At 44.3% G+C, this 144,179-nt stretch overlaps 1 protein-coding gene and 1 long non-coding RNA gene across 5 annotated transcripts; one reads left to right on the top strand and one right to left on the bottom strand.

Moving 5' to 3' along the window:
* Positions 1–35,497: 35,497 nt before the first annotated feature.
* Positions 35,498–141,986, bottom strand: ADCK1 (aarF domain containing kinase 1). Of its 4 annotated transcripts, none has more exons than XM_083615679.1 (11): positions 141,493–141,975; positions 138,266–138,411; positions 135,996–136,079; positions 99,658–99,861; positions 65,284–65,442; positions 63,826–63,984; positions 56,695–56,811; positions 41,031–41,180; positions 39,737–39,934; positions 38,108–38,301; positions 35,498–36,522 (listed from the first exon to the last, which is right to left on the bottom strand). In XM_083615679.1, exons 2-11 carry the CDS (start codon positions 138,398–138,400, stop codon positions 36,354–36,356), a joined length of 1,569 nt encoding a protein of 522 aa, XP_083471805.1. In that variant the 5' UTR covers positions 138,401–138,411; positions 141,493–141,975; the 3' UTR covers positions 35,498–36,353. The 4 variants fall into 4 exon arrangements, with proteins under 4 accessions (XP_083471805.1, XP_083471806.1, XP_083471807.1 ...); XM_083615680.1 differs by lacking the exon at positions 141,493–141,975 and adding an exon at positions 140,666–140,996; XM_083615681.1 differs by lacking the exon at positions 56,695–56,811 and having other exon boundaries at positions 141,493–141,986.
* LOC310766575 lies at positions 87,294–101,983 on the top strand. Its single transcript, XR_014550266.1, has 2 exons — positions 87,294–91,585; positions 101,550–101,983. It is a non-coding gene; the product is annotated as an uncharacterized lncRNA (long non-coding RNA).
* Positions 141,987–144,179: the final 2,193 nt, after the last annotated feature.

Here is a 144,179-nt window from a genome sequence, read left to right as displayed (position 1 = left end):
AAACGGCTGACCCAAGGCCAGGAATGGAGATCCTGTGTTTCATCAGAACTTGCTGGACTACATCTCCCATCACCCCTGACCATTGGCTATGCTGGCTGGGGATGCTGGGAGCTGAAGTTGCACAACACCTGGAGGGCCACAGCAGCTACCTTATTCTATGGGATGTACTGAATGCTATTTCCTTCTCAGCAAAAGGTCACAAATTTAACAGCCGGCACTTGGTTGTGGGCTCAAAGAGGCCAGATCCTTGACAGTTGTTTCATATGGAGATGTTTGGGAAGGCAATTATAAGAGTTAAAGGAATGGTGAAAGCTCTCTTTCACAGCCAACAGTGCTTAGGTTTCCTGTGTGCCCATTTGCTTTAGTTTTTCCTACATATCATCTCCTCTTGAGTGCAGTTCTGTTTCTTAGATTCCTGCTCCCCTTGGCTTCCCTCTATGGTGCTGTCCTTGCTTAAGAGAGATTAACTCCACTGCCACCTCCTCCTAGTCTGTTCCTCTGAAGATTATCATTTCATGCAAGGGACAGATAATCCCATCAACCAACTGGCCAACTGCCACAAACAGGACTGATTAAAATCCTCTGGCACTCTCACATGCTCCAACTTCTCATTCCGACTCTTGCCATTTGATTGGCTGAGGATATAGAGGGATGAAGTCATAGGCGGCAGTGGTTATTTTGAATGTTAACAAAACAGACATCAAGGAAGATTTCAAGGAAAAATTGGGCATGCAAATTTAACACCATCCCGGTGTGTCAAGCGGAGGTGTGGCTCTTTGCCCCCTGGTGTTTAGGAAACCTATTGCAAGCCAGTATGGTTACAAGATAGCCCTTTAATTTGGGGTTGCAGAGAATCGTGGAGTTGGAAGGGACACTGAGGGTCATCTAGTCCAGCCCCCCACAATGCAGAAATCTCAACTAAAGTGTCCATGGCCATCCAACTTCTTCTTAAAAACCTCCAAGGAAGGAGAGTCCACCACCTCTTGTGGGATTCTTTCCAATTGTTGAACAGCTCTTGCTTTCAGAAAGCTCTGAGTGATATTTATTCGGAATCTCCTTTACTGTAACTTGAAGCCATTGGTTCAGGTCCTAGCCTCCAGAGCAGGAGAAAAGAAATTTGCTCCATCCTCCATGTGACACAGCAACCCCAACCACAGGCTAGCATGCAGGAAAGTAATGGTGATATCAGCAGTATAGAATCCTGTGTAGGCTAGACCCACACAGATAATTCATCTTGCTATATAACAGATCCATTTCCCACTGCCCTTACCCAAATGCTTCCAGTACATGCAATAAACTCTATTCCAGTTTTCTATGACTTGATGCAAAGTGTAACAGGTGAAAAATTGAAGAGGGTCTTTTTTGTCAGAGAATTGGGAGAGGGATCGCTGCTTGTGATGTGTAAACACATCCCAGTTTTAACTGGTAAACCAATTTGGCAGGGTTTTTCTTGCGCTGTTTCAAAAACCTGTAAAAACTGTTTGACAGGAGCTGACGGTGGGACAAAAGAAATGTGTGTGTACACGGGGGAAATGATGCCTCTTGCAAATCATTCTAGCTCTCTTAGAAACAGCTGTCTCTCCCCAGCCTTGTGTTTTAGGGAATTCAGCTTGTACAGAGACAGTGAGTCTTTCTCTCATCTCAAAGGGCACCAGGTTTTGGAAAAGCACCTTGGTGTTCCTTTCCACATGGAAGAGCTATGGCTTGGTAAGCACCTTAGCAAGAGCATCTGGAGGCAGAGTAAAAATGCTCAGGGTAGAGCATGCAATACACACACACACACACACACACACACACACACACTTGCATTGGGTCACATAGTAGTGGGGTTCTGATGCAGTGCACAGAACCAGTGTAATATTTTATATTGTTATTAGCAGAATTTATAGACTGCCCTGCAGACAAAGTTCTCAGGGCACCTTACAACATAAAAAAGCTATAATTCAATCACTGTGACATAAAAAGTAGCAAAATATGATGCAGCATAAAGTTGAAAAGCAGAGAATAAAAAGAGGACTGAAATTAAAAGGCAAATCTTTCTCCTGTCCTAATGCCAGTTTGTGGCATGCAGAGATAACTGCCCAAGCCCTGGCAGGGCATGGTAAGGTTGTGGCCCAGCTGGTGGCATTGGGCCAATGGCTGGGCCCCCACAGTGTGCCATCAGGTTAATTATAATGCCCCCAGTATGCATGCATTGGGGGGGGCGGACCTGGGAAGTGTACGTGGGAACTGTGCTTAGTGTCACCTCTAGGCTACCCTGCTGGGACTCAGAGTGAGTCCAAGGGCAGTGCTGAGTGGTCATTCTGGGCTGTGTCCCTGTACTCACCGAGCAATCCAAATTAATCACACTGCAGGGCTGTAGCTCTCCTGACCTTGCCACTGCCTTGCCCCATCTTCATTCTGGCAAGCAAAAGTGCCACCACTGTGAGGACGCCACTGCTGCCATGTGACCCTGGTGCTTCTCCGGCTTTTTGGAGAGCTGAGGCAGAGGCAGATTTAGGGGACTATCATCGACGATGAACAACAGGAGGTGAGAGGCAGAAGGGCAATGAATTTTGGCATCGCAGAGAAATTTGAAATCCCAACGTCTGCCAATGGTTGAGGTTCCTCAATCCTGGTGTAGAAAATTACCAATACAGTATAAGCAATTGTGTGTCCAGAGCAGGCCCTACCATTAGGCAAAGTGAGGCACCTGCCTCAGGGGGCAGATGGGGGAGGGGGGAGGTGAGCAGCAATAGGTCTTGGAGGCTCTATGTGTGCCACAGAGCCTGCCCTGCGCCTCCTAACCAATCTGTTGCCCTCAGGTGTGTAGAAGATGGTGTCTCATCCCCAATGTTAAAACAGGATTCAGCTGACAATCTGGGCAATTTGTGCACATGGAATAGGAAAAGGGTGTCATCTTGCCCATCTTGTTTCAGGGCAAGCAGTGAAACGTCTTGGGTGTGCCCATACTGCCCGCCACGCCTTCCGAAAGCTTTAATTTGCCTGAGGAGCTAATGTTAATTTTGCCCAGGACAAAGTTTCTGCTCAGCTGTGGCAATTTGCTTGAAAAAGGGCTGGAGGAGGAGAGCACACAAACACAAGAGTGAAGGCAAGGACATTTCCAAAAAAGCAACCTCAGACTTGGTGTGCAAAGAACCAAATCAGTGTTTAGCTTTTGTGTCTCTCCTCCCCCCCCCCCACCTCTTTACGCAGGGATAGCAAAGCATTTTCCAGGACCCAGAGGCAATGTTTAGTCTGATAGTTCATCGCCCATTTCCAATTAACTTAATGAAATAAAACTCTCCTTTTTCTAGTATTGCCCTATGCATGTACACAGCAGAGAAGAGACTGATTTTTATTTTTTTTGTTTTTAAGTACATCAGTTTGGGATGGTAATTTTTGCTGCATTCTCTTGGAGACATCTATCTGTTTTCACGCCTGCAGTGTAGGCTGGTGTAGTTGCACCTGCTAAGGAGCCTTCCTGTTTTCTTTCCTGGGGGCTATTTCAGAGCAAAAATATCCATTAACCGCACACACCGAAGCACCCACTTGACAAAGGCAGAATAAAAAAGAGTGATGCTACATCAAGCTTGGCCCATAACTCATCTAGAGAGGCTGCGATCAGAGGGGCAGAAGGAACCCATCCAGAACAAGGGAATAGTTGCCGTGACTTTGCTTTCTCCACAGAGAAAGTTGTCTTCTATTGCCTCTCGGTATTGTCTCCACAGTAGGGGTGGGAAACTTTGTCAGCCTGGGGCCACAAGCCCTTCTGGGAAACCTTTCAAGGGCCACATGCCAGTGGTGGGCAGGGCCAGATGCAAAAGTGGGCGGAGCAACTAATGTGAATCTTACCTGTGCACTGTAGGCTAGTTTCTACAGAGACTCACACACCCCTAGACAAGTAAGAAGTATGATCAGGGTTTAAGGACAGATTCCAGCCAGGCAAAAATACTCGGGTTGTCAAGCCGAGTCAGCCTTGGAGACAGTTCTGAGAGCCAGGCAGGGCCTGAGGCTCCTCCACTCCACCTCAGGAGTCTTTCCCAGTTCTACCTAAAGATACCGTGTATTGATACCAAGACCTTCTGCGTGCAAAAGATGTGCTCAGCACCACTGAGCTGCAGCCCCCTCCCCAAAACAGTTTACAACAACATACTACTATTTAATTATGGCTATTTCTATTTTAATGTTCACATCATTTATTTTATACTTTGAATAGCTCATAAGTCTATTGTGACATGAGCTTCTTTCATACCTGGCACCCCAATTTATCCACGCAGCACGGGGCCCACTCACATGTCCTATAACGTCCATTTCCACCCACTTTCTTCTTCTGAGGATGATCGGATGCAAAGGACAACCAGACTCTAGGACCTTTAGCAACTCTAGAATCTGGCAAGGGCAGCTTTTCATGGATAGAGCAAAAATGGTGCACTTGATACAGTTCCCTTTTGTCCCCCCTCAGTTGCTCTACCATAGCCATGCTTGCCAAGACTGATGGGAGTTGGAGTTCAATGACATCTGGAGAGCACCATATGGGGTGTCCCTGTTCCAGGTAGCATTGGCCCACTAAGTCCAGTGTGGTAGGATTTGACTGTCTTCGCCTCCCCTTCTCCACCTGGGGTTGAACCTGGGACCTTCTGCATGCAAAGCAGATGCTCTACAGTAGCTGTGGTCCTTCTTCACAAGCATCCTTTGATACCTGCATGGTTTTCAGAGTGAGTCAGAGGACACACTAGTCCCTCATCTCTGATCATCCTTCAGCCCATATTGGTATCTCTGTGTGTCTCCTGCTTTGCTGCAATGGACACTGGACCGGACAGGCTTATTTATAAGCATCTGGCTGTGTGCACTGAAGACTCTTCAGAGGGATAAACCCAGGCTATGAAATGAGGAATTCATTCTCTTTCTACTAGCACCAGACAATACTGGCAGGAATGCTGTGTACTTTAATTTCATCACACTATTCCTCAGAACATTTATAGGGCCTTACATGAGGCTCTCAGGGTCTCTCATCCGGGAACTGGGGCCACATTTGCTTAGCTTCAGCAATTCAAAAGCACTGAGATCTCCCAGGTGGCTCATTGACCCATTTAAAAATGAAATAAGGGTCTAGCTGTTGCTGTCCACAAAAGCTTCCTTTTTAAAAAGATGGATCTTGGAAATGCCAGTAACCACAATAAAAGAAGCTCATCGGCAGTGTATACCACAAATCAAGAGGGTATCACCAAGGTCAAGAAGCTGAAGGTGTGGTTAATGGAGTATCATAAAATCATGGAATTGTAGAGTTGGGGCAATAAAAGGGTCATCTAGTCCAACCCCCTGCAAATGTAGGAATCTTGACTAAAGCATCCATGACAGATGGCCATCCAACCTCTGCTTTAAAAAACAGTAGCTAAGTGTTCTCTTATCACCTCTTTTCTTATCTTGGGCTGCAGCTCCCTCCTTGCATCGTTTGGGCACTGCTTTCCTTTTGGGTGAAGACAGAGGCAAAATGTGTGTTGAGACAAGAAAACTGTTAGAGGCAAGAAAGTATCTTTCAGAAAACAGAAGATCTGCCCAAATGAGAAGAATGAAGAGGAACACAAATTCTGGCAACAACAACAAAAGGTGCAAGCAGACAACAAAGGGTGCATAACAAACAAACAAAAAACTGAGGAGCATATTGTATTGCAGGGGGTCAGACTCTACAATTCTGTGATTCTATGAAAAACATTAAGACCGACCATAAAAATGTGTGTATTTAAATTCAATAAAGGCAGGAAACTGTCCACAGAGGAGGTTAGATCTCTGAGTGTCTTTGCCGCAGAAGGTATAGCACAGATCCCTGTACTGGAAATCGCTTTTTCAGGAGGGGAGTCTGAGGAACCGGGCAAGTAGTGGTGACAAGAGATGGTTCTATGCCTTAAAACCAGGCAAAGGGCCTTCTCAGTAGTGGCACCTACCCTGTGGAATGCCCTCCCATCAGATAGCAAGGAAATAAACAACTACCTGACTTTTAGAAGACATCTGATGGCAGCCCTGTTTAGGGAAGTTTTTGATAATGTTGGGAGCTGCCCAGAGTGACTGGGGAAACCAGATGGGCGGGGTATAAATAATTTATTATTATTATTAACAATGAATTAAAAACAAACAAATCACTGGGTCCAGATGGCATCTACCTGAAGAGTTCTTAAATAACTCAAATGTAAAACTGCTGAACCTAAAAAAAAATATGTAACTTTTCCCTACTATCAGCCTCCATACCTAGCGACTGGGAAGGGATCTGGAAAACTGCAGGTGGTTAGCTTTATATCTTTTGTAGGAAGACAGGTTGAAAGCATTATTAAAGACAGAATTACCAGGCATATAGGCGAAGAAGTCTTGCTGAAGAAGAACCAGCACGACTTCTGCAAGGCTAAGTCCTGCCTGGCTAAACTTTTAGTTCATTCAGAATGTCAATAAGCATATGCGTAGGAGCAGTTCAGTAGACCTTGTGTACTTAAACTGTCAAAAAGTTCTTGGTGAAGGCCCTCCCCAAAGACTCCAAAGAGAGTGCTGTGTATTCATGTCTTGTTTGCTGGCTTCCCATAGGAATCTGGCTGGCCACTGCAAGAAACGAATTATGGTTCAGATGGGCCTTTGTTCTGACGCAGCAGGGCTCTTCTTATTGTTATAGGTTTGAGGGGTCTGTCTGGATGATATCCCTGGTCCCTTCCAGGCCTGTGATCCTATATCCAGTGAAGTTTAACAATAGGCCAAAGGGGGCTGTGTGTGATAATGTGTTGGCTGATGCTGGAACCTGGAGACAGAGAGACTTATCTTGCTCTGCGCTTATTTCCATCCTCTGCTGTGCTTTCTGTCCTTTCTTCTAGTCTTGTGGGAGTCATAAAGCCATAGCAGAGGCTTGTAATATTGCAGGGGCCCCCTGACCTCGTGACCAGCACTCCAAGCTTTACAATGTATTGGAATGTATTGACTTTAAATGGAGTTGTGTTTCCTCTGGGCAGTGATGACCCTATATGGCGATGGGTGGGTAAAAGCCATAACCGGATGTAGGTAACGTGAGACATTGGCAAACAGCCATGCGACAGGAGAGAGGAGAGAACAAAGGATAATAAAAGATACCGGAGAGGAGAGAAGGAGTTCGGATGAGCTGCCCTCCATCCATGAAAATATTGCTGGCTCTCTGTGTCTTTATTTTATGCTAAACAGCGTCATTTGTGACGGCTGGCTCCGACATAGTCTGTCAATGCCACTCGTAAAAATGTGGTACCCAGAACTGGGCACTCTGCTCCCAGATGCCACAACAGACCAAAAATGTTGCATTTTGAAACTGCTGCCTTTGCTGGATTACTTGTGACTGTGCCACTGCAGAAGGTGGAGAAATGACAAATCACGACAACCCATTGATATGGATTTATGTGTCCCTAGGACTAAGCTCAGGTACCTAAATTCATTATACCTGTAATCTAAACAGAATATAACCCTACATTCTCCAGAGCTGATCTTGCTCCTGAATTAGCCCCATGGCTTTACCCAGCCCCTCTAGCATTTCTACTTTCAATAAATAACCTAACAGAAATGGCACTAAATACTCAACCAACTATTTTAATGGCTATCAGATGGCACTGGGGAAAAATAAACTTCCCATTAAATTGGTTATAAGCCTGGCTGCTCGGTTTGACAGGAATTGACAAGGAGCTGGGCCTTTCTTTTGTTAAAGAGGCCTGAGCCAGCATTCAGGGCTACCACAGCCAATGGGTGTTTATTTGATTTCCAGGATGCATGAAACTCTGAGTTCAGTTTACAGGCACTAAATAAATATTAGTCCCTTGCTACAGTCAATATAAAAAAGTGACTAAGGGAAAAGGTGGTGCAGGATTGTTTTCTGGTTGTTTTTTTAAATTGACATCCCTGGAAATTCAGAGCACATAAGAATAATAGATGCAAGGAAATCACAAAACAGAGCATGAAGCAGCAGGTAGAGGGGTGGTGGTCTGTATATTGATATTTGAAACAGGCTCTTTAAAATGGAAGATAATAACTGAAAATTATTCTGAGCTTTTCAAAGGCATAAATGACCAAACAGCCTCCTGACTCCTGAATTACATTATACAGAAAGAACTTAATAGCATGCTATTATCACTTCTCTTCACTGACAGGATTTCAGCAGTGAAAAGACAAACAAGAAGTGCATTCATAATCGCAACCAGGTTCACCTCTGAAAAACGCCAACCACAGCTAATTTCAGGTAAGTGCTATGGGGGGAGGGAGGGGAGAAAGAGAGAGAGCTCAGCTGCACTGATTTAACTTGGTGGCAAGGTAATTTTTGTCTTTGCCATATATTGTTGCCATCTGAGAAGAACTAGGTGGGGCCTAGGAAACACACAGAAAAGTGGGAAGTCCAGTAGCCCATGGTGCTTGGCTGGAGTTGAAGAGAACAGAAGTTCTCAGCTGCTGGGATATTAGCAACAACTGGCAGAATTCATGGTCATGGTCAACATCAATCCTAAAGACCAATAACCCCTGAGCATGTTTACAAACACAATGCATATAAATGTGGCCTAAGCTGCGGATGGACTTGGGGAATTTGGCGCTGTGGGTAAAACCTCAGTGCCTAGGACTTGCCGATCATCAGGTCGGCGGTTCGAATCCCCACAGCGGGGTGCGCTCCCGCTGCTCGGTCCCAGCGCCTGCCAACCTAGCAGTTCGAAAGCACCCCCGGGTGCAAGTAGATAAATAGGGACCGCTTACTAGCGGGAAGGTAAACGGTGTTTCCGTGTGCTGCGCTGGCTCGCCAGATGCAGCTTGTCACGCTGGCCACGTGACCCGGAAGTGTCTTCGGACAGCGCTGGCCCCCGGCCTCTTAAGCGAGATGGGCACGAAACCCCAGAGTCGGACACGACTGGCCCGTACGGGCAGGGGTACCTTTACCTTTACCTTTTAAGCTGCGGATATTAGGTAGGGCCTCTGAATGTTTTCAAGGTGAAAGGTATGCTTTCGGGAAGGCTGAAATGTTTCCACCTTCTCCCCAAACTCCACCCCACGGAGCTGTTTGCAGCCTGTCATGGGCATTGCCTTCCTTCACCATCATTTAGGGGAAAGGGAGGTTGAGCTTCTTATGAACATAATAAGAGCCCTGCTGGATCCAATAATCCATGACAGGGGTAGCCAACATGGTGGCCTCCAACTGTCGTTGGACTCCAACTCCCATAAGCCACAGCCAGCAAGGTCAACAGCCAAGGTTTACTGCTGGGAGCCCCACAACATTTGGAGGACAACAGGTTTGCCAGGTCAATAATGATCTAAGCCAGGAATAGGGACCTATGACCCCCAAGATATTCTTGTACTCCAACTCCCTCATCCCTGACATACTGTAGATGTGGTAGTTGCCTACTGTGACTATAGCTGATGTGCTTATTACACTTTCTGGGACAGTAATGACTCCTAACATGACTCTAACCGCTGAGCCTGAGGTAAGTCATAGGCCCTATGCTGAAGATTAATGGAGAGGTGTAAGAAGTGATATTGGTCTCCCATTGCCTCTGTTGCCTCACCCTACTTCCCTCTAGTGGATTATTGGTTCCTAGCTGATCAATAAATTTATCATTTTGTAAACTGCTTCGGGAGTTTGTTTGTTTTTCAATCAGGTGGTATATAAATTTTATGAAATAAATAATAATTAAATAAATAAATACTTCCACATTGGCTTCTTCTGCATATGAAAAAGATGCCCACAGAGTAGCTAGCCAAGTTCCTCTTTGAAACAGAAGTGCAAAGCCAAAATAACAAATGCTGATGAGGCAAGGAAGAAGGGCTACCCCTGTGCTATCCATATAATCAGTTATCAGTAATCAATATATTCATATATGCTCACACATAATCAGGGCTTACAGTATTTTATAATCCATTTTGAATCAAAGGGAAACTGTGCCTTAGCTAACTGCATATTGCTTGAAACAGCAAAATTAGGAGCCGACCTTTCCCCTACAAACATCTGTGTACCCTGGACATGGGGAAGACGTGAATCAGAGATTCTGGTACAAAATCCCCTCAGATACAGGCTAAATTAATCCACAGAACAGGAAGAGCAAAACCGCAAAATCTCCAAACTCCCTGTCCTGTCATAACTAGGGGAGAGGTTAGACAGAGCGTCACTGCAAGCATCGGAAAGCAGAACTAGAACTCCGTGCTTGACCAGTGCTTGACCAGGAGCTGGTAGCACGGCTAGAAGCTTGCTAATTGGCTATTCTTTTGCTGACAATATCGTGACTGTCTCATGGTTGTCTCATGATCTATGATTTGCTGTGATCTGCTCAGGTATAAGACATCTGGATTTCTGTCAATCGGGGTCCCAGTTCCTTTTGGAAGAGATTCCAAACTGGGTCCTTATTGCCTGGCAATAAACTTCACCTTCTTATTCTCCATTGCTGAGTCTGCCTGATCCTTATTTAACACCAAGCAAGTACCTGCTTATGTTCACGTGCTTCATTGACATTGACTATCTCTGGACTAGGTGTTGAGCAGCAATCACTAATAGGCCTTTCAGTGCCTTTTCTTTTTTCAGCACTCATTCTCTGGAAAATACATGCTAAAGAAGCCAATAATTCCTTCTTAGCAAGATTACACGACTGTTTTATTGAACATTTGCATCTTGCCCACAGCTAGCAGAAACACAAAGCTTTCTCTGCTGACTTTTACCACCCAAGGCTAAGCTAAAACTGGATACCACCTTCTTCCAGGCCCATCTGGCTTGTTAAAGTGTATCAAAGATGCATTGATACACCAAAATAAATTCCTCAGCCTACGGAGGGTTGGCATAATCTTGCTCAGAATTCCTTTTGTTCAGGCAAAGGGTATTCCCCCCCCCCCAGGTTTTTCAGCAAAGGGAGGATAAAGAAGTGGAATTCTGCTGCAAAGACACATCTGGCATCCACAAGGCATGATTCTACTACAGGATGGAAGTGGAAAATGAAGTTGCATACTCTGTGTTGAAAACTAAATGCCTCAAGAGAGAGAGAGAAAGATCCATCCCTCTATTTATTAAGTGCCAGGAGTTTCATTCAGCCTTATCAATGTGATGGATTGTTTTTAAAGCACGTTGAAGGACAAGATAGTGATAACAATGGGTACAATTACTATTTTCCATAATTTCTTTAATGGCAGTAATATATTATTGTGCTCCTGGCATATAGCTTTATCTCTCAGAAACCACTTAGCAATTGCTTCAATCCTCCTTTTATTAAAGTTGGAGACACTATTAGGGTGTCAGCTGACATGAGGTTAGTCTCTCTGCAGGACTTTAACGCCTTGCAGCAAGCAGTTCCAATGGGCACCCATCCTCGGAAAAAAAGCAATTATTTCAGCCGATCACAATCTTGAGAACTGCAGGTACATGAACAAGAAACATTTAATACACATTTTGCAAGTAAAATGTGCTCTGATACACTCATCCGTATACGAATGCCCCCTTAGTCCAACCAGCAACGATAGCAAGTCATTTTGAGCAAATTTGAAAACAATAAGCTCTCGTTCAAAGGTTCCTTTTAGCTGCCAGAGAGGTTGCCGGGGGTGGAGTGATGGGACACTGAATGCTAGTTTCACAGCTGTAGCCATCATATGGACTGATCCCCATTTTCGTATATACGTCCTCCTTCGTGTAAGAAAGCCTTGTATCCATACAGCTTAAAGAAATACATAGGCCCTGTGGAATAAGTTAAGTGCTGAACGCCAACAACAGGATGGTCTTGAGAGCAATCCCACAGCTTACACCAAATTCCATACACATGTTACTAAAGCAGGCCCTAAATTGGGGCAATCTGATGAGGCTAAACCAAAGCTGTATCCCTCATCTCAGGCGCCATCTTGATTTTGGAGTGAAGCCCTGAGAAGCCACTGGCGGATCAACTTCACTAGATGAGAATGCGCTCAAACCAAACAGTAGTCATCGGTCTTAAGATTTATATAGGAGGAGCTTTGAGGGAGCTGTTTCTTCCTGATCGCCCAGACTTCTGGCTAGAAGGGTTCTGCCCATTGGAGGGAAGTCAGTGAGGTGCCCTCCAGATGGTACTGGCCAAGGTGGCTGTGGCTGAAGGGAGTTGCTGTCCAACAACGTGGAATGCTACATCAGGAACCATTGACCAAGTTGGTGCTTAATTGCAGAAGCAGCCACTAAGCTGAGCAGAGGGAAGCAGCGTTGCTTACCTGATTTCCCAGTGTAGAGGTTGCTGGTAGCCAAGTGAAGGGGAAGTCAGCGTGATGTGGGTGCAAGTGGTGGGGGCACTGGACTGGCTCCACTGCTGTGCCCGCACCCCACACAAACCTCTCTGCCTCCAATGGCCCTTCCCTCTCCTTGAGAAGCTACACTGAGAAGCCAAGGAATCAACTCACTGAGGCACAACTTCCAAGCCATGTAACTTATACATCCCTGGCATTTTGTGGTGTCTACAGGGGAGGCTTACGGAAAGGCATCAGTATAATGTTTCTTAAATTCCTTGCGGGCTATTCTGCATGCTGGAGCCTTTGCCTCCAGGGCCAGGCAGTGAACTCCGATAAGGAAGCTTGGAGTGGTGAGTGTATTCCCTGCCTACTTGTGCACCCTGGAGAACACCCTTTACCAAAGTTGTCATGGACTTTGAAGATGCTCGAACTCAGGACAAAATGAAGGCATGCTTGGCAAACCCTCACCGTGATCAGCTCCCACGCAGAAACTTATGTCCCCACTTTGGAAAGAAGTGTGGATCCAGAACTGGCCTCCACAGTCACTTACGGACTGTGTTCATAAGATCATGTTCATGGAAGACAATCTTACTCGTCTATGAATGATCGCCAAAGATGAAGACATCTGCATATGACCCATTTTGTCACCTCCTATTAAGGAGAGCAACAGGTGGGTTCACACAGGTGGGTTACCCTCAGCCAGTGCACACATTGCGCCTCCTCCCACTATTGCCATGTGCACCAAAGAGAAATTTGCATACAATTACCCTAAAAGGGCAACCTCCTTGACCTTGATTATTATACAGCAGCCTGGCAGATGCCTTGCAAGGCCAGACATTCCCAGATTATCCCACCTCCCAGAGATCCTTGCATCTGAGGAGTCTGGGAGGAGAGGCAAGCTCTGCTCTTCCTCTCCTAGACTGCAAAACCAGCATGCTTTTTTTTTTTTTATCTGACATCTCATCATTCTGACACAACTGACAACTCCTACTGTCTACAAGTATGCACAGGGGGCGGGGGAGGGAGATGAAGAAGTTGCATGAAAGGAAGGGAGAAACAAAGCAGCCAAGCTTTGAAACTCCACAGAGGAAGGAAAACCTCAGAAAAATCACATTCAAAGTGAAAGCATGTTAGCCTACAAGGTGGGGAATCTCTTGAGTTATCAGATCTATTTTGTCTGTTAGAACATCTAAGGTAGAGCGCAAATGGATAAATCTAGTGCAGAAAGGTTTAACACACGTAAATCAAACTCTCTGCTTGATATTATTTACTCCAAAGAGCACTTCTGTTTTTCTGTTCTCCTTCCCAGATGCCCTTTTCACTTCTCCCAACTGGAGTACTAATATCAGCGGCAGCGTAGAGACCCATGCGAGTCCTCGTGCTGCTTTTCAAATAGACTTCGCTTCATGTTTGGAATGCCAACAAAGTTATTATTGCTTTGGACATTGCAACATTGCAGCAAATCAGCCAAAGATAATTCCCCGAGCCGTGGACAGAAGTGGAATGGTAATTACCACCTCAAGCGGCTAACGCAGAAGGATTAGGGATTAGACGAAGCAAACAGCATTTGGCCCTTTCAGGTTTACTTTGTCTACTGCTGTACGAGGCTCGTCGTGTATCCTGGCTCCGGTGAGGTCTCTCCAAAGAAGCATGGAAGGTGATAGTGGCTCCGTATGCCATCGCAGCTTAGGGCTCAGTCTTAAGTGAACCGCAGGCACCCTGCTGAAAAATGAACAGCTGTGCTTCTGCGTAACTCTTGTTCATGTTAATGGGGCTTGCAAGAAATAAGTTGCTGGGGAATTATGCCCTTTCCCCTCCAAAAAACTACTATGAGGAGGCTGGAAATGTGAAACGGGAGATATTTATTACAAGACTGCCACTTTACACCCATCAGAAGCCAGTAAGGAGTAGAGGAATTTATACCACCAGACTACTTGAGCACAATCCTACCACCACCGGTCCTGATGCAGATAGGTGGGGGATAATATGGTGTATAGGTGCCTTTCTGACAGTGGCACCACCTGTGGGTGCTATCAAGCGTCAGAGGATCCAGCCCCCCGCAGTAGGCTGCCAGGAATGGATAAGACAAGGAAAGTTCTTACTGATGCTTTTTATTCAATATTCACAGAGAGAGGCTTAGAAATGCAGCCTCTTGGAGTAATGGTGTTGCTCCAAGTGAAACCCTACCCCCTCTGTCTCTCCCATGTCATCGCTACGGTGGCTGAGCTGTGCCTTCTGCCTCTGAGCTCTCTGCTCTCCTACTTTCAATGCCTGCCGGCTTCTGGGGTGGGGATCTGGAATGCTTTCTAAAGACACTGAGTCCATCAGCTGTCTCTCTCCTGGTGGTGCCTCCTCCTCCTCCTCCTCTCCCATTATTTTCCAGCTCCCCCCCCCCATCTGCCTCTGAGCTGTGACCTCCCTCAAAACCCTGTTGTAATTCTGAACTGTCTCCTTCTTCTCTGGAAGAGTCAGGCTGGGGAAGCGGTCTCCACCATTCCTCCTCTGCACAGTCCCTGACAGGTGGGCTGTGTCACAGGAAGCCCCTGCCTTTAGCCAGGCAGGTAGAAAGCTACCTGCAGCACAACTTGTTTGAGCAAGGGGTTTCTTTTTTCCAGCCAGAATTTGCCAGAACTCAGTTTTGGCACTTCTCAGGTGGGCGCCACTGCCGTTATAAGAGAACAAGGGAGGCATTCATGGTGAGTTCTGGCACCTCTTCTTCTGGAAAAATAGCACTGTATTTGAGTAATGGCGACGCGGGTGGTGCTGTGGGTTAAGCCACAGAGCCTAGGACTTGCCGATCAGAAGGTCGGCAGTTCAAATCCCCGTGGCGGGGTGAGCTCCCGTTGCTCGGTCCCTGCTCCTGCCAACCTAGCAGTTTGAAAGCACATCAAGTGCAAGCAGATAAATAGATACAGCTCCAGCGGGAAGGTAAACGGCGTTTCCGTGTGCTGCTCTGGTTCACCAGAAGCAGCTTAGTCATGCTGGCCACATGACCCAGAAGCTGTACACCAGCTCCCATGGCCAATAAAACGAGATGAGCGCCGCAACCCCAGAGTCATCTGCAACTGGACCTATTGGTCAGGGGTCCCTTTACCGTTTAACTAGAAAACCCTGAAACAGGGTGTTTTATAGAGGAGGTGGCAGTGTTCCTTGGGCCTCTTAGAGCTGATGTAGTGAAAAATTATGAAGAAACCATGCCACCTTTTCACCTCCCATGCCACCACATCGCTCTGAGTCACCCACTCCAAAGTCACTGGCAATCGCTCTGCCCATCTGCTTAGCCCAGTATCCCTTACTGTGAGCAGCAATCTAGAATCTTAGGTAAAGGTTTTCCACATCACTTGTACCCTGCTATTTTTTAAATGAGAGCTGTCAGGGTTGAACATGATACTTTCTGTATGCAAAGCATGTGCTCTGCCACTGAGCCGTGGCTCTTCCCCGAGTCAGCTTGTTGCTCGGGGGCCTAACTAGATGTGGCGCTGAAGGTGTCCTTCCATGCAGCAATAAAACTGCTAGCACATTTGCAAAGCTAAGCAGGGTCTGGTACTGTTTCAAATTAGACCACATGTTGAGATTCCTGCACTGCAGGGGGTTGGACCAAATGACACTTGAGGTCCCTTCCAACTCCGTGATTCTGTGATTTGATGTGCACATTTAAAAAAAAATATGAAAATAGCAGCTGCTGGGGGATTTCCACCCAATACAAATAGCAGCTTAGCCCAGGACCAAAAACAGAGGGAGAAAGTGTTGTAATCTTCAAAGCCATGTCAGAGGAATTTGGCACTCTCCAGGTGCCCGGCTTTGATTCCATGTTGACCTCCCCGTCAGCGACTCCCGGCAAGACAAGGCGAGGTCTCTATCGGCCGATCCTCCTCAACGTGAGAAGAACACAACCACTCCCCCCTGCCATCCCCAGGGAGGGGAGAGAGACAGACAGAAATGTATTTACATGCCTTTATTTCTGTCTTTCCAGCAGTGCAGAAAAGAACATGTCTGCACTCCTCAGCAGCCACAGCAGAGAGGGAATAACTCCACCCATGTACTTCTGGTACAGGGTCATGTGACACTCTGAGCTAACATCCGGTGCTCAGTGCACACAATAGACTGTTCCTTGTTCCCACAGTACAGTCCCATAACATCAACATCCTGTTTGGCTTTCCAGCCACCTGGAGCACTCAGCAGCATTGCTCCTTTTTCGTAACAACCTCCCCCAAAAGAATCAATGCGTGTTGCGGCAAGCAAAGCGTGATCCAGAGAAGAAAACAAACAGTTGTTATACACATAACACTCCCCTGTTGTTTCAGTTCCACCCTTGGAACTACCCGCCACTGGTTTCCCCAGTGTACCTCTCTGGTTGTCTGGCTTCCAAGGAATGAGTGCATCTGCATTACCTTGGCTAGCAACTCTCTGTTGTGTCTTTGTCTCTGACTTAGACATAGCTCCAACCTGTCCTCGGTTGTTTACAACAGCAACACATGCAATAGCTAAGTTAGCAAACTCTTCTGAGTACCTTTTGGGTGGTTCACCCTTTGTAACTCTCTCAGACCTGCGTAAGAGGTGCTGATCCTCTCTGCTCACTGGTTCAGTCTCAGGACTCTTAGGAGAACCAGTTCCAACAGTAAACAGTGGTTCATCCTTCACCTGTGAAGGTCTTTCCATTGTGTGAGATTTCCTCTCAATGACTGTGACAACTGAGCTCTCTGAGCTATCACTGTCACTCTCAGTACCACTGTAATATGTAAAATCATCATCATCATCTGAATCGTCCTCTGTGGGAAGTGTGTGTACTATCACTCTCTCCTTTTCAGGAGCACTCTCTAGAAATTTTGTGAGAATCACCTGACCTGATTCAGACAAAATTACTCTGTAGAGACCCTTCTCATATCCCACAAAAATGCCTCTGGCATTCTTTACTCCACCTGGAGCTGCTGTCCTCACATGAGACCCAAAAACCCTGAAATGGGCAACAGAAGGTTTTCTCCGGAACAGTTTCTCAAAAGGAGAACTTCCCAACTCTTTTGAAACCTTTCTCACCCACGCATGACAAAACGACATGAGTGACTCCGCCCAGAACTCATGTGGCAGATGTGAACTAAGCAATTGCGCATTCATCCCCTTTTGCAATTCTTTGTTCACCCGTACACAGACACCCCTGTTCCACGCTTCCGCTGAAACAGCAACCTTGTGTCTTATGCCTCTTTTCTGCAGGAACCTCTGGAAATCCTGTAAAAGAAAAATTTGCTTCTCATCTGTCAAAAGACAATCAATGTTAGCATCATGCATCTTTTCAACCTTGTCACAAAACTCCTGAAACCTTTCCAAGGCTTCCTGTGGCCTCTTTAACACATAAATCCAGACAAAGTTAGAGAAAAGATCCACACACACAAGATAAAATCTTGCATTGCCTCTAGATGGTTCTAGAGGACCAATCACATCAGCATACACCCGCTGAAACGCTCTGTCGACCCTGGCCACCTTCTTGGCGCTTGTTTTGGTCACACCTGCAAGAGGAATCAAGTTAGACTCAGAATTACATTCCATGTAATCACTTTGCGCAAAGTCCAACAAATACAGTCCACCTTTCTCTCTGGCAGAAAGATACAACTCTCCGTCTTTGAAGATCTTGCAGCTCTCAGCATCATAGGACAGTTTCAGTCCTTTCTTTGCAATCTGCGAAACACTCAGCAGATTGAACTTCAATTCAGGAACCAAGTAAACATTGTGTATAGTCAGGTTCAGACTCTTGAGATACACAGTTCCAATCCCGGTCGCTTCCAGCTTCTGACCGTTGGCTTGTTCCACAGCGAAGCTTTGCTTCTTAAACGTTGAAAAGAGCCCTCTGTGCGGGGACATATGAAAAGAACAACCCGCATCGATTATAAAAGAGTGTCCAACATCTGGCGTGGTTCCTTTCGCCATCAGGGCCTTTGCAGGTTTCACCGAAGACTTGGTATGACCTTTGCCTGCTGCCTCAGGCTTTGCTGAGCGGCCCTTCGCTCCTGTTGGCTGGCGTGGCTTCTTGCAGCTCCGCTGAAGATGCCCAGCCTGTCCATAATTGTTACATCGAACAACGTTCAAAGCTACAGCATCATCTCCAGTAGCAACAACAGTGGGGGAATTAGAACTCCGTTCTTCCCTCCCCCTGTCCTTGGCATCCATTTTGAATCCAAGTCTCAGCTCTCCACCCTCGAGCTAGTAAAATCCAAAAGCTCTTTTGAGCTGTTTTTCTGCCTCTCTCAGGCAGGCAATCTCCAAGCTGTCTCACTGTCCTTGCAAAGAAGCGAAGTCAAAACAACTTCTTTCGCAGTGCTCTGACTGAGCCAGCCCCAGGTGTCAGTAACTTTCCAAGCCGACTGACCGTCGTTGCGTAGCAACTGTGCATACCTCTGCTTCGTTATCTAACCACAAAAATGTCTGGTATGCAAGCTTAGCTCTCAGAGCTGTTTTTCCAAACGCAGCTCTCCTGTGAACCAGAGAATCAATCTGCATCCACACTTTTAGCCCGATATTCAGTTTACCTTTTCGGGGCTCCGATGCTTGGAAAACACCCTCTCTCGGTGTCCAGCCGTCTGTTCAGCTTCTGGCTGCAATGCAGACGTTATCTTCTTTCCTTGGTGCAGAGGATGGCACACGATCCATCAACCTCTCACCTCTCATGCTGATTCCCATGGATCAGATAACCAGCAGCTACTGCTACCATATGTTGTAATCTTCAAAGCCATGTCAGAGGAATTTGGCACTCTCCAGGTGCCCGGCTTTGATTCCATGTTGACCTCCCCGTCAGCGACTCCCGGCAAGACAAGGCGAGGTCTCTATCGGCCGATCCTCCTCAACGTGAGAAGAACACAACCACTCCCCCCTGCCATCCCCAGGGAGGGGAGAGAGACAGACAGAAATGTATTTACATGCCTTTATTTCTGTCTTTCCAGCAGTGCAGAAAAGAACATGTCTGCACTCCTCAGCAGCCACAGCAGAGAGGGAATAACTCCACCCATGTACTTCTGGTACAGGGTCATGTGACACTCTGAGCTAACATCCGGTGCTCAGTGCACACAATAGACTGTTCCTTGTTCCCACGGTACAGTCCCATAACATCAACATCCTGTTTGGCTTTCCAGCCACCTGGAGCACTCAGCAGCATTGCTCCTTTTTCGTAACAGAAAGGGCTATCACACATGCCTAAGCAGCAGCTCTTTGCAGTTCTTTTTTCAGAAAGTGTTTGTTAAATGCAAAGGAACATTTAACACCACATCTAGTTGGCCCTCATTCTCGAATGGAAGTCTGGAAATGCCAACTTTGAAAGAAGTTCCAAAATTACATTTGTGGAAGGAAACAGAGCACAAGGAAGTTTTGGCCTTGCACTGCCCTTCCCCCCACACATTCCTTTAGTGTAAAAAGTCAAATGCCACCTCTTGCATTGTAGCAGATATTGCCGAGGTGCAACTCCCATTAGCTCCAGCCAGTACGGCCAATGGCAAGGGAGGATGGGAGTTGTAGTTCAGCAACATCTGGAGGGCAGTAGCTCGGCCAGCCTTGCCAAATGAACAAGCCTAATAAGCATGTGTATGAATGCAACAAATATGCAAGCAGATGCATTATACACAGGCATACTCATCATGGAGTTGTGACTGGCAGCAGCTCGCTGCTAAGTGTGCGCTCAGTGGTAAAGCCAGGTTTGCCTCTGAGCCATGCATGTGATGGTCCACAAAAATACTGTAGAGCCAGAGAAAATACCAAAAGGAGCATCTACAATGATCAAGCAAGCAGAGCATCACCCTCCCATACGATGGAACTTTCTAATTTAGTAAAAAAGAAAAGATGAATTGGACCAAGATAGCCTGGACCAGTAAATGTCATGACAGTTTCCTGGATTTAAGATCATAGAATCATAGAATCATATAGTTGGAAGAGACCACAAGGGCCATCGAGTCCAACCCCCTGCCAAGCAGGAAACACCATCAGAGCACTCCTGACATATGGTTGTCAAGCCTCTGCTTAAAGACCTCCAAAGAAGGAGACTCCACCACACTCCTTGGCAGCAAATTCCACTGTTGAACAGCTCTTACTGTCAGGAAGTTCTTCCTAATGTTTAGGTGGAATCTTCTTTCTTGTAGTTTGGATCCATTGCTCCGTGTCCGCTTCTCTGGAGCAGCAGAAAACAACCTTTCTCCCTCCTCTATGTGACATCCTTTTATATATTTGAACATGGCTATCATATCACCCCTTAACCTCCTCTTCTCCAGGCTAAACATGCCCAGCTCCCTTAGCCGTTCCTCATAAGGCATCGTTTCCAGGCCTTTGACCATTTTGGTTGCCCTCCTCTGGACACATTCCAGTTTGTCAGTGTCCTTCTTGAACTGTGGTGCCCAGAACTGGACACAGTACTCCAGGTGAGGTCTGACCAGAGCAGAATACAGTAGCACTATTACTTCCCTTGATCTAGATGCTATACTCCTATTGATGCAGCCCAGAATTGCATTGGCTTTTTTAGCTGCCGTGTCACACTGTTGGCTCATGTCAAGTTTGTGGTCAACCAAGACTCCTAGATCCTTTTCACATTTACTGCTCTCAAGCCAGGTGTCTCCCATCTTGTATTTGTGCCTCTCATTTTTTTTGCCCAAGTGCAATACTTTACATTTCTCCCTTTTAAAATTCATCTTGTTTGTTTTGGCCCAGTTCTCTAATCTGTCAAGGTCGTTTTGAAGTGTGATCCTGTCCTCTGGGGTGTTAGCCACCCCTCCCAGTTTGGTGTCATCTTCAAATTTGATCAGGATGCCAGTTACAAATCCACTGAGTAGTAGCATAGTCAAGACCGCATTTTACCAGCTTCTTTACAAGAATATCATGGGGCACCTTGTCAAATGCCTTGCTGAAATCAAGGTAGGCTACATCCACTGTGTTCCCTTTATCTACCAGGCTTGTAATTCTGTCAAAAAACGAGATCAGGTTAGTCTGACATGACTTATTTTTCAGAAATCCATGCTGACTATTGGTGATCACAGCATTCCTTTCTAGGTGCTCACAGACTGTTTGCTTAATGATCTGCTCCAGAATCTTCCCTGGTATTGATGTCAGACTGACTGGGCGGTAATTATTTGGGTCCTCTCTTTTCCCCTTTTTGAAAATAGGGACAACATTTGCCCTCCTCCAGTCTGCTGGGATTTCGCCTGTTCTCCAGGAATTCTCAAAGATGACTGCCAGTGGTTCTGAGATCACATCTGCCAGTTCTTTTAATACTCTTGGATGCAGTTCATCTGGCCCTGGAGACTTGAATACATCTAAACTAGCCAAGTATTCTTGTACTATCTCCTTAGTTATTCTGGGCTGTGTTTCCTCTGCTGAATCATTTGCTCCAAATTCTTCAGGTCGGGCATTGTTTTTTTTATCGGAGAAGACTGAGGCAAAGAAGGCATTGAGGAGTTCAGCCCTTTCTGTGTCCCCTGTTTGCATTTCACCATCTTCTCCTCTGAGTGACCCCACTGTTTCTTTGTTCCTCCTTTTGCTACGAACATACCCATAAAAGCCTTTTTTGTTGCTTTTAACCTCTCTAGCAAGCCTGAGTTCATTCTCTGCTTTAGCTTTTCTGACTTTGTGTCTACACGTGCTGGCTATTTGTTTGAATTCCTCTTTGGTGGTTTCCCCCCTTTTCCATTTTTTGTACACATCCTTTTTTAATCTTAACTAAGTTAAAAGTTCTTTAGATCACCACCCTGGCTTCTTTAGGCACCTTCCATGTTTCCGTCTCATTGGTATTGCCTGAAGTTGTGCTTTTACTATCTCCCTCTTAACAAACTCCCAGCCATCATGAACTCCCTTTCCTTTTAGTATTACTGTCCATGGGATCTCACCCAGCACTTCCCTAAGTTTTATGAAGTCGGCTTTCTTAAAGTCAAGAAATTGAGTCCTAGTATGCTTGGCTGTTCCTTTCGGCTGTATAGTATGATGTCTCGGGATGTGTGCTGTCTCAAGATGTCTCGGGAAGTGTGCTGTCTCCCCAGGGCTAAGATCCAAGATGTAACTGAACGACTGCAAGGAATCATGATGCAGGTGGCGAGGGCGCTGTGAATTTGATTGTAGAGAGAGATTGCTGAGCCCTTTCCCATCAAAACCACTCCCCTCATGTTGCTTTTCTCCCTGTAGGGGGAAACATATGGAGACCTTGCAAGTGGAAAACCAGCTAAGTGAATTTTGACTGAGGAAACAGCCCACATAGACAAAGGAAACAGCCCACATTTGACTGAGGAAACAGCCCACATAGACAAAGAATTAAGCTTTCCACCCCACTGTTCTAATCAAATATGCAGTAGCCTGAAGCTGCATTGCATTTAAACGTACACACACACACACACACACACACACACACACACACTGGGAGGCTGTTCGTGCATCCCTTGTGTTCCATCAATTTTGGCCTTAAGGCAGGGGGGACATGATACATGTTTATTAAAATTATTAACCAGAAGAGATTGAGTAGAGAGAATTATCCTCTCTCCATTTCCAAACGTTAGAACTCTGGGTCATGCGATGAAATTGACTGGCAGTCGGTTCAGGACGAAAGTAGTAGTACTTCACATAATTAACTTACGGACTACATTGCTGCACGTACAGCTCTACTTGAAATACATAAGACCCTTGTTTATTGGATAATAAGCCATTTGTGCCACATGTGTCAGTAGCCATTTTTAAACTCATCTGGCTGGTGGCCTTAACCACGACGTGCGGCAATGTACTCCGTAAATTAATTCTGTGAAGTGCCGCTTCCCATTGCGTGCATCGGGGCACCAGCCTCGGCTGTCTTGTGCAATGACTGGATAAACTCTGCAACAGGCCTCTGAGTAAAGTCACTGCAGTTTATGTTCTTCTGCCGCCAGTATTCCTTGCCAGTTTCAGGGATAGGCCAAGAACTCCTGGAGGATAGCTCTGACTGTTAAGAAATAAATAAATACTTCAGGTTCACTGTTTTCCCCAAAACTGTCTAAGCCAGATGCCCCTAGAAGCATGATGATGATCGCCATCCCCTGGTATTTGCTTGCCAGCAAATAATAACCAGAGTGATAAAGCCTTTGAACATGAAGATTCCAGTTACAGCTACTGCAAGTGGGCTGCAATGTAGAGTCCTCCTGCTCACAGGGCCAGCCGGCCAGCTGTGCCCTTTTCCAAGATTTTCCATTCCATTCAACTCTCACCTCTATTTTCCATTCTTTCCCAGATCCCAGTAACACTCCAGCTTCTGTAGATGCTAAGCATGCTCAGTTCTCATCTCTCTAGAGTTTTCCGCTTGACGATTTCTGTGTTTCCGGAAACATTGAGACTCCACTGATAACCTCCCTCTCATATGTGGATGCTGTCGTTTAAACTGCATAAGGATCCACACTCCGTGAATAAGTATTTAGGTTGCCTAATAGTCATTCATTCATTCATTCATCTATTCATCATTTATTATCTCCTATCCTGCTTGCAGGTTTCTGATGGGCATCTGATTGGCCATGATGGGAAACTGGATACTGGACTAGATAAAACAGAAGAATGTAAGACCCATGTAAACCTCTGGCCTGATCCATCTAACTCATATGTCCTCATGCTTCTGTTATTCTGATCCAGCAGATCCTCGTGCTTCTGTTTTCCCCAGCCAATCAGTGCCATTCTCTTACAAGCAATGTTTCTTCATTTGGGATACAAAGACCCTCAAGTTCTTTTTTAGAAAGCAACAGTATAATTTTTGCAAGATCCACAGGCAAGTAGCTCTATAGTCCTGAAGTAGCAATGCCATGCCCTAAGGCAGGCCTTGCAGACATCAAATGAGATCATGGCTCTTTGATGTGGAACAGAGAACATTAGCACTTGTTCCTGGGTTTAAAAAAAACAAAAACCTTTTTAAGATGGCTGAAGAGTTGTAAAATAGAAGCCCTGCACTGAGATCTAAGTCCTAATTGTTCTCTTGGTAATTCTTGCTGGTTCAGGATGAAACAGAGGTTTGCTTGCCCTGACTTTTCTCTGGCTCAGTTAAATGGATCACGGCACCGACCTTGCTTGCATTGTAGACTCAACCTCTCTTCAATCCTTACCCTGTTTGTGACATAAGAGTGCAACATCGGACTTCCTGGCTCCAGAGAGTGCAAGGAGGATTTCATTGGTAAACAATTTGGCCACCAGGAAATCCTGTTAATCAGTTTGTTGAGAGATGAGTTTGACTCCAGAAAAAAACACTGATGCCCACTATGACTTAATTTATGACACCATGCAATTTGTAGTGGATAAAGGTTGGTTCCCCCCCCCCCCCAAAAAAAAATGTGGGAATTTGCCTTATTCACCTCATGCAATAGTATTAAGGAAAAAACATTAAATTGTACATTTCAAAGGGATCATTTCATGTGTGTATCTCTTTTGCAAATCATGCACGCCCCTCTCCCATTTCACATAGAAGTCAATGAGACCCAGACACTTATTTAAGGTAAAGGTTTTGCATGGGTCAAATCAGCAGCGTGAGGCTCCAGCAATTTCTCTCATACTCCACGTTGCTCTCAACTGAAGCTCCCTACGAGACAGCAGACTAGGGAAAGGTAAGATACGTCTGTTTCCTGAAAAAGTGATGGTCTTAGAGGGGAGAGCTTAACTCTTGCAAGCAAGTAAGTATTGATTCTGACACTGAGCCCAGGGCTTTTGGATAAGGTATATTATTTGCTGTTACCCCTATTTTCTCTGAGTCCCATCACACGTTATGCTCACCCACAATACTTCTGTTTTTATCTTTTTATTGCAGGGCATTGAACTAGAATAGACAGTCTTCGGGGTCCCTTCCAACTCTACAATTCCATGCATATAAACACTGTAACTATACAGGGAATAAAATTGCCCCTTGTCCCAGGCACGGGTTCACTGAGCAGGGGGTAAGTTTAATTCCACTGCAGTGTTGTCTCTGGCAGCACTCCTTTAGTTTCTCCCATATTAACCCACGGTTATCATTCACATCTGTTGCATGGATGTGCAAGAGTTCCTATACATGTACAAGAACTAAGAACTTCTATATTATTTATTTAAAGCACTTTTACTCCACTCTTTGGCCATTTTGCACTTCTGCCATATTTTGCACTTCATCCACGCTTAAGCCAAAATCCACATTAGGGAGATACCAAAATGTCAGAAACTAGTGAGCAAGCGTTTGCCTGCCCCAGAACTCCCGTCAGACCAGATGCCAAAAAGCAGAAGCTGAGCAGGGTGGGTGTGCAGGCTTGTTGTCCAAGCTATCCTTGTTGGCATCTGCTTGTTGTTCAAGCTATCCTTGTCGGCATCTGCTTAGAGTCTTAGGGCAAAGTGTGTGAAGAGATAGTAGGCATTCAAATGAGGCTCCTTTGGACTTCCGGTTAGCGCCGGCGCTTAATGGCGGATCTCAACCGGAGCTCCGGGAGAGATCTGCTTCGCGGGTTCGGGTCCTGTCAGCTACGGCGAAGCGGGGACCCTTAAAAATCACAGGCGCGTTGCCTGTGAACCGGAGACTCGGCGGGCACCTTTGCGCCCCCCCGACGCTGCGAAATAGCCTTTTTAAAGGCTCCGGAGCAGCGGAGGGGTCTTGGAGCGGTGCTGAGAGTCGTCTTCACCCAGCCTGCGAAGCGAAGCCGCGTCGCCATTAGCGGAGAGCGCTGACTTCTTCCCGTGAAATTGGATTAAAAGAACAACTATCCGTGAGTAGGATTGACTGCTAAAGTATAAATTGGACTCTAAAATAAAGAAATTGGGCACCGAGACGGATAAGCACTAAAAAGGAAGTCTGCTTTCCGTTCTGTAGCAAGATCAAAGCGAAAGGCACTCTAGCTGTAACTGCTTGAGAGGAAACTTGCGGGATTTAAGAAATCCACCACCAAAGCAAAGAACTCCCCCCCCCCGAAGGCAGGAAGGGGGGGGAAGAAGATTTTAAAAGTGTTTCCCTGCCAATTTAAAAGAATTGGATTAAGTACCGCTGCTCTTTAACCTGGGATCGGACTGCCGGAGAAAAGGATAAAAAGTATCTTAAATTGACTTTGGTTACTTCCAAATTGAAATACTGTTTCTGTGGTATTACAAAGTTACTTACAGGACACTATTGATTGGGATCCCCTTGAAAGAGAAAAGAAAAATTGAAAGGGACTAGGAAACTTTTATTCCTTCTTTTTTGAAGAGTGTGGGATTATTTTGAGAAGCATAGAACTGACTCTACGCCCTCTAGAGGACCTACAAATAGTTTCAGCAACAAGTGGAGCTTAAAATTTGAGAACTTTTGTTTGTGAGCTCCAAAGTCTGGGAATGACCTTGACTAAAAGACTTTGTTATGGCAGATGGTAAAGAGAAAGGGGATTTACAAGAAACAACCTTGAGATCTGGCAGACAATACAAAATTGACCCTTTCATGCAAAGAAGGGCTTCTGTAACAGGAGCCTCTGGAACTATAGTGGCTGCAAAGCCAAAAGTGAAAGCAATGTCTACAGAAGAATCATTTGCTAAGGTATTGGAGAAGATAAATGACTCTTTGGAGGAACTAAAAAAGCAAGGTGCGGAGACTAAATTGCAAGTTGCTGAAACTAAAGTACAAGTTGCTGAAACAAATAAAAAAATTGAAGAAATCTCTGGGAAAATTGACCTAAATACCAAAAGTATAACTGACCTAGGGAATAAAGTGAACTCAAATGCAGAAGCAATTGGGAAATTATTGGAAGATTCATCTATAACACGAAAGATAGCTGAGGAAGCTAAGGAAATTGCAACTGCTGCGGAGGAAAAATTTCCACCAGTTTACAAGAAATTGGACGAATATGAACTGGCACTCTCTATGCAGGATATGCAACGCAAGGAGAGGAACCTAAGGATCAGACTTGTGCCGGAAAAGGAAGGAGACAACTTGGTGGATTATTTGACAAAAGAATTTTCTGATTTTTGGAAGCAGGAGTTGAAGAAAGAGGACTTTAAGATAGAAAGTGCATTTAGATTGGGAATAAGACAGAAGAGGAATCGACCCAGAGATTGTCTTATTACTTTAAGATCAAAGGAGGAGCGAGATAAAATACTGAACCTGCACTACCAAACAGCCCTTCGAATTGAAGACTTCTTTATTGAGATTTTTAAAGACATCCCTAAGAGTATCTTGGACGCAAGAGGACATTATAAGGACCTGGTGACACTGCTGAAGAAGAACTACATACCATTCAGGTGGGAATTTCCCCAAGGCTTGTCTTTTAAATATAAGGGAAAGAAGAGAAGAATAAAGACTGTAAGCGATAAAGACAAGTTCTTGGGAGAGCACGAAGAAGACCTACAGAAAGAGACATTCCCAGGACAGGGGCATCCATCATTGGACACGAACACGGCACCACCGACGGACGAGGAACAAAAACAGGGAGCTGTAGGAGGAAGGAGTTAATCCCATCATGGCTCTGCAACTTCTAACCTGGAATTGTAATGGCTTAAACATTCCCAGGAAGAGAAAAAGTATATTTCATGCCTTAAAGAAAGACCAATTGGACCTGATTTGCCTACAAGAGACCCACGTGACAAGAGCACACAGAAAATTACTAATAAATAAAAGACTGGGACAGGAATTTATATCTTCAGACAGAGTAAAAAAGAGAGGAGTGGTGATCTATGCAAAAGAAAAATTGCAACCGAAACAAATCTTTAAAGATGATCAAGGAAGATATTTGGCAATTGAAATTCAATCTCAAGGAGAGAAGTATTTGATAGTGGGAATCTATGCACCAAACGAAGGGAAAGCTGAATTTTTTAAGAAGTTGCATGAAATCTTGATGGACCATATGGATTACAACTTAATTTTGATGGGAGATATGAATGGAGTAGTTTCAACAAATATGGACAAGGCACAAAGACAGGTAATAACAAAAGATGGAAGACTACCAAAGACTTTTTTTGAAATGACTGACAATATGGACTTGATTGATATTTGGAGAACAAAACACCCATTAGAAAGAGAGGGAACCTTCTTTTCTGAAGCCAAAATGACATGGACAAGGATTGACCAAATCTGGGTGACTAGCAGTATGGCTCCGAACATAAAAAAAGTAGAAATCTGCCCAAAAACTTTCTCCGACCATAATGCTGTAAAGATGGTGATGAGGCAAACAACAACTGGTTCCTTCAGATGGAGAATGAATGACACCTTATTCAGAGATGAGGAGATCTGCAAGAAGGCCCAAAAAACCTTGAAAGACTATTTTGAAATCAACTTAAGGTCTGAAGTAGAAAAAAGAATAGTATGGGACGCAAGCAAAGCCGTGATGAGAGGGTTTTTGATTCAGCAAAATACTTTAAAGAAGAGAAAGCAAAATGAGAAAAAGGAGAGAATTTTGGAAAAGATAAAAAAAGGGGAAAAACAATTAAGATCGAAGCCAAAATCCCAAGAGATTTTAAGAGAAATCAAATTTCATCAAACACAATATATGGAACTGATGAATCAAGAACTAGAGTGGAAAATTAAACAAATGAGACAAAAGACCTTTGAATCTGCTGATAAATGTGGCAAGTTACTGGCTTGGCAAATAAAGAAGAGACAAAAACTCAACACGGTAACAAATATAGAAGTGGAAGGAAAAAACATAAGCAACCCAGCGGAAATTAGGAATTGTTTTCAGAACTACTTTAGACAACTTTACACACAAGGGCCGCAGAAAGAAATGGACATACAACAGTTCCTCGAGGAAAATGGGCTGAAAAAGGTTTCGCAAGAAAGTAAGACAATATTGAACCAGGAGATATCAGCACAAGAAATAGAAGATGCCATTCAAGGCATGACGCTGGGCAAATCCCCCGGACCGGATGGACTGACTTCCAAATATTACAAAGTTTTGAAGGAAGGGTTGATACAACCTCTGAAGGAAGTCTGCAATGAGATTATGGAGGGGAAAAGGGCACCCGATACGTGGAGAGAGGCCTACATTACACTTATACCAAAGACAGAGACTGAAAAGACCCAACTTAAAAACTACCGACCCATCTCGTTATTGAATGTGGATTACAAAATTTTTGCTGACATTTTAGCAAAGAGACTGAAAAGAGTTTTGATGGAGGAGATTCACGGGGACCAAGCGGGCTTTCTCCCAAAAAGGCATTTGTCGAACAATGTAAGGAATATAATTGACATTTTGGAAAAGCTGGAAGTGAACATAAACACTAAAGCTGTTTTGATATTTGTGGATGCCGAGAAAGCCTTTGACAACATTTCTTGGAGTTTTATGTTGAAGAACCTCCGGGGGATGGGGGTAGGCCAAGGGTTTGAGAATGGTATAGGTGCAATATACTCTGAACAGAAAGCCAAACTAATTGTAAATAATGTGGTTACAGAAGAGTTCAAGATTGAAAAAGGGACACGTCAGGGGTGCCCTATCTCCCCATTACTTTTTATATCGGTCCTGGAGGTTTTGCTTAATATGATTAGGAGGGACCAGTTGGTTAAAGGGATTCAGGTCGGAGCTAAACAATATAAACTGAGAGCATTTGCAGATGACTTAGTACTTACATTACAAGAGCCAGAAGCTAGCACGAAAAGAGTTTTGGAAATAATTCAAGAGTTTGGTCAAATGGCAGGATTTAAATTGAATAAGTCTAAGACAAAGGTTTTGGAGAAAAATTTGACACAGATAGAAAAGGAAAGGTTTCAGAATGAGACAGGGTTAACTGTGGTTAAAAAAGTGAAATATTTGGGTATAAATATGACAGCTAAAAATGTGAATTTGTTTAAAGATAATTATGAAAAAACTTGGAGAGAAGTGAAAAAAGATTTGGAGATTTGGTCCAACTTAAAGCTTTCCTTGTTAGGCCGTATTGCAGCTATAAAAATGAATGTATTGCCAAGAATGTTGTTTTTGTTCCAAGCACTGCAAATAATTGATAAAATGGATTGTTTCAAGAGGTGGCAAAAAGACATATCTAAATTTGTCTGGCAGGGCAAAAAGCCCAGAATTAAATTTAAGATATTAACGGATTCAAAGGAAAGAGGGGGGTTTGCCCTGCCAGACTTTAAACTTTACTATGAAGCGGCAGCTTTCTGCTGGCTGAAAGAATGGCTACTTCTTGAAAACACAGACATTTTGGATTTGGAAGGTTTTAATAACATTTTTGGGTGGCATGCATATTTGTGGTATGACAAGGTTAAAGCACATAAAAGTTTCAAAAATCATATTGTCAGAAAAGCACTATTAAATGTCTGGGTCAGATATAAAGACTTGTTGGAAAATAAAACTCCAAGGTGGCTGTCGCCAATGGAAGCTAAGGCAGTTAAAAAGTTAAATATGGAGTCCAAGTGGCCAAGATACTGGGAAATTTTGGAAAAGGAAGGGGACAAATTGAGATTGCAGAGTTTTGAGAAATTAAAAGGGAAGGTGAGAGACTGGTTGCACTATCATCAAATAAATGAAGCGTTTAAACTGGACAGTAAAATTGGCTTCCAGGTGAAAAAATCAAAATTGGAGACAGAACTGTTAGAACCCAGTACTAAGAATTTGTCCAAAATGTACATTTTGCTGCTGAAATGGAATACACAAGATGAAACGGTTAAATCGGTCATGATTAAATGGGCTCAGGACATTGGTCATAATATTTTGTTTGCTGATTGGGAAAAGTTGTGGACCACCGGGATGAAATTTACGGCATGTAACGCCTTAAGAGAAAACATTATGAAAATGATATATAGGTGGTACATAACCCCAGTCAAGCTTGCAAAGATTTACCATTTGCCTGACAATAAATGTTGGAAATGTAAAGAAACTGAAGGTACATTTTTTCATCTTTGGTGGACTTGCCCGAAGATTAAGGCATTCTGGGAAATGATTTATAATGAACTTAAAAAGGTATTTAAATATACTTTCCCCAAGAAACCAGAGGCCTTTCTCTTGGGTATTGTCGGCCAAGGGGTGTTAAAGACGGATATAACTTTCTTTATGTATGCTACAACAGCAGCTAGAATACTCATTGCGAAGTACTGGAAGACGCAAGAACTACCCACACTGGAAGAATGGCAGATGAAGGTGATAGACTATATGGGCTTGGCAGAAATGACGAGCAGAATCCGAAACCAGGGAAGAGAAGCAGCGCAAGAAGAATGGAAAAAATTCAAGGACTATTTAAAGAAATATTACAAAGTTAATGAAAGTTAGAATGATGTTGGACTGGAAAGTAAATGGTTACTATTAGTAACGGTTAAGACAAGGAGAATAAGGAAGAATAGTCTAAATTTAAATTAAAATAAGGGAAGATTTGCTGAACAATCGATAAGAATTTGGAATACAGAAAGGGGAGGCATGAGGAAGTCGGGGAAGATAGGATATGAAATTAGGATATGAAATGATACATGTTTTTTGTTTTGTTTTTGTTTTTGTATGTTTATGTTTCTTGTATTGTGTTTATATCGAAAAATAAAAATATTATAAAAAAAAAAAAAAATCAAATGAGGCTCCTTTGAGTGCTTTGCAAGTTTCAGGCTGCACCCAGGCCACTGGGAAAGGAGAAAACACGAGATCGGCCATTCCGAGGAACTCAAAAGCTCACACATGTTATTTTATGGTATTCTGGTTATTGTCCCAGTATGCATTTTGGATTTTTTTTTTCTTATGTGTCAGCTTGGCTACCTTTACATTTTGTTATCGCTATTATGGTACAATCTCTAGACATGGCACTTTGCAAAGTACAGGTTTGACAGGTCCTTGCCCCAAGGGGCTTAACATCTTAAAATAGACACAGAGAAACAACAGAGGAAGGCAGGGGAGTGAAGGAAGGGGAAGAAAATGTGATGATTTCAATTACATATACACTGATTTAGTTGCCATGGGGCCTATTAGGACCAGGGGCTGTTCTAAAGTGTTTCTGGGAAAACATGGTTTCTGAAGAGGGACTTGAAGGAAGCAAAGACGTGTGCTTAGAATTTCTTTCTAAAGCAACACAGGCATCTGGAATATGCTTTAATGCCAGCAGGATTTGCAAACATTTTTATGCCCTGGACTTTGATTGATATTTTGTTGTTGGCCAGCAGAGGGAGTCAGCAAAGACAGAAGGAACAGTCCAAATAAAATGTCATTTTCCTTGAAAAGTAGCCCCTGAAAGGTTAGACTTTGTTAATGTTCTCAGCAAGCCGTAAGAACTTATTCCAAAATATAGGAAGACACAAGATTTACCCAGCCGGGAAGAATGGCAGATGAAGTTGATGGACTATATGGAACTGGCGGAAATAACTGGCAGAATCCGAGACCAAGGAGAAGAGTCGGTGGAAGAAGACTGGAAAAAGTTTAAAGACTATTTACAGAAATACTGTAAAATCAATGAATGTTAGAAAAATGTTGGAATGAAGTTATAAGGCTTTAGTAGAAATGTTATAAGGAATTAAGTATAAATAGATTATTAGAGTATTAAAGGAAAAAATAAGTTTGAATATGTTAAGATAATTATAGGATAGAAAACAGATGAAGATGGAAAGGAATTGCTGAAACAATTAACAGAAGTGGAATACAAAAAGGGAGATGTGAGGAGGTCGGTGAAATAAGTGAATGAAAGATAAGATATTGAAATTGTTTGATGTGTTTTAAACTGTTTTTGTTTTGTTTTGTTAGTTTAATGTGTTAGTGTTATGTAGTGTTTTTGTATTGTATTCTATTGTTTGTGTGTGTGTGTGTGTTTTGTTTTTTGTAGTGTTTAAATTGTTGGAAAAGTAATAATTTTTTTTTATTTTTTTAAAAAAGAACTTATTCCAAAATATGGAACATGGAAGAGTTGATCTCGAATAGCCAGTTCCAGAATCCAAAATGGAGACAAAATGAATTAGGGAGACCCTTTATTATGCTAACCCTGAAAGCTGCCATTTGATAACACAAAAGTCTAAGTCCTTTTTTGCATTTCTGCTATTACCACAAAAGGAAACCAGCTTAGCTAGTGAGATCCTTAAGCAGTTCCAGTTCTAACACATTAACTAACAAGGCAGGAATCTGGATTTGCAGAAAAGAAATGTATGACGTTTAAACAGAAATCTGTTAGGACTACAGTGTGGGCCAGTTCACACAACCAAATTGGCATGCGTGAAATGTGGGTTGAACGACTAACAATAATAATCTATTCTGTGCTTTTTAATGTTCAAAGCATTGCTCTTACGTTGTTGCAATCCTTATAACCACTTGTTTGATTAAGCCAAAATTTTCATAGAGAAGATTTCAGGGGGAGGCGCAAAGGCTAAGAGACTGTGGCTTTCTTAAGACCACCTAGTTTATTGGCAAAAGCAAGAGATGAATGATAGATTTCATGGTTTGTAGCTCCAGCTCTTAGGCCCAATTCAGGCGACCGCCTAAATCTGATCTAAAATGTGATTATGAGCTTCGGACTTACACACTCCCCCTCCTCTCTGTTCCTCCTTCAAACACAATAAGAGTGTGGAAGTTCCCATTTATCTCTCTTTTCCTGCTAGGAAAGAACATAACACGTAAATGAGAAAAAGGGAACTTTGGGGCACTCGGAAGCCCTCAGAGCTCTAGCTGAAATGCCAGGTTGCAGGAATGTGTGAGCACTGATGGAAAAAATGGGTTCGCTTCTGAAAAATATTTAAAGCCTTCTCTTCATTACCAAGAAGGCATCCTACAGCTAGTTTCAGGCATAAAACATTAAAACCCAGGGGAGGAAACACACACAAAATAAGAGGGATATATCTGGCAGTGTCGCTCAGCTGACATTAATGCTTCTTTAGCATAATGGGGAGGGAAGAGGTGTTCATCAATTCTCCCTCTTCTGCCCACCTCCTGAGAAGAAAAAAAAAAAGACTGCTTTGGAGGGTCCTCTCACCCATAATCTCCCTGGGTCATATCCATCACTGGCCTTACTCTGCATCCCCTCCACAAAGTGTTCTTGCTAGAACTGTCACAATGCTTCTTGCATACCTTGATGGAGAGGGGCATGTGTATACTTAGGACCACTGACTTTTTACATGGTGTGTAGCCATACACAGGTCAGTGGTACATCTGTTGCCCCACCTAATTTTTGTTTCTAGACCTGCTCACTATCGGAGGAGCATGCAGAAGGTCACCGTTTCGATCGCTGGCAGTCTCATTTGAAAAGACTGGGCAGCGTGTGATGGGGAAAACCTTTCTCTGCCTGGGACCTTGAGCGGCCACTGCCATCCAAAGAAGACAATACAGGGCTAGGTAGACAAAACAGTGTGCCTTCGTATAAAACAGCCCTCTAGCCCTTTCGCGAACCATATGCTATAATACAATATTCACTAAGACATGAGGATATGTGCAACAGCGGTCTTTTCAGTTTGGCATGTCTACAAAATCCCATTGAGCACTTCCAGCATTCCTCATGCTTCTGTAACATATAAACAGAAAAGACACAAGTGGTCTTGTGTCTGCTTGGAGGAGGACCAAAGGATGAATGTTCCTGAAGGACTTTATTGAAAGCGGCATTGTTGAGCAACCAAAAGCTAGGACGAATTCAACAGCTCCCCCAATACCTTCCAATCAGATGTTTTGTTTTGACCCTCAGTCAAATGCAGTTCTCAGTCAGAGAGATCTAACATAAGTTTGAAAGTATTCTCTTTCGTGTTCTGGGTGCAGTAGAAGACTGTAAAATTGGTAGAATTTATTCAGTGTTAAATCTCTTAGCTGATAAGACCTATGGCTTGTCAAATAAAATGGTGGGAAGATTTAGGGGTAGCAATAACAACAAAAGTCTGGCAATGGCTGTGGTATAATATACCTAAAAGATTTATATCAATGAACTGGAAAGAGAATCTTTAAAATGTCTATCATGAATGGTTCTTCACACCCCAAAAAAAACAAACTGAAACTAATTTATAATCTGATGTCTGGTTATCAGTGGTATCATGGAAAATTTCACAGACTTTTTGTACATGTTAAAGGTTTTGTGGTTTTTTGGGTTGTTTTTTTAAACAAGTAAAAAGGGGGTGCAGTCATATTACATTTGGAGCAAATCTCTAAATAGAGAATTCCTGCAGATTCTCTATATGTGAGTGCTCTTCAGCTGTTTACAGCAGTTGGAGGATGATAATGATTTCCAAATGGTCCTTAATTAATGGTCGCAAAGGCTAATATTTTTTATTATGGGAACAAGTCTATTGTTCCTCCTTTATCAAGCTGTCTTTATAGACTCAAGAAAGATGCATTAGTGAAAACCCTTTTATGCAAAGTAGGTCCATATTTATAGGATTTCAGAATGGTTGCTTCCATCTGTGGAGCTGGTGAATAGATCCAATTTCACTGCCAACACAAGAGAGAGTGACAGGTTACTCTTGTGAGAAAGGTTGTTTTAAAAAAAAACAACAACCCCGAATAGGCACATGTGCTCTTTTTACTTCCCAAAGGGAAGAAGCTCTTGTTTATTTCCCCTTGCAAATACACAAAACATGACCAGCACTGACTTGTGAATGAGTTCTCAGACAATAATGTGTTGCCATTCAACAGTGTCTCTCTCTGAACACTTCCAATGCAGGTTGGTGTTGCTGCCTCTAGTTTACATCTCAGGTAATTAAGGCAATTAAAATATCCCCAAATTTCCCAAACCTCACAACCAGAGAGGCCCAAAACAGGTTACTTGAATTCCATGGCTACTAGGCATGTCTGTGGTTGTGGTTGTTTTTTAAAAACTGTCACCTGGAGAGGGGTAGGGTGACAATTAGAAAAGAAATTCTCACTGGTTTCACTCCCAGCCTTTGCGTTCAAAATCTCCCAGAAGTGGGAGTACTGTTTAGACATTCTGGCTTTCAGTTCTTTGCCAAAATCCATTTTGTTTTGGAACATTTCAGCAGAACTGAAGGGGAATTAATGCAACAATTCTGCAGTATCTGCTCAGGAAACCTGTATGGTATTGTTAGAAGCTCGTTGGTCCTGTGCAGTTCTTTAGGACTTCAGCTGGAGATCTGCGGACAGAGAAATTTGCAACCTTCTCCCTAAGCTGCCACCATCCTGAACTATATCTGGAAGCATGAGACGTCTGGCTCCCTTGAGCTCTAGATGCTGTTTTGTGATTTCGCCTTCTCTGCCTCAGAAAGAAAGTGACCCTGCAAAAGGCAACAAGGACAGCACCGTGTGTTACATGAAAACAGACCCAGAAAACTCCAGCAGAATAAATAGAAACAAAATGCCGCAGCTGAGAAAGGCAAGGATATAATCAGGCCCAGCTTCTGCCACCAGTTCATGTCACTACGAGGAATGGTGCATCCAGCTCAGGAAAGCAATGACCCAGTTCCCCAGCTGGGACCCCTTCAGCCGCAGGAAAAGTTCGTACAAGTTGATCTGCCACAAGCTCAGGGCCTCAGAGATGGATATCTGTGCCTTCCTGTACAGTGAGTCACTCTTGCTCCTCTGGTGCCTGGAGAAAACACAGAAAAGGAACGTGTGAGATCTTGCAGCAATTTTGAGATCTTGAAATTAGTCCATGAGGGATAGGGCAGATACAGATCTGGCCAGCCAGGGGGGGAAACGTTCCCCACCCCTGTCTTACAGGGACAAAGGCCAGCAACAGGAAGCCAGTGAAAGAGCAATTCTGGTGGAGTTTACTGTGTGAACCAATTCATAAATTTGGGTCAAGTGAAATACACTGCCCCAGTCTCTACTGGCTTGCATTTGGACCCCATTTGGGCCAAAATTATTATTTATTAAATTGATATACCACCCTTCATCCAAAGATCACAGTTCACAACATAAAAATGCAAAATGAGAACGCACAATAAGTATTAAAATCAAGAGCAAGAACCACCCAATAACCCCCTGTCCTCCCACAAATACATTTAAAAGGACATAGAATGCTGATCAGCCAAAGGGCTGGTTAAAGTGAAATGTTTTTGCCTGGCACCTAAAGTTATGTTATGAAGGTGCTAGGTGAGCCTCCCTTGGGGAAGTATTTCACAAACACCAGGCAGGCCTCTACCTTTTCATTCCACCTGCCACCTCCACCTGTGTTACTAGTAGCCTTTGCCAACTTTAGACAATTCTACAGTGGGTACCATATGGCAGCAACGAAGGCAGAAATGAGGAAGCAAACCAACTGCCCCCTCTTAACAAGGGGAGGAAGGGGGTAGAAATTCATTACTCAATAAAGAACTGAACCCCAAACCGACAACTTCTCAACCCTTCTCCTCTGCTTGCGCCACCTTAAAGGAGATTTATAAAGATGGTTGAAGACACCTCAGGATGTTAAACGTTTCATGGCACCAATGTTATTTCCACACTCTGGACACCTATTTGTAGAACAGCCACGTTCTGCCACTCACTTTTTGCACAACATAGCGATCAAAACATCCTCTTCTCATGTTTCCCCTATTCAGGCTTCAGTTTTATTGAGCTCAGAAATTTGTTTGTTTGTTTTTTACACAATGCAACAGCTGCTCAGATTCCTATGGCCTAGATGAGATGGCCCATCTCACAGCTGTTCAGGCCTGTATCCTGTAGGCTGGTAATAGCTTGTAGAGACTGTGCTCTAGCCATTTCATTTTCTATGGTCCATCTCTCCTCCCCTCTAGGAGTCAGCTCTATCACATTGCCCCTTGCCAAATAGAATTACTTTATATCTTTTTCTTTCCTCCTCCCTGCTCACCCCGCCCCCAAATCACAGGTGACAATCATGATCTGAAGTGCAGTGAGGTGTGGAGGGAGTGCTTACCCCCAAATAATAATCCCAATTAACTCTGCCTCCCCCCTCAAAAAAAATGTAATAATGGTGTTGGGAAAAGGGGGACTATCCATTTGGCTACAAAGTGTTAGAAGATTCAAAAGGGAGTTGCTATTCCACTTCCACCTTAAAACAGAACAGCAGTGATTGGGTCCGGTAAATCTTCCACATCCAGATGCATCTGAATTCTGGCCTACATTTAGCTCCTTTGCAGGGTACCAGGAAGTAGGAATCACTAGCCAAACAACAGCCAAGGATCGTGTCTCATGGGGCAAAGGGAACTCACGTGGAGACAGCTCGAATGCAGCAGCGAGACATGTTGAGGAAGGAGCTGGCACTGGCCCGTGTCTGTAAAGCTGATTCAATCCCCCTCAACAAATCATTGGTCTTCAACAGCAGCAACATCTGACGGGGGACGCTGTTCAGCAGCTTGGTGATCTGAGGTAGGTACATGGCAGCGTTCGTCCGGATTTCCACATCCTGGCACAGTCAGACAGTAGGTGAAATGGGGATGAGAAAGGTTCACAATGGAGAGCTGATCCATAATCCCTGAGCCATAATCTACACAGATTTTGCAAAGAGGGCTTGCTCTGTAGAACAGCCTTTCTGAACCGGGTACCTCCAAATGTTTGGGTCTATAATTCCTATCATCTCTGAGCACTGGCCATGGTGCCTGGGTCAGACGGGAGACACAGTCCAAAACAATTTAAGCGCAGCAGGTCGGGGAAGGCCAATCCAGAGCTCAACAAATAGAAGCCCAGGTTCAACGAATAGGAAGTATAGTCAGTGTAAACCCACCCTCTGTGGTCTGTTGTTGGAGACAACTGCCCATCACACTCTGCAAGCATTTCAATGAATCCAGAGCACTGGTGCACATCTCACAAACACAGAAACTATCTCCACATCCTCTAGCAGCTAGCATGCTAATTAGTAAAATCCAGAAGAGAGTCAAAGGAGAATCTAAATGACATGAAGCTGCCCTATACAGAACAACACCAGTGGTCCATCAAGTCCAGTGCAGTCTATTCCAGGCAGCAGCAGCTCGCCACAGTCTCAGTCAGAGATCATTCCCAAACTGAGCATTCTTTTAATGGGACATGCCAGGAACTGAAGCTGGAACCTTTTGCATGCAGCAAATGTATTCTAAGACGGAGGAACAGCCCTTCCCTCTTGAGAAACCTGGGCTCTCCTACATGGGTCTCTACACAAGAACTGGGTAAGGGCCATAACTCAGTGGCAGGGCACACATTCTCTGGCATCTCCAGGTAGGACTGGGAAAGGTGGCAGTCGGGAACCCTGGAGAGCTCCTGCCAGTCAGTGCAGTCAATACAGGCACACCTTGTTTTATTGCGCTTCGCAGATACTGCTTTTTTCCCCCAAATTGAAGGACCAGAGGAGCTGTTACTGAGCTGCTGCATTCAAGACAAGGCTACAAGAGCCTGTCCCCACCACACAGTTGTTCCTGTTGCTCCTTACGAGGATACGGGTGCAGCCCAACTGCTCCAGAGGAAGGAAGAGCTCCCCTTTGCCCCACCTCTTTTGGCCACGGAAGTAGAGATGTCTAGGTCTGGAGCCAGGTTTTCCCCTCCCACCCCTATTGCTATTGCACACTTAACAGACTTCAATATAGTGTGAACACAACTTTTTATATGCACTGGGAAACCAAGAAAATTGTGGGACTCGCTTTCTTACGATATTTGTTATATTGCAGTGGTCTGGAACTGAATCTGCAATATATCTGAGGTATGTCTGTACTGAGATACATGGACTAGTTCACTATAAGGCAGGTTCCTGCGCTCCTATGCAGACCTTCTTTAGTTGAGGTATCTATGACTGTTCACCAGAGTGTTCTTAGGGCAGTCTCCTTGTTTATTACTTACATTAACCTACTAGACAGCTATAATAAAAGATGTACCTCTTGTTTAGTGACTGGCAGCCGGTCGATGCCCCTGTTGACTGACTCCCAAGACCTGGCAGTGAGCATGCAGGCAAAGAGGGGATACAGGTCGCCCGCTCCCAGCCGACGACTGTATTTCTGGACACGCTTCATGTCAGATTTGATCAAGGCCTGCCAAAGCTGGCAATAGTCCAAGCGGAAGTTCTCTGACAGGACCTGGAGGAGGAGGAGGAGGAATTTCCCACAAAGCACTGTTAAATAACATTATGGACAGAAAATACAAAATTCTATAAGAGAAGAAAACAGTTGGGATTAAGTGACAACTATGAATAAGAAAATGGGACGCAGGTGGCGCTGTGGGTAAAACCTCAGTGCCTAGGGCTTGCCGATTGCATGGTCGGCGGTTCGAATCCCCGCGGCGGGGTGAGCTCCCGTCTTTCGGTTCCAGCTCCTGCCCACCTAGCAGTTCAAAAGCACCCCTAAGTGCAAGTAGATAAATAGGTACCGCTTTATAGCGGGAAGGTAAACGGCGTTTCCGTGTGCTGTGCTGGTCTCCGGACAGCACTGGCCCCCGGCCTCTTAAGTGAGATGGGCGCACAACCCTAGAGTCGGACACGACTGGCCCGTACGGGCAGGGGTACCTTTACGTTTATGAATAAGAAATAGGTTGGCCTGTGTCACTCGTTTAATTCACAGAGGCAATTGGCTACTACTCCAGCACAGCTCTAAGCTGCACCCCAGGTGGAATATGGATATGGTGCCCTCCTTACTGTGGGTCCAGCAGCTCATATTCTTGACAGTCTTGCTCACTCATTCTGCTGGGCCCCGTAGCTTATCTTTCCTAATGAGCCAGTCAGCCATTCCCACAGCTGAGACAGCTGCCCACCTCCTCTCTATGAGCCACAGCCCACAGGCTACGAGTTGGTGCTACTCAGGCACCCTCACCTTACATCTGCCTTCTGCAGCCTGGTTCCCTCCCCTGATATTGTGGCACTACAACTCGCATCATCCTTGACCACCGACCATGCTGCCTACAGCTGATGGGAGTTGTAGTCCAACAGCATCTGGAAGGCAGCAGGTTGTGGACTCTTTCCCATGCCTCTCCTACTGCCTGCCTGTTCCCTGCATCATCACAGCACCCGTCTCCTCTTCATCCCTTCTGGTTCCTAAGCCAGAATAACAAAAACCTCATTGGGAAAGACAAAGATTGCCATCTGCTACCGTGGCAAAAGAATTCTTCCTGGCAAAGTTCTGACCTCAGTACGGACAGCCCTCCTTCTCTCCCCATGTCCTCTCACTGCTCTCTGCTTACCTGATAGAGCCCATGGTCCAGAAGTATAATGTGCGTCTTGCCTGTACTTGGGCACTTCTTCACCAACACATTGCCAGGGTGTGGGTCACAGTGCACAAAGCCATTGACAAATATCATTTCACTGTACATCTTCCCCAAGTTGTAAGATATCTGAACAAAAAAAGGGAGGCACCATATAAGACTCTGAGAAGCTACAGGGCTATGGGCAGGGGAGCCCACGTGCCAGGGAACAAAGGGCAGGATTCAACTAATGAGTTGCGGTGTCAGCAGAAACCCTGTGCAAGAAGTTATGTTTGTGTAATGGGACATTCCCTCTTCTCCTCCCCCATGCATGCCTGAAATTTACTAGGAGGGGGTGAGGGAAAACCTCAGAACAGTGTGCAGGAGGAGGAGAGAGGGGACCATTCGATCTGCCGGGTGAAATGTTTGACCTGACAGGACCATCACCTTAGCACCATGTTGAATTGCTCCCAATATCTATGGCAGGTAGGTAGCAAATGCAGGCATCCTCCTCGCATTCTTAGGCTCTCCAAAGAGGGGGCAAATGTGTGAGCATCTACCTAAAGATTTAACATGGGTGAGAGTGCAGGAATTAGCAGGAAGCCAAGAAAGTGGAAAGGGGAATAATGAAAAGCAGAACTGAAATGCCCAGCTGAGTGCAGCTTCATACACTACTGTACACAGATATAAAACTGAATGGTCACTCAACAGAGAGATGCAGTGTCCTTGTGAATATGTGTGTGCATTTACACTTAAAATATATTATGTGCATGCCTAAAAATGATAGAAAGAAGTACAAGAAGTGGCCCCAGTGCAGACAAAGTGTATCAACCTTTTCGCATGAGTTTAAGTGAGATAGACATAGGTTGCATTCATAAGTGATGCAAGAACACTGTCTTTAACATAGGTGAGCATAATTAATATGACAGATAATGCAAGAAATTGTTGTTTTTAACAGACACTATAGTTTCAACAAATATGCTTATTGTGACCAAAAGTTCTGGTGGGTTCAATCCCCTCCCCCCATTATAGCAAACACTCATAATTTTAAAGATACCCATTAGTGTTTGCTGGTCTCCTTTTTGTCATGCGAAATCAGAGTAGAACTGCCCGTGAAAACAGCAGTAGGGCAAGAAAACACTCAATGGTATTGCAGGACATTACTATGACTAAGAAGAGGGAGCAAGAACTTGACACAAGGCTGCCCGTTTCAGTGGAAACCCCACATTCACCATAATATTTGGTTCCACTCTCACAGCCCGTTAGCAGTTGTTTGTCTCTGATGTGATGCCATCACACCGCCATGGAAAATGTTTTTTCCAATGATATAAATGCTTCTTCTGATAGTAGCCATAATTCCCTCCTCCTGCTTCTAATGCACATCAGACTTTCGCTGCCCCTTCCTTGCTGTTACTGCCACACCTCCTTGCTCAGTCAGATGTTAGTCTGATTTGTGATGTTTGCAAAGATGAAGCAGCACTATGAGGCTGTTTAAATCATTCTGTCACTGCCTATGATCCCCCTTCATCAACCCTTCTCCCCAATCATCCCCTTATCGCCACACCATTTTATTAAAGTTAAAAGCTAGCTCAGAGGAATAGATGTCAACGTTTCCCTTTTTTTAAAGGGAAATTCCCTTATTCCGAATAGGATTCCTCGCAAGAAAAGGGAAAAGTTGACAGCTATGCTCAGAGGCAGGGAAGGGTCCTAGAGCTCTGCATCTCACTTTCACTGGGGAGTGTGAATACACTCCCCCCCCCCGTTATGCGTCAAAAGAGCACGCACAAACAGCACACACACATTAGCCATTGCCTTACAACCTCTTCCCCCAGCAAGACACAAACAGCCCCGCAGCAGGTTGCCCAAGAGGCAATTAAAAGACAATTATTACAAAACATCCTTAACACATCAACAAGCACATAGTATAAGCAACCAACTTTCAAAGTGTTTCGGGGTAAGGAAGGAGAGTCTGCACAGGCACCAGCAACAAACCTCAGACCCAACACTTCCGTGTAGGAGAAGGATTCTGGAGCACATTGCATGGATCGCCACACCAAGCATGCACAAGTATGGAACACACTTTCTGCACCCTGGTGGGATGGCACTGGAGTCAGGAACGTAGCATGAGCTGGAGAGCTGCAGCTAATTTTGCATATTTATTTCATCACAGAAGGTTGCAAACAAACTAAATCTGCTGGACCTGTTGCTGCCATTCGTCAGCACCATCATCACTTAATCCTATAATATTCTGCTTTTTGGTTTAAAGTTTAATAAAGCAATCACTGTTTTCATACAAAATATCAAACAACCCGTCATCGACTCTTGACCTCTTTCCTCCAGGTAGCCCCAACGCAAATGCAGAGAAACAGAAAGAACAAAAAAATAATAGAAGGGTGGGTGAGGTGAGCCATGAGCAGGGAATCGTGTTTCAAACTCCAGGAATCCAGACCATACGTTGACACAATATTGTATTGTAGAAATTACTTCCCACAAATGTAAAAAAAAAGAAAAGATAAAGAAACCTTGACCTCATCTTTGAAAGCTCTGGAAAGAGTCAGAGTAAAAAGAAACAATTATATCAGTCCATGGTTTTTCAAATGGGGGTCTAGGAAATCCTGGTGTGTTTTGGATCCTCATCAAAGACTCCTTAATAATGGCATCTTCCTGGAAGGAGAACTTTCCCAAAAAAACCTGATTTTCCTCTGGAGCAGACAGCTGCAGGAGAGCGTTGGTTGTGTTCTAGGTCATTGTTACAGCAGCCATTTGGAAGGGTTCTATGCACCTAGAACATGTTGCAAAATTCCTTGCAACCCATTGGGATTCCACGGCAGACATTCCACTGCAGAGCATCTTGTGCTCAATGCCAAATTCTTCTATTTCACTTCCTAACCTGACATGCAGGTGTATCTTTACAGTATCATTTGAAACAGTCCCCTTCACTGAACTAGCAGATCAAAACATATCTCTAGAAACTCCCAAGTGGTCCTTTACTGGGATGGCAGACATAAAGTTTATGTTATAAATGTTATAAATACAGTGGAACCTCGGGTTGCGAACGTGATCCGTGCGGGAGGCACATTTGCAACCTGCAGCGGCGCATCTGTGCACACGCGGGTCGCGATCTGGTGCTTTTGCGCATGCACGAGCACCAAAACCTGGAAGTAACCTATTCCGGTACTTCCAGGTTTGGCGTGGTGCGCAACCCGAAAACACATAACCTGAAGCGTCTGTAACCCGAGGTACCACTGTACTCAAAATTAAATGTAAAATCATGATGGGCCTGAGAGGTGCTATACTCCATAATTATTAACAATATATTACTGTTGTCGTTATTACTATGTGTCATGCAGAGATTGACAACACAAGCTTACGGTCTAACATACACAATGCAAAAGAGAAAAGGAACTGGGAAGGATTTGGAAAACAAGCAAATTTAGGCTCTGATTCTTTATAAGTTGCATAATAAATATCATTTTAAAAAAATAAATAATAAAAAAGCTGTGGTGACTGATGACAGCTCGGGTGGGGGTCATAATGTCAATGTTTACTCCCCAGGGCTTAGAGGTATGCGAACTAATGCAAGCTTTAAAAACCCAGGATAGGCCGGCAGTCACTGGGATTCATTGTTGGAATCAGTTTCTGCAAAGTTAAGGTTGCTGCATAGACTACAGGCACAGTTAGCAACCAAAGAGGCCACCTACAGAAAATAAGAATGGGATCTAAAGGCAGAAGGGAAAGAGTCGTGGAAGAGCTGACTTGCAGGCAGTGGAAAGAATGTTCAGATCTGAAGCTGACTCAGCACAGAAGGTTGGGAGCAGATCAAATATTGAAAACTCCCTGAGGGAACAGAGAGCAATTGGTATATTTTACTTCTTTATTGGGTTACTCACAATGGCTGAGTGCCAGAAGCCAATGCCCTCTAGGGCCTCTGCCTATAGTCCCACAGAGGTCAGCCCTTGACAGCATCTTTAATCTAATTAGCACTTATCTCTTGGTCCCAGGGCTGCCACTAGAGTAGAGGAGGGTGGGCTGGGTCGGGCAAACAGAAGAGTGAAGACAAACTCATAAAGGATGCTTTCAATGTCAGCTTTTTCTACTTGTGTTTAGAAAAGAGGCCAGAATATGGCCCAGGAGGCTTTGGGTACTCAGGAAAAGGAGCTGGTGGAATATGAATTTGTATTGTGCCAAACATTTATCCTACATGTGTGTGTGGTTTTTTAACCATTCTCCATCAGTAAATGGGAAAGAAACTGCATTTGGTTATCAAAGGGGACGGAAAACTTTAGCAAAAGTCTCATCCACGTTTTTTGTTACGCTGACTTTATTTTTGAACTGGCCAAGGGGCGTTGGTGAGCATCTTTTCTTTAATTCAACAAATCATCTCACTAGCAGTCTGTGCTCTGCAGCTTCCCTGAGACCTGTGCCTCAACTAAAGCTCAGGGGAAACATTGTAAAGTAATTGCTGCCATGGGGCTTTTCCAGATCAGGAAGCGCAGGCAGCCAGGGAGGCTGCAAAGTGCTGCATAAATGCTTACAAGGAAGAAGAGGAAGAAGAAGAAGAAGAAGAAGAAGAAGAAGAAGAAGAAGAAGAGGAGGAGGAGGAGGAGGAGGAGGAGTTTGGATTTGATATCCCGCCTTTCACTCCCTTTAAGTAGTCTCAAAGTGGCTAACATTCTCCTTTCCCTTCCTCCCCCACAACAAACACTCTGTGAGGTGAGTGGGGCTGAGAGACTTCAAAGAAGTGTGACTGGCCCAAGGTCACCCAGCAGCTGCATGTGGACGAGCGGAGACGCGAACCCGGTTCCCCAGATTACGAGACTACCGCTCTTAACCACTACACCACACTGGCTCTACCTCAAGGACTGCCATTCCCCATATAAATCAACCTGGACTTTGTGATCATGCTTTGAGGCCCTTCCTCATGTGCCACCTCCATGAGACATCTGGAGGGTGGCAACATGAGAATGGGCCTTTTCTGCAGCAGCTCTCCATTTGTGGAATGCTCACCCTGGGGAGGTTCACTTGGTGCCTTCATTATACCAGATTGTTGGCTGGTTAATATTCTATAGCCTTTTAGATGACCAAGGTTGTTGTTGTTGTTTGTTTGTTGTTAAAATTTATATGCTGCCCTTCAACTGAAGATCTCAGGGTGGTTCACAAGATAGAAATACAGGATAGAAGCACGAAATAGTGAAAAAGAGCACAAAACAATAACTCCGCCTCCCACAAACAACCTTGGTCATCTCACAAGATCGTGAACTTAAAACCACACACCAGCTGAAATCCTAAAGAAATTCTCAAGTGCCTCGAGAAAGAAAAGCAGAAAAACTCTTTTGCAGATGAAGGGAGGAAAAACCTGAGAATTGGAGGACAAGTTTTGGCACCCTAGGATTGCAATTGTACGTGTTTTGTGGACCAAGGCTGAGAGCCTTTGCGCTGCTTTATGGAATCCCAGGCAACAGTTTGCATTCAGAAGCTGAAGCCTGAAGGGGAGGAATCCCACCACAACGGCAGCTGACCTTGCGTGAATTTCCCTCTTAAGGAAAACCACCATCTTCTGAGACCTCGTGGACACCTTCTCATGGGCGCTGCTCATTATTCAAGGAGGTGGCAGGAGGCAGAGAGACACAGGCTCCTCCTGCCTGTGCTGCATCCCAGAAAGCAGACGGCTTGCTGCAATTCTGAGCACATCAGGGCCAGGCAGCAGCGACAGCAAGGGCAGAAATTTAAATTCGTTCATCAACATTAATCACAAGACTGCAGTAATAAGAGGCACTATCCGGGCCCAGTCTGTGGGGAGAGGCAGCATACAAATGTCACCAAGCTATGAAGCCCATCTCTCCCTGTGGGTTTCCCTGTTCAAGCTGAGGAGGCTCTGGGTGCGCTTATGAGAAAGCAAGTGTGGTAAAGCATCTGTGCATGCCAGTGTATCCAAATATGCCTGCTCAGATATGCTGCTTTATGACTGTGCACATGCAGCTGTGAATTTGCAGTAGAGTCTGCATTTATTTACTCTTGGTGGCTTCATACCGCTCTTTGATCATAGTCCCATGGATGGTTTACAAACCGGATAAAACAATTAAGATGCAATTACAAGGTAGTAAATGTAAAATGGTTGGCAGGTTTAAAAGTGCATCTAATAAGACTGGAAAGATATAAAAGGTCTTTGCTTGGCATCAGTAGAACCATAAAGTGGGTGTCAAGCTAACCTTTCTGGGGAGAACTGGGGTGCCACCAATGGGAAGGACCCCTCTCTGGCATCTTAGATGGTGGAGGCACCTGTAGGAGATCTGCCCTTGAAGATCTTAAATGGACAGTTAGGTACATATTTAGCCTAAAGTGCTAATAAATCTGACGCCAGTTGTGAATCTGTGCCTGTCAAGAGACTGGAGAATAACAATTTCCAGTGAAATATCACTCAAAACTTTACTCTGGCTGTATTTGCCTCTTTTTGAGTTTGCCTTCAGGCATGTACAAAATCCAATGGTTAAAAAAAGAAAAGATAAGATAAATGTCAAAATATTACACTGTATTAATGACAGGATGAATGCTCATTTAATTAGGGAACAGCAGCTGCAACATTTAATTCTCTGGACCAATCGGCCAATCAGTGCGAAGCAAAAAAGCTTGAATTTCATGTGTATTGGGATCAAAGCAGAAGCTGAGGATGCTGCAAACTGCGGACAAACCAGTAAAAAAAATAATAATTGGGGAACCTGACTTTTTATCTTTTTTCCTCATAGCTCCAGTGGGTATATCTACACTACAGAATTGTCTGTCAGCAATCCCATCTCCCAACACACAGGACTACAGCTCCCAAGGTTCCTTAGGGAAAAGACAGCCTACTACATCCGAATAAATCTGTAGGATTGATGCCCTGTCAAATAAAACTCCAACCTATTTCAACTTTGGTGCTTGGGACAGTGACTGTTGGACCCGGCAATGTTTCAAGGAACCAATCTCCAATAGCTGCTGTTCCAGACAAAAGAAATAACATTAAATACGGTACGTGCAACTGCAGCAAAATGCCATCAGTTGACATGGGGAGAATGATATCCAAGCCAGGAATTTGTATGTTGGGCTGTGCAAATCCAGGAAATGGGAAAGAACAAAGTGAAGCAAAGCCAGAGCAGTTTGCAGGAAAGGGATAACTGCAGCTGTTAAGACGGCTCCATCTGCACCTTGGAAGCTGCCCTGTGTCATGCGGGGAGGCTGCCCAGGGTAGGAAAGCCTTCCCACCTGAGGACAGGTGCCCAGTGGCCTTGGGGGCGCTGGTTGGCTGCCAGCTTGACTGGAAGCAACTTAGTGGCCCTCGGTTAACAGATTCTGCCACCAACAACTCCCAACAAGGTGTCACTGAGAAAGAATCTGCACCCCTCCAGGAATCCCAGACCTGTGGCAGCTCAGGTATCCTGCAGTTCCCAGAGAACACAATTTCTAAAGGGCACAGGAAGGGCCCTTGCAAAGAAAATACAATGCTCTGCTGGTTTCTAGGACACCAATCATTAAGCTGATTAAGGTATGTGTTGGGTATCCCATTGCTTAACTCAAACCACTGAGGGCCAGAAACTGATTTATAGTTAAGAGTAAAATTCTAACTGGACTATAAAGAAGGCTGATCGCCAAAGAATTGATGCTTTTGAATTATGGTGCTGGAGGAGACTCTTGAGAGTCCCATGGACTGCAAGAAGATCAAACCTATCCATTCTGAAGGAAATCAGCCCTGAGTGCTCACTGGAAGGACAGATCCTGAAGCTGAGGCTCCAATACTTTGGCCACCTCATGAAAAGAGAAGACTCCCTGGAAAAGACCCTGATGTTGGGAAAGATTGAGGGCACAAGGAGAAGGGGACGAGAGAGGACGAGATGGTTGGACAGTGTTCTCAAAGCTACGAACATGAGTTTGACCAAACTGCGGGAGGCAGTGAAAGACAGGAGTGCCTGGTGTGCTCTGGTCCATGTGGTCACAAAGAGTCGGACACGACTAAACGACTAAACAACAACAACATTCTAACCTGGCAATATGTGAACCAGTGCACAATTGTGTCTTGTGGGTGTTTCACGTTACCTACCTCTGGAATGGTACCTGTGCTGACCATATCATCCACATTGAGCACTCGAAAATCCTAAAAGGAACAAGGAGCTCAAGACCAGATCTGTTTGTGTCTTTCCTCTATTTATTCCTGTCTCTTTCAATTTAGAACAGATACTAGCTGTTGGCCCGAATTCAGCCCTAATATTTGCCAATTATTTTAAGAGACGGCGACACTAACTTCTATTGATCTCATTAAAAGTAAAGGTCGTGAGGTAGCTCATTTCTCAGGGCTCAATATTACCTCCTCAGGCCAAAAGAATAGCATTGATTTTGGAACTTTAATCGAAGGTTAATAGGATTAGCGAGCATGGTTAAAAAAACGAACACCCTGCCATTGCAGGTCCCCAGTCACATTGGTGTGAAATTAGCCAAGGTTGTGTGACATCTAGGGGCCCTGACACTACTTGCTTGCGCATCATCTCAACTCTGCAATATCTCTTGTTCATGGAACCACATAGAAAGCACCATCAGAAAACAGGACAGTAGATCAACGCACAGAAGGAACAATATTTTGGTGAGGAATTATGGAGGTAGATTTGCACTGCGGTTGCAAAGCTTGGCTAAGGCAAAGAAGCAATGTGTACAACTAGGCAACTGGCCCCACAACCCTGGTTCATCAGTGATGGGGAGAAAGGCCCGCTTTTAAAAAAAAAAACAATCAGAGAACCAGCATTTTCAACTTGGTCTATACTTGTAACCAAATGATGTGGAAGAACAAATTGTTCAACTTCAGATTGCAGGAGGGGAAGGTGCCATTTTACCCCAGGTAAAATTAAACCTTTCTCCCTGATGTGATACTTATCTAGGAAAGCGTAAAAAACAAACAAACCAGTCTTTGATATCTAATTTACAGCACATGTCATAATCCAGTCCACTACCTCATATCAGATCTGTACTATCACATCATGCTGCAGATGGAGACTTTGATTCTCAAGTCAGGAGTTGAGTTCCACACTCTCAACATGTGCCTCCTAAAGTATCATTATGATATGGGTCAAAGCAGTGGTTCCATTTTCACATGATTCTGTTCTACGGTCTCTGGCCAACTTAGGCCTGTCTTTTGGCATGCTGCAACAGTGATTCACCAGTTCCACTTGGACTGCCCAGATCACCCCACTTGAGATGGCATATGACAAGAAAGAGTATACTGATGGTAAAGGGAGTGGCAGTAGGATTTCCTAGCTTTGAATCTCGCGATATGGTCAAGTTTGCTTTCAGGTCTGAGGGCAAACTCTGCTTCTTCAGTGCTCCCAGTTCCTAACTGCAGAGTTAGAAGAGGTTCAGAAAAGGGCCACCAAAATGATCAAGGGGATGGAGTGACTCCCCTATGAAGAATGGTTGCAGCATTTGGGGTGTGGATAAGCCCTTGCTTGCCTTTTTCTAACTAAAAAGGCAAGTTTGGAGTTATCCACACTTCCATTTGCCCTGTCACTTTCCCCTGCGAACACCCACCAAGCCAAGTTGGATCAAACAGCAATCAGGTCTTCCATGGATTGCTGTTTGTTCTGATTTAGTGCTAAAGAGCAGGTTTTCCAGGGGGGCAAAGCGGTGGGTCAAAGGCGAAACTGCTCAGCCCTGTGCTTTTCAGGCGCAGGACAAGCAGAAGTGTGAATGAGCCCTTAGAGGTGACATGATAGACGTTTATAAAAAAAAATGATACAAGGCATGGGGAAAGTAGATAGAGAAAGGTTTTCTCCATCTCTCATAATACTAAAATTTGTAGGCATCCAATGAAGTCAAATGTTGGAAGGTTTAGGACAGATTATGCAAAGCATAATCAAATGATGGAACTCACTCTCCCAGGAATGATGGCCGACTTAGATGGGCTTAAAAGAGGATTAGACAGGTTCATGGAGGAGAGGGTTATTGATGGCTACTAGCCATGATGGCTATTCTCTCCCTCCACAGCTGGAGGCAGTAATGCTTCTAAATACCAGTTGTTGGACGCCACGGGAGGGGGGAGCCTCCTTGTGCTCAGGTTTTGCTCCCTGGTTTCCCACAGGCATCTGCCTGGCCACTGTGAGAACAGGATGCTGGAACAGATGGGCCTTTGGCCTGATACAGCAAGCTATTGTTATGTTCTTAGCTGGTAGAATCTTATAAGCCAGTTCCAGAATCTTGCCATTTCCTGACAAAGTCCACTGATGTTTGAAGGGGTGCTTTGAGATCTTGAGAAAAGGAGGCTTAAGGAAGGACAAAAGGCTGTTGACTGTTTATTTACAGAGGGAACAAAAAGGCTTCAAAACTCTGCTGTGAAAAGCTTGAATTCACAGTCGTCACGCAGGAGGGGGAGAGAATAGTTGCGATACAGAGCACATATACCTGTGATGATGCACTTACATTTTTATTACTTGAATCAGAATTCTTGCTTGACATGAACCATCTCTCTAACACATCACAGAACATAAAATATTATTTCTGTGTTTCTGGGGTGGTAGCAGAAAATCACATGTACTGACAAAACCCTGTTTACTTGGTCCTCCATTTTCCTCAAGCAAGGCCAGCATCTAATTCCCACCAAATTCCTCCAAATCCATAGATCAATTATTGAGCCTGTCTTGCAGAAATCTGGGGGAAATCCGGATTGTCAGTTAACACCAAGGTCGCCATCTCCCACTGACCTCAGGAGGCATCTAGCATCCCCTCACTTCTCAACAGGCGTCCCAAGGGTTACCTGCCTATTGTGACTTGGGTTCTGACTGGTGACTGCAATGGCAGCTGTCACTCAAACCAACGTGGGTGAGAGAGTCCTTAAAAGTGAACTGTGGGATGCAAGCCTTTGTCCTTGTCCCTCAGACCAGGGCCCACTGGTTTCGCTGCTAGCCTCTGGGTCCCCTATTTATCACTGACCATCAGAAAATGTGCAGCTCATTCTCCTTGCTGCTTTACTCTTAGGGAGTAAAGAGTCCAGAATCTTGTGTTGTAAATAAACAGCTTGGGATCAATCAGATTTGAACCACAGAGCTCCTTTTGCTTCAGAATTTTGATTTGTCCACTCACATCCTCCTTTCTCTTTTATTCTTAATAAAACTGCATGTGATTTTGGTTACTGGGGTCTCTTAAAGAATTCAATGCAGTTTTTTTTAAGGTTCTTGCTGTTATCACTGTGTTTTGCCTCATGGGAACCCATCTACCTACACTTCATCATCATCATCATCATCATTACTTTTGAAGGCAGGTTTCATCTCAGTTCTATTGTCACTGCTCTATTTCACACCCCCAACCTGGCTGAATGTATTCTTGAACTCTGCAAACTCCTGTTGCTTGCCTGGATGGAGGACCCAGAAAGAAGCTAGCCTAGTGTACTAAGGCAACATTAAAATTTATTGCTCTGCCCACCACCAGCATGTGGCCCTTGGAAGGTCGTCCAGAGGGGAATATTGCCCTTGGTCTGCAAATTTCCCCCCACCTGCTGCGTTCATGTATCTCCTTTCTCGGTACGTAATGTGACCACTACAGCTGAGTTCATGCGCTCTGCAACTACAAAGCCCTTGCAGCTCTGTAACATCATTTTTGTGATGGAGCCTGAGGAATTATATGCAAAAATATCCTTGTAGCCCCTGGACCACAGGGGCTGGAGATCAGAGTGAGAATACTTGGCTACTCTCTGACCTTAATACATTCAACCAGCTGCCATGCGCTTGTCTCTATATTATGCAATGCTATCCGGCCGCCTGATCCAGGGAAAGCCCCTTTGCCTAAAGATCTCCGTTCCCAAACACACGTCCCTGCTCCTTCCCTTTGCCTTGCCCTCTACATTCATGATGCGTCTTCTCGAGTTCTTTCCCCGCCTTTCCTTAGTCCTCCAGCTATGTTCTCATTCTAGGCCGCACTCGCACATGAATAAGTAACTGTTCCACAGGCAGATATCTCAGTGTTTGCACTTGTCTTTAGAAATCAAAGGCTTCTCTGATTAAATGCCATTACAGTCCGGCGCTCGGATGGATCCAGGGAGATTAATGTGCTTTTGGGCAGCTTTAATGATAATCCCGCTACAGACGGCATTAAGTAAATGTCAGTAACCTGGTTTGAAGGGAGCTTTCACCTCAGGGATCCTTTCCATTTAGAGGAGAGAGGCTCAGCCTGCTTTTTTCAAGGCTGTGTTGCTCTACAAAAGAAAGCCTGCTTAGCACAGATTCCTCTGAGCCCCTCCCAGCAAAAAATAATAATAATGGCAAGGCTTCTTTCAGGGGAGAGTGAGGTGGCATGCCTGCCATTGTGGGTCCACAGAGAGACTGCAGATCAATGCTAGAACATAGAGGAGGCTCCGTGTTTAATCCCCAGCACACTCAGTGTCTGTTTTTGTTCTTTAAAAAAAGAGAACAAAATAGCACTCAGCAGGGCTGAGAAAGACTTAAGAGACTAACTGCAAGGCAGAGTAGGTATTGCTGGGTGGAAGGGACAATTTTCTGAGCCAGTAAAAGGGACTTTCATATATTTATATGAGGTAGCAAAGCTGAGAAAAACTGAGATCTTTGAAAGCATATGAAATTGCTTTACACAGAGACAAGCCAAGCACACCCCACTCTGATTGGCAGCAGCTCTCCAAGACCCCAGGAAGAGTTTTCCCCCAGGCTGAGATCTCTTTGGTTTTTTGGTGGTGGATTCGATTGAGAAAGGTGTCTTATAAATAAACGCTGTAGACAAAGCATGCAATCTACCACTGAGTGATGGCTGAGGCCCACTTTTATAGATTGGCCACACCACTAACTCTCGCTCTCTCCCCTCTATATATTTATACATATTAAGCTTTTTTAAGGGTGTGGGTATGCATGTGTGGAAAAACAGTACACACATAAATACACACAGCTCATATTATTAACAGGTAGGCTATGCCATTCACAGACGAACATTCCCCACAAATATTTCCTAAAGAATGTAAGAATATCCCTGCTGGAGGGAGACTGACTCCCTAGAAAGTAATAAAACAACGATCAACATCCTATATTCAAAAGAACGATTTTACGAGTATGAAGGGGAAAACTCCAGACTATTAGTGAACAGGTGCAGGAAAAAAATCTCTTAAAACAAGAATACACTGCATTACTAAAAAAAGGATGGAAACACAACATTCTCCTCCAAAGAAATAAATCATTTGCGGAATTTTACTCTAATCTATACCCCTCCCAGAACCCATCTGAGCAAGAAATCAAAACCCTTTTAGCAGGACTATCTGTGCCAATTTTAACTGCAGAGGAATGAGAATCCCTGGACAGTCCTATCACCCCAGAGGAATTAAGATGGTCCTCAAAAATCTGAAACCTCGCATAGTCCCAGGCCCAGCTGCTTTTCACAGCAGACTTCTATAAAAAAATTCAAGGAAACCCTGGCGTCCTACATGACTTGCCTATTTAATGACATGACATGATCCCCAAAACCTGGCCCTCCTCCAAAATATTCTCTATCCCAAAACCATTCAAAGATAGCCTCATAGTAGAATCATATCGCTCAAACTCACTGATAAATCAGGACTGCAAGATATTCACATCTATCCTGGCTAATCGCCTAAAAGCCTTCCTATACAAACTAATAGCCCCAGACCAAGCTGGCTTTGTCCCTGGCCACAACATAACGGATCCCATCAGGAAGTTACTGAATCTGATCAATCATAGCAAAACAACTAAAAGCTCACTGACAATTATATCCCTCAATACACTAAATTATATCCCTCAATCAATGCCTTTGATTGCTTAGAATGGAAATACCTACTAGCAGTATTAACCAGTATGAATTTCGATCCCTCTGTACTACAAACCCTCAAACAAATTTACTCCCAAGCCTCAGCTAAATGCAGAATCAACAATATGGACTCCACCACCATCACAATCCAAAAAGTCACAAAACAAGGATGCCCACTGTCTCCCTTTCTATTCATCCAGGCCCTGGAAGCCTTAACAATTTGACTCCGGGCAGCCCCTAATATTAAGGATGTGGAATTAAAATTGAAACAAATAAATTAGGGCTCTTTGCAGACGACCTGATGATCACGACACCAGACCCCATTATAAAAGCAACGACACGAATCAAAGAACTCAGTACTTTTGCAATGGTATCAGGCCTTCAGGTGAACTTTGCTAAATCTGAGGCAATGTGCTTCAACACTCCCTCTCATATCCAAAAAGGATTCACTAACATCACAAAGATAAAACTCTGCCATACAAAATTAAGATACTTGGGGGTACAAATAACCAGTAACCTTAACAAATTATACCTCCAAAATTGCAAGCCTCTCTGGCGACAAAGCAACAAAGACCTGAGAAGATGGAATAAATCTAACTTTACTCTCTCAGATAAAATAGCCACGTAAATATCAAGGACCTCTGCATAGTGTGAGACAATATGTCCTCCCATGTTGTCAGTGAGTGCTTTTGCCTTCCCTGCAACAGTGTCCCCAAGTGAATGGCTCTCCTTTACTACACAGGAATGAACAGCAAACATGTATTCGGAATGGAAAGTGCCGCACTCAGGGTCAACACAAAGGTTGGTGCTGGATCTGCTCCCTGGCCCTTGGTGAACTCAATGACAGCAGACACAGAGACCCAAGTCTACTTCTCTGCACAGTCCTGCCCCTTCATTTGCATGGCCCCATCAAACAGTTTGCATGGTAGGGTTTCTTGGTCACACCAGAATGTGACAGGAATGCTAGGAACTGTTATATACAGTGCATCTAAATGATAGCTTTGGAAGCATAGGAAGGCAATGAGGCAATGGTTCTAAGTACTAATTTCCCTTCATGCTACTGGCAATTAGTGCATTAATGTGATTTGTGTGAGCTTACTTACATCTGTGAGCAATTCCTTCTAGTGGGAAGTAGGAGAATAAAGACGTAACCTCTTGGAGGGCAATGAACACATGTCTATTTCCCCCCTCTGGATATATTTTGGAATGTCTATAATTGACGCGGAGTGAACTCTGCCACAGAATAAAAAAAGATGAGAGGAGGGAGCGTCCAGACTCCGGAGACAGACGGACAGGCAGATTAAGTACAATTGATTTTGTGCCGGAGCTCTTTGATAGCTAGTCAACCAAATGGCATTTCGACACTCATCAATAGCACACAGGGGGGAAAGTAGGCAGCAGTGATTCAATCAGAATTCACTGACTTGGAGGAAGGCAAGGATGGCAGGCTGAACCTGCCCGGTTCTTGCAAATAAAGACTAGGTTCCTTTCCCATCGGACACAAACACTTTAATCCCCCAAAAGCCAGCTATGTGCACCCAGCACACAGGAATCATTTCACCAGGTGATGAAATATGACCACATCTGGAACAGACTATGACATCTCTAAGCACACATCTTTCCTTTAGGAAATAAATTAAAAGAAAGAACTGGGACTTATTAACAAAGAATGGAACTGTATGTAAAGCTGTGCTGAAACTTCATTCATTTCATTTTGTGGGCCAAAAATAGTGCTTTTGTGGAATGCAGAAAGGGTTCCTACATCTTTTGTTTTTATTGCTATCACATTCTAAATTGTTTAATGTAAAATGTTTAAGGCATGGCCTATAAATACCAGATGGATGGATGGGTAGATAGAAAGACGGACAGATCTGGACAGAGGGAACATTACCTCATTGACATTGATGCAATTTCTCTCCATGTAGGCCTTGTCATTCACCTGCCCACCTTCCATGAACTCCATGAAAAGAACACGCTTTGTTGAGAGCTCCCAATAAATCTTAGGGATCTGAAAAAAGAATACAACTCTCTGAACACCGTGTGATTAAGGGGAACAAAAGAGAAAGTGTATATGCATGAAGTGCCAAGAAGTAGGAGAAATGAGCTCATCCAAGTCCTCGAAGGAAGAACACACAAAACTTTTGACAAAGGCCTTATCATAACTTGACATAAGTAAGCGCTCCGGGCAGGCCCTACCATTAAGCAGAAGGAGGCCGCTACCTCAGGCAGCTGATACAGAGGGAGACAGGAAAGTAATGGAGGACAGAATTCTGTGTTCCTTCCAAGCAACCTGCCCTGCATACCTTAAACTAGCCTGCTGCCCTCAAAAGTAGTAGAGGACACTGTCTCATCACCCACATTGAAGCAAGAATCAACAGCTAGTCAGCTTGTATGCATGGAAAGGAGGGGTGCCATCTTGGTCCTTTGCCTCAAGCAGCAAAATGTCTTAGGCTACCTTTGTAAGTTCTCCACCTTGGTCCTGGAACCATCATTTCAGTGTGTGTGTGTGTGTTTGAATGTGTCAGAAAGCATATGGTTGGAATGATTATGAAAGCCAAAATGTGAGGAAAGGGTTGAAATCTTGTGGTGTTCTTTTAGCCTCTGTGAATGAGGTTTCCTTACTGTATCGGCCCTGTAAAATAAAGGCCAGCATTCTGTTTCTTGTAGGAGCCAGCCAGCAACCTTACAGACCCAAACCTGAATGATGAATAAAAGACACAGTGGAAAGGTCCCAGAATTCTGCAGACTCATGCTTTAGAGGAAAAGCAGAGCATATTGTGTTTTTTCTTTAAGCGGCCCAGAAGCAGAGTCAGTGATTTCTATGCCAGTTCAAGCAAGCTGGATCTTTCTGGTTTTCAAATGGAGCAAACTTGCCTGACTAACTTTTCCTCAATGCTATGCTAGCTGAACTAACTTCCAGTAAACGTAACATTCTGCTTGCTTAACAGACAGATGCACCTTACTCTCCAAACTTAGCTGGGTGAAATCCAGCTAAGTATAATGGTAAGTAAATCCACTGAAAATAGTGGGCTAAAGTCCACTGATCTCAAGTAGTATTGTTGACAATGGTTATAAGCCTTTGAGCGCTAAGGAAGTATTTCACACAGCACACAGCTAAACTATGGAATCTGCTCCCACAAGAGCAGTGGCAGACCTTGGGGTCTCAAATTTCAGCCGCGCCCTGTGTGATGCCAAAATTCAGTGCCCCCATACCTCTTGCACCCATTCTAAGTAACAGTTATGGCATCCCAAGTGGTGTCCCCAAGGCTGTGCACCCAGTGCAACCAAACTGGCTGTGCTCCCCTAAATTCGCCACTGACAAGAGGCTGTGATGGCCACAACCTTGGATGGTTTTATTAAGATGAGACTCAGTCATGGAGGAGAAAACTACCAGTGGCTACTTATGTTCTACTTCCACAGCTGGAGGCAGTATGCTTCTGAATACCAGTTGCTGGAGGCTGCAAGAGGGGAGAGTCCTGCTGTGTTCAGGTCCTGCTTCAGAGCTTCTGATAGGCATCTAGTTGGCCACTGTGAGAACAGGATGCTGGACCAGATGGACAATGGCCTGATCCAGCAGGCTCTTCTTCTATGTCTTTATGCATAAGTTAGAGCTTGGTAGTAGAGCAAATGCTTTGTGTGCAGAAGATCCCTGGTTCAATGCCTGTAACTTCCAAGTAAGTCACAGGAAAAATCCTGACTGAAACCCTGAAGAGAGACAGCCAGTCAGTGTAAGCAATACTGACTGACCAATGGTTTCATTTAATTTAAGGCATTTTTCTTTGTTCACATACTTATTATACAAGTGTGCCTGGATTCACCTGAGGACATGGCATTATCAAAGACCTGCAAATGTGTGTCTGAGAATGTCATGAATCTGCAGCTAGCATGGTGAATATGTAACCCTTTTCAGGTTGCTTGACCAAACTGCGGGAGGCAGCAGAAGTCAGGAGTGCCTGGCGTGCTCTGGTCCATGGGGTCACAAAGAGTTGGACATGACTAAACAGAGGGACGCGGGTCTTGCCGATCAGAAGGTCGGCAGTTCAAATCCCCGCAACTGGGTGAGCTCCCGTTGCTCAGTCCCAGCTCCTGCCAACCTAGCAGTTCGAAAGCATGTCAAAGTGCAAGTAGATAAATAGGTACCGCTCCAGGTAAACAGTGTTTCCATGCGCTGCTCTGGTTCACCAGAAGTGGCTTAGTCATGCTGGCCACATGCTGTACACCGGCTCCCTCAGCCAATAAAGTGAGATGAGCACCGCAACCCCAGAGTCGTCTGCGACTGGACCTAGTGGTCAGGGGTCCCTTTACCTTTAAATGACTAAACAACAACTTGTTGCATATGTCTGAATTGCAGAAACCACCGTCCAGGGGAGAGCCCACATCTCTTGTTTGTTATGCACAGTGCACACACAGCATTGTTCTGTCAGTAATAAATAATCCTAATCTGTATTTCAGCAGTGTCCCTCTGAGCACAGATGCAGCCAGGCTGACAAGACCCATGCACAGGCCTCCAGGCTATCACATCAGCTATTGGCAGGGGGGGTAGTGCCTCATAAATAGGAGAATCCTTGCAAAAATCCTGAGAGATCATTAAGTCCCTTCCTGCATACAGAGCACCATTTTCAATCACGGCATCTTCCATTTCATCTGCCTGCCAGGACTCAAGTGAGATCAGACCTGCAAGCAGCTCAATGGATAGGCCAGAGACTCCTAGAGATGGCAGCTGAAGGGGCCAGAGGTAAGCAAGATAGTCTGAGGCAGGCAAGTGGACAAAGCCCAAAGGGAGCAACCACATGCCTGAAGGCCCTGAGGCATGCAATGTAATCTGATAAAAGCAAGCAAGAAGCAAAGTTCGAGTTGTCAGCAATGCAGGAGAAGAAAAGGCATGGCAACGTGAGTTTAGATTGGCACAGAGCATAAGGCACCTGGGCCTAGATGCCAGAATCCCTTTCTTTGAGTCTTACACCGCCTTCCATAAACCTATGTGTTAACTGATCTTCATTCCTGGTCTTTCTATCAGGTGCATCTAACAGCTGTCTTCCAACCACTGTTGGCCAATTACTGATTGTCTCCCCCTGGTGTTTTTTCATCTTCTTACTGTGGTTTTCCAACTACTCCCATCACAGCACCAGTTGGGTAAAGAACAGGAAGTAGAACACTGAGAGAGAGAGATGTCTCAGCTGCTTTGCTCTGCTTCCTGGAACTTATTTATGAAGTGAAAGAATGAATGAACAAAAGTGAATTTAATGCTCCTTACTCCCGGGTAAATGTGTACAAGATTGTAGGCTGAATCCTATACACCAGGGTTGGCTAACCTATAGCTCTCCAGAAGTTTAGGACTACAACTCCGATCATCCCTCTCCATCAGCCATGCTGCCTGGGGCTGGTGGGAGCTAGACTGTAACAACATCAGGTGAGCCAAAGGTTAGTTACTCCAACTATACACATACACTTGCCTGTTAAAATAATCAGGTACGTTTGGGATTGAGAGAACTATATTTCAATGCCCCACTCCAACTTCTTTTTCATGCAGAGTGGGGAGCCTCTGCCCTGGAAAAAAACATAGCTCTAAAATTACAGAAATTTCCATTTCTGTGCCACTGCTCCTTAGTCTGGGTTTGCAAACTCACTTTCTCAAGCGCTACAGAACTACAGCACTTTTCACCTTCTCTCAGACTATAGCACATTGCAGAATACTTGCTGAAGCCATGCATTCAAAATGAAAGGAAGGTACCTAAAGCTGTTCAGAAGAAGAGCCTGCTGGATCAGGCCAATGCCCCACCTGTCCTCCCAGATGCCCGTGGTTAACAAGCAAGCAGGATTTGAGCACAAGAGAACTGCCCTCTCTGTGGTTTCCGGCAACTGGTATTCAGCAGCATTGCTGCCTCCAACTGTGGAGGCAGAGCATAGCAATTGTGGCTAGTTGCCATTGATAGCACACTGATTCCCAACTTTCCCAGCCCCTGCTGTTACCATGCGCTGGCTCTTAAATCCACTGATACCAAAGCCTGTAGCTTATTTTAACCCTGCGTCAACATTTATCCCCATTCCAAAATTTACAGCAGCAGTCAATGGTCCTTCTTAAGCTGTGCATAAGTCTCACTCGCACAAAGTCATAGTCCTTGGCAAGCTTAAATGATGCACAGACATTTGGCCCTAATGCTTGCACATGGAAACAATTTATCTCTGGCTTTACAAGCTCAACTGGGTTCATGGTAAGAAATCCACTTCCCTGCTGCGCTATGGGTGATGTTGTTGGGGTTTTTTAAACTCTGGGGGTAGGGGGAATTACCAGGAAACAGCTCCCTTGTTGCCTTTGGGGTTGATGAAAACGTCTTGGAATCGACGGGTTGGACAGGGGAAATCTATTATTTAGCCATTTTTGCAGCAATTTGTTATTATTCCCTGAATCGATATTGCAGTGGCTCTTTAACCCTGAGAGGATGTGATTGGCTGTCTCCATGGGGATTTGCTCCACACTCTCTTACTTGTTACAGCAGCAGCAGAGCTGCTCTCCAAGGCGCAACACTCTTGATAAACATTCGCTTAGGACAAGCCATCAGCCTTTGGCCTTTTCCGCCCTTTTAAGGCCTGTTTGCTTAGCATTACACATGGAAGAAGCATTGCAGAGTGTCGCTGGGTTGCAATCAAGTTTTGAAAGAGCTGGCATCTGTTTGGCCACCATGAGAACAGGACGTTGGACTAGATGACATAGTGGCCTGATTCATCAGGCTCCTCTTACATTCATGGGGCTCTGAATGTATAAGCAAAGGCTTTTGCCTAATGTTTTTTGAGAGAAACAAAAGGGTAGCAGCAAATTGCATAAGTGCTTATGTAGGCAAAGACATACCTGCATAAGTGTGCCTGTTTGCAATATCCAGGTATGTGTACATGTGCCAATGAATGTACACAAAAGCAGAGGGGGCACACACACAGCACAGAGGGAACAGCCTGGCTCATGCGACGTAGGAGCTGCAACATTGCTCCTGTGCAGGGGCCTACAATCGTTTATGAAGGCATGAACCTGGCAAGTGCACAGACCACTATAGGTCTATGTGCAGGAGAAATGTGGCAGCATCAGTATATGAGCACTCTACAAAGTTGGCCATTTCTCAGCAATGGCAGCTGAGGAATTCAGCCTCTATCTTCACACATGCAAATCTATGTATTGGATTATACCTATGGTAGCAGTATACTCATATTAGTGTGCACATGGCAACCTGGCAACCATGTGTGATTGCACTGGCCTAGATTGCTATAGGGGAGTGAGTGTGTTTATTTATATATATATATATATATATATATATATATATATATATATATATATGCACACAGATAAGAAGAGTCCCAGTGGGTCAGAGCAAAGGCCCATTTAGTCTCACAGCAGTCAACCAAAGGCTGATGATGGGGATGATTTAATCTCTATACCCCTGACATGCCAAAATGGCTTCTAAGCCGTTTGCAACAATAAAACTAGGATGCCAAAATGGCAGGCCCAAAAGCAGGACATGAGTGGGACAGCACTCTCCCAACTTGCGATTTCCAGCAACTGCTATTCAAATGCCTACCTCATAGAGATACACTACTGAGAAATTTTTAAGGAATGCAACCCCTGCTCTTACTTTTATTTCAGTTCCTTTCCATTGTTGTGAGGAAATAGCGAAAGGGGCCTTCTGACGGCCTAGTACAGTGGTACCTCTGGTTATGAACACTTCTGGTTACAGACGCTTCAGGTTACAAGCTCTGCTAACCTGGAAGTAGCTGCTCCTGGTTGTGAACTTTGCCTCAGGATGCGAATGGAAATTGCACGCCAGAGGCACGTTCTCAGCAGGAGGCCCCATTAGTGAAAGCGCGCCTCAGGATAAGAACAGTTTCAGCTTAAGAATGGACCTCCGAAGAGAATTAAGTTTATAACCAGAGGTACCACTATAGTTGATAAGAATAAGGGGGGGGGGGACTTGAAATCTGTCCTAAGGAGCAGCTCACCCCTAAGATGATTATTAGGTTTGATTCCCTACCTTTCAATCCTGCAAAGAAATCTTGAACTGTTCAGAATGGTGGATCCCCACCCTCACCCCCCAGCTGATCCTGGCAATGCACACCAAAGCAGATCAGGCCACTGTCAATGCCAGCCATGCAACTAGCTTTCTGCTGAAAAGAGCAAAAAGGATATTTGCTTCCCGTAGGACCTCCTTCCCCCTCTGGTTTAGAACTATAATAATAGAAGTATTACTAAACGAAGGGTTCAGGAAACTTCCAGTGAAGAATGCCCTTAGCCGCATGACCAACTGTGGCATCAGACATTATTTCATTACAGTGCCAAGCCGTAGACTCAGCAAAGCAGCAGCAGGATAGGGATGTCTCCATTTTCCAAGCACTGCTGTAGGTTCTTGTTGTTGTTGTTTTTAAACTCATTCTGAGTTCTAACAAAATGGTTGTGATGCTCCTTCCTAGTATCCACACTGCCAGGCTTATAATGTTAGGTTCAGACACTGATTCTGAATTGCTGGCTACCACCCCAGAATGCTCTCAGCCTGAATATTCAGGCAACAGTCAGGCAATTCAAGAGAACATTCTGTGCATCAAGAGGCCACCCAGTGCTCTAGAACTCAGTTTTCCTGGAGGACCGAGTTTACGTGGAGCTGTTGTACCAAGGCTGAAATAATCGTTCAGCACAGAAATTACTGAGCTGTGCAGAGAATAGTGTCCCAGCTGTGTTCTTTGCCATTTTTGCTGAGGCGCCCAAAACTAGTCATTAAAAATTACTACCTCTTTCCTCCTCCAGGCAGTGCCTGCAGGACCAATGTAAGACACACACATACCCTTCCCTGCTATTCTGGTGAGGGCCAATGATATCCCTACAATATCTAATTCAGCAGCATCAGCAGAATTACATTCACTTTCGATACCCCACCCACACACCCCCAATAGCAAATTAATAACAACACTGCCCCTACTGAATGCCAGTCTTACGCTCACTTGGACGCTCATAAGATTACATGCAGATTGCATGTGCACACATTACCTTTAGAAAATCAAACTTTCTGAGCATGTGGGCCACCTTCTCAGCATTCCTCCCTTCGTTCAGGAAGTCCAGCTCAAGAGGCAAGTTCTTTTTAGATTCTTCAACTAACCACATGAATTCAAAGTCTGGGAAGATCTGCTTCACGGCCGAGACAAGGACCTGGAACCAAGTAGTCACATCATAAGTTTCCAAAAGGATCCTAAACTACATTGCAGTACCAGGCAGCAACAAGAAGCCAACACTGAAGGCCAAGCTAGGTGATGATGGGAGAAGTTCGATGTGGGGAGTGGCTTCTAATTTCTCAGTGATAGGGGTGTGCATGTGAAGGGGGCTTAAGCCACAGTTTAGCTCCCTGAGCACTATTCTCCTCTCCAGTTAGCTCCAATGACAGAAGTGGCTTCAGATGACTGGAAAAGGGGTGCCTAAGCTGTGCAAAAAGCTCTAGTGTGGAAACAGCCCATCTAATAAAAATGATGATTGATGGAGTAAAGGTGGATAGAAAAACAGGTATGTGGATTTACTATTGTGTTTTAATGCACAGTTGGGGAATTTCAGGCCCAGGGCCCAAATGTGGCCTTCAAGGCTGCTATGTTTGACCCTTGAAAGTTTCTCCAGGCCATAGCCCTCACTGGCCCTGAACCACACCCTGAGTGTTTTCACCCGGTTGAAAACTCTGATAATGCCCCTTCCTTAACTGGATGGAAGACATGGAGACATGTGTCGAATGTGTGTAGAAACTAGCCTTCTGTTCAAAGGAAACATTTATATTCATTGCTCCACTTCTGTTTCCTCTTCCCTCCACCCCTAATCTTCTCCAAAGGTTTTCCCTACCCTCTAGAGCCGATTATAAGGGTTTACAGGGCAGAGGAGATGGGGGAAAGTTCTGTTCTGCTAGCATGCATCTTTTCAGCTAGCGGAACAAGACCACCAGGACCAAACAGGACCCTGTATCTGTATTGGCTTTGGAATTGTTTTTATTGTTGACGTGTTTGTTGATGTTTTTACCGTTAATCGCTTTGGGATGTCTTGTGGGAAATGATTTATACATGAATGAAATCAATCAATAAAATTATTTTCTGAGAAATGTTAGCCAAGCGCTAACTTCTACCCATGTTATTTCTCTTTCCGCAGAATCTGGAAAAAAAATCTGGAGCTTAGCATAGCTTAGTCAGTAGAGCATGAGACTCTTAATCTCAGCGCCATGGGTGCAAGCCCCATGCTGGGCAAAAGATTCCTGCATTGCCGGGGGTTGGACTAGATGACCCTTGTGGTCCCTTCCGACTGTGCTTCCATGATTCTCATGCATGTAAGAAACTAAAGACAACCCTCAATGAAGCAAAAGGAAGCATGGTGCTGGCAGAGTTCTGAAGATCCAGCCCAGCTTTTGAGTCTGCCTGTGCCAAAGGTGACACATGTCCGTTTTGTAATGGGGGCAGATACATGAATGTAGCCATTTACCTCCATCAACAGAATATCCTTTGAACTCTGTGTTTGAACCTTCGGGTGCTGGACTTTCACTGCAACGGTCCTCCCATCGTGTAGCACAGCCTTGTGGACTTGGGCCAGGGATGCCGCCCCCAATGGAGCATCTTCAAAACTTATAAACAACTCATTAATCTGCAAGGGGAAGAAAGAAGGGAAGCTGTCAGCCTCCTAAGAAACAGCCCGCAGGTATGCTTCGGATGCAGAGAGACATTAATTACCATAGACAGACGGAGAGCCCTGACAGCCTGGGGACTGCAACCCAAGCTTCCTGTTCTCTCAGTATATTTCAGCCAGAAAAGGTGTGTGCCTTTTCAATAGGCAAGCTCCTCAGCAAAAGTGGGAAGTCAGTCTGGGTAGGGTTGTCAGCTTTTTGCTCTGGCAGTGCTCCTGCGCTTTCAGCAGCTGCATGCCAGGGAAAAAATGATAGTAGGCGAAGTTTTTCCTGTCACAGCAGCTCCATAATGGGGTAAGCTGTAACTACTGAATTCCTTCCTGGCAGGTAGCAGGTAAAATCACAGGGAATGATTTAACAGGCAGAAGCTACACGGCATTTAGAGCTATGTGAAGAGGTCCACAAAAGTTACGGAGGAGGGGAAGCCCCATGCCTTCTAGCCTCTTGTTAGGCTAGCGAAAGAAAAGAAAGGCTTCTACGAAGGAGGCTGGCAATGGAGGAACAGAGCACGCCATCTCTCTTCTGACAGCCCTCTGCACTTCCGTGCTGTTTGTGAGGCAGGGGGGTCTCCTTTCTTCACAGCCAGCACAAAACCCAAGCCAGCTTCTTGGAGAAGCTCAGCAGTGGAGCATGAACTTTGCATGCAGAAAGATCCTGGTTCAATCCTCAGCATCTCCAAGTAAAAGTGGGAATCTTCTGAGTCTGAAACCCTGTAGAGCCACCGCTAGTCAAGGTAGGCAGTACAGAGGAGGGGGACCACAGGTATGATTTGATATATGGCAACTTCCTAATTACTATAATTTATTATATAATAATTCTACCTTTCCTCCAGGGAACTTATGGTGACATACACTCCCCCAATTTTGTCTCTGCAACAACCCTGTGAAGTAGATGGGGCTGAGGCATTGACTGGCCCAAGTCCACCCAGCGAGCGTTATGGCTGAGTGGGGGGTCTGAACCCTTGTCTCCCCCTGTCTAACACTTTAACCACTACACCACACTGGCTCTCATCTCATCATGGCTGCAACTGACTTGGTACAAGGCACCTTCTGATTTTCCTCCAAGCCAATGTTCCTCAAACTTGGGTCTCCAGCTGCTGTTGGACTACAAGTCCCATCATCCCTGTCCACTGGTCCTACTAGCTAGGGATGATGGGAGTTGTAGTCCAAAAGCAGCTGGAGGCCCAGCTTTGAGAAACACTGCATGTAAGCTGACAGAGAAGGGAATCTGTTTCTCCCCCACTACCCCTCTGGCCTGCATGGAATCCCTGGCCACCTGTGGCTACCAGGCGAACTGTTAAATACAAGGCTGCATAGGAAGGAAGCAAAACTGGATCAGTCAGATAAAGCTCGCAGGTATGAAATGAGGCTTATCAGACACCGGTGGGGTTCCAGTGCAGAAGCTGCCCTTCAGAAATATTATTGTATAGCTGGGGAAACCTTCCAGGGCTATCTTGCCTCCCCTCCACAAGCCCAACCCAATGTTAAAGCAAAAATGGCCAATAGAGTTGGCTTAGAAGAAGACCGCCTTCTCCCTGCTTACACAATACACAAATCTCACCAGGGCCAGCAGTCAAGGAACACATAATTTATGCAGAAATGGGAAAAAAAGAAAACAAATGGAATGCTGGTGCATTTTTATATCCCACTTTTTTACACAGTAATTAAAGACGGGAGCTGCGGCAAGCCGGCAATTAAATATGAATAAAACACTTTTAAGCAGAGCCTACATGCAAAGCATTCAACAGAAATCTTTTGTGTTGATGAAGCTGCGGGGGGAGGGGAGAGAGAAACACCATCTCTGAAGGAGGCCTACATGCCTACATGCAGCTGCTGGCAGCGACTTTCCCTCCCCTCACACACTGCTGCCTCTCTTTCCCCATCGCCTCCACCCCCACCCCTGCTTCTTTTACAATAACTATTACCAGCAACAAACTGGCACATTTGCAGCAATTAGATTCAAACGGAGTCTCAACCGCCTCCAGTAATTCACAGGCAAGGCGCCTTTTATTTATTTATTTTATTCCTCCGGCGGCAAAATCAATTAAGTAGAACAACCACATTTGAAAACGACTAGTTATGTGTTTTTTAATTACAGCAGATCCATGATTCAAACCTTTTGACATTCTTGCCTTCAGAAAGGAATTTCTTTCCCCTCAAACAGTTTACTAGATGTTGTTTCTTCTTCTTTTTCACTTTCAGATTTATTCATTTCCTCACCAACACCGCCAAAGCAAATGATTGATTCTGCAGAGAGTCAGATCGTGGCTTGAGGGAACTACTCACGTGGGCAGGGCGCTGTTTGGGCGGGTAAAATCCGCAAGTGACTTTTACCTACACCTGAAACCCCTACACTTGAGTAAAGGGTCCTGCCTCAAATGTAAAGCAGAGAGTATTCCACACATTTGTTGTCACACTGTATCCAATGTTAGTCCTACTCAGAGTAGACACTTTGGATGATATCCAGCTAAGTTCTACTCATACACCACTGAAATTAATGAACCTAAGTTAGTCATGCACGTTAATGTCAATGGGTCTACTCTAGCACTGGATACAACCCAGTGAAATGAACGGACCTGCCTAACTTAGGTATATCAATTTCAGCGGGTTTACTATGAGTAGAAATTAGTTGGCTACAACCCAACACTTGGGTACAACACTCTGAAAATCTCAGCTTGCTTCCTTTTCTTTTTAAACTAAGCCTCTAGCCCATAGGTTTACAGAGGTGAATTTGAAAAGCATACAGGCTGTAATGAAGTAAAACAAGATGGTGAACAGAGCATCCACCGGGCAGGGATAAATGGAATATAGGTGCTTCCGTGGCTTCTTCTACCTCCCCATAACTCCTAAATTATATACTCAATTTGCATAGGGCATTCAGCACACACAGAAATCTTTTTGAACATCTATACTACCAGAGAACACTAGCTGCCTCCACTGTGCCATCTCTTCAATATTACTTTGGCACAACAGCTTCCATTTTGTCTGGAAGTGATGAGTGGAGAGATCTAGCAAGCTAAGGCCAGATGAAGTTTCCCGCCAAAACCCTCCATTACAATTGCTGGTGCTCGATCTTCTTCCAGTTCCTAATCTAATCATAGCAATACATTGGCCTCGTTTACATTCACTTTAAACCAAAGTTAAACATATGGACTAGAGGTGAAAGCAGAGCATGCTGGGCTAAAATCACAGGCGCTTTAGTCCTCCCTGCTCCTGCTGTGAACTAAGCCGGGACAGCCATTAGGTGGGGTGAAGCCATGGCCTCAGGCAGTGGATGTCCCTGAGGTGGGGCCCCAGAGGCGTCTCCACCTGCCCTGCCACCTCCACCACCAGCAGAAAAGCAGCACCAGCATCACAGAGTGTGCAATATCTCACCTGAAACCGGTGAGGTCTCACCTGAAACTGATGCCAATGCTGGCACCACTTCTCCACTGGCAGCAGAGGCAGCAGGCAGGGTGACACAAGCGGTGGCTTCAAGTGGCAAAACAGGACATGCCACCCTTGTCACACCTGAGCTTGGGTTTATTTCTCTCCAAACAAACCATGAGCTGTTACCAATATTTGTCCTTGGCTTAAAACGTGTTGCTTGTTTGAGGCAAACAAACCACGAGCCCAAGTTTGGATATAATGTCATGGTTTGCCTCAGCATTATGTGTAAACGGAGCCAGTAGTGACTACTTCACTACAGTGATAGACCATAAGGAAAGTAAGAATAGGAAAGCCAGGAAAGGAAAGAGTTCAGGCACCAAACAGGCTTGGTGGAGTCTCTAGGAACTGAAGAATGGTGGGGAAGGGGAAGGTGTAGAAGCTACATGAACAGGTGTGCTGCTGAGATAACACAGCAGTGTGAGCTGCAAGACCCCAGCAGAGCAAATCATTCTCTCTCACTCTCATATACTGTCTATATATTCCAACACTCCCCAGTGCACCAGCTTCATAATGTGGGCCACTGCTTTTTTCTTTGCCACAGTATGGACTTCCTTCCATATCCTCACCCTCACCCCCATTTCTGCAATGCAGAAGTGCTTGAGATAGCCTGGAAAGCATGGTCTCAAACTCTTTAAAACTGTATCTTGCACCACCGGAAGCCACAGCTCCAACACAACAGGGAGGAGGAGGAATGTATAAAGTCCACCTCCCACTAAATCAGGGGCAATGCTTCTGCGCTGTGACACAGAGCCTGAGACCCTGGACAGCGGCTGATGAACGGAGTAGACAATATTGGGCTATATCAGGAGTGTGGGGGCTCAGTTCTGGTCGTCCAAGCCTCTTTATTCAGGCTGCAGGATTCTCCCCAGGCCACACCAATCAGTACCTCCTGTTCTACACCTTGCTTGAGTGCTTTTGCCTGGTTGGAATATGTGCTATATGGAATATGTGGTAACACCTCTTGGTAGCCTGGATGGAACATGGAGTGAAGGATGCAAACTTTTGACTTCTGCATGGCTGGAATGTAATCTACTGTCACATGCTCCGCTCACTTCTGCCCCTGGACCTAGACACCACTGGCATGCAGCTCTTGTAAGGTTGCCAATGGCAGTACGTGGGCCTCGGGCTGAAAAAGATTCCCCGCCCCCTGAGCTTGATGGACAAATACTGTAAGATGCTAGAAAGCAGCTTCCTCTGTTACTACACCAGGTCTCAGGGAGCTTCTGGAGTTTCATAAAATCCTCCTGTGAAGGAACACCGCCAGAATGTACCGACCCTGACCCTATTCCAAACTATATATTGTACTCAGCACTTGAAATTAAAGATTTATTATTCCACGGGCTTTTGCAAGACCTAGGCTTGTTGTGGCAGCAAATGTCAAGCAATAGCCACTCTAAACTTTAAACCTGGGCAGTAAATGAAATCCTCTAGTTCCCCCATCAATTTGTGCATTCTGTGCTCAGAAATCAAGTGTTGCATTGTTACCCTAGGAGTTATTAAGACAGCAGAAGTTGAAAGATTAGATTTATCGCAGCCGATAGTGGATTATGAAGAATAATTCATCATACGTCAGAACAAACAGCCCACAATTTATAGAAGCCGGGCTGAGCCTGTGAAATCTGATTGGACTTCTTCTTGACTAATGAATGCAGAGCTTAATTGATGAGACCCTAACTTGGCTGTCAAAAGTGCATATCTATTAGGTATTTTAAAATAATAATTTTCTAATATGTGGATGATACAGCTGCTTCTCACCCCAAACTGAGACGCTGTACAGAACGTCTCTCTAGATAACAGCCCAGCTGGATGAGACGAATACCATTTAGTTCAACATCCTGTTCTCAGGGTGGACAAGTCAGAAGCCTATGGGCAACCCTTAAGTAGGGACTGAGTGCAATAGCATTTTCTCTGCTTGTGATTCCTGGAAAATGGTATACAGAGGCATACTCTGACACCCTGGTACCTTCATTGCTTGGGACCAGGGTACCTGAAATGTTATCTGACCCCCTAAATAACAAACTGATCACTGCATGCTGGAGTGAGGGCCTTCTGCAGAAACAATCTTATCAGGAGGTCCGTTCTGCCCAATGTAGAAATCGGGCCTTGTGTGTTTGGGGGCCTATCCTTTGCGATGTCCTCCCCTTGAATACTAGACAGGCATTCTGTTTTCTTTTCAACACCTATTGAAGACCTTCCTCCTTCAGCAAGCCTTTTAAGCTAAGATATTTCCCACTCTGTATCTGTGCTGGGATTGTTCTTAAGATGTTTTTATTGCTTTGTCTCTTGCTGTTTGCCAACCTGGGCTCTTTTCTAAATTTAATATATAAAATTAATAAATTATGGTCAGTAATGATTAGAGCTAAAATATACGTTAAATGGGCACACCTTTGACCTTTTACAGTAACAGGCTGTTGAATTAACATCTGCTGTGGTGCAGTGAACTATCTGCAAGATACACCTCACTCATCTACACTGAATTCCTAGTCAGATATGGTTATCAGGCTACTGCTTAAATACAAGGCTCCCTAGTAACTGTGCATAACAGCAAACAAAAGAAGAGAAACTTCAAACTAGGGCTGGATAGATTGTCTTGAAACTGTGTTGGCAATGCCTGAAAAAATCTCAAGAGGTCAGAAGACAGCCTGTTTTTCCGGTGGTCAGAAGGCAGGACTGCATAACCCCCGATTGTTGTGCTGAGCAGAAGCAGAATAAAACTGTGCAAAACAAATAAAGATATGCACATTTTCTGTACTTGTATCATTTATAAATTTAGCTTTTTGTGATAAAAATTATTCTTTTTTTTTAACGAGCAAAGACTACGCAGTCTTGCTTTCCACTTTACACAGCTTTGGCATACAACATAGTGCTGGCAGTTACCCTGTTTTGTTTTGATCCCCCCCCCCCTACAAATTGATGCTTCAGGGAACATGCTCTTTATTCCATCTCAATTTACTCTTGCTTATCATCTGTGCTCAGGCAAACACACAGAATAACCTTGATTAAGGCCAGATACTTAATAAAATGCAAAGCTAGCAATAAAAATCAGTAATCCTGGGCTGATAACAATGCCCTAATGTGATGATGCCATGAGGGAAGAGGTAGGAGATGGGAGCAGCAGTGATACCTAGCTGGAGTGCACATACAGCATGTATACCATGGTACTCTAAAAAGACTGGCCTGAATACTAATCCTAGCTCACCCATTAGACTGTTGGGAAAATCCAGACGAATAAACCAACATTGTGTCACGCTACCTTCTTATCTATCAAGGCCTGTTTACTATCTCTCCAGATACTGAATTTCTCCACAATTCAACATTATGTCTCCTGTCCTTTCCTGAGAGGTTTATAGTGGTGACATTTTTTAAAAAAAAATTGTGATGATTACAGCTTAATATAAAACAATACAAAATTACGGGTGAACCACATGCATTATTAATTTTAATTTGTCCGTGTCATTTTCGAACATTTGAGGCCCTAGGGCAGTATTCAACTATGTTTTACGCAGAGTAGGCCCTATGAGATAAATGAAAATAACTAAAATAGGGCCATTAATTTCAATGTGTTTACTCCGAGCAACACCTTAGTTGGATACCACCCATAGCTTTTAGCAGGAAGACTGTCACGCATCCTGGGAAGACACAGGTAAATACATTTTCTCATGGCAACTGTATGGCAACACTTAGAATTCTGCCCACATGGGCAGCAAAAGTTAATGCAAAGGCAATAGCCTTCACTTGGGAAAATTTAAGGCAGACCAGTGCTTGCTGCAGGGTCTGCTCATTTGCACTGTGGAATCTTGAAACCCTATTGAGATGCCATGTGGATCCACCCAGAAGTATGAGGTGGTCAGCGTAGATCATCTCTTCTTCCAGCAGGCAGCTACCAATCCATGCAGGCAGTGCTTTTTTATTTTAAAAAAATGTTTAAGGGTACTCTCATTTTCTGACTCATTGAAATACTGCCCCTCAATGAGGCCAAACTTAGATTCACAAAATGTTTAGGGGTATACGTACCCCTGACCCCCCCCCCCCGAAAAAAGCACTACATGCAGGTCCTAAACAGGAGTGAGGAGCAGAAAATAATAATTTTGAAAGAAATCCTGATGAGATTGTTAAAGGAGGAGGAGGAGGAGAGTTTGGATTTGATATCCCGCTTTATCACTACCCTAAGGAGTCTCAAAGCGGCTAACAATCTCCTTTCCCTTCCTCCCCCACAACAAACACTCTGTGAGGTGAGTGGGGCTGAGAGACTTCAAAGAAGTGTTACTAGCCCAAGGTCACGCAGCAGCTGCATGTGGAGGAGCGGGGAATCGAACCCGGTTCACCAGATTACAAGTCCACCACTCTTAACCACTACACCACACTGGCTCCCCAAAGAAAAGAGCGAATTATAAATACCAGACAGATGCACTGAGATACAACAAAATTCCTTATTGTTGGGAATATCCTGAAGGTGTATTAATTAATAATGCATGCAGTTCACCTGTAATTTTGAATGGATCAGTGACAATGATGGAATTCCAGCAAGCAATCTCCCAGGCAAAAATTGGGAAGGCACCCAGACCTGTTGGTCTATTAGCAATATATTATAAGAAGTTATGAGATTACCTAATACAATTATTAAAAGATATTATGAATATGACTTTAAATACAGGTGAGCTGCCAGAATCATGGAAGAATGCCTATATAACTTTAAGTCCTAAACAAGATTGAGATCCTGAGCGGCTCAAAAATTATCAACCTATATCTTTGTTGAATAACGATTATAAACTTTTTGCAGATATATTAGCAAATAGGCTGAAATGGTATTAAAAGAGGTAATTCATTATGACCAGGCCAGATTCTTGCCAAGAAGACAAATAAAGGACAATATTAGGAATATAATCAATATAATAGAATATTTACAAGTGAGAAATGAAAAATAAGCAGCCTTAATGTTTTTAGGTGCAGAGAAAGCATTTGACAACGTTTCCTGGGATTTTATGTTTAAAGTTTTGGAATATATGAGCTGTGAAGGCACTTTTATAAAAGGAGTCAAAGCAATATATACTGAACAGTCAGCTAAACTGATAGTAAACAATGTCCTGACTGAGAATTGCAAAATAACTAACAGAACGAGACAAGGCTGCCCATTGTCACCCTTGTTGTTTATATTAGTTTTAGAAGTACTGGCACAAAGAGTAAGATGTAATCAAGAAATTAAAGGTATGAGTGGGACAGAGACAATAGAAACTAAAAGCATTTGCAGATGACGTGGTGATATCTGTTGAAGAACCAATAGAGTTAATCTCGAAAGTATTACAAGAGATAAAAAAAAATTGGAGATGTAACAGGTGTTAAGATTAATAAAGACAAAACCAAACTCTTGATAAAAAATATGAATGATGAGAGTAAAAATAATTTACAAGATGTGTCAGGTTTAAAGATTGAAAGAAAGATTAAGTATCTAGCTGTATGGTTAACAGCAAATAATATAAAGATAATTATTTAAAAACCTGGGAAGATATCAAAAGAAATTTGCAAACTTTCACTGTTAGGTAGAGTGTTGACTATAAAAATGAATCTTTTACCAAGAATGTTATTTTTGTTTCAATCACTTCAATGCATGGCAAAAAGCTATCTCTAATTATATCTGGCAAGGGGTAAAACTGAGAATAAAATATAAAATACTGATAGATGCAAAAGAGAGAGGTTTCTCCCTGTCGGATATGAGATTATATTATGAAGCATCTTGTCTGTGTTGGTTGAAGGAATGGATGACATTGGAGAATCCACGTATCTGACATTTAGAAGGTCATGATAATATTTTTGGTTGGCTCGCCTATTTGTGGTATGAAAAGGTGAAAGTATACAAAGGATTTATAAATCATATAATGGGGGGGATGTATAGAGTATGAGATAAATATAAAGAAATTATTGCAAACAAAAATACCACTTGGCCCTCACTGCTGGAAGCCATAGCGGTAAAGAAAAAGAATATGATGGAATGTTGGACAACTTATAGAAATTTATTAAAACAGGAGGGAGGCGAGTTTAAATTAAAATAATTTAAGGACTTATCAAGAAAGTTAACATGACAGATACAATATCATCATTAGAACGAAGCCTTTAAGAGAGATAGGAAACGAGGGTTTGCGGAACAAATATCATAATTGGAGAGAGATCTGTTGGAATGTAATGTAAAAGTGCTGTCTAAAATGTATATTACTGGAATGAGAGACAAAGGATGAGCAGTTAAAATCTTCAGTGATGCATTGGGTAATAGATATATTATAATGTATATGTGGAAGCATGGGAACGATTGTGGAATGTGGATATAAAATGTACAGCATGTTACGGTTTGAGAGAAAATTATGTGAAAATATTATATAGATGATATATAGCACCGAGTAAATTCCTCAGTGGGGGGACGCGGGTGGGGCTGTGGGTAAAACCTCAGTGCCTAGGACTTGCTGATCGTAAGGTCGGCGGTTCGAATCCCCGCGGCGGGGTGAGCTCCCGTCGTTCGGTCCCAGCTCCTGCCCACCTAGCAGTTCGAAAGCACCCCTAAGTGCAAGTAGATAAATAGGTACTGCTTTATAGCGGGAAGGTAAACGGTGTTTCCGTGTGCGGCGCTGGTGCTGGCTCGCCAGCTACAGCTTCGTCACGCTGGCCAGGTGACCCAGAAGTGTCTTCGGACGGCGCCGGCTCCCGGCCTCTTGAGCGAGATGAGCGCGCAACCCTAGAGTCGGTCACAACTGGCCCAGACAGGCAGGGGTACCTTTACCTTTAAATTCCTCAGTATTCCATGTATAAAAAACCTGGTGACCTGTGATGTCACCAATGCCCTTCTGACTCTGCCTTTGCCAAAAGTCAAGGCATTTTTAGATCTGGGGTGGGGGGTAGGTCCCCCCGCCATGTCAAGTCTGTCTCTGCCTAATTTGCTCTTCTGTCTCCAGCTGTCTCCCACCTGAACTGAACAATGCTCATTAAATCCACTGTCTTCTCTCTCTTTGGAGAAATATTATCTTATGCACTTCTTGCGCTAGCCTGCCTGTCAGGATGAAGTTGTGTCTGCCAATCTCAAAGACAGATTGGAACTGTAGCTCTTTCAGAAGGTGCAGTTTCACAGCAGCAGCAATTAAAACAAATGTGCTTTAAAAGTAAGAGCAAGCAGCAGCAGATAGTCTGTCGTTTAATTTCTGAAGCAAGATTCTGGCCTTGATTTCCTGATTGCCAGTGGGAAATGGGACATGATCTCCATTGTCGGCCATACTCAGAGCAGACCTACTGAAATACATAGACCTACTCTGAGTATGACTTACCTGGCTATGACTTACCTTGTCACTCCGACAAATAATCTCTTTTATACCACAAAGGGAAAAGGAAAGGAACACAACCTTACACCAGGTGTGGAGACTATTAAGCTGTCCGAATGTTACTGAACTAAAACACCCATTATTCCTGGCCAATGACCATAACTACTAAGCTGATGGCAGTTGTAGTTCAGCAATGTCTGTTCCTCACTCCTGACTTACACTTTATTTGCACTTTCTACCAAAGCAAGAACTTCAGCAGAACCACGTGTTTTGTTACCCAAATGTTGTAGAACTATCCAGTCTTCAGCTCTCTGTGATCTTTCTGCCATGCAGGGCTTTTTTCCAGCTGGAACTCACCAGAACTCAGTTCCGGCACTTCTCAGGTAGGCGCTATTGCCATGATAAAAGAGTGAGTTATTACACCTCTTTTTCTAGAAAAATAGCACTGCAATGCCATGTATATTATACATTCTTTGTATTTTCGTCATTTAAGAAACTATTTTTTCTTAATAGAAACTATTTTTATATAGTTTCTGCTGTATGTTTTTTACGTACTTTTGCTGTAAACAGCTTTGATAGAGTTTAGGATATAGCTATACACACACACACACACACACACACACACACACACACACAAACCTCTGCCTGAGATCCTGGAAAGCCACTGCCAGCCAGAGCCAACAATATTAGGCTAGATGTACAGTATGACATGGAATGAAGCAGCTTCCTGTGTTGCTATTAGTAGAGATGGAGGAGAAAGTCAGTTTGCACTTTCTGAAACAAGATGAAAACCAAAATATAGCCATACTTTAAAATTTACACTTTTCTGAATTTTGCAATGCAGTTCAAATTTTAAAATGCAATCCAAAAAAACCTCTATTATTATTATTATTATTAATTAAATTTATAGAGAAAAGTTTGTGTAAAAATGCACATACATAAAAATCACACCAAAAATGCATTATATATGGGGAAATTGCTTTTGTAAAAATGTGCTTATTAATCAAAACTCCATATAAAAATGGGTTTGTTAGGAGAAAGTCACAGTAAAATGCTACTGAATTTTCATGAGGTTTTTTTTTTACTAAAAATTGCTGACTACTAAAGAAATGTGGAGACCTGAATTTAAGACTGGAAAAATGATAATCAGAGAAGCGAAACTAACAGATCTGTCTAGTATGGGAGCATTCAGTCATTTCCTCACTAGTAGTAAGAAATGGTATACTCTAGCAACAGATACAATACATGGGCTCTCTGCTCATTTGTTTCTGCTATCAGTCAACAGAAATGAATGATGTATCAACAGGGCTGTCTTACCCATAGGCGCTAGGGGTGCAGGGCACCCGGGCGCTGGGCTCTCAGGGCACCAGGCCAAGAGTCCGGGGCCCAAGAGTTGAGTCCAGGGAATAGCCCGCCCATCGGAGCGCCACGGCGGGCTCGTCTACTGCGGGCGGCTCTGCACCGCAAGTTCAGGGGTGACCGAGCCAGCGAGAGGCTGAGACGGCTGGCTGGCTCCGCCCTCCTGCGTTCCTGGGACTGGGCAACCTGGGAGGGGGGACACCGGGCAGATCTTTGCACCCCGGCACCGCATATGCTTATGACAGCCCTGCGTATCAAAACTAGCAATAGTCATGCATGGAAGAAGCAATGCAGAAAATCATCAGACCTAAGGATCAGCATTCAAGTCACTGGGCAATGTAGAAGGAAATAATGTTAATTTCTTACATTTGTAACACAGCCTGCTGCAGGCTGCTGCAGAGTTACATTTGGATAGGTCAGTTTCACAAAAGCATGTATAATCACCATATGTGTCATAACTGAATTACTAAAAACATAATCTTCCACAGCTCCATTAAACTACCTCTGTTAAAAAGTACTGCACTTTGAAGTGAGAAGAGCTGGTAGGAAAGACCAGTCCTCTGATGTTTGAACCATGATCACTCATTCTTAAAACCAGGCCACCACCTATTATTATAAGAGAGTGGGGTGCAGGGACTCTCCTTGTTCTCCTTTCCCCATGCCACACACATTTTCAGAACATGTCCCCAGCTCTACCACATACTTTTTAAGATGTGGTGGCCAGAACTATACACTGTATTCCAAGGGAAGCTGCAACCACAGATTTGAATAAAGGCATTATGGTATCGGCAGTTTTATTTTCAGTCCATCAGAGCAGCTTGTGTTAATTAATCTTACTTAGGTGTGTGCCAATAAGCTAAATAAACACTGTGTGTAGGGCTTCTTTTTAAAACCTGTTTATTGAAACTGTTGCGTTAGGGGTTCGATCCAGAGTTCCCAGGAGCAGAACTCTGCTCACAGGGTGCTGGTGCTGCAGGAAGCGGATATTCGCCTGCTCATCCCAACCCCTGCAGTGAGCTCTCCTTGACAGTGTGAGAACTAGACCCACTGGATCTCAGCCCCTTCCAGGAACTGAGCAAGCCCTTTTGTTCACAGAATCTGCATCCAATTCAGCGAGTGGTCCCCAACTAAATGGTTATGCTAATGCAACAAATTTTAGCCATGCAATGTACAGTCGTACCTCAGCTCCCGAACATTTCGGCTCCCGGACGATTGAAAACTAGAAGTGAGTGTTCCGGTTTTCGAACGTTCTTTTGGAAGCCGAACATTCAATGGGGCTTCCAAGCTTCTTGCAGCCAACAGAAACCGCACTTTGGTAGTCGAACGTTTCAGAAGTCGAACGGACTTCTGAGGTAGGACTGTAACTTCCTTGACATCTCCACTCCATTTGCACTCGCTTTTTCCTTTCCTCCTTTCTCAGTCCACACTTTCCTTCTCTTCTCTTTCTTTCCCTTCCCACCTTTATCCTCGCTGAGCTGCCTGTGCGCCACTTCGGGAGCACAGCGCAGCTGATTTACTCCCCTGAAAGTAGCATCTGCCCGCATGTAAATCATCCTCCAAGCCCAGCCTGTAAAATGGGCTTGTTCGCTAAACTCTATGAATAGGGAAGTAGGCACAGCTGGCCTATTCATAATCAACATAAAAATAGATTAGCACTTTACAGATTCAACATTATCGTTCCAACGGTTAACATAAATCATCTGCACTTATGGGCCCAGCACTGCTGCTGCTCCCCGGGGGCATAATTTGCAAAGGGAAAGAGAAGGATGCACGGCTGACGGGTGTTATCGTATGTTTTTCCGGATGGTCAGGGAGACTACAATTTGTGCAAATTCAGCCACTAACCTTACATGCAGGGAAAGAAAGCTACTGTACCTTATACATACAAGGACGGGATATTTGTCCATTTAGCCAAACATCATGGTCTTCTCAGTTTAATTAAGGCAGCAACATTGATGAACTGGATCCAGCAATACCAACTTTTCAAAGTCTGGTAGTCATTTATACCTCCAGGACCCTCCTGCCACCTCCTTGCCTTTTAGCACCCCACCCCAGATTATCACCCTGCCCCTCAGGTAGTGGCACTGCCCACTTTGGGAACCCCTAAAGCATTAGAACCCCTGCGGAAACTTTTCTCTATGTGCTGACTTCTCTGTCCTAGGACAGGGCCAAAAGAGCTATAGCACACCCACCCACACCCCACCTGATGTAGCTAGGCTACAACTCCCCCCACCCCTGACTATTGGACATGGTGGCAGGGGCTGATGGGAGTTGGAGTCCAGCAACATTTGAAGGTTCCCCACGCCTGGCTTGAGATACAGATGAGGCTTGACCTCAAACGCCCGTATCAGCACCAGGTAGGACTTGTGCACTAAATGAGCAGCTTGCCCGAGATTGCCCTCAAAAGACCTCTCTTCTTTTTAGGGTGGGGCAGGCCTCTGCAAGCTCCAGAAAGTAGGCGCTTCGCTTGAAAGCGCAGCATTGGTGATGCCACCTTTCAGTTGACTAATGTGGTCCCATTTGTTCTGGCTGACATTAATGCTCCTTCCCATCTATCTCTGACTCTTTAAATTACCTTTTTATGGCTGAAATCCTTTTTTTTCATAATTGATAAAAATCTCCCTTTTTATATCCCACATTATTATGGAGAAATGTGAAGGGTTCGCCCCCTCCCTTTTTATTCATCATTTTAGTTTTAATATAAATGTGGTTTTTATTGATATATGCTTGGACAGCTCAACAAACCCACTGGGAGACGCTAACAAAGGAGGTGGGGAAAGCGGCCCCACCCACTCCAATAGCTTCGAGTCCTCACTTTGGGGCAGAAGAGTGATGAAATGGAATGCATGGACTTTTAAATGAAAAACCACTTCTAAGCAGAAGCCACCAAAATGGAAGCAGAGGCTGAAATGAGTCAGCCATTCTAGAACTCAATGAGGAAAGGGTATTTATTAGGCAAGTAACTCTATAGCATAATAGTGTGTAGTGAAATATCTCAAGGACCCCCTGTACACAGACCCCCTCTGCCTTTTGTGTGGCTGAACTGCATCCCACTGTACAAAAGTTGAAGTCACATTGCTCTGCTTATTTTCCCCTCTTGCCCTACTCATTGCTAGAATGTGGCCCCAAGAACACTGTCAATGAGGTCACGTGGCCCTCAGCCTGGAAAAGGTCCCTCCCTCCTGGCTTATAGGATATGGGTTTATGACATCATAATATCTAGCCAATTGATGCCATTGACAGCAGGTTGTTGCTAAGAAGTTGCAGAACTCTGGTTTGTTTGCTATTTCCTCTCAGAGGTCAATACTGAGGAGGGGACAGTAATGTTCAAAATAAATGCTGTTAGGCTACTACCAGAACCGCCTCACTGTTCCAAAAACATTACATCTGCCTTCTCGCATAATCTATTTCCCATCGTTTTTCCTCTGACTGGAAACCTGACTGCAATAAAGGCTAACCTCACTCCTTAAGGACGGCGAATCCTGAACGGTTTGAAAACATGAGCTGGGCACCTAAAATCAAAACTGTTTTGAAAGGAATGAGATTTTAAACAGTAATATTCTATTTTTGAATGCCTTGTGGCGTTTGAGCTAATAGGCCATAATACAGCTGCACTTTCAAGTATTCTACTGCAAACACTGAAAGTTTCAAATGTCAAAGGATGGAGGTTCTCAGTTTCATAAACTGAGGCGGCAAGCAAAAACAAAAAGACTCCATCCCAAAGTCCCAAAAGTTGAGATTAGAATGCAAAATCTTCCATATTTGATGTGGGAAAATACTAGGGCTGCAATGAATATTTACCAGTTTTGATTTGGGGGTTGAAAGCAGCTATATCTGTGGGATGGAAATTTCTCCTGAAAACCACTTATACCGAGTGGTTTCCCCATCTAACCCACTGCAGCTCTATGCAGTGCCATTGTTTTCCTCAGCTGCTGCTAGGTTATTATTTTCTCCTGCAGTTTCTTCTTCTACTTCCTCCATCCTGGATTAGCCACATAGTGATGACATCACAACACAATGTTGCTAATCGAACCTGATGACATCATTAAGGGCAAGTGAAAGTGAGGACAGTTAAACAAATAAGCAAGCAAACGTTTTTTGCAAGTAATGCTGAAAAGACTGCCAAAAGAGAGCGAGAGAAAGCAATTTTACAGTGCTACACAGACACTCTGAATAGCAGGCAGTAATCCCAATGCAGCCCAAGGAAATACTGTTATGAGCCACATACATTTCAGTTGTATTTTACTTTATGAGTCATGTATTAGAGGGGGCTTACCCTAAAAGGCTGCACTGACACACTAACAGGCTGCAAAGTTCAGCTCAAAAAGCATTCCCAATCTATGGTGAAAATGGGTGCGAAAACTAAAGTTCTACTGGTGCCTTTCCAATGTAAGATGATGAGAAGAGCCTGCTTGATCAGACCAACAGCCCATTTAGTTCAGCATCCTGTTCTGACAGGGGCCAACCAGATGCCTGTGGGAAACCTGTAAGCAAGACCCAAGCACAAGGGTACCCTCCCCTCCTGTGGTTTCCAGCAACTAATATTCACATGATCCCTAACCCCTGAACATCCCTGGTAGAGGTCGATGAGAACTGGAGTCCCAAAAATCTGGAGGCCAGGGGTGTAGGAAGGGGGGGCGGGGGGCAGTCCGCCCCAGGTGCCATCATGGAGGGGGTGGCAAATTATCAAGGAACACTTACTGCCCTACTAAGGTGGTTCATAAAAAAACTTTTTTTTTAAATGCCTGCTCCAAAGGTCTTAGCTTACTACACGAAGGATTATAGAGCTATATATGAAATTTCATGCATATCAGTTAATATCTTGACCCTCCTCCACAAAAATAGCTGTTTACTTGCCCGTTTTCCTATGTCGTGAAGGCTGAAATTTCAATTCAGTGGAGCAGGGTCAAGATATTCACTGATATGCATGAATTTTCAGATATAGCTATATAGTCCCTAGTTTAGTAAGATAAGACCTTTGGAGCATGCATATATTTTTTAAAGTTTTTTTATGAACCACCCTACTGCCCTACCCTCTGCTGGGCTTCCCTCCCACACCTCCAGTCTCTGTTGTTGTGTCTTTATCTGTTGTGTGTCCTGGCTTAGGGGAAAAACAGAATAAGGATGCCCATCGGTCAGGAATGGTCTAGTTGAGATTCCTGCATTGCCCCAGGGGTTTGGCTAGATGCCCCTCAGGGGTCGCTTCCAACTCTACAATTCTCTGGTGCAGGCTTGTGCAGAGTTTTAGGTACAAGTTGGATGTAAGGGGTGCATAGGATTGCAGCCTATCTTATGCACCGACCGCTCGGGAATAAGTCCCACTGATCATGATGAGACTAGATTGCTGCTGTGCAGTCCTGTTTTTTAATAAATGTTTTCCTTTTCAGATAATACAGAGCATGGTGAAATCACAATAAATAAAACCTCCCCTTCAGTAGTTTCAAGCACTACTGCAGGTTCCACATAACATCTGTACTGCATTGTTTACTGTGACAGCACCTGCACTTTAGAACTCCTCACCTATTGCAACAAAGCACGTGCCTTTGCTAGACTATTTTCGGGCAAGCATACCTAGATGCTTAGGAAGCTGAAGTAATTTTAATTTTAATATTTTAGCTTTTGTATGTTTTAAGGGAGGACTGTTACTTTTTCTTGATTTTACTGCTGTGGTTTTTTTTGCTTTTTTTGTTTTGGGGTAAACCACTTTGCAAGTTTTTTAAAATAAATTTTATTAAATAAATAAACAATAAATATAAATAAAATAACACAAGCCAAAACACAATCCATCCTGTAGATTTAAGTATCTGTCCATAGTTGCCTATTTGTTATCAGAGGCCCAGAATCCACATTCCTTTGTAAGAAAATATGGAATAACGTAAAACCATTATTGCAGGCAAAAAAATAAAAATCAGTTGGCGGGGTGACAAGAAATTTTCCACACCAGGTACCACCTGACTTTCCTACGCCTCTGCTGGAGGTCACCAGGTTGGAGAAAGGTGACCTAGAAGTTGTCAGTGTACAATCTTGTTTAGAGATTGCTGTTGTGGAAAACCTTTAATTTTTGAGAAGACACATTATTTTTGCTGCCATTTTCTTGTATTTCTGTTCTTAGGCCTCATTATGAAATATTAGTAGGTGATTTCATCTTTACTAAGATAAGGTGTTTTGACTAGCCTGTTAAAATGTGAATGACTATTTTGTTACGTATTGTAATTTTTAAGTGCATTATCTTGAAATGCTCTGTTTCATTATGTATATTTTTCTGATGTTCAGCAATGTCAAAAAAATGTACAAAATGCCTTGGCTTAGCATGGCTTGGAAAAGGGGGCATACAAATATTTGATTATCTCAGTTTGGACTAAGTGACGAAGTGACGAGAACATATGCTTTGCATACTCAAAATCCTGGGTTCAGTTCCTGAATTCTCCAGACTGAACCCCCCCCCCCAAAAAAAAGACCTCTGGTACCAAGTAATGGGAATATATCTCTGCTTGAGAGGGTGGAGAGCTGCTGCTGACCGCACTGGGTTCAATGGCACAATGGTCTAATTCAGCATATGTTCTTATGGAATGTCTCCAAAAACACTAGCATCTGGCAACAATTGGTATCTGTCAGCAAAGAAGGGTAGGAAGAGGAAGAATCTCACCAGGAGATTTCTACTAGAAGAGGACTGTTTTAAATAAAGGAAAACAAAAATAAGTGGGGAGTTTATTTACGTCCAGATTTCTGCATGCTGGTCCTGCAACTTCTGTAACCGGTCCCGTTCAGGGTGGATCTAGCTGGCCATCTACTGGTCACTGTGGAGCAGGACTTCCAGGGGAGTCATGCAAAGAGACTGCCCTATTCACCGAGGACTCCCCCAGACCACCTGTTTATTGAGACTTCATCCTGATCTGCTTGCACATTGTCCAGTCCTCACTGAGGATTTGTTCTGATTTGCTTACTGGCAGCTTTTGTGACAATGCATCATCATCCTGCAATCACCCTGATTTGCTTGCAGGATTTTATGTCATCCCATTAATCACTGGTTCATTCCACACTTTTCAATGCACTATCCCCGTCACTTTTCTAAACCTAAATTTCCTGGTATGCGCTTGAATCTTTCCCGCAAAATATGGACAATATGGAGGTGTCCTGAGCTGCCAACTGTCCAGATTTTGCCAGAGCAGTTGAGAAATGGTCAAGCATAGTATCACTGTACGTATTATCCCAAATGCTTAGTAAAGGTAAAGGGACCCCTGACCATTAGGTCCAGTCGTGGCCGACTCTGGGGTTGCAGCGCTCATCTCGCTTTATTGGCCGAGGGAGTTGGCATACAGCTTCCTGGTCATGTGGCCAGCATGACTAAGCCGCTTCTGGCGAACCAGAGCAGCGCACGGAAATGCCGTTTACCTTCCCGCCAGAGCGGTACCTATTTATCTACTTGCACTTTGATGCGCTTTCAAACTGCTAGGTTGGCAGGAGCAGGGACCAAGCAACGGGAGCTCACCCTGTCACGGGGATTTGAACCGCCAACCTTCTGATCGACAAGTCCTAGGCTCTGTGGTTTAACCCACAGCGCCACCCGCATCCCAAATGCTTACATATACATAAAGAAAAGGAACTTGTTTGTGTCATTTATTTATGTCATTAGGGAAACATACCAAAGAAGTAAATGATAGAGAAGCAGCCATTTGTGTTTCCACAATCCCCAAGTGAAGAGGTTTGTTCCCCACCTGTCCAGCAGTACCCAGCCAGTAGGATATGATCCAAATAAAATGGCCTCAGAAAGCAGGTCACCAGCAAAGAGACAGTATCGAGAAGGGCTGGCTGAGTAGCCAGGTTGCTCAGCCTGAAAACATCCAACATCAAAACTTCAAGACAGTGATTCCAGGGACTCTCTCCTGACCAGTTTAGCATTTCCTGTAAAAGATTGTGAGACCTGTAGTTCAACTCCCAAGATTCCAAACAGAAAGGAATGCTGCAGGGTCAAAGCACTAGCAATTACTCATTTTGCTTTAAAAAGGGAGGGAGGTGGGGAGGGAGGAGAGAAGAAAGAAAGAAAGAAAGAAAGAAAGAAAGAAAGAAAGAAAGAAAGAAAGAAAGAAAGAAACAAACCAGATATTCCCCTTTCATCCAAGGAGCTCTTGCTGGCACCACCACCTACTTAATCAGTAAACTTTAGTTTTTACACAGCGCTGGGGATGAAAACAAGCAGAATCAGGAGCCATTCAAAATAGACTGTGCTGTACTGAGCAGAGGGCTTTTCTAGATGACCTCCAAGGCTCCTTCCAGCTCTATCATTCTCTGAATTCTAATGCACCTTACGCAGTTTCCCACAAGACCCCTAATCCTGAGTGAGAAGGGCCAATTGTTTGACTCAGTATGATCACTAGTGAAATACTTGCATTGTGAAATCGCAAATGTGCAGAAGAACCCCCACCTGCACAAGAGATACAACTGCCATTAGATATATTACTTCGTTCGGGTGTCATAGGTAGTGAATGGTAGGAATTTGAACCCTCTAGCAAGATGTGCCCCCTAACCTACATTTCACATTAGCCCATGCATAGATAAAATGAGGTTAAATGAAGAATTTATCGGGGTGCCTAGTACCTAGTTTTAAATTCTTTATACCGCTTCTCAAAAGTCACTCTGCCAGGAACCTTGTCAGCTGGGCCGCTCTTTGAAAAATGTTCACATTTCTGAGGGTCACGAGGTTTCGGCAATATATTCTGAGCAGGCTCTCAGCGAGGTTATCCAGGGACAACAAGCCACTCTTCAGAACAACACAATGCTACAGTGAGCGTAGCCCTAAATCATGTTGCTTCTACCTCTATATACCTCATGCCCACAGTTTAGTGCCTTAGCACACTAGCACTCGCAGCCAAGGTGGGCAGCTGCCGGAAACCATGGAAAGCAAGGCCAATCATAGAGCTAAACTCCCCATCCAGGACAAGTCCTCATCCTCATTATTCTCTCCCCTTCCATTACTTGGGAGACCAGTAGTTTGTGGATGAATGAGCCGAGCACTCTTGTTGAAGGAGGGTTGGGCCTCACTGAGGGGCCATAGTTCAGAAGGACCCACTGGAAAGTCTCTTGCACAACCCTGAAGCCAGAGCTGCCCTGAGCACTGGTGGGAAGGAAAGGCCCATGTGTTCAGTGACATCATCATCATCATTTTATTACTTGTAGCTCACCCATCTGACTGGGTTGCCCCAGCAACTCTGGGTGGCTTCCCAACATATATAAAAACATAACCAAACATTAAACAGATGTTTAAGGCCTTCAGATGTCTTCTAAAGTTTCTATAGGTACTTATCTCCTTGACATCTGATGGCAGGGTATTCCACAGGGTAGGTGCCACTACCAAGAAGGCCCTCTGCCAAGGGGATCTATACATCTTTCTGTTGCGTGGCTTCCACTACCTGGGCTAATCCCACAGCTACCTCATTTCTTCTGTAGAATAAAAAGTAGGTTGATAAGACTAGAAATCTTAAGGCTCCGTAGCACCTAGCCCTGTCGTCTCTAATCTGGTACCCTTCAAATATTTTGGACTATAGCTCTCACCATTTTTGACCATTGGCCATGCTGGCTAGGATGGGTCAGAGTTGAAACCCAAAGTATTTGGAGGGCACCATGTTGAAGAAGATTGATCTAGCTCACACTGCACCGTACAACAGGTCATTTTTCAAACAGTCATCTTGCTTCTTTTTTTTCACATGTGATACTTTCTTCTGTCAGTCCAAATTCAAGTTCCACCAGTGAGTTAGGATCCTGTGGATCTGTGGCTCAGCTGGCCAGTTTGCATCACAGCTGGGCTACAGATAAGGGATAAAATCTTCATTCTTTGAAAATGAGGTCAACCCTGAAACACTCAACCTGAAGACTTTTTGTAAATGGCCTCTAAAATTTAATCACATACTTTTGTACTGTCTTTTGAGTATTACCAAAATTTATTTATCCAGCACAAAATAACAGCATTTCTGATATTTTCACTACCCATTGTCAAATTTGACCTTGTAAAACTCCATGTTAACATTTGCAAATGTTTTTCTCTTTCACTTAAGTAAATATATTCTAAAATATACTATAAAAAGGACATTTGTAAATATATTATTTTAAACAACAGCCAAAAGTTTGGACACTAATTTTTACAGCAGGTCAAAGCAACAGGAACAAAAAAGGCAATGGACCAGCCATTGCTTATTGCTTCTTTGACCTCCTACAGGATCAATTATATTCTCCAGATATAGTGATTTTCATAGTTGTTGGGCACCACCAGGCTTCCACGCTAGCTTCTCAGAACAGCAGGATAATAAGTATTTTAAAATCCTTCGTTTTTGAATTGCCAGATGTCTCTAACTCCAGATCATTAAAGGACTACAAAACATAATCAGTGTCCCTTAGAGTGCATCTTAGCTTTTAAATGTTGATGTAGCAAAGCATTTAATCCTCTATGTTTGTAGAACTCTCCCCCCCCCCCATTAATAAGAGTATTAATTTTAGAAATAGAGGGTGGGATTCACCTAGGCAGGCCTGTCAGAAGAAGCACTATGCAAGGATTTCTGCATATACAACACGGCTCAGGGGGTTGGGAGAACCCCCAGCACAGTGCACAAGGGGAGAAGAGAAGGGTCATTCCTTTTGGCAAGCTATAATGCTTGTGCAGATGGAACATTCACCATAGCACAGTGCTGAATATTAGTGTGAAATATTGCTGTTGTTGTTGTTATGTGTATTTCTTCCCTTCTCTTCCTCCCATAGGATCCCAGCACCATGAAAAAACAATATTACAATCGCTCAAAGATCTAAAAATATGTCTCTGAAATATAAAACCATAACCAATAGCCAAGCAAATGTGTGCATGGGCTAAATTTATCCCAGCAGTAATCGAATGGACTTCCACCCAAGATTGTTGGCTTCATCTAATAAGAATGATCCGTGTGATGCACAACTTAAATGAGTGGAATGAGGCTCTAGATTTTTCTAGATTCGTCATGTGCTCTGTGGTGCTCATCCAGGCCCTACTGGGCCTGCTGGAAGCACCTTCTGGAAATCAAGGGCATTTGGGGGTGGTGTGCATCCTCATCTTGGTCCAATAGTTGCTGCTTGTGAAGACCAGGAACTGGGAGCTTGAGCAAAGAGGGCTTTAATAATACATGAAGTATTACAAATTTAAGAAATAAATAATATCAAAACTGACTGTTGGGAGCTTCCAATGCTGATTTTAAAAAACCATCTGTTTCCTCAGGCTTTCGCTAGCAGCCAGCTACCACCACTGGATCTTTCTGCCCTGAATTTCTCTAATATCCGTGAAATTGTGTTGTTGTTTTTCTGTTTAAAATTGTTTTAATGTATATTTTATCTCTGGAAGCTGCTTTCAATATTTCTTTCCAATAGCAGGCAATATAATGGCACTGTTAAATAAATATTGAAAACCGCTAAGAGCTCCCGAGGTAGGGGTAGGGAACCTCAGACCTGAGGGCCAAATGTGGCCTTCCAATCCTCTGTATCTGGTCCTTGGGACTCTCCCCAGGCCACAAAACCCTTAGCGGCCCAGGCACCTCACAGACTCAGCTTCATTCACTCTGTGAGTGTTTTTGCCTGACTAGAAGGTGCCTTCAGTTCTAATAATGCCACTTGATTGCCAGAGAGAACTGTGCGGACGGGTGTAGAAATGAGCCTTATTGTACAAAGGTAGAATTCACATTCGTTATTTGGCCCACTTTTGCCTCTGGTGGTGCATGTGTTTGCCTCTGGCCCTGCCCACCCCTGATATGTGGCCCCAAGAAAGTTGTCCAGAGAGGAAAGTTGCCCTTTGGCTGAATAAGATCCCATCCTAAACCATCAACAGAGTGGAGGTTCCCAGCACCGTTTCCACATTCCAGTATAAATCACTCCTCAAAGCTAACAGCCCACACCACTTACTCAGTACCATAACCCATACCCCTCCTGCATTATATCTTTCTAACTATTATCATTTATTATTTCTCTCCCTCTCTCCCTCTCTCTCTCTCTCTCTCTCTCTCTCTCACGTACACACACACACACTCTTGTCATTTTCTCTCTGTCTCTTTAAAATTAAATATCACCCTGGCTCTGCCCATGCGGGCAAAGTAACGCTGAAAGGAAAGTCTGCAGCTGAGAGGGGATTCGAGCTGCCTCGCTGGGAATCAATGAGGCATAGAAGGCTCTGTCTAGCGCCTGAAATGCTGAAAGGAACCGGGGCGGATCAGTAGCGGCTGAAAACGTATTCAAGAGAGAAGAAAAGGCCCGTCGCAGAAGCCCCATACAGCCAAAGCAGAGCGAGAGAAAATCATGTGCCGTATTTTAATATATCGTCTTTCTATCTCTCCCCAGAGTTCTGAGTGAGGGGGGAACAATTTTGGGGAGGCCATGAATAATACTGAGGGGACTTACTGTATGGCAGGGCTCACCAGGGAATAGATTCATCAAATACGTTTATCAATTCATCGAAGACATATCGAGTAACAATACACATTCTTCCTCTTCTGGGTAAACGCAACCAAACTCAATGTACTCCTAAGAGGCTTCCAATGGCCAGCGTCTGTGCTGGCTACCTGCAGACCAGGGGTGAAAGATTTTTGGCCGTCCATGTGTGTTGTTGGACTCACATCTACCTCAGCCAGCATGGGCATTGATGGGAGCTGTAGTCCAGCAGCATTGGGGAGGGGGTTGCCCCAGGTTCTCCATCCCTGCTACAGGCATTCAGGGTGCTTGTTTTAATCCATAAAGCCCTCAGAATCGTAGACTCATAGAATCATAGAACTGTAGAGTTGGAAGGGATCCCAATGATCATCTAATCCAACCCCCTGCGATGCAGGAATCTCCACTAAAGCTTCCAAGACAGATTACCGTTCCGATTTCTGCTTAAAAACCTCCAAGGAAGGAGAATCCACCACCTCTCGAGAGAATCTGTTCCACTGTCCAACAGCTCTTACCACCAGAAAAGTCTTCCTGGTGTTTATTTGGAATCTCCTTTCTTGGAACTTGGATCCATTGGTTCGAGTCCTAACCTCCAGAGCAGGAGGAAACAAGGTTTTGACCCAACATAGTATTCAATTTATGGCCAATCATAATTTCTAAGATCTACTAAGAATTTACAGTCCAAGACACATCTCTTCCCTTACAGACCCACCAAGGTTCAAAAATGAGCACCTTCCAGAAGCAATAATCACATTTCATTTGTGTTAGCTACTGGCAGCTGGAACTGAGGTGATAGCGGGCAAAGGTCTTAGCAGAGTTATCTGGTTTATATGGTTTTAACTGGTATCTTAGCCATTGTTTCTACAACTTATTGTTGCTTCCCACCCACAGCCAAACCAGACACTTAAAAAGCACAAATATTTGCCAGCTGGGCTTCATGACAAAGCACACACCTTGAAGACAAAAATTCCCAAGCTCAATCCACAGTATCCCTGATTAAAATGGTAGAAGGGTGTGGTTCAGTGGAAGAGCCTCTCCTTTGAATACAAAAGGTTCCAAAGTCAATCCCAGCTGTGAATTTCCCCTGCAAAACTCTGGAGAGCCATTGCTAGTCAATTCAGTTAGGACAATATTGATGTACCAACGGTCTGACTCAGCACCAGGCAGCTTCATACACAACACTGTTCAGAAAGCAGGCAGGATTATTTGAACAGCAAGTGTCAGTAGTGGTCATAAATTGCATTATGATGTCACAGTTCAGTAAGGGTCAGGCTACAGTTTGGGCAGAATAATGTGGCCTTGGCTGAGAAAAGGCCTATCTCTCTATACCTCACAACCCTAAAATTCCCCCATCTCTACTCACATTACCAACAAAAGGCTATTTGGGGGCCTGCCCACCTACTCAGATGTGCCCTTGCCAATCTGAACTACACAATCTATGGCAACATCATTCACTCTCCACAAGGTGAACCCATGACAGCATGTTCCTTTATATGCACTCCTGCACCACAAACAAACAACCCCAGATTTACTAGATGTTCCAGTCATGCTGCACTGACTGCATTTCATCCTGCCCCATGGCATTACAGGTAGGTCTACCCCACTCACCACCTCCAAACGCCAACACACCCTGCAGCCCCATTCTCCACCGCCGACCCTTCTCAATCCACCCTAGAGACTTGAAGCATGATCACAAATGAAGTTGGGGAAAAGTAATCTGATTTACCAGCCATAAAGCGCTCATGGTTGACATAGCCTTCCTTGCCACCACATGGCCTTGGTGTAAACGGCAACAGCTATTTATGTGGTTATTATGGGGATTTATTTGTTTTTCATTCAGGGTTAATTAGGGGGCTTTCGAAAAGGAAGGGCTGACAGTGCTGTCTGGAAATGGTTATAGTGCAGCAAAAGGCCAGCACAGCTTGCCCACGTGTAGCATTTTACCAAGAGCAAGCTTGCAGTTCATTTTAACAGCGCCTGCCATTCTACTGGGGGAGAGCTCCATGTAGGGCGGCCTCAAGACATGTTGCTAACTGAGGGAAAAGACAAAATGGCATCTCTTTCCATTCCATATACAGAAGCTGACTGGAATGGCAAGTGAGTTTTAGACCCCATCTGCACTATACACTTAAAGCTGCCTCTTTGAACAATCATGGCTTCCCCCAAAGAATCTTGGGAAGTGTAGTTTGCTATGGGTGCTGTAACTTGATAGGACACCCCCTATTCCCCTGACAGAACTATAATTCCCACACTGCCCTGGAAAGAGGAATTATTAAACTACTGTGGGAACTGTAGCTCTGTCAGTGTGAATAGGGATCTCTTTGCAACCTTAGCAAACAACAGTTCCCAGGACTCTCTGGGGAAAACCATGACTGTTTAAAGTGGTAGGATACAGCTTTAACTGTATGGTACCTCAGTTCAAAACTGTCAGTGGGACAGCATCACCACATGTGAGGGTTGCAGCCTAGCTTAGCGGGGCAGGGCAGGCTGTGTCCTCCAGCACCTTGCTGTCCCTCCCAGCCTCTCTGCATCTTCCACCTAAGGCAGACATCTAATGTTGAGACTGGCCCTGGTTCCATGGTTCTGCCACAGGCCATCTATATTGCCTCTGATGTTCCATTCCTATACCTACCGTTGCTCTAGGGATGAGAGAGAAATTCAATTCAGTTCACCTTTGAACGTGAACTTACCTAATTCACACTTTCTGAAACAAGGTGCAAACTGAAACAAAGGCATCTTCCAAAAGTTGCACTTCTCTTAGCCAAACACTGTGTACAAAAGTGTCTATGCTAGGGTAAAGTGTGCATATGTTTGTGAAAACAACATTTTAAAAAAATATGGGGCAGATTGTTTTTTGTTTTAAATGTGCTTATTAGGCGAAATTGCATACCAAAATGTGTATACTAGGATAAATTTGCACTAAGATTCTGATAAATGATGTGGAAATCTGGAGAACCAAACTTAAGACGGAAAAAAAGAGAAACTGAGTGAAATAGAAATTGACAGATCTGCCCATCCCTACTTTACTCTCTGCAGCACACTTAGAATCAATAACTTCCATTGTCAATGGGTGCTTCCAGATGTGGAAATTTTGCAGCACCCAGTCACTGCTATTCAGTGTTAAGCTGGAAGGAGAATAGCAGCCCTGCTTCCAGACTTCTGGAATCCAAATAATATGTTACAAAGCATTGAATACTTCCTTTTCCCCTCACTACACTGCTAATTATTATTGCTTCCTCACCCTCACTGCAGGGAGGGATGGGATAAAACTGATATATGTTCTCTGGAAAGGGAAGGGTTAAAGTGATAGTGTTAACTCCTAGAGTTGGACCACAGAGAAGGAAAATTATAAAGACCATAACTGGGAGGGGTTAATTATTTTGGGAGGGGGGAGCTGGATCACCTGAGGTTGGTGGGAGGCATGAAACAGAAGCAGAACAGGGAAAACATAAACATTTTTGTTCATTACATGACATCATGCAGATGCCCATTAAAAGGTGAGTGAACACCCTGTGGCCATTTCACAACAAGGGCACTATGTAGAGGCAGCCATGGGGTCTTGTTTCCTGACCTATAGGGTGATGACCAAGGCCTGGAGGAGACACTCTAGCAGCACAAAGCAGATATCAGGTTCCAGGTACCAAAGGAAGGATCTGCAAGACTCAAAAGATCGCCCACAAAAGACGGGTGTTGCTTTGACAATGGCCTGAGCAAAACTGGCACGCCTATGGAGTGGCCAAGCTTTAGCAACAAGGCAACAAATTTTAAAGGGACCCACTCTAGCAAAACAGGGCTCAGCAGCTCAGTGGTAACATGTCAATGAACTCTGGCCCACAAACATTCATATGGTAATAAGGTAGAAGGCCGTCTGTGATTTGCTGGTTTGGATCAATACTGTCTCAGACACTTTTACTGCAATGCAGCCTGCCAAATTGTCTTCTATCTCCTGTCTGAAATCATCTAACCAACTGTCTCTCACTGCCCCATCTATGCCTCTGTATCTGACCCGACCCATTTAACTGTTCTGTACCCACTTTAGACAAACTCCTTAGCTCATGAACACTGCTCAGCCCCACTGATACATTGGTGGTGCAGCTGCTGAGTTTGCTGGCAATCAGATGAATACTGTAGATTTAACTGACCCCCATTATTCTTGTCCAGTGAATGGGCTCCCAAGGGGGGTTTCCATTTTTGTTCTACTTGTGCCACTCGTATCTGTTCTGTGGCCCAGGCTCAACAATTCACACCTGGCCTGTTTTTCGCTAACTGGGTGTTCTCAATAAGGTAGAAGACATGAATACACTCTGAAACTCTGTGCAGCAAGTATTGTCTGTCTCCAGTTGCTAAGAACAGCAGACTCCCACAGCTGCATCTTACAAGCTACACTCCCAAGAGCTATCCCTGTATTAGATGTTAAAACAAAGCAGGTTAACCTATGGGCTCTCCAGATTTTGTTGGGCTCTATCTCCCATCAGTCCTAGCTAGTCATCGTCTTCTTCTTCTTCTTCTTCTTCTTCTTCTTCTCCTCTTCTTTGGCGATCACTTGTAGCCGAGTAAGATTGTCTTCCATAAACACAGTTTTAACAGATTCAGGTGGATAGCCGTGTTGATAATAACAAAATGAAATAATAAATAACAAGATGAAAGATGAAAAAATCTTTTTTAGTAATTCCAGTGGCACCTTAAAGATCAACTAAATATAAGCTTTCAAGGTATGAGCTTTCGTGTGTAATACACACTTCGTCAGATACGCTGAAGCAGAGGTCGCTTCAACCTTATAACTGTTGATGACTGTTATGGCAGTTGGTTCCACAGGGAAGGGCAAGGGATTTTTAAAGGGATAGATGACCAAAATTAGCTTTAGTATGTATAATGGGACATGAATCCAATATATCTATTCAGACCAGGTCTCTCCATAGTTTTTAGTTTGGTAATGAGTTGTAATTCAGCAACTTCTCTTTCAAGTGTATTTCTAAAATTCTTTTGTAATAAGACAGCCACTGGCAGAGGAAGAGGGGGGCGGGGGAGTGACCGCCCGCAGCACTATGATCCCGGTGGGGTGCCATTGTGGCCCTCCCCCCACTGTGCTGGGCGCCACGCCCCCAGGACATGCGCCACGGCCCTGTGGGCAGCATGCCACGCCCCCAGTACGCGCATCACGCCCCCAGGATGTGTGCCACACCCCTACGGGCGGCACACCATGCCCCCGGGACAGGAGGCACATCCCCCAGGATGCGCGCCAGTCATGCCCCTGTCTGTTCTCCGCCACTAAAGACAGTCACTCTAAGATCCTGCACACAATGTCCTGGGAGATTGAAGTGTTCTCCTATTGGTTTCTCCGTTTTATTATTCCTGGTGTCAGATTTATGCCCTTTGGCATAAAGTTTGCCCTGTTTGTCCAATATAGAGAGCTGAAGGGCACTGTTGGCATTTGATAGCATATACAGTGGTACCTCGGGTTACATACGCTTCAGGTTACATACGCTTCAGGTTACACACTCCGCTAACCCAGAAATAGTGCTTCAGTTTAAGAACTTTGCTTCAGGATAAGAAGTGAAATCGGGCTCCGGCGGCGCAGCAGCAGCATAAGGCCCCATTAGCTAAAGTGGTGCTTCAGGTTAAGAACAGTTTCAGGTTAAGTACGGACCTCTGGAATGAATTAAGTACTTAACCCGAGGTACCACTGTATAATGTTGGAAGATGAACAATTTAATAGGCCTGAAATTGTATGTTTGATGTTATTGAGGCCAATAATGATGCTGTCCAGGTGTATGTGGCAGCAAAGTTGGCATCTAGATTTATTGCAGGCTCTTGCGCCAGTGCCCATGTTAGGTCTGGTTGTTGTATTATTGTGTGTGAGGAGCTGTTTAAGACTGGGTGGCTTTCTGTAGGCAATGAAAGGTTTTCCTTCCAGAGCTTTGGAAAAAGAGCTGTCATTAATCTAAGAGATGTTGCAAATCTCTGATGATGCGTTGAACTGTTTTAACTTGAGAGCTGTATGTGATTACTAGTGGTGTTCTATTGTTTTCTCTTTTGGGTCTATCTTGCAGCAAGGTTTTAACACTGAGTCCATAAGTGACTGTGGAGGCCACTTCTGGATCCACACGGCCTTCCACAGTGGGGACATTGGCTTCTGATCACAGTGTGGATTTGCCAAGCATGCCTTCCTCTTAGCATGTTTCTCCCTTGTGTCCTGAGTTCGAGTGTCTTCAAAGCCCATGCCACCTTTGGTAAAGGCTGTTCTCCAATTGGAGCACTCACAGGCAAGTGTTTCCCAATTGTTGGTGTTTATACTACATTTTTTAAAATTTGCCTTGAGACAGTCTTTAAACCTCTTTTGTTGACCACCAGCATAACGCTTTCCGTTTTTAAGTTCGGAATAGAGTAGTTGTTTTGGTAGACGATAATCAGGTATCTGCACAACATGACCAGTCCAACGAAGTTTATGTTAAAGAATCACTGCTTCAACACTGGTGATCTTTGCTTCTTTCAGTACATTGGTATTCGTTCACCTGTCTTCCCAAGTGATGTGTAAAAATTTTCGGAGACACCGTTGATGGAATCTTTCAAGGAGTTGGAGATGGTGTTTATAAGTGATCCATGTTTCACAAGCATACAGTAAGGTTAGTAGTACAATAGCTTTGTAAACAAGCATTTTGGTTTCCTTGTGAATGTCCCGGTTCTCAAATACTCTGCATTTCAATTGGGAGAAAGCCGCACTCGCAGAGCTTAGGCGATGCTGGATTTCGGCACCAATGTCAGCCCTTGTGGAAAGATAACTGCCCAGCTAAGAGAAGTGATCGACATTTTCCAACGTTACACCATTGAGTTGGATTTATGGTGCTGCAGAGGGGTTATTTTGTACTTGTTGGTGCAGCACTTTGGTTTTTTGGATGTTGGCCTATGGTCAGGGATGGTTAGGTATTCATCAACACCTAAAGAATCACAGATTAGCCACCTCTGTGTTATAAAGTGTGATGCACGTTTACAGCAGGGACAAGTATAACTCACTGCTAGCAATGGTGCACTCAATAACCAACAGAGGTCTGTGACAATCACATTATGCTGCACATAGCACACAGCAATCTCAGCAGTAACAGCTGTGAGAGCTAGGGGGAAGAATCTGCATTTTCGCAGTGACAAAATACTTCAGCTTCAGCACTGCAAAAATGTGATATTTCTGCAACAGAAGCACTACGTTGAGAAAACAATGCCTGTATCCTTAGCAACAAGCGGACGTGCATTTATTACCAGAAAGCAGCAACAAACCACTGTTTAGTGCTTTCAGTTCACTGTACTACCCAAAATTAGACAAATTCATAGAAGGCAAGGCTATCAATGGCTACTAACCATGATGGCTATGTGCTATCTCCCTAGTCAGAGGCATTTTGCATCTGAATACAAGTGGCTGGGAATTGCGAGTAGCTGCTGCACGCTTGTTCAGCTAGCAGGTTTTCCTTTTTATATATATATACATTTTTATTGGTTTTTTTAACATATCATTTCCAACAGTCATATAACATACTGTATTTTTCGCCCCATAGGGCGCACCGACCCATAGGGCGCACCTAGTTTTTTTTGGGGGGGGGGGAAATAAAGGGGGAAAAATTCCTTTATTTCCCCCCCAAAACCAGGTCAGGGAATCCAAACCAGGTCGGGGAACAGCAGGATGGCGGCGCTCCGCCTCCCCGCTGTCCCCCGAGCTTGTGGGGTTGCCCGATATCTGCACTCCCACGGAGCTCCCAAGGCTTGCGGAGAGCTTCCTGAAGCCTGGAGAGCGAGAGGGGTCGGTGTGCACCAACTCCTCTCGCTCTCCAGGCTTCAGCAAAAGCCTGCATTCACCCCATAGGACGCACACACATTTCCCCTTCATGTTTGGAGGGGGAAAAGTGCGTCCTATAGGGCGAAAAATACAGTAACTTCTTATACAATGTTTTAGACTTCCATCAACACCTCTGATGATTTTTCATTATCACTTATTCTGCATTTCTTAATTTCTCTTTTACTCTTAATTGTCATTAACTAATAATTCTCCTCATAGTCTTTCTTGCAATATTTCAGATAATCCTTACAAAACCTCTTGCAGTCCTACTAGTGTAATCTGTTCATTACAATTACTTTTCAAATAGTTCGTATATTTACCCCTGTCTTCTAAGAATCTCTGATCCCGCAGGTTTCAAATCCTTCCTGTTAATTTATCTAGTTCTGCATAGTCCGTCAATTTCATCCGCCTTTCTTCTTTCGTCGGTAATTCTTCTTGCTTCCATTTTTGTGCAATAATATTCTTGATGCCGTCATTGCATATAAAAACAACTTACAATCCTGTCTTTTAATATCATCTCCTACAATGCCAAGTAAAAATGCTTCTGGTTTCTTAATAAATGTATATTTCAACATCTTTTTCATCTCATTATATATCATTTCCCAGAGGTTTTTCACTTTTTTACATTCCCACCACATGTGATAAAAAGTTCCTTCCTTTTCTTTACATTTCCAACATTTGTTACTTGTTTTATACATTTTAGCTAATTTCACAGGTGTAATATACCACCTATACATCATTTTCATCACATTTTCTTTCAAAGCATTGCATGCAGTAAATTTTAATCCTTCTTTCCACAGTTTTTCCCAGTCTTTTAACTGTATATTATACCCAAAATCTTTGGCCCAGTGTATCATCACCGACTTTACCTCCGCATCTTTCAAATGCCATTCAAGCAGCAATTTATACATTTTAGACAAAATTTTATACTTATTATTCAATACCCCTATTTCAAATTTTGATTTATTATCATCAAATCCTTTTTCTCTCAAATCCTGTTTAAACATTTCATTGACTTGGTGATAATGCAGCCAGTCATTCACATATCCTTTAACCTCTTCATAAGATTTCATTTTCCATTTACTTCCTTTTGTATTAATTTTTCATATGTAACCCAATTTTTACTTATATTTATCTTTTTCACACTCATCACTTCTAATAGAGACAGCCACTGTGGTGCTTTACGTTCAAATAGGTTTTTATACCTATCCCATATTTCAAATAGAGATCTTTGGAATATATGGTTTCCAAATCCTTTATGGACTTTTGTCTTATTATACCATAAATATGCGTGCCAACCAAATCTATCATAACCTTCCAAATCCAATAAATCTGTATTTTCTAACAACATCCATTCCTTTAACCAACAAAGTCAAGATGCTTCATAGTACAGTTTCAAGTCTGGCAGGGCGAAGCCCCCTCTTTCTTTAACATCTGTTAATAACTTATATTGAATTCTTGGTTTCTTCCCCTGCCCAGCTATCAGGTTTTCCAAAGGCATCTGGTTACACACTGTGGGTTCGTTCACACATCCTTTTGTGCCATGTTTCTAGGCGCAAGTCCGGGCTTTCCAGATCAGCATCCAAGCAGGTCTTTTTTTGTCCCAGCACTTTTTCAGGAAAACCCGTGTTTTACTGCTAAAATGTAGCAAGCGGCAAAACTGCTCAGGCACACACCTGGAGAGCCCAGACCTGTGGCTCAAAAGCATGGAGCAGTGTGGATGAGCCCTGTGGGATGCTGGACTAGACATGCCATTTGCCTGATTCAGCAGGGCTATACTTATATTCTTATTGCTCGTGCTTGGCGGACAAGTCAATACATGCCTATTGTCACACATACCCCTTTGCCCAGGTCCTCCAAGATCACTTGCTCAATCTCCTGCCTGCTGCTCTGAGGGGCTTGGCTGTGCAGCACCTTGAGTGTGCGAGTGTATTCCTCAGGCAAGAGATAGTCGAGAGCCCCCAGGTGCTGCCCCACTTTGATGAAGGTGCCCCGATTGGCACAACACAGGTCTCGTAGACGTTCTGCAGAGCGCAGATGCACCTGCAGAGGGGGAGAGAGAGGGAGGGAGGTTGAAAGACTCAGAAACATCCAAAACTTTGACTGAATCCCTTTCTTCCAACCATACGCTACCTATTTCCGTATCTTGTCTTCCCAGGCTGCCATTTTGCTTGTTCTGGGTGTGCGTTACCATAAAGCTCCCTGTGTTTACCATTAGAACAGGACGCATCTTTGGGGAAAACAGACACTGTTTTCTCCAGGATGCCCCCACAATTGCAGACCAGGGCTTGATGTGGGCCAGTACCTACACGCGTATGCAGACTGCAGGCATTAGAAGTTCTACATGACCACATCTTGTCTCCTCAATAAGCACCAAGCAGACAGTGCTTTAAGGTGGGTGGGGAACCTCAGGTCCAGGATCTGAATGCAGCTCTCTGGGCCTATCTATCCCTTGAGACTTCCCCAGGCCAGACACCCTCCCCTCTCAGTGGCCTTGCTTCAATCCCCCCCCCCAAATGTTTTTGCCTTACTGGAATGTGTCCTTGAACCCTGATGGGGGGCAGGGAGGGGTTGTGAGTGTGTGCAGAAACTAGCCTACTGTACAAAGGAAAAAGAATTGACTTGGGATAGTTCAGTCAGTAGAACATGAGACTCTTAATCTCAAGATCGTGGGTTTGAGCCCCATATTGGCTAGAAGACCCTCGTAGTCTCTTCCAACTCTACAATTCTATGATGCCCCCAATTTGCTCCACCTACTTTTGACTCTGACTCCACCCACCACCGTCATGTGGTCCCCAGAAGGGCATGTGGACCTCAGGTTGAAGAAAGTTGAGTACCCCCGCCTTAAAGAGGTACACAAACATGCAGGCAAGATATTTGGATTCCAGTCCCTCGAAAGCCTGGTGCTCACCACTTCCTTACACTGGGCTGCTGAAAGCAGAAGCTGCCATTCCACCTGCCTCTGCAAACCCCCTTGCAGCGGTTGGGCGACGGTGTGCAAAAAGGCAGCTTTCAGCTCTAGACTGAAAAATAATACTCTTCCAAGGAGCAGGAAGCTTCTGCCATGTGGTCATGAGTACAGTAGCTATATGCAGCGTGCCTTACATTGCTCCCTTGATGTGGTTGTTTGGAGTGACAGAGATATCAAGAGAGAAAGAAAGCTTGGAATGGATTGGAAATGAAAGGGTGCAGACAGGGCGGGAGGAGAGAAGAGGGGGGGGGGAAGAGAGGGATGGAGCCAGAGCAGCTGGGCAGTTTGTCACAGTACAGGGAGTTCAGCCCATTACAGGGAAACAGCTTTTATGCAGCTTGGATAATTGTCCTCGACACTGTCTCCAACAGAGGAGAAAGCGGAGGGAGGGGGATCAGCAGCAAAAGCAGGGAGGGGCTATCTATAGCTGTCCGGAATTAACTTGCATTTCAGAGAAAGGAAGGGCAGGCTGGGCACACTTGAGGGAAAAAACGCCACTTCAACCCAGATATTGCTCGTGGTGAGAAAGCAGCAGCAACAACAACAAAATTTCAGGAACTGTACAGAGTGTCAGGGCTACTGGGAACACCCACCCACACTCCACACACAAAGCAAACACACAATTAAGCCCGCATGCGAGCGCACCAGATTGAGCCAAGGGAGCAAAAGAGACATCTGACCCCAATGTTGATTCACCTCCTAAAATGTAAGCTCAAAATCTTTTTTAACTGCCAGTTACTAGCAAGTGATTGCCTTGCAGCCAAAGTGTCACTGCAAAGGAAGCATGGTTCTGCCATATGGCAATTCTGCCTCAATCCAGAGACGAGGAAGTTCATGCGAGCAAGTCCCACTGGGATTCCTGCGGATTTATAACACTGGTCACCAACATGGAAATAGGTACTGAAAGAGCATTTTCCCTCCTTTAAATGTTCGGGTTGAAGAACAGGCCACAGAACAGATGGCAGCCATGTCGACAAAAGACATTGTAAGGCCAGGTACTCCAGCCAAACAAGAAAAAGAAGATTTTGAACGCCATTTGCAGTTCATTGTGTGTACTTGACATGGTAATTAACAATCCCTGGCCATGACGCTGCAAAATACAATTCAAGCTACTAGCTTTTTTTCAACCTGTCCAGCAAGTAATGCAATAAATAACTTGAGGAAAAAAGTTTGTTTCTTGCCATTTCCAAAGCATTTACTGAACAGATAATATTTAATGCTACTTGACAAAACAAACATCCTGCACATTATTCACTGATTGCAATATGTACTTTATTATGATGATGATGATGATGATGATGATGATGACTGAATTAAAGAAAGACTAAAGGTCAAGCTCAACAAGATGCCATTCATACAATTATCTATTGCATGCATGGCTTTTAAAGCAGTAAAGAGTGGTCACAGCAGGGGCCCCAATCCTGGCGGGGGCAGGATGAGGATGGAAGAGCTCTAACCTTTCTGCCCCTCATGGTGGTCCCAATTCAAATCAAGGCCTGCTTCACCTCTTCTTTGCAATGGAGGGAATTTATATTATGTACAGTGGAGAGCAAAGATTTAAAGTCTCCTTATCGACTATCACCCCTACCAGATTCCCAAATGGACCACCATGCCTCATTTTTTTAAGGCATTAATGTAATTTCTAATTGTGTGCATGGCATCTTGTCTACTTCAACCCTAAGGCTGTGTTCTAACTAGAGTTTCCTTGTACAACTTATGCATTGGTGTAGTCCTAAACTGGAAATACGGAGAATGGTAGTTCAAGAGTGACGTAAGTTAAGGAATCCTCAATGAATCTTCTAAGAAAAAGCAGGATAAAGGTGGCAATTGGCATAGGAATTCCAGCTGTTTACTCTGCTGATCCTACTGATTCCCAGCCTGTAGGTTATACTAGGAACATTCAGCAATGAGATTAACACAGTTCTATCCTACGTAGCATGCAAGTGTCCAGCGCACTGAAATGACATTCAAACAATTCATTCTGAAAATGCCCTGGAAGTTGCTCCTACTGCTCAAGTTACTTTTAGCTTCTGTAATGAATCATATTAACGAAAAGACAGAAAAAACCAGCCATGCCTAGTTTAGAGAAACCAATATGAAGGGATGATAGCCTTGAAATATCTGAAAGGATGGGGATAAAGAAGATGAACTGTTCACTCCAGCAACTTAAAAAATATAATAGAGTTTAAGCTGCAAGAGCACAGAACTGCCTAGGGTAAATTGACCAATTAAAATGTAACAAGTCATCAGATTGGGATGGATCTGAAACAACACAATCTAAGATGCCAAGGGACTCAGACTAGGGACTCTGGAAGTAGAGTTAAAACACCATCAAGGGCAGCTCACAGTCTGAAGGAATTATTTGCTTGATCTCTGCTGAGCAGCATACCACCTAGATAATAGACACAGAGGACACTACTGTTCATCAGCCCAGTCAAACCAAGTGGTAATAATAATAATAATAATTTCTTATTTATACCCTGCCCATCTGGCTGGGTTTCCCCAGCCATTCTGGGTGGCTCCCAACACAATACAGTCATACATTGGGTTGCGAACGCTGCGGGTTGCGCATTTTCGGGTTACGGACACACCGAACCCGGAAGTACCGGAACAGGTTACTTCCGGGTTTCGGCACTCACGCATGCACAGAAACACTGAATCGCGTCACACGCGTGCGCAGACGTGGTACTGCGGGTTGCGAATGCGTCTCCCACATGGATCACGTTCGCAACCCGAGGTTCCACTGTATTAAAAACCTGATAAAACAGCAAACATTAAAAACTTCCCTAAAGGGCTGCCTTCAGATGTCTTTTAAAAATAGGATAGCTCCTTATTTCCTTGACATCTGATGGGCGGGCTTTCCACAGGGTGGGTGGCACTACCGAGAAAGCCCTCTGCCTGGTTCCCTGTAACCTCACTTCTCACAATGAGAGAACTGCCAGAAGGCCCTCGGAGCTAGATCTCAGTGTCTGGGCAGAATGATGGGGGTGAAGATGCTCCTTCAGGTATACTGGGCCGAGGCCATTTAGGGCTTCAAAGGTCAGCACCAACACTTCGAATTGTGCTCAGAAATGTACTGGGAGCCAATGTAGGTCTTTCAGGACCGGTGTTATATGGTCTCAGTGGCAGCTCCCAGTCACCAGTATTGAACGCTGTATTTCTGTCCATAAAGTCACACTGTAAGTTGATAGTTGATCTGTTATTGAACCTAGGTCTCCTGACCCTGAACTGTTTTATGCTTTACTTTGGTTTCCTCTTTTCCATTTTTTTTCTTTTATCCTTTAGCTACAGAACCATCCCAGGGCTCTCAGTTACTTCAGCAGCAAATAAACAAGCCGAAACAATAATTAATGACAGAGCTATAAATCACCTCACTGAATATGATACGTGACAAACCAGTATAGCTTTTGCCAAAGGAGAGGGGGAAACCATTTCCTCTCCAATTTATTAGTTTGTGAACATTCTAGCAAAGAACAGAGACAGTGAGAAAAGAGAAGATTTTTTAAGCAGAATATTTTCAAGTGGACTTTGGTAAAGTCCCCTACACACAGTTAGAAAATAATCAATGCATGAGATGCAAAAACATGGCCAATGATCAGACACTGCCTAAACTTTTCCAGTACAGTGGAACCTCGGTTGTCGAACGTAATCTGTTCCGGAAGACCATTCGACTTCTGAAACATTTGACAACCCAGGCGCGAAGGGAGAATCTCAATTTCAACGGCGAAAATCGAAAAACATGCAGCGGAAGCCGTTCACCTTCCAAGGCGTGTTCGAAAAAGGAAGCATTTACTTCCAGGTTTTTGGCATTTGGGTTCTGAAACATTCATCAACGGAGACATTTGAGAACCAAGCTTCCACTGTACTTGACTTCCAAGTTGAATTCCACTCAAATGCCCAATAGTTATTACTAGAACTAGAGTGAATTGAGATGTCATCAGCATGACGAGAAAGAAATGGAAAGAACTCTGCTTATCACCCCAAGGGTGATAAATTATTGGGGGGCCCAGGTAAGACCTGCCCCACATAATCAATCATATGACGCAGTGCGCACACACCATTTGAATGGCAATGCCCATCAACTTTGGGGGGCCCCAGCTCCCTCAAATATTTTATTGGGGGGCAAAGACCCCTCAGCCCTTAGAGGTTGGCTCCTATGCCCTACGCACTAAAAAAGGCCTGGAACTGAGGTCTGAAGAGGAAGGAGGTGCCATTACTCCTTCCATGTACAGACTGGGCAGGGTCTGAAATGCATGAATTGATTCCTGATGCTCTAAAACAGAGGAGTTGAGGTGGGTTGCCCAGGTCTGCTGGGTGATCTTGGGGGCCCGATTGGATTTCTGAGCTGAATGAGCAACAGAGGATTAATGGGATTTCATTGTGCCAGCTTGGCATGTAGGCATGGCCAGGTTCACCTTAACAATGTCACACCCAAACATCTGCCAATGCACTAGATTCAGATTGAGCTCAGAAAGCAGATGTGGAACTTCTAGGGGGTAACAAGATTTCTGAAGCCATATTGCAGTTTATTCTGGCACTGTGAGCCATTATGAAAGGCACCAGATAGCACCAATGATATAATGCCAGTTGCTTTATTAAAATTGGGGTGACACTGAGAAATGAGAAGCCTACACTAGCATCAAAACCCAACATATTGGAAAACATTTGTCATGCCTTGACTGACACAATATAGCGGCGGAATAAAATAAGTAGTGATGATTGAACTATCGTTACTATTAATTGTCTGATATAGCTTGCTTTAATTTTAAAAAAATATTTTGTAAACATAACCCTGTTTATTCTTGCATCAAACCTGTAGGCCTTTTACTTTCCCATTTTACTTGTGAGGGTGAGAGACAGTGGGTTGCCCAGGCCTGTCCCTGTTAAGATCTATGAGAGAGGCCCTGCAACATTCTGATATATGCTATGCTGTAACAGGAGAGCCTTCTCAGTGGTGACACCTCAATTACGAAGTTCCCTCCCCTCTGAGATATGACTGCTATCACAAGAAATACCATCAGTGTCGTCACCTAAATTGATGGTATATTTGCAGTCACTTTTGGCTATCCTGCCTCGAGGAAAAGCAATAGAAAACAGGCCAGGCATAAAGGTTAGCAAAGGAAGAGATACTGAAACAAGCTGGGTTATTTTATTTAGAAAAACAAGAGGAACCATACAGCACTCATACAAGCACAGTCAGACCTCAGAAACTGAATGGAATCCGTTCTGGAAGTCCATTCAACTTCCAAAACATTTTGAAACCAAGGCACGGCTTCCAACTGGCTGCAGGAAGCTGTGGGAACTTCTGTCAGCCATTCCGGTTCAAAGAACGTTCATAAACCGGAACACTCACCTTGGGGTTTGTGGCGTTCGGGAGCCAAAACATTCAAGTCGCAAGGCATTCGACTTCCAAGGTACGATTGTATTTGAACCAGAGTCCCTCATATCCAAAGCCAGGCCTGCACTTCACTAGATCTCCAACCGCATTTAGCCCAGGGGATTTTCTTGACTTTCACTCTTAATACAAGTTGACCTTTTCATTGAATGAAATTCACAAAAGCCAATTTCATTGCAAGCATTTCTGCACAGAGCACTGCGAACCTGCCTGAGTCACCGTGCCCTGGCAAATCTTTTTCTGTGAAGGGTGGGGTAGAAATCAATCAGTCAAAATCAGTCAATCAATCAAATAGTAGCACAGATACTCACACGTGCTTAGAAGGATGCAGAAATGTGGTTTATAAGAACAGCAAACGTGTCTGTAGTTAGTCTCAGCATAAACCAGTCTCTCCTTAAAAGGGAGATGTAACCTGTTGTGTATTGAGTCAAAGGATTTTATATCTGTATTATTGTTGTCTGTATTTGCATTAGGGTAAAGTAACTGCCTTTTGGTTCCAGAGGGTACAGCTACTATTGGTTCATTTAAGCTGCTGTATTTGGATCCTCTGTCTTATTGGTTTCCTCCAAAAGGCAGGACTGTGATTGCCTGATATTGTTCCCTCCAAAATGTATCCTTTCTAGCTAGTTCCCTGTCCCTATAAATGTAGCTCTCCCCTCCTCAGTTCTCAGTCTTGTTTGCTGTAATAAAGAAGCGTTACTACAGAACTCTCTCCAGCATATTATGTCAAGAGAGCTGAAATCACAAACCCCACGTCACAACAACTGGCGACGAGGATGGGATCCGGAATGCTGAGGAGCGGTTAAACACAGCCCTGCCTCAGAGTCTGGATTGTAGCTAAGAACAAGACTCACTGGCCGGCTGAGAAGACGACCCTGCCCACAGGACAATGGAGAGTCCAAGGGTATTGGAGCCCTTCCAGCCATCAGAGCCCCACACGTGGGAAGACTACATCGAACGCTTTGAGTTCTTCGCAGTGGCTCAAGGGATCACCGATGCCAGCAAAAGAAGGGCCACATTCCTGAGCTACTGTGGGCCTGAGACCTTCAAGCTGGCCAAGGCATTGCTTGCTCCAGCGAAGCTAAGTGAGACACCTCTCAAAGATATTCTTGCCTGCCTGACAAGCCATTTGGCGCCTACTGAGACCAAGATGGCCCGGCAGTTGGAGTTTCATAAGAGGCAGCAGCGTGCTGGGGAGTCTGTATCTGCATTCCTAGCTGAACTGCGGAAGCTCGCTCAGCACTGCGACTTCCAATGTCTGGAAGAGACTCTCCTGGATCGGTTTATCGGTGGTCTGAGCAGCAAGAAAGCCAGAAGACGCATCGTGGCTAAAGAAGAGGTTACCCTTGCTTCAGCCTTGAAGGAGGCCGCTGCCACGGAGAATTATGAAAGAGAGGAGCTTGATGCCAGTCGCAAGGCCCCTAAGATAGAAGTTGCGCATGCCATGGGCGAGCTAGAGGCTACTCCGAGCCAAAGCCCAGTCCGTGGGGTTGAGTCAGTGCGTCAGCCCTGCACAGTGCACAAAGATCACCGAGGCAGGTGCCCTGGTTGTGGCGGAAACCATGAGCGGAAGAGTTGTCGTTTCCGGGATGCTATGTGCCGGACGTGCGGGAAGACAGGTCACATCGCCAGGGTCTGTAGATCGGCGGCGCTGGGAGCGACAGGAGCAACTAGACTGGAGCATCACAGACCGTCCACGGCAAACCATGTTCTAAAGGACTGCCACTACGTAACGGAGATCAACGGGAGGGTCGTGCAGTTTCCAGCGCAAGGCAAGGCACACGTCAAGGTGAAGATTGAGGGTCAGCTGTGCGACATGGAGGTGGACTCCGGATCTGGATTCACTATCGTGTCGGACCAGACCGCGAGGACATTCTTCCCCAGGGGTAAGTTGCCCCCTCTGGAGCCCTTCCCGGCAACCTTGCAGTCATACTCAGCGGGCCGCATCCATGTCATGGGAATGTGTGCCGTGAGAGTACAGTTCCGGGACAAACAGGCGGTACTCAAACTGGTGATTGCGAAGGGCAGTCGCCCCAGTCTCCTGGGCACTGACTGGTTCCCCGCCCTGGGACTGAGTATATCAGGGCTTAATTCAATCCAAACCTGCCCTGAGATGAGCGAGGCATTATGCAAAGAATTTGCCGGTCTCTTTAATGGAAAACTGGGTTGTTATAAAGGGCCCCCAGTTGACTTCGAATTGGACCCTGGGGTGGCCCCAATCCGACTCAAACCAAGGCGAGTGCCATTTGCACTGCAACCCAAGATCGAAGCAGAGCTGGATAAATTGGTCAAGCAGGGAGTTCTCTCACCCGTGGACTCTGCTAAGTGGGAGACTCCAATTGTCACGCCCCTTAAAGCAAATGGGGAAGTCAGGATCTGTGCAGATTACAAATGTACTATCAATAAGGCACTCAGGGGAAACTCATACCCCATTCCAGTCGTATCACATCTGTTGGCTAAACTGGCTGGGGGCAAGGTGTTCGCCAAAATTGACCTGGCACAAGCTTACCAACAGCTGCCAGTAACCCCACAATCAGCGGAAGCACAGACTATTGTCACACATAAAGGGGCGTTCAGAGTTAACAGATTACAATTTGGAGTTTGTGTGGCCCCAGGGATTTTTCAAGGGCTCATGGAACGCCTGTTAAGAGGTCTGCCGGGGGTCTTGCCATTTTTTGATGACGTTTTGATTGCTGGAAAAGACCCACAGGAACTGGTTGCGCGTGTCCGTGCAGTGTTGCTCAAGTTCAAGGAGGTGGGGTTGCAACTGAAAAAGGAAAAATGCAGTTTTGGGGTGCCAACCGTGGATTTCTTGGGGTTTAAAATTGATGCATCAGGCATCCACCCCACAGATGCTAAGATTAAGGCCATCATCGAGGCACCACGACCACAGAACAAGACGCAGTTGCAGTCATTCCTGGGACTTATTAACTTTTATCATTCATTCTTACCCCACAAAGCTTCGGTAGCTGAACCATTACATCGACTGTTGCAGAAAAAGAATGTGTGGCGATGGGGGCAGGGGCAGCAGAAGGCTTTTGACTCCTTGCGAGGAATGCTGAGTAGCAGGAGCGTCCTTGCTCATTACGATGAGTCGAAGCCGCTGGTCCTGGCATGTGATGCCTCTCAATACGGCCTGGGGGCGGTGCTGAGTCATAGGGAACCGAATGGGTCGGAAAAGCCCATCTCTTTCTATTCCCGTACGTTGTCGCCCACGGAGCGCAACTATGCTCAAATTGACAAAGAGGCGCTTGCAATTGTGGCAGGAATCAAAAAGTTCCATGATTATGTGTATGGTCGCCATTTCTCCATTGAAACGGACCACAAACCACTGTTAGGGTTGTTCAACCCGAACAAACAAACGCCACAAATTCTCTCCCCCAGAATGTTGCGTTGGTCTATATTCCTGAACGGGTTCCAGTACACCTTGACCCATGTGCCGGGGAAACGGTTGTGCCACGCTGATGCGCTGAGTCGATTGCCTCTTCCTGGCGGGAGCAATGTGGATCCTGCTCCAGCGGAGCACATAATGATGCTGGAAACACTTCCGGGGGCTCCTGTAACGGCTACTGATATAGCTGAGAAAACGAGGAAAGATGCTGTTCTCTCCCGTGTGCTCACTTGGGTAGGGAGGGGGTGGCCAGGTGGTCCGCATGAAGACAAATTCAGGCCTTATGCGACAAGGCAGCACGAGTTGTCCATGCATAAGGGTTGTCTCCTGTGGGGAGATAGGGTGATCATCCCAGCACCACTGAGAAACAGGGTTCTTGAGACGCTTCACATGGGACACCCGGGAATGGTCAGGATGAAGTCGCTAGCCCGATGTTATGTGTGGTGGCCTGGAATGGACCAGAACATAGAACAATGGGTACGAACATGCAAGGCATGCCAAGAGGTGCGGCCAGAAGTGGCCAGAGCACCAGTTCACTGGTGGGAGCAGTCCAGATCTCCCTGGAGCCGGCTGCACTTAGATTTTGCTGGGCCATTCCAGGGGAAGGTCTTTTTGGTTATTGTCGATGCATATTCCAAATGGTTAGAGGTGGCGATGGTCCCTAGCATGGCATCAGCTGCCGTAATCAAGGTGTTGAGGCAGCTGTTTGCAACCCACGGGTTACCTGAGATCATTGTATCAGATAATGGGGCAGCTTTTGTATCCCAAGAATTCAGGGCATTCTTGGCTGATAACTTCATAAGAGGGGTCACATCCGCGCCCTTTCACCCATCCTCCAATGGGCAGGCTGAGCGCATGGTAAGAACAGCCAAAGAATCCATTGCGCGCGTGAATGTTATTTTTGCAGCATGCGACGCCGTGTACTGCGACGGGCAAGTCACCAGCTGAGCTGCTCTTGGGTAGAAGACTGGTAACGGTGCTGGATTATGTCCACCCCGATAAAATGCCAAACCGTAATTCAAGAGAAACCCCCCAGGCTGAGGCTGACACAACAAGGTATCTCGCCCCTGAAGATCTGGTCTGGGTGAGGAACTATTCACGAGGTCCGCGGTGGGTGGCTGGTGTGGTCACCCGGACTAGTGGACCAGTGTCCTACTATGTGACCTTGGAAAATGGGCAAGTTTGGAAGAGACATATAGATCAGCTGAGGCGCCGGGCGCTCAGCAGGGAGGGGTCAGATAATTCATCCCTGGCTAACGACGCAGAGCTGCAAGACCAGAGTGAAAATGGCCCAGAGGTGCAGTCACCAGGGGCTTCAGCAAATGAACCAGGGTCTGCTAGTCCTCAGGATGACGAGGTACAGGTAGGGGACCCTGCGATGTCTGGGACTCCATCTGTTCCTGACGAAACCCCTATAGCACCCCCCCTACCACAGGTAACATCCAATCCAGAACCGGCAACACCTGTTGTCAGGAGATCAAGTAGAAGTTGTAGGCCCCCACAGTACCTGAGAGATTACGTCTGCAGTGCTCACTAGGGGGGAGGGGTGTTGTGTATTGAGTCAAAGGATTTTATATCTGTATTATTGTTGTCTGTATTTGCATTAGGGTAAAGTAACTGCCTTTTGGTTCCAGAGGGTACAGCTACTATTGGTTCATTTAAGCTGCTGTATTTGGATCCTCTGTCTTATTGGTTTCCTCCAAAAGGCAGGACTGTGATTGCCTGATATTGTTCCCTCCAAAATGTATCCTTTCTAGCTAGTTCCCTGTCCCTATAAATGTAGCTCTCCCCTCCTCAGTTCTCAGTCTTGTTTGCTGTAATAAAGAAGCGTTACTACAGAACTGTCTCCAGCATATTATGTCAAGAGAGCTGAAATCACAAACCCCACATCACAACATAACCAATCCCAGCTCCCCCGGGGGGTATACCTATCTGATACATCTGCTTGCAAAAATATGTTTGCCACATTCAAACTTGATGTGTTTTAGCTTAGAAGTTGTGGCAAGATGTGCCTGTCTTGGGGGTTTGCCAGCCCCACTTTAAACTAGCTCTAAGTTCAAGATATGATGTTGCCTTATGCCAGGGATGAGGAATCTGTGACCCTCCAACTGTTGCTGGACCCCCAGGGATGATATGAGTTATAGTTCTTTTAGTGTGGCAGCTCCCACTCTTCGGAACTCATTGCCTATTGACATCAGGCACATGCCTTCACTTTGTGCTTTTCAGTGCCTGCTAAAAACATTTATGTTAAGATAAACCTACCCAGATAAGTAGAATGTTTACATGTGTTTTGATCTCTGTAACTTATTGTAAATTTTCATCATTTTTGGATCTTTTAAATAACTGTTTTTAACTGAGATTGCTGGTAATTTTATTGCTTTATTCCTCTTGTAAACCGTTTCAATTGTTGTTGTTGTTGTTTTTACAATCAAGTGGTATATCAAATAAACTCTACATAATCCTCATCATCATCATCATTTTATTTGTATGTCGCCTTTCCACAGTTAAAACAATGCTCAAAGCAGCTTACAATATGAAAATATTTACATAGTTACAAACACAGCAGAGTAGTCATAAAAATAAATAAAGCACAACAAAAACTACATAACCAAACTGAACAGTTTCCACATAAAAATAAAGATAAAAAAATAATAATATCTGCAACAGCAAAAACTCCCGACAAGACTTCCTCCCAAATACCCCAGTCCTTGTTGGGCAGTGGCAGCAGAAACAGCAGTTCTTATGAAGCCTGCCAGGCCCCGCCCTGGGCCAGGTAGAGAGAGGCAAGAACGGGGCCCTCAGGCTCCCAGCAGGTCAGACTACAGCATACGCCAGGGGTCCTCAAACTTTTTCAGTCCACTGTCCCTCAGACCTTGTGGGGGGCTGGACTATATTGGGGGGGGTGAAAGGCAGAGGAGGGACAATGAGCAGCGCAGAAAAGGGTTCCAGAGAGGGGCTGCTTTAAATGGCGGCCACTCGAGAGGGGTGTTCAGCCAACCACGGCTCCTGTGTCTTGTGAGCGGCAGGGCCTGGCGGCAGCAGCAGGACAATGAGCGGCGCACAAAAGGGCTCTGGAAAGGGGCTGGCAGCAACAAAGCCCAGCCCCCTTCCTCCTCTAGGAAGGGCAGAGAGAAGCCAGGAGGAGGGAGGGAGGAGGCGGCGCCGGCAGTGGCGCCGTGCGTGGGAGAGGGAGGGAGAGGGAAAGAACGCGCACGCTGGCGATCCACGCGGCGATTCCCAGTCTGTCCGCAGGCCAGATTTAGAGGGCAATTGGGCCTGATCCAGCCCTCGGTCCTTAGTTTGCCGACCCACGGCATAAGCCTATCCATGTCTACTCAGAAATAAGTCTCATCAAGTTCAAGGGGGCTTACTTCCAGGTCCATGTGAATAGGACTGCAGCCTTAGTGGTATGGGAACACTGAGAAAAGTCTAAGCACCCTCTCTTCACAAATTCAAAGCAGGGCTACTGTACTTCCTCCCTCTATTCAACTAATGCTCTACTACAGCTTTTTCCAACCTGGTACTCACCAAATTCTCTTGAACCACCTACCGTATCCAGACAGCAGCAGCAGCAGCAGTTGCAGCCCCCCACAGCCAAACAGCTCTTAGCCTGCATTACTGGCTTATGTCACAGTTCATCTCAGCCGACCACAAGGATTGGCAGAATTGCCCGCCAAAATTTAAATTCAACATGGCCCTAGTGGGGGGGTGCTTCGGCGATGGACGTGGTAGGGATGTTCTTCTGTCATGTCTGTTGCCAGGGCATAAAGCCGGCTGCGCTGTGATGTACCTGGTCAGTCGTCCCACCTGGTATACTGTGGCTCTGCCTGGAGGTAAGTGGGCAGTGCACTTACATGGCCTTGCTATGGGATTACTCAGGGCCACGGAGGAATTTGCTTGCCGACAAATGGGGTTTTTGCCTTCCTCATAGCAACTATCACAACTTTGGTAGGTAAAGCCATTGGGTTGGATTCTTCAGTCGAACCCTAAGGGGTGAGTGCATGCCCCACCCCCAGATTCTGGATCAAAATTTAGGGTAGCCCAGTAGGGCTCTTTCCAATAGCTTACGGGCCACAGAACACCCCAAATGGAAATCTGGTATGATCACCCTATGACATGATCTGCATCATGTGGGGATCCTTAATCCCAGGATCAACCCTGACGGAATTCAAGTAGGTAGCCGTGTTGGTCTGCCGTAATCAAAATAAATTAAATCTATTCTTTTAAAAGATAGTTAAAAAGACTCTCTTTTAAAACCTAAAAACTCCCTTAAAAGAATCAAGTCTTTAAAAAAGTTATATGATCTAAGAAGGTCTTTAAAAGAATCATTCCAAAAGAATTAAAAAATTATAATGTAGCACTTTAGAGACCAACAGAGTAGTTTTAGGTACCTCAGGTTACATACGCTTCAGGTTACAGACTCCACTAACCCAGAAATAGTGCTTCAGGTTAAGAACTTTGCTTCAGGATAAGAACAGAAATCGTGCTCTGGTGGCGTGGCGGCAGAGGGAAGCCCCATTAGCTAAAGTGGTGCTTCAGGTTAAGAACAGTTTCAGGTTAAAGAACGGACCTCCGGAACGAATTAAGTACTTAACCCGAGGTACCACTGTATAAGCTTTCATGTGCATGCACACGGAATTATCAGCCAACAGTGGGGTTGACTGATTCAGGATATATACCCAATGACTATTCCAAAACCGACTTACATCTGTAATCACTAATTACTGTAATTACTGCTGTTTTATATATTGTTGTTTTAGAAACACCATTGTACCCTCCCTGGAGACAAAATTGAATTAGGGTAGGCTATACAAATTTTAATTAAATAAAATGATGGCAGCCATTCACAGAGTTTCATTTTTCTTTCCCCTTTCTCATAATCAGCAAAATACTTTGAGCTGACTTCAGCTGTAGAGTTGAACAAGGGGTAATGTAGAAAACAAATAAAAAATAATACAAATAATACATATTAGACTACGACTGCAGCGGTTAATCAATTAATTGGTTATATTAACTAATTAAAGACCACATGTCCTCATCTCCATATCTGCAGTGATACACACATATACCTGAACAGACGTTGGGATCATTAACCTTAAGAGTCATGCCTGAACGTGCAGTTTATTACATAGATATGGGCAGTACATGGGCAGTATTAAAATTGGAGTGGCAATTATTTGGTCAAATCTACAAGTGCTTGGAGTGGGGCAGGATTCTTTCTGCCCTGCAGCCCTCAGCAACACCTCCACTCCCCCCAAAAAACAAATAGATCCAGGGGAGTTGGGGAACACTACAGGAAAGGTGTAGGCAGTGCTGTTTTTCTAGAAAAAGAGGTGCTGAAACTCACCATGAATGCCTCCCTTGTTCTTTTATAATGGCAATGGTGCCCAACTAAGAGGTGCCGGAACTGAGTTTCCGTGAGTTCTGGCTGAAAAAAAAGCCCTGGGAGGGAAAGTCAGCAAAAACTGTTTCCCCTCCTCTTCCATCCAGATCTAAAGCCCTTCTGAAACTGCCAGGGCACCAACAGAATTCCATTTTCTTTGAGTCAAAGTTCTGGAACAACACTCACAATGGCAGGGGAATTGCACTTCCATGGCAGCCGTTCCCCTCAGTTCAACAGACAACAGATTATTCTTTAATACAAAGCAGTCACCAACAAGGCACTGGCAAGCTCCAGAATGCCCACCGGTAGTACTTGCAAAAGTTCTCAGTAAATAACCTTCTGCATCCATTCTGCATGAGAGACTGTTCATGCTTCCTGCTCAGTTCCTGCTTAAACTGGCTTGCCCTCTCCTACACTGAACAGTCACATTTTACTAGATGCCAGGATTGGACGCCCAACCTCCTTTCCATTCTGAACAGAGCAAAGATTTGAAGAGCTTTTCCACGGAAGTGTGCCTGTTGGTGGTTTTACCCACTGACAGGAGGTGCTGATGGTCCTCTCTCTCTCTGCTCTTTTAAATGAGGTGGCCATTTTGCATTATGTTAAACATGCTGCGGCAGCCATTTTGTGACTGGCACCCACGGCATTTTCTCAAAATTCCAAATGTGCCCACTAGCCCAAAAAGGCTGGTGACCCCTGATTATTTTTAAACGAGGTATTCCCGTTTCTCTTACACTGGGAGGAATGACTCTTCTAAAACCATGCCTGCAACCCACCAACACCTGTGCATTATCTGAAACATCCATCCCAACTTGGTGCTCTACAAGTGTTAATGGACTACAAGTCCCAAACTCCCTGACCATTGGCTATATTGGCTGTGGCTGATGAAAGTAGGTGTTCAACAACCTGCAAAAGGCACCAGGCTGGGAAAGGCTTTTTTGTTTTTAAGGGAAATACCCTCAGGCCAAACAAGGTGAGCCAGTCCTGGTCTAGATAATGCAGTTTTATCATGACTTCAACACAAAATAAATTAAGGGCCTTCTCCTCTACCTTATAGCCTTCACATCAACAGACCTGAGCATCATCTCAAGTTCCACATGTTTTTGTAGTCTGTTACTCCATCATAATATTGTTACAGTAGCATAAGGTTTGAGAACGCATGGGTTTTTTTGGTAACATGTGGTTCTGCCCTCAGAACTAGGTAGTACAACATGGCTGTGGCTGGTTAAAGCTGCAATGTGAGCCTATATATCTGCATTACATTGGACTTTGAAAAGATTATGGCAAATTCCAGATGGAGTCAAACACACTAGGAGAGCTGGCAGCCCCATGGCAGATGGAATTCAGATCAGTAAAGATGTTTCTTTATAACACAGCAGCCGCTGGAACAGCAACAGGGTGCTTGGGTGCATTAAAACAAAAGGACAGAAATGAAAACATAGAATAGATTACGAGGACAATGACACTGAAAAATGAGACTGTGCCACCCGTGTCAGAGTCAAAATAATAGAAAGCATTAGTCAAGCCCAAGAAATCACATGATTGACATACGAATCGTAAGGCAAGGTGTATGTTGGATTGGGTTGCTTTTGTTTGCCTTCTGGTTTCTGGGCTCTGAGGATTTACTGGGCTTGAGTTATTAAGCTTTCCCCCACAAATTTTATTTTTAAAAATAAATGTTTGGTTTAAAAGAAGTAAATTACATCACTGAAGGAGCCACTGCTTTATATGGGGGTGTGGGTGTGGGTGCACGAGTGCGAGCGCACAAGCACACAAAATAAAACCCGAAAAAGTCAAATAAGCTTACACCTTTTTGCCCCATAAGCTAGGGCTGTCATACATCCAGGATTTCCCAGACATATCTGGGATCTGTCCATCGGAAACAGCGTCCAGACAGAATTTACAAAAATTGTTAAAATTGTCTGGGGAAACCCAGGAGTATGGAAATCATGACAGAAGTGTTGGATTTTTGGTAAATTTCCTTAAAAATACAAAAAAAACCCTCATTGTTCAAAGTTGTTCAACTCAGCAACCCTCCTATGAGCACCTCTGACCAGGCACTGAAGTTGGCACTTATGTGTTGGCAGAGCACATCTTTGAGCCTGTGGGATAGCTCAGTTGGTAGAGCACGAAACTCTTAATTTCAGGGTCATGGATTCAAGTACCACATTAGCCAAAAAGATTTCTGAATTGCAGGGGGTTGGACTAGATGACCCTCATGGTCCCTTCCAACTCTACAATTCTATGATTCTATGAAGCACAATGTAATTGTGATTATATGGGTTGGCTAACCTTCTCAGGGAGTATAAATAGAAAGGTTTCTGTCTCAAAACAGGAGATGGGGCTATACATTTCTGAACTACTGGTCTAAGATTGTGCAAGAATCTTGTGCCTAGTGTCATATAAGCTTCAAGCTTATATTGGCTTTACACCAATTTAACTGTAATGGCTTCCCTCCAATGATCTTGGGAACTGTAGTTTGGCAAGGACACTGCAGATTCTGTTAGAAATCCCTAGATCCCCAAATACAGCCACAGTTCTCTGTGGAAAGGTAATGACTATAAGACAAGTTTCTCTGTAGTATAAATGTGTCCCAAGAATTGCTTTAAATGTGATTTCTTTTTCCTACACAAAATAAGCTCCCCGTAGAAAACCTCATACATCACCATGTCTGGAAAAAAGTGTTCCTATTTATATTGAAAAACTGCCACGTCTATGGAAGTTACTCCACAACAAAACACCTGATGGTGACAAAATAAATTTTGGCATTGTCTTCAAACTGCTCATGGATTTTGTTTCGTTTTGGGTTTTTTATATTGAGATTTATCTTCATGTAGGGAAAAGGTTGCACAGCTAACTCATAGCCGTTTCACTCTAGCAATCCTTTTCTTTGCTCTTAAAGCAGCTTGTTATTTAGCCAACCTCAGATGGGGAACACGTAGCAATGGAAGTCCTGCAGTGGTCATCCCCCATTCACTTAGAAAGGAGGCCTTTGAAGAGGGACTTCAGGTCACCTTCAGGTGGGGTGTGTGAGAGAGAAAAGCCCATCCTGACTCTCCAAAGTCACCACTGCTATTGCAAACCTTTGCACTCCCACAGCCACAGCACCTTAGGCACATGCCCAACCCAAATGGGCCGTGGAACCGGGAGAGAGAGACTAAGCCACCGCCGTCCGAGCCTGCAGCAATGCTTGCACAAATCCTCCGGCCCCCTTGCCCTGTTCCCTTCCTCCCTTGCCGTTGGAGGCACACACAGCTGGTGCCGATTTCCTGGCTCGCGCTCCATCTTCATTTTGCTCCAAGCTCGGTCATTTGCGCTCTGATTATCTCTCATTACCAACGACCTTGCTGTAATGAGTTTTAATCTGCCTCGTATTAATTAGAAACATTTTCATTAGCCAACTCGATTTTGGGTAAATAGCTAATAGAAGCGTCTGGGCTGCGATTAGTTATCAATAGGGGTTGTTAAGGGGGAGGAGCGAAATGTGTATAGGGAGCAGCTGTTCCCCATCTACATCCCAATGAGGCAACAATGGAACCCTTCTTACAAGGCCTCTTTAGAAAATCTTGAAAGCCAGGCCTAATTTAAAAAATTAAAAAAAATCATACCCAAGAACATAACACACTGGGCAGTTCACCAGCGCAAGACTCAGTGAAACAAATGGGAACTGCTCAAGAGCAAAGCAGGACACCAAGTCATGGTCCACCACAGTGCTCTTGAACTGCTCCTGCCCATTTCACAATTATCTGGCCCATGGTATTCTCAGACACACGGACTGGGTGGAGACAGAGATTGCAATCCAATTCCAGAGTTACCCAAGCTAAAGGTCACTTCTGCGTATTCAGGGCACGAGGCTTCCCTCAAAGAATCCTGGGAATTATGGTTTACCTCTTCACAGAGATATGATTCCCCGAACCCTTGACAAACCACATTTTCCAGGATTCCTTGGGGAAGCCGTGTGACTTCAGCCCACCTAACATCTCTGCATCTATCAGTGTAGGCCAGTCTTCAGAACAGGGGTGGCTGGCCTGTGGCTGTCCAGATCATGTTGGATTTCATCTCCCATCAGCCCCCAGGCAGCATGGCCAAAGTCAACTATGAAAGGCCTTGGAGCCCAGCAACATCTTGGCAGCAACAGGATAGCCACCTCTGCACTAGAACTCTAGATTTGGGCTTAGAGAGTTTGGATTAACTCCTGGTCTTGAACAGTTCATTTTTCCTATGCAGAGAAACCAGCAAGTAAAACTTCTCATTTATAAAATGCATTTGTTTAGAATTATGGTCTCTGTTGTGTCTCTAAAACTGAATTTGTATAACATAATTTCCCTTCTGCTAGGGTCAAGCCAGATATGATGCAACATATCTCTTGCGGAGGTAACAGCATTTCAAGAGTATGAGAGATATACACTGCAGAAAGGGCATAGGAGAAAAGGCTTGAGCAACCTCTCCCAAAGACACTGCTAATTAGCAAAACAAAAACTGCAAGAAATCCTAATCATGGATCTCTTCTCTCTACATCACATCTGGCTCAGCTCTCAATCATTCTTGCAATGTGATTGTCTTGTGAACCACACTTTTTTTACATAATGGCCACCACATGGGAAGCTGATTGATAAGCTTCTGAATTAAAAACCACCACCTTCTAAATCCCACTGCAGCTCTCCTGCACTCCAATCTAGATCCCATCCATACCAAACGTTTCAAGCACATTTAATGAACGTGGCTCCCACACACACACACACAAAGCATTGTGGGAACTGTAGTTTAAGGGTGCTCAGAGCTCTGTGGTGGGTAAACTACAGTTCCTTGCAGGCAGCCATGTGCTTTAAACATATGAAGTAGATGTGACCTAAGTGTGCAACGTGCAAAGAAAGGGAAAGGCTTGGTTATATCCTTGGAGCAAACAGTGCTGCCACTGCCCCAGGTCTGTAGATCCCTGGTGGGAAAAGTTGCCTGTGAAAGCAGACCCCACATATTTTGATGCACCAGACTCCTGCAAATCCACCAGCAGATACGGTACTTCCCAGGTCTTGCCTGCATTGGCAATTGAGAACATTTGTTCTCTCCCTCTCTTTTATGGTAACCTTTCAAATATTCTGACCTCTGGCAACCCTGAATCTTCCAAAGCTTAGCCTACCTACCATACTTCAGCTGGCATGCATGGGACTTACCTTCAAAGCCTATTATTTTTATTGCCGTCCTCCTCTCAGAAAGGCATAAAGGGTGGGAACATTTGACCTCCCCTGTTCTCTAGACAGAGGATCTGTCGTCATGAAACCACCAACTGGTCCAAGCTCAGCTAAAATTAATGGGGCTGAAAGGTTAGAGGACAGAACAGAGGGTCATTTGCACAATCTCTCCAATTAAGGGCAACCCATGAACCAAAATGGATTTCCAAAAATGGGATGACATTACCTCATATTAGGAAGGAAGCCAATAATGCTGATTGACGAGTCTAGCAATGAAGTGTCCAGAGGACGGTGTTTGGTTCTCCAACCGCCTCATGGCTGTGAAAACTTTTTATTTGAATGTGTGCGTGCTGCTTTGCCAAATTAAAATGTGAACAAGTGTACATCACAGATGATATGGAAAGGAAGAAGAGCCGCAGCAAAACCATACAAAGCATTTCAGGCAACTGGATCCTGTGTGATTGTAGTTTTCAGTTCAAGGCAGTTGTGAACAATAATACATTAGACACAGTTCTCCTTAAATCATGGCCATGAAAACAAGGAATAAGGAACACGCAAAACCAAGAACACTAGCAAAAGTAATTCCTAAAACTGGGCACCCAACAAAGTCAAGTTTATCACATGCAGGAAGAAATGCAAACTGCATATTCATCCCAAACTGTATATTCATTCCACACTTTTTAGTGCATTTCCTCATCACTTTCCTAACCGCAAAATGTATGTTGCTGTTTTGTTTAAGTAGATTTGTTACGAGGGCAATAGTACACTTTAATCCACTTAATTGTGCAAACCTAAATTTTCAGTACATGCAAAATACTGAGGCTGAAGGTGACCTTTTGCTTCTTCAGAGATTTTGAAGAGAACTGCTGGCACAATCCTTTTTCATGAAAACACAAAGAAACAACCTCACCAACTACCTTCACCTCAGTGGCTTTTTACTTTCTCTCCTTAAGGCAGCTGCTTATTCAGAAACAGACACAACAGACCGTACTTGCGTGCAAATTCAGTCAGAGTCAGTGGGAGTTGGGCCTCAGTAAAAATCAGTCAAGGAGTTCAAGCTCTGACCCTTCAACGGAAAGCTGAGTAGAGCATTGCCCTGACCCTGCTTTGCATTCGTAAGTTCACTAGCTTTAATAAAATACACACACGCTGCATTAAACAAGACCTACACCGGGGGGCACCTGTGGCTCCTCATACGTTGTTTGACTACAAAGCCCATCATCCCTTGCTACTGGCGATGCAGGTTCAGGCTGACAGGATTTGAGAGGCCAGCAATATCTGGGGGGTTGCAGGTAGGAAGGAGACATGAAGTCTGGTTCACATTTAAAGGCGTGCCAACTTAATTTGCACTATCGGAAACAATAAGCAAACTGTGAAACACAGAAATCCTTTGACGTTCATACTTCTCTGAATTTTGCAATGCAACTCTCCAACCAGGTAATGTATACCAAAAGGGTGCGTTAAAACGCATATATTATACGAGAGGAAATTACTTCAGGGGAGAAATGTGCACACTGGGCAAAAATGTGTATAGTAGGAGAAATTCACACTAAAATAAAGGTGAATATTCATGTGGGCTTTTAACAAGATCACAAGTCAATGTAAGGAACTGACCTGAAGATTGGGGGGAAAAATGAATAACTGAGAAAAACTGTAACTGACAGATTCATTCATTGCTAGCCGCAGGTTAGCCGCCCCTGTCCTACTCCTCTCCATGTTTTAAACTCCATTTTCTACTGATCAATCCCTCCAGCTGCCTGATCATTTTATGTTGCTCTCCTTTGAATGTCCTCAGATTTGTCAGTATTTTGGTGGCATTTAATATGCTAATGAAGTAAGAGGGAGAAATGGGATGGATTGTGGTGCATCAATGAACACAGATGTCTAATCACCAAAAAACTGGCTTTACCTAAACTCTGAATAACTCTTGGGTAGCTGGGTATTTTTAAAGACTCTACACGACTTCTTTTCGGCGTGTGAGAAAACAGACTTCCTTTAAAGGGCTTCTGCTTTGACCTAAAGCTCCACTTATGGTAAAAAGTCAGGTACAGTGAGGGGGGAAAGTATTTGATCCCCTGCTAAATTTGCCCGTTTGCCCTCTGACGAAGAAATGACCAGTCCATAATTTTAATGGTAGGTTTATTGTAGCTGTGAGAGACAGAATAACAACAGGAAAACCCCCAGATGCAAAGACCACCACTAAATATTCAGCAGTTGTTGTCAGGCTGTAGCATTAATTGATTGCATGGCTCATTCTGCTTTCCAGAACCAAGTAAATTATATTATAGTACAGAATGAGTAGGGCAGCCCCATGGGAGCATGGGCTTATCCACACTATATATTTAAAGCATTTTGATCCCACTTTAACCCCAGAGAGACACTGCCAGTCAGCAGAGACGATACTGGGTTAGACAAACCAATGGCCGAACTGAATATAAGGCAGCTTCCAGCGTTCCTAAATTTGCTGTTCTTTATTTAAATGAACTGTTTAATTTGTTATTTCTTAATACCCTGCTTGGCCAAGGGTTTGGCCACATTCAAAGCATGTCTCTGTTCTGCTATGCTTGCTGCATCAGTGAAAAGGCAGATTGCCAGACTAATCTGCATGTTTACTAAAGCTTATTAGGGTTTCTTTCCTTTAGCAATCAATAAGCTATCAAATCCTTAATTGCTAACCCAATCGTGCTTCTGCTGTTTAAGCATACATAAGTTCTACCGTGGGTTAATTAAAAATAAGACTGTATGTTCCAAGTTTGCTTCTATGGTTAGGTATCAGGTTAATGGGGTAAAATGTAATTATGTCAAGTGTTGACACGGAGCGAGCTTCCTCAATCCCAATGCGCCCCAGGTGTTTTGGACTACACTTCCCACTGGGTGCACTGGCTGAGGCGGATGCGATTTCTAGTGCAAAACACCCAAATGGCACCAGGTTAGGGAAAGCTGGCATGGAGAATAGCAGCTTAACTATGCCCTGGCTCATATTGCAGCCCACTTGTCTGCATTAAAGATCTAGCAATTGGGGGGGATGTAACCTATTCCATTTAACAACAAGAGCAAAATTGGAGCTAATAGCCAATTTGCTTCTCAATACCATTTATAAGTCACAGTCTGATCTGTACCTGAAATATTACCGAATTCGCTAGCCTGGTCTCCATGGCGGCACCTGATTCCAAATCTGGCAGTTGCCATGGAAGCCTAAATAATGTTTTCTTTCAACAGGGCAGGTTTCTAACTCTTGTAAATATGGGTGGAGGGGGACCTTTAAGAAATGTGTGGGCAATATCTGATCACAAAGGCCTTGGTGGTACAGAAAGTATCTGTCTTCTCCATCACATAATCAACCTCCTCTCTCGACAGAGCCTTCTCTACTGAATTTGAACATGCAACAGGAACATTTTGAGAAGATCAACCCTATTCTAGGGGAGGAAAGTGGTCCTTTAACTCATCCTCCCTCTCCAAATTAAGCCTAAGTACATGTAACAGGAATGCCTGCATATTCTTCCCTAGTTTAGCACCATGACTCCAGTTCCCTCCCTCCCCATCTCAGATTTTGGTTTGTAAGCCCCTCAGGGCAGGGATCAATCTCTTTGCACCATGCACAATGGTGGTGCCTTATAGAACCTATTTCTGCAAAAAGAACCTGGTAGACACAAGCGCTTTTAAAAAGAACGGAATTGGTTTGCAGTGGAAAGGTTCTGTTTACTGTCAGGTTGGGCCCATGATGATTGTTATTCTTAATTTTTCAATTTGCCCTCGGCAACAAACTGATATGCTAGTTTGCTGCTGTATATAGATAACATGCTTTATATCATGTGTCTGAGAAAAGCCTGATGTTTTAGTACATAAATGCCCAACACCCTGCCAGCCAAAAGTTGTAGAAGACAGGAAGAAATCTCTTCCATCGGCCTATTAATCTGCCATAGCAAGAGACTTCATAATTAATTTGTCCCTAACAGTTCCCTTGTAATAGCGGCAAGAAAAATATTTCAGGGATGGCAATTACCTCTGATGTCAAAATGATGAGGAAAACAAATGTTCAACCATCAACAAAAATATCAACACCTTCCCCCATTCCCCTGTCCCTATCATGGGTGACAGAGCTGCACACTGGAATTGCTATGCAATTAATTACGGGGCATGTTGTGATTGAAACGACATTTTCCAACTGAATATAAACATTTTTTTAAAAGCATTCCAGGTTTTGGGGGGGGGCATCTGTCACTGGGGAATGGCAGGAGGGGGGAGGTTGGTGCAGTCGTGTCCTAATCTATGCCTCTCTTCCTCTTTAATTAACTACACATATGTCCCACAATTTACAAGCAGTCAACAGTTTATTTATATATTTAAGAAACATCCATTAATTGCACATATGTTCCACAATTACTCAATCTCAAGCAAGTTAAGGTGGGCTAGATAAGATAAAACACAGAGCGAGAAAGAGGGGGGCACACACTTGCTACAAGGCGAGATTGTGGGTTTGGATTTATTTAAAATCCCACAAATCATCATACATGGATTTTGCAAATGACTGCCGCTGAAGCCATGCCATAGCTTGACCATCTGTATTGTGCAAAGCCTTCCAGAACTCAGCAAACAAAGCTAAGGGTACATTCTGAAATAAAATGTAACTTTGCAGGGCTGCTTTGGCGACAGTTTGGAAGATTTAACTCTTGCGGAATATAGCAGCAGACTTCCCAAAGCCTCCCCTTTGAGTTGCTAACTCCACACTATTTAAAAAAAAGATCTGCAGTGATGCAAAGAGGAGAGTACAGCCATTCTGCTCTTCATTATGAGCATGTTATCACCATTTCAACTTTCCCCCAAACAGGGAACAGATTCACTCTCCTTCTGGCGTGCGATGAAGAAACAGCAACTGCTGTCTGAAGCCTGGTGAATTGTAAGGAGCAGATAAAAAATACTGTTCTCACATAATTATTTTAAAGTAAAGATCCCAGTTTGTCCTGGACTCTGTTTTTTAACAACAACAGCAACAACAACAACTGCTTTCTGTTGTCATCAGTGTATGTAATATCTTAAGTTATCCATCTACACCAGTGCAAGAAGCCTCAGCCCTGAGGGTTAAATGTGGCCCTCCGTGCCTCACTATGCCACCTCTGGGACTTTCCTCAAGCCACACCTGTATGCCAGACCACGTCCCTCACTGGACACGCTCCGTGTACTCCCTCAACAACTGTTTCCTGTTTGCCTAGGAGGCAAAATGAGTGTAAGAGCGTGTGTATATGTGTAGAAACCTGTGGCATTTGCATGGATGGAATGTAGCCTTACGGCACAAAGTTTAGGGTCACATCCATTGCTTCATCCATTTTTACCTCTAGCTTTGTCCACCAATGGCACACGGCCTCCATAAGATGAGGGGATGAGCTCTCAGGCTGAAAAAGTCTATGCAGACACAGGGCTATATCTAGCTTTGACTTCATAAATAATAATAATAATAATAATAATAATAATAATAATAATAATATATTTATACCCTGCCCATCTGGCTGAGTTTCCCCAGCCACTCTGGGCATTAAATACAGCATTAAATATTAAAAACTTGCCTATACAGGGCTGCCTTCAGATGTCTTTTAAAAATAGGATAGCTGCTTATTTCCTTGACATCTGATGGGCGGGCTTTCCACAGGGTGGGCGCCACTACGAAGAAAGCCCTCTGTCTGGTTCCCTGGTTCCCTCACTTCTCACAATGAGGGAACCGCCAGAAGGCCCTTGGCGCTGGATCTCAGTGTCCGGGCTGAACGATGGGGGTGGAGACACTCCTTCAGGTATACAGGACCAAGGCTGTTTAGGGCTTTAAAGGTCAGCACCAACACTTTGAATTGTGCTCGGAAACATACTTTAAACACGTTGGCTATATAATGCACGAAAAGCATAATGCTGGTGGTCAACAAGAGGTTTAAAGACTCTCTCAAGGCAAATCTTAAAAAATGTAGTACTGTATAAACACTGACAACTGGAGAACACTGGCCTGCGAGCGCCCCAACTGGAGAACAGCCACTTACAGACTCACTGTTAGGACCATGTTCATGAAAGACAATCTTACTCAGCTACAAATGACAGAAGAAGAGGAGGAAGAAGAAGAAAGCGGGAAATGTCAGTTTTAGGATTTTTATGCCACTGCCTAGCTCACCTACCCACTCTTTTAACATATGCGCCCTTCAAGAGTACTGTATGCTGCAGCTATGATCCTGTATCCATCTCCAGACTTTGGGATGCTCCCAAGTATAGCTCAATATGGCCTTGTTCGAAGATGATTGCCTAGATTTACAGAAGCAAACACACTCATTCTTACCCATCTTACTGGATCAATCACCCGGACAACTCATTTATTCAGGCAAAGGCTACAGACACAGAGTTCCATTTTATTGTTTCCAAATTAAATCCGCAGTTGCTGCAGCTTGGGGGTGGGGGGTAGGGTGCACCTTTCATCTAAGCATGTTAACCAAGGTCTTAGATTAACTGCCAACATTTAGGTGGACCCTTGAAGGCTGACTCACACAACCAGGAAGGGTAGCCACTCCAAAAGCTGCCCATGTCAGCTTACCCCTAGTTGTCAGCCAACCACACACAGCTGCTGCCATGTGTGAAACTAAGCCTTTTGCACAACACTTCAAAAATTGGGTTTCCCAGCATTTGCAGTAACTCATACAAAGCTTAATCCTGCATGTGGCAGCAGCTGCACACAAGCAGCTGGCAACGGGCAAGGAGTGGGCATCCGATTTTTTAATTTATTTATTTAGCTTACTATGTCAAGCCTTTCCACCAGAAGGGCTTCAAAGCAGCAAACATATGAATCAACCCAATGGTTGTGCGAATCACCCTTAAGATCCTTCCCTAATTTGGAGAAGCATCTACAAGCCAATACCAATTTCAGTTATCCCCTTGGCACTGACGGAGCAGGGTGAAATGAAGACGTTGGCTTGACAGGTAAGCTAATTGTGTGTTAGCCTGAAGCACCTTCCTTCATCTGATACACTTTAGGGAGATTTTGATAAGGTCACTGGTTTAGCAGAAGAAGCCCAAAGAATTTATGCTAAGTCTGCTATTCAATCCTTACAAAAATCCTTTACATGATCCAGTGGCTAACTTGCTACAACAGGTCTAATACCAGCAGTCCAACATATTTTCTATATGGTAAGCATACCAGGGGGAAACAATTTAGTCCTGTTCCTCTTCTTCTCTCATAGTCTGTGTATAAATTCATCAATGCTTTCCTGACCCAACAACTCACTGAGCATGTGCAAATATCTCAAAATGAAATGGTGATTTTCATTTTAGCATATTGAAATTTTTTAATTAAAAAATACAAGCCTTCCTTCGTCCTTCCTCAAAGCAAGGCTACAAAGCGAGTGACTTTTGTTTACAGATGGAGAGCTTATATTACCTTTTTTATAGCTAATAATAAATAGAACAACTTACCACTTTTGCTTTCTTAGAAAGTTAGTCTGGCTGGTTTTGTACCATGTCTAAAGGACCCCAGGTACTGAGTTATAGTTCAAGGCATTGGCAAACAGCATATGAGCTATGGCACATCCCCATGTTTGAATGGACACCCTTATCAGCTGCTATGGTGGCCCAATACAAATGGATACAAGGATCTTACCCTTTTAACAGCTGTGGAGAAGAGGGAATTTCAGCAGGCATGGCATGAAGTCTACACATGCTGAAATTCCCAGTTCTACACAACTATTAGAGGCCTAGGAGCCCTGTCCTATGTTGTATCTGGCCACACTAACTGCTGCGTGAGCGTCCCCCTGAGCTGCTCATTTTTGCAAAGTTTTATATTTCCAAGTAAAGTTATGATAGTTATTTGGAAACGAAGATTTCTGTCAGAAACCATACAGACAGTTAAAGAAGTTAGAGTCACTGTGACTACAGTGGTAGGGAGGGCTACATGGTACATTTTCTTAAATAAATTGCACTGCCTTTTAAAACACACACACTAGGAGCCATCCCTTTGGGTTAAGAATTGTTTTCCTCTTTCACCCCTCACCAAGTGATGTTCAGAATCTAGGACAACTTCTCCTACAAGGTATATAGAAATTTATTACGGTCCCAGACCAGTTTTTCTCCTATAAGAGGTCCAGATATCAACAACAATCCGTACAATGTCACCTAACAAGAGCACAGTGACCTTTGCTTTGGAAGCTGAGATGTTTCCTGTGGCCTGAAAAATCCATTTGGTACTCAGACAGCTAAAAACACTGTTTTTAGCACACACACACACACACACACACACACACACACACACACAGCGCTTTTAATAACCATTTGTGCCCTTCAGCACAGAAGGGGATACACAACCACGGAGGGAAGCTGAGCGGAAGCCTGCCGTGCAGAGGCATCCAACAGTACAGAAATGGATCTGTACTCCTGCCTTTGGTAATGCAGATGAGCCCACAAAGTGGTGCAATTCGCTTGTTAACATAGTCCAAACAAACCATGGTTTACTGGGGATGAGCAGCACGCTGGTGAGTGCTGCTCATACTGTGCCCACCCCAGCTTTTGCTGTGCAGGGAGGCAAGAAACCACAGCACTGGGTTAGAACTGGTGGAAGCCATTGCTTTGTTGTTGGTTTACTTGTCATGGTTTGCTTGGAGAGAAACAAACCATGAGTGCTGGTTCGCTAAGCCAGCACTGTGATTTGTTTCCTCTTGGCACATAAGAGGGAGAAGCAGGGTGGGTGCACTGCTCATGAATGGTCTGGCATTGCTTGTTTGGACTTTGTCTTACCATTATGTGCAACTTGGGCTTAATATAACCTTAACTGGCTTGGGAGCGGAATCACATTTTTCTAGCGACAGCATGCCAGGGTTTGAGTGCTGGTATCTCACAAAAAGTGTTGAGTGGGAGTGGAGGCAATAATCTGGATCCTATACTGCAAATGAGTAATATCTCTGCATTTATTGGACAAAGACCCTATTATTTGGGAGAGTATTATCAAACTATAGGGTTGGGTAGATCTGGGGCCTTCATTTGAATGGCTTCCTTTTGCAAAAGAGCAGTTTACATTTAGGGTAGATTTCAAGACAAGGCAAAACCACTTTCCCAGAGTCACCCTACAATGGAAAGTTTTCCATTGGGGGGAAATTGAGGAAACTAGAATTAATAGGGCAGATGATTAACTGATGTTCTCCTGACTGGCAAATTGCAAATATGCCTTCACACCTCTTTTAATGTACACATGGCACTCATTATCAGTGAAATCTTTATTGAATAGAAAACTATATGGCATTGTTGTTGGCTATTAATTTTTGTACACCTCTTTGAAAGCCACGTGTCCCCAAAACTCTCCAGATTAAAAACAAGAGAGAGAGACTCAAGTACAGCCTGTCACCACGGCAAAGATATATCCCCACCACTGCCACTTCGCAATCCAGTACAAGAGAAGGAGACATCACAATGCTGGCAGTGAACTGGGACAAACATGAAAAGAGCCCCAAGGATGGAAAACCAGTTTTGCTTTGTTTTTAATTGTCATGGAAAGGGCCGAAGTCCTTTAAGGTGATAAATCTATTAGGCCTATCTTTGATCCAACAACAAAGGAACAGCCCCACCTGGAGGTGACATATGGGAATAAATCAGCGAAAGCAGAATTTTATTTATTTATTTAGATAAAATGAAATAAATAAATAAATAAATAGAACCAAGTGCAGGCCTGCAAACCAGAGAGAAGTATCTTCTTTGTGAGTGGCATATAGCTCAATCCTATCTTGGGAATTAAATTAGACATGGTTTAAATAACTGTTCTACTAACAGTATGGAAGGACACAGAGACTTCAGAGAACAATATGGATGAAGGATTGCCAGAACAGGAGGGTGAGATGGTAAAATTGGAGGCAACAGATGGTGAAATGGAGAAGTCCTTCATATTAGTGCCTAGACTAGAGAAATGAAGGAGGAGTGGAATGGAGTCATGGATGAAGAGACATCCTGAGCTGGCAGTGATAGAGTTGAGAGTGAAAGGTCTCTGTGCGCAACTTGGAATCAATTCAGATGATAAAGCTATCAAACCTCTGTCACTTTTCTTGGGGGGGGGAATAGAAGAAGCGTAAATGGATGGACTATTTTTAAAAAATCAAAATGGAAAACTATGGCAAATACAACAGGAAATGGGAACAGAAGATACAGAACCAGGTAAAAACTAATAAATACATAATAAGTAAAGAAGTATGGAATATTATTTTAATGAATTATCATAGCTGAGAAACTCTTGTGATGGAAAAGATGGAAAAACTTATTGTTTAGTATGGAGGAATGGTTGTTGAAGTTATTGGAGACACTGTATTCTTTTACAAAGCCCCACACAGCTTACGTTCAGGGTACCTTAGGACTGAATGAACCTTTATATTCCAGCTCAATCACTGAAATTATCTGAGGGTCATTCCCCAAGTTGGTGAGACTCATCTGACAGTGACATAAAACCGAGCCTTCAGAGTCCTCAGCCCAGTTCTGTGGGATGCTCTGTTTCAACCTTTAAACGTCTGCTGGAAACTTTTCTGTGCCACCAAGCTTATTCAGGCAATCAAGAAAGTATCTTTCTATGATAGTAGGTGATCCAATTTTAAATTTCTATGTGCTTTTTACATGTATATATGGTTGTTGTGACCCACTTTGACGCAGAGTGGCAGGGGCAACCCAGTCAGATGGGCGGCATACAAATGAATAAATATATAAACTTCAGGTTTTGCTTAAGAAATAATTAAAAGGTGCAGTGGTGTTAGCAGTGCTCCCAGTTTTAGGGACTGGCTGAGGTTCAGTCTCCTCCAATTCTTAGTACATTAGTACTGTCAGCAGTCAAATCCTAGTTTGAGTTGAGGAGACAAAAAAACTCAGCAGGATCAGCCTAGCATTCTCCTGACATCATAAAAAAAATTCCCACTGCAGCTCCTCACACGGCATCGGAACAAATTGCTCAGATAACTTCAGCTCAAAAAAACCCAGTACCTCAGAAGCACAGAATATCCCAGTTCTGCTCGCCAAAAGAAAAGAGATAATTAACCTCCCCAAATGGCCTTGACACAGCAGTTCTGAAGCCAAAAGAGTTAACTGGGAGAAAGATGCTTGCTTAATATTTCTGGAGAATCCAAGCAAGCAGGTTTGGTTTCATTTCCCTACAGAAAGAAGTAAATAGTCCCCCAATTTGCTGCCCATAAAGCGGTGCTAGGAACTGCCCGGCTGTGAGAATTAGCAGCAAGAGCAGCTCACACATGAAAGGAAAACAGAGAGGAACTGATGATGTTTCCTTGAAACTAAATAGGAGCCTGCTAGGTGCCCATGGGGAGCCAGTTCCCTGCTTAATCTTCTTTCTATGTAATTGTTTCCTAATGACGATGTCCTTGTTTGGCCCCAGCAGGCTCAGGGACCGGGCCTGGCACTGAGGTTTCCTATCTCCCAACTACCATTTATGCCTGTTCTATTAAGCAGCACAGACTATTAATTACAGGGCATTGTCCACAATCACAGCAGACACCATCTCCAGGGGTAAAGCAATAGCTACAAGGTGAGAAGTGAAAAACAGAGTGTACCTGTACTAGTTAAAAGCATGAGAGCAAAGTCTCTCATATGGCAACTCAGAGATTTCCATTTCTTGCACACCAAAATAATATTCTGTACCACAAAACAAGTTTTGGAAGGAAGCGTATACAAAACTAGGGTTGCCATATTCCCAAAAGTGAAAATCAGGACAAAGTTGTTTTTTTCCCCTTTTTCCCTTTGTTTTTGGGTCAAAGTTGTTGAACTTCTTTTGGAAACATCTCCCCAAAAAACATTTGGGGGCTTTACTTTGATTTTTTTAAAGCGTTTTTTGGAAGAAGAAACAATTGCCCCACTTGCCAGTTTTCCCAGACATTCCCAGATGTCATTTTGCTGCCTGATTCCCAGATGTGTCCAGGAAAACCCAGACGTATTGCAGCACGATATGAAACTCCAGTATTAGAAGAATCATAGAACCAGTTTCTTGGGACTATTTTATTTCAGTTCAAGAGGAAAAGAAAAGGGTTTGGGCAGCATTGCTATACTAAGCGAATGCTAAGAAGAAACAGGCAGTCAGTGCAAACGGAGGGGGGTGGATTATCAGGGCAGAACGAAAGAAAAGAAGACCAGCAAGCTGGTTTAAGGCTTTCCACACAGGAAGCGGAACAAAGCAAATACTCCAACCCTGCACAGCCTTTTTTTTCTCCTTCACCATGACTTGGAAGCCATACTGCTACGGTTAAAAAGAGAGTTCAGCTTCTTAAGGAAGTCCAGTAGTGATTACAGGTTTGATTGATCACTGTCCACCAGAGAGTGAAGTGGATTTCAATTAAGTATTTTTATTTTTTACAGAGAGCACTGAACAGCCTGCTGGACATCAGGTTTCTATCCATCCAGGTCTAGCCTGGGGAGGTTCAAGGCTACAGGCTTCAAGGCACACAGAGAGAGCACGGCAAAAATCTTCTTGATACGCTTTGCACTAACTAACCACTAACCTTGGCAAGGCTTGAATGCTGAATCATGGACAACTAGGCTGCCAAGTAAGAAGGATGCAGCTGAGATGAACTGAGCCTTTCCCCCATACATTAACCGAAAAAACATCAGCCGGTGCCTGACAGAGGTTAATGAGGCCATGGAGACACAAGGCCAAGGGTCAAAGCTTCGGGGGGGGGGGGGGCTATTGGCAACAACCATCCAACCACAAGCTGCCTGCAGCACAGAAGGAAACCACAATCAACTCTTCTGTAGATAAAGGTGTCAAGGTCATTATCGCTCCTAATCAATTGCACTAGGGCCAAGGAAGATTCCAGAATGGCAGGATTGCAGTCTAGAAGCTTCAGATCTTTCAGAAATCTGCATCCCTTAACAGCATGGGGCACCAGCCTTCTCAGGACTGTGTGCACATTTGGATTATGGAGCAAGAGCCGTGGGTGCCACACCCTCTGCCCCCAGAAAGAAAGAGAAAACACACACACACACACACACACACAGAGAGAGGTCACGTTTCCAATGAATCTGGGTGCAAGTCATGTATTGCTGCAAAACTCTCTAGTTGCTGTTGCTGCTACTTCTACTGATTTTCCACTTCTTTCTGCAGTGTGAGATGGGCAGCAGTTGTCCAGCCAACTTCCCCCTGGTGTCTTCTGAACTGCATACAGCATAACTTAATCTGACCATCATTTCTTTCTTTTTCATCACTCTTTTGGGATGCTCTCAGTTTAACTTTCCAGTTAGTTGCTTAGGTGGCAATATATATGTATATTACCTTAGCATCTTCTCAGGCACAAAGTAGGCATGGCATTAAATGCATCTTTGCATTTACCGTGCACTTTTTAAATAATGCAAGTAGCAGCCACCGTGGAGAAAGGGTGAGAACAGATAAATCTTGGTATCATTGCAGGCGGGTGGCGGGGGTTAACACTTTCCTCCCCTGCTTATTTTGTTTCGCCATTTAGTCATGTCCGACTCTTCGTGACCCCATGGACCAGAGCACGCCAGGCACTCCTGTCTTCCACTGCCTCCCGCAGTTTGGTCAGACTCATGTTTGTAGCTTCAAGAACACTGTCCAACCATCTTGTCCTCTGTCGTCCCCTTCTCCTTGTGCCCTCCATCTTTCCCAACATCAGGGTCTTTTCCAGGGAGTCTTCTCTTCTCATGAGGTGGCCAAAGTATTGGAGCCTCAGCTTAACAATCTGTCCTTCCAGTGAGCACTCAGGGCTGATTTCCTTGGGAATGGATAGGTTTGATCTTCTTGCAGTCCATGGGACTCTCAAGAGTCTCCTCCAGCACCATAATTCAAAAGCATCAATTCTTCAGCAATCAGCCTTCTTTATGGTCCAGCTCTCACTTCCATACATCACTACTGGGATTCCGAATAGAATTTGCTTCTCTGAAGCTACTATTTGCTTTAGAAAGAAAGATCCAATTAGCATCAATGGGACCTTTTTCCCCAGGGCAAATAGCACCATCAGCTAAGCTATTGTGCATCAGGTCCACAAAAGGGGAGGAAAGCATTAACCCCCTGCCTGCCACAATCCTAGACACGCAAAGAGCCCTGCACTGTACTTTGAAGCCCAAAGTGTCTTCTCACATAACATCATTGTGATATTAGGTGGGCAGCCCCACCCACTAATCAAAGGATCGAGACCACTGGCCAGATGCAGTTTCCCCACCCATTAAGAAGGTCATACTCAGAGTAGAGCCACCAATGTTAATAGGTCAACTCTTGATTATTACTTCCTTGGATATCTCCCCATGGTTTAACTTGCGGTTTTATTTTTTAGTATTGTACGATGGTTTCAGCAACTGTTATTTTGGGTTTGTATTTTTATATTGAATGGAAGCCACCTCAGAGGAGTAGCTACCCTAAAAGGAGACTAAAAAAACTTAAAAATAAATATTTAAAGTCTTCCCACAGATCCTCTCTGGTGTTCCAAGGTGCCCTCTTGGAAGTTCCCCCACACTCAAAAACTTGGGGGGATGGTGGCCCCAGAGAGAGCATTCTCTGCAGCAGCATCCAAACAATGGAACTCCCTCCCCATGCAAGTGTATCAAGCATCTCCATTATGTAGCTTCTGGAGTTTTGCTGAAGACACACCTCCTAACCTTGGCCCTTGACAGTTAAGATTTATGTATAAGCACGCCTTTTTTTTTTTGAGATATATATGCTTTGCTAAATAATTTTATTCAATGTTAACATTGTACGATTATACGGTTGCAACCCACCCGGTAATCTTGTGGTGAAGGGCAGGCATTAAATCTAACAAACAAAAGAACAAAGCTGCCACCATTCAGCCTTCAACAAGAGGCTCCAGGAACAGAAGCAACTCCGGATAAGAAATGTAAGGCATCAGGAGAAATATCGTAATTTTTATCCTTAATGGATAATGTGTCAGGTTCTGTTTTTAAATCGCACTTCTCAGGAACATCCAAACAACTCCATCAGATGCTGTCCTTCGTTTGCTTAGTCGTTTCTCATTTCTTCAGGAAGCTGGATCCACATAACTTTGCTTTTCATTCTCCCAACCAGGGGTCAGCAAACTTTTTCAGCAGGGGGCCAGTCCACTGTCCCTCAGACTTTGTGGAGGGCCGGACTATATTTTTTTTGGGGGGGGGGATGAACGAATTCCTATGCCCCACAAATAACCCAGAGATGCATTTTAAATAAAAGGACACATTCTACTCATGTAAAAACACCAGGCAGGCCCCACAAATAACCCAGAGATGAAGTTTAAATACAGTGGTACCTCGCAAGACGAATGCCTCGCAAGACGAAAAACGCGCAAGACGAAAGGGTTTTTCGTTTTTTGCGTTGCTTCGCAAGACGATTTTCCCTATGGGCTTTCTTCGCAAGACGAAAACGTCTTGCGAGTTTGCTTCCTTTTTCTTAAAGCCGTTAATACCCAGCGAATCCGCGCTCCGCAAGACGAAAAAATCGCTAGACGACACAACTCGGGGAACGAATTAATTTCGTCTTGCAAGGCACCACTGTAAAAGGACACATTCTACTCATGTAAAACACGCTGATTCCCGGACCGTCCGTGGGCCGGATTTAGAAGGTGATTGGGCCGGATCCTTAGGTTGCCTACCCATGCCCCAATCCAACTCTCTCTCACACACATTTGATCTTCCCTGTAGCCACTGCCTCTGCCTAAGGATTCCTGCTAACCCGATCAAGTAATCTGTGTTTTCACATCTGACCTTGCTGAATTACCAACTCTATGCATCATTCCAGGCTGTGGGAAGTCAAATCCATTTCTTCTCCAGCCCTTAAGACTGCAAAGCCAGCAATCAGGTGGGCTTGCTTTGAAAATGGCCTTTGGTAAGGTATTCTCCCCCTCCTGTTGGCCCTTTACCTGTGATTTGACAGACTCATATTCTTCTGTCCCGCGTGAAACACTCCGGAGAGAAGTGAGGTAGTCAAAAGTAATAACTGCTGTCTGCAAAACAAGTCAGAAACAACAGCATAAGCAAAGTATCCTATAGCTCTTTTTTTACTAAAATTAGTTTGTGGTTGATCCAAAAGTATGGTCCTTTCTTAAGCCATTGGGCTTCAATGTTCCCACTTCTACCCGTCTAGAAATGCATTCTCAGTTCAGAAAGTTACCAGCGTACCCCAAGCACTTTGAGTCCTCACCTTCCTCCTAAAACCTTTGACACTTTGTTTAGAACTCATTTCCAAATTCAGGTTTACCCTAAAACAGGAGTGGCCAGGCTTCAGAACGGTCAGATTGTCTCTGAGCACATTCTCATCCTGGGAATTTGTTTTTACAGAACTCAAAATGACTTTACCAAAAAGTCCCTTCCAGGTTTCAGCCTTTTCTCCATTACAGCAGCTGAAATGAAAATGTCATTTTGTCAAAGAGTTGTGAGTCAAAAACCGTTCCTGATCTCCTACAAGCCATCCAGAGATCTACAAGTAGATCCCTATCTACTTTCTGCCCACCCATACCGAAAAATATATAGGGGAAGTGTAAAAAAATATTACAAGAATTATGGACTACCTTTTAGGGAATAATCTTAATAGTATAACCTTTCTGACAAATAGATCAGGGGTTTTCTAATTCAGACATGCAGAACCTGAAGTCAGGGACTCAGTGGAAACAATGGTCTGCCCTGGCCTGTCAGATGTTCATCAACAAGGGACTCAACAGTCTGAAGTCCTAAGAGAAAGGAGCCTAAAGCTGGTGGCATCACAATCTACTATAGTGACATCATACCTGTTGTCATAGTGATTAAATATTAGGCCTTAGAATGGATACTGCTTGGATACCAAGACAACAAATAATGATCCTATCACACACCAAAAGCATAGGTCCAGATGGTTCAGGAGACAGAAAACGGTCTTTTCTGAATTGTCCCCTTTGCTAGATCATTTCACTGCTTTGTATTTGTAAGATTATGCAATCTAATTAAGGTTGCTTTTCCACCCTATTCCTGACACAGGTTTTGTGCCTTTAACAACTTTGCAATGGGCAGAAGTGCAGCAGGTGATGTTTCTCCTACAGAGCGGCAGAGAAGAGGAAAACTGCAGCTGATGTATCTCTGACAGCATTTGAAGGTGCATACGTACCATCTCTCAGAAAACAGAAAGGTGACAAATGTAAATTAGAACAACACCAGACTACTGGGGATCCAATGAGCTGGCAGGGAGGGATCTGATGCAAATCTGAGCCTGTACTTAGAGAGGCGGGTTGTGGGAGAATGGAAGCAGAAGGAATGGTGTTCACAATGTACCTGTAACATTTGCTTAAGATTGCTCTCCACCTTGAGAACAGTGGACCTAAACCTATCCATCGTCTCAGGAAGCAAGAACACTCATATCCTTCTATCAGAGTTAGGGAGCCTGTGGCCCTCCAGAAGTTGTTGGACTCCAGTTCCCATCAACCCCAGTCAGCATTACCAACGGTCAGTAATGATGGGTGTTGTAGTTTAGCAACATCTGGAGACCCACAGGCTCCCCATCCCTGCTCTATTGCAGGGGGGTGGGTAGGGAATGACAGAAGTGCTCAGTAAATGGGTAACAGCATTCCTTTAATAGAAATCTCTAGGTCCCAGCATACTGATTTTTGTTGTGTTGTTGTTTAGTCGTGTCCGACTCTTCGTGACCCCATGGACCAGAGCACGCCAGGCACTCCTGTCTTCCACTGCCTCCCACAGTTTGGTCAAACTCATGCTGGTAGCTTCAAGAACACTATCCAACCATCTCGTTCTCTGTTGTCCCCTTCTCCTTGTGCCCTCCATCTTTCCCAACATCGGGGTCTTTTCCAGGGAGTCTTCTCTTCTCATGAGGTGGCCAAAGTACTGGAGCCTCAGCTTAACAATCTGTCCTTCCAGTGATTTTTGTACTTTCGATTAAAATAATGTTGATACCCACCTCCTGCACAATTTCTGTCATATTTTATATCAGCTTTTCCCTAGATTCTTTCTATATTCCTTTTACGAGTTTCCCTTTTTCATCAAATGTCACAACACAAGTGCTCTAAAATATGGATTCCTGATGAAAAACGCCTGCTGTAAACCAGAAATACTCAAATCAGGTTTATTACATGGCGACATGTAAGTCCTGTGGATTTCAAGATGACTTTATGCTTTCCCTCACACAAGATGCCAGATTGAAACTTACTGTGGCAAATGCTCTGCCTACTCGAACAACTCCAAAATCGTTGGGATCCAGGTGCTTGTTGCCATACAGGTAAAACCCAGTGGTGGCTGCTGCTGCAGTGGCCAACGATGCGAGTTTTAAAGCCCTTCTGGCCATGGCAGCAAACACTGAGGAGAAATAAAGCAGGAGTCATGACTTGATGGGGCAGATGTGAGAGAGATTCTCAAATGAGTTGGCAGAATGAGAATTACAAGACAAATGGAGGGTGCATGGGCCTAGATTTGGGGAATGGGAATCCCAGACATTCCCATTACAATGTCAAATTTTCCTTCCTGTGCAGAAGGAACCAGGTTAAAGACCTTGCATCTCCAGTTAAAGTGATTTCATGCAGCAGCTCCCTCCTTGAGAACTTGGAGAGTCACTACAAATTAAAGGAAGCAGTTCTGTGTTTGATGAATCAATGATCTCAGGCTCAGTGAGTACAAGACAACCTCCTCTGTTCATATGTAGGCTAAACTTTACAGCAAAGTCTTTCTTAACTATAGCAATCACCAAGTACTGTACGTTAGCCAGGATGGTCACAGAATCTTCCATTTTAGGTTTGCACTCAGTGGGTGGGGACCTTCAAAACCATATTTTTCTTTAACGAATAACATTTTGATTCCTATTGCTTTCCTTTTATAGTAGCTGTTGAGGCCTAGTTCTTTTTGGCAGCAATTGCTTTTAAAGAAATCCACCTTCCTTTTCAGCTCTCTTTCCCCCACCTCCTTCCTTTTATTATTTTTTAAGAACCTGTGCCTGAAAACTCCATCTGCTACCATTGTTTATTCTCACCTGAAGCCATATTGTGCCACGTGTGGACGACTATTGCCATCTCCACTAATTGCAACACCTACCACAGGATGGCGGCTTCAAGGGGGGGGTGCAGAGTGGCAGCTGAGCTTTTAAGCAACAAAGACACCTGGTTTTGTGCTAATTTCTCTTTCCAATAAAAATGGAGTTATTAAAAATATATAAGGGGAAAACAACAGTTAGAATAAATTGCTTTGGAAATTTTCCACAAGGCATCAGTGTGCTTCTTGCATGTAAACGAGCGACTATGACATCCCTGGAGGGAATCGTAAATGTATGTATGTTTTTAACACCCCGATTCTTAACAGCAGAAATCCTACTGAAGCTTTGCAATTGCAAAAGATGTGAGAACCAGAGTGCCAGTGTAAGTTCATTTCATTATTAAAACTGTTGGTGTCAATTAGTGACTTTGTGTGCTAGAAGTTTTCTGCTAGGTGTTTAGGATTGTTCCAGTCCTTGTTTCCACAGTCTCACATTTGATGCTATGTAGCACCTGCAGCAAAACTCTTTTAGAATGCAGGTTCAATGTTGTTGAGTCATAAGAACATAAAAAGAGCCTGCTGGATCATGCCAATGGCCCATCTATTCCAGCATCCTGTTATCACAGTCATCAGCCAGATGCCCTTGGAAGGCCTGCAAGCTGGACATGTGCACAGCTGTACTCTGCCCACCTGCAACTCCCAGCAACTGGTCTTCAGACACACACTGTGGTGTGTAGCTGTTGACAGCTGTGTCCTCCATGCATTTGTCCAATCCTCTTTTTAAACCATCCACGTTGGTGGTCCTTTAATTTCCAGTAGAAAGGCAAGGAAAGACAAATAGCAAGAGGCTCCTATAAATCTAGCATAGATGTTTCAATTGTAGTCACAGTGATGCAACCTATCTCTACCATTTAAATCATGTAATTGTAGGAAGCGAGAATAACAAGAGATCCATCCTGCAACGATATCAGCATGATCAAAATCCTTACCATTTAAATGTGTTCGCTAAGGGCACCCAACAGGCCTCAGCTACAAGTAAGGCATTTAGCACTGCTGTTCCCATGCTGTGGAACACTCTTCCAGCAAAGGTACACAGGTATCCTCACTTTTGACTTTCAGGGGTCTCTTGAAGATTTTTCTGTGCTGACTGGCCTTTGCAGCTGTTTAGCCAGTCACTTTAATTATTATTTGCAATGTTTTTTAATGGTGTTTTATGTTTTATTGTTGCACAACACCCTGATATTTTATGATATGGCTGTATAGAAATACTTTTTTAACTAAAAACACAAATATTGGGGAGGAGAATTAGGCCAACTTTTATTAATAAAAAAGGCCAAAAGTTGGTTTTCAAAAAGGGCATAGAGACATCAGCACAGGCTTTCCATATACACTTTTCAACTGGCTGGATGCCCAAGTGGCAAGCCCATCTAAAGGCATGCAAGAAGAACTTTGTGCCTCATTCCATCTAACAAAGGGGTGGCTAACCTGTGGTCCACCAGGTGTTGAATTATAATTCCCATAATCTCTGGCCATTGGCTACGCTATGCTATGAACGTTGGTTATGAGATATAGTCAACAAAATACATACCTACTCAGAAATAAGTTTAATTGAGTTCATTGGGGCTTACTTCCAGGTAAGTGGGCACAGGACTGTAGCCTAAATGTGTTCATCCTTAAGGAAGACCAACATTTTCCAGTTTAGCAAACAGCACTCACTAAACTGGCCTCTGCCTTCAGTGCAAAACTTTCTTTTTCCCAAAGATGGATCTGTGAGATTCACCATTGACTCTCCTTCCAACGGAGACACGATGGGAGGAGCATGGCCAGCAGTACCTGAAGCTGTTGACAAATCGCCCGATCTTGCTTCCCCCAACCTACAAGCAGGGAAATTTCAGATGGGCTGTTGTGGGTGGGGCGAAAGTGGGTGGCAGGTAGCACTTCAGAAGTGAATGAACAGCCGAGCTCTTACGTAAAGCGAGCCGGGGACTGAATACGGTAGTAAAAAGGGGACACGAAGATCAAGGGGGACTGAGAGCACTTCTGGAAAAACTAAAAGGTCAGGACACGGTGCTACTGGGCAGATCGACACACTGAAATGAGCGTTGAAAGAAGCCGGTCCCATTAGGGGGGCTACGGAGGATTGCAGCGCCTTGGTGAAGTGGAAACGTTTGATACGGAAGCACCCTAAATTTACTTTCGTGACTGGGCTACGGGGACGTGCGGGGGAGGTCCCATTTCGGCCCCTTCGAACCCCCTGCTGTCTTCTCATTCATTACTCGACGTTCTAGATTCCACAAAGGTTTGTCCCTCCGCCGGAATGGCTCCAAAGGGGACCCTCTGCCCGCCCCGTCCCCGTCCCCCTGATCTAGCCGTCCAGCCACAGCCAACAAGGACAGCGCCGCTCTCCACACTTACCGGCTTTCTGGGCACAGGGACGCTTTTATTCGGCGGAATCCAAGGTTCCTCCCCTCTCTTTCCCACCCCCTGCTTCCCGCACGTAGTACAGGCTTTCCCCTGCCGGGGATGCTGGGACTTGTAGTTTTCTCGCGGATGGCAAAGCCTCGGGATCTGTAGGGGCGCCTGGGCTCTGAAAAACTACAAGGCCGGAGCCACCGGGCGAGCTCATTGAAAGGGAAGAGGGGGAGGGTGAAGGGCCGGCGCGTTTTGCTGTCAGCCGGAGAGGCCGCCTTTGCTGACACCTGTTTGTAGGTCAGCCTTTTTACATGTGTTCACCTGTATCAGCAACAAAGCTGGTAGTTTTGCAATAGGCAAGCATGTCGTGCTCTGTGAAAGCTAGTGGGGAAAACAGGAAACAGGACAAACCGCTCCTGCTTTCAAGACAAGCCCGGCAAATCTGGAAATATAATTAATGATTTGATACAGTTGATAGTCAGTACTTGTTTTAACTCATGTGTAAACTATTCATTCTACCTATTATATAATTTTGTTTCTCATTTTTAAAATTTTGTCTAATTGTCATCTCTGTTGTGTATAGAATGTTGTGCATAGAATGAAATAATGATTTAAAAACTATTTTTTAAAACCCCATCACCCTCTCCTGTTTTAGAAGTACAATTTCCCAATCCTCGTGGTCCTCAAGGCAGTCGCCATCCTAAACAAATATTGCATATCAATGCTGCCTAGGTTTGAGGTGGCTTTTGCTGTCTTCTAAAATATCCGGTTGCATAAACTGAAAGCAGTGCCTTAGACTGTGTTGCGTTTACATCAGAGTCCACTTCTGAGTAAACGCATTTAGGATTGTACTGCTACCTACCTGCCCCACCCCCGAGCCACCAGTATATTATAGTAATTTGTTAATATACCAGTACAGTATAATATTTGGTGGAAGCCAGTCTGATAATTCACTTGAAGGATGGGGTAGAAAACCTATAATAGATATATTAAGTGGGTGCAACAGAGTTGTGTTTTCATTTGTTGGAAGCCACCCAGAGTGGTCAGGGTAATCCAGTCAGATGGGCAGCATATAAAAAATTTGTTGTTGTTGGTTTGGTGTTCTACGTCAGGGTTTGCACTGATGTATCATTATATGTGTTGTTGGCATCCATCTGTCTCAGGAAACAATGGAGGAGTGCACCTTAGGAGGTGAAAGACAGTTTAGTATTAAAGTATTAATTTACACAAACCTTCACTGGAAATCTTTTTCTACAGACCCCAGCTGCTCACATCTGAATCCTGCTAGGGCCAATAACAAAGACCATAACATAGGTGTTCTACTATTCTGCTACACTGGTAACCCTCAGTGAGGCCCTAATTGAGGTCAGAATGAGACAAGGTTTTTGAAATTCCCGTAAGAGGCTGCCAGTAGTCAAGGAGGGGGTCATCATCAGCCTTATGCTTGTGCTGACCTGCTCAAGGTTTGCACTAGGAACAAGGACCCAGATGCAGCTAGGAAGGCCAGAATGGAAGACAGCAGAAACTCCAATGGGTTCTATGTGGAGCTAACTTCAGGCACTAGGCCTCTTGGCAGAAAAACTCTGCATCACAAAGATGTCTGCAAACATGGCATGAAGGCTGACAACATTAACCCCACTTTATGTGAATCCCTTGCAGACGACCACAGTGCCTGAAGACAGACAGGTCGTGTATCCACAGCAATGACCAGCAAAGGAATAACCCTGTCTGGAGGCTGTCAGTATATGGAAACATCACCGCTGCAGACAGCCAGATTGTTGACATCACATGATGCACCTATCTGTGGGAAAGAAGAATTTCCCAGGACGTTCACAGGCTGGATAAGTCTCTGTGAAGAGTGTAATCTGAAACCTTCTGTGTGCACATGTTCAGGAAGTTTGTCAGACTTGCTAGAAGAACTGAACTGAAAGGACGTGTTTTTCTTTAGTGCTGTAATGTCAGAAATAAACATCATGTAAATAGATTTCTGACTTATTTTCTTTCCCCTGCGGAAGCAGGAGGGAGGGGTTGTGCATTTTACCCACGCTTGGGAAAATGTCGCCTATCAATATCTCCCTGGTCTGTCCGAGATATCAGCCAGAGGAGGTTACCGGTAAGCAAGCTCCGAGGACAGTGAGAGGAGCCAGCCTCTATGGAGGGGGCTTGCAAACCAACAGAGGCAGCTGGAGGATGGATGGCGGCTAACAAACTGAGGTTGAATCCTGACAAGACAGAAGTACCATTTTGGAGGGAAAGGAGGCGGGCAGGTGTGGAGGACTCCCTGGTCCTGAATGGGGTAACTGTGCCCCTGAAGGACCAGGTGCACAGCCTGGGAGTCATTTTGGACTCACAGCTGTCCATGGAGGCACAGGTCAATTCTGTGTCCAGGGCAGTTGTTTACCAACTCCATCTGGTACACAGGCTGAGACCCTACCTGCCCACAGACTGCCTCGCCAGAGTGGTGCATGCTCTAGGTATCTCTCGCTTGGATTACTGCAATGCTCTCTATGTGGGGCTACCTTTGAAGGTAACCCAGAAACTACAACTAATCCAGAATGCGGCAGCTAGACTGGTGATTGGGAGCGGCTGCCGAGACCACATAACACTGGTCTTGAATGATCTACATTGGCTCCCAGTACGTTTCCGAGCACAATTCAAAGTGTTGGTGCTGACCTTTAAAGCCCTAAATG

This window comes from Podarcis filfolensis (genome assembly GCF_964270895.1).
Source record: "Podarcis filfolensis genome assembly, chromosome: 1".
NCBI lineage: Eukaryota > Metazoa > Chordata > Lepidosauria > Squamata > Lacertidae > Podarcis > Podarcis filfolensis.
Note: the sequence above shows the minus strand (reverse complement) of the source record. Positions and strands in the feature narration are given on the sequence as shown.

Bases quoted from the DNA above. Each gene is read 5' to 3' on its own strand.
- ADCK1 (XM_083615679.1), bottom strand. From the start codon at position 138,400: ATGGCCAGAAGGGCTTTAAAACTCGCATCGTTGGCCACTGCAGCAGCA. The intron at 99,862-135,995 runs GTAAAGGGCCAA...CCCCCTCTGCAG, and splicing joins ATGAGTCTGTCAAATCACAG to GTGCATCTGCGCTCTGCAGA. The intron at 63,985-65,283 runs GTAAATGGCTAC...ACTTGGTTCCAG, and splicing joins AGGATATTCTGTTGATGGAG to GTCCTTGTCTCGGCCGTGAA.